At 38.7% G+C, this 131,713-nt stretch overlaps 1 protein-coding gene across 1 annotated transcript; it reads right to left on the reverse strand.

Moving 5' to 3' along the window:
* Positions 1 to 24,790: 24,790 nt before the first annotated feature.
* LOC128644608 (dynein axonemal heavy chain 6-like) lies at positions 24,791 to 118,178 on the reverse strand (the record flags this gene model as incomplete). The annotated part of the gene is given in 15 exon segments (XM_053697153.1): positions 24,791 to 25,038; positions 26,519 to 26,741; positions 29,454 to 29,605; positions 37,902 to 37,974; positions 38,447 to 38,632; positions 42,027 to 42,154; positions 48,785 to 48,914; positions 56,415 to 56,536; positions 74,399 to 74,518; positions 80,537 to 80,675; positions 97,046 to 97,192; positions 113,937 to 114,025; positions 116,217 to 116,377; positions 117,986 to 118,128; positions 118,130 to 118,178. Coding segments are annotated over 15 exon segments (1,966 nt in total), but the record flags the coding sequence as incomplete, so codon positions are not given.
* Between the last annotated feature and the right edge of the window lie 13,535 nt (positions 118,179 to 131,713).

The raw sequence follows: 131,713 nt of genomic DNA on the forward strand, positions 1-131,713 counted from the left end.
TTTTTATTTTCTGTAACTTAGTTCTTTTTTATTTTTTGTACTTTAGCTAGTTTATTTAATTGTATTTATTTGTAGCAATTGTGTTTAATTAATTTATTGATAGTGTAGTGTTAGGTTAATTGTAGGTAATTGTAGGTAGTTTATTTAATTATTTTATTGATAGGGTAGTGTTAAGTTTAATTATAACTTAGGTTAGGATTTATTTTACAGGTAAATTTGTTATTATTTTAACTAGGTAACTATTAAATAGTTCTTAACTATTTAATAGCTATTGTACCTGGTTAAAATAATTACAAAGTTACCTGTAAAATAAATATTAATCCTAAAATAGCTATAATATAATTATAATTTATATTGTAGCTATATTAGGATTTATTTTACAGGTAAGTATTTAGCTTTAAATAGGAATAAGTTATTTAATAAGAGTTAATTTATTTCGTTAGATAAAAATTATATTTAACTTAGGGGGGTGTTAGTGTTAGGGTTAGACTTAGCTTTAGGGGTTAATCCATTTATTAGAATAGCGGTGAGCTCCGATCGGAAGTTTAGGGGTTAATAATTGAAGGTAGGTGTCGGCGATGTTAGGGAGGGCAGATTAGGGGTTAATAAATATAACATAGGGGTCGGCGATGTTAGGGCAGCAGATTAGGGGTACATAGGGATAACGTAGGTGGCGGCGTTTTACGGAGCGGCAGATTAGGGGTTAAAAGTGTAATGCAGGGGTCAGCGATAGCGGGGGCGGCAGATTAGGGGTTAATAAGTGTAAGGATAGTGGTGTTTAGACTCGGGGTACATGTTAGGGTGTTAGGTGCAGACGTAGGAAGTGTTTCCCCATAGGAAACAATGGGGCTGCGTTAGGAGCTGAACGCTGCTTTTTTGCAGGTGTTAGGTTTTTTTTCAGCTCAAACAGCCCCATTGTTTCCTATGGGAGAATCGTGCACGAGCACGTTTTTGAGGCCGGCCGCGTCCGTAAGCAACTCTGGTATCGAGAGTTGCATTTGCGGTAAAAATGCTCTACGCTCCTTTTTTGGAGCCTAACGCAGCATTTGTTTTAACTCTCGATACCAGAGTTAAATTTATGGTGCGGCCAGAAAAAAGCCCGCTGAGCGTTAACAGCCCTTTTACCGCCGAACTCCAAATCTAGGCCTAAGAGAGTAGGTATGACTGGTGATTTTCACTGTCTCTGGATCAACTGTTTTCCAGCATTGAGAAGAATTTGAATAAGGTGTTTTTCAATAAAGTGATTTCTCTGGAGAGATTTTTTTTTATATATATATAAAGTTTTTATTGAACAGGTTCACAAAACATGACAAGAGATACACAGAACATGATACAAGAGCATACTGTTGGATTCCATCTGGTTGCAATTATAAGTTACAAACACGAAATGCGACCTCCACTATGAATCAATAAGGACAGGATTTGCATATAATCGACATAGGCCTCTAAAAAGGCTAACTTTAGTATCTGTCCATCTGAAATTGAGGGAACCCTTTTTAACAACGATTAAATAAAAAAACAAATCGAAGAAGAAGAAGAGGAGCAAAAACAAGAAAAAGAGAAGAAAGAACATAGTGAAAGAAGAGGGAAAGAAGAGAAGATCCAACAGGGGTGGGGGATGAGGTAATCTCTCTAGTAGCACCCATCTTTTAAAATAGTACACCGTCAGTGGGTAGGAGCCCAGATAAGGTCAATATTATGTTGGAACCTGCAGCGATTCCCAATAAAGTTTTATATTTAAAAACGTGTCATGCCTATTTTGTTTGAGATAGGAGTATTCTTCCAGAAGAATGAGTTCTTGTGTTCTAACTGCCCATTCCGTAACCGTTGGAGTAATATGGGATTTCCATTTTCTGGCAATTAGGGACTTTGCTCCGTTTACACAGATTTGAAGTAGAGAAAGCCTGAGTTTACAAGGGATCCGAGGCCTAGCATTGAACAATATAATCATTGGGTTAAAGTTAAATGTATTACCCAGTAACGGACGTAGTACCCTTTCTAGAGAATCCCAAAAGGTTCGCAGGCGAGGGCACGACCACCATGTGTGCGATAGAGTTCCAACACCCCCACATCCCCTCCAGCACAAGGAAGAAACCTCAGGGTATATCGTTTACAATCTGACAGGTGTCATATACCACCTTGAAAGAATCTTATAGTTAATTTCAAGGATCTGGGGAGAGGACGATGTTCTACCAGTAAAGTCAAATAATTTATACCAATTCTCTGGTGTAATGTCTCGGTGCAATTCTTCCTGCCAGGATTGAGTGTATGTCGGTAATGTTTTATGTACACAGTGATCTAGAATTCGTCTCGACAGAGCTAGAGTTCCTCTTGAGGTAGTGTCAGCTCTGCAAAGCACTTCGAAAGGGGTGAGAGCGCGTGTGAGCGGAGAACTGTGTGGGGAGACTCGTAACAGGTGTTGCAGTTGGGAGTATTTTAACCAGTTAGTAAATGTACCCTCCAGAACTTCAGACAAGTCCTGTCTCGGCCTAAGTTTCCCCTGGGAAAGGAAGTCTACCAGTGGAGATGAAAACCCCAGCTCTTTGTAGTGTATGTCCCCCAGTGAAAGATGCATACCTAATAGCAATTCAGTATTTTGGAAAATTGGTGTCATGGGTGAGTGGGGTGTGGATATGCCTTTTATTTGGTTAATTATTGTGTCCCATGTGCGAAAAATGTGTCTATATAGGGGGGATGATCTAGCTTTGGTTGGGCGATATTTGTCTTGCAGCCAGCAAATTGGGCCAACTCTGGGGGTTTTCAAGATATGCGTATCTAGAGGAATCCACGCCGTATCTTGGGAGCTAGTATGCCAATTCAATATACGTTGTAGTACGTTAGCTTGATAATATCAGAGTATATAGGGAGTTCCCAGCCCTCCATCTCTCCTGGATCTATATAAATTTTGCCTAGCCACTCTCGGTTTCCGTCCTCCCCATATAAAGCCGTTGAGAATAGATTGAAGCTGGCGGAGATAGGCGTGGGGGAGGTGAATAGGGATGGTCTGTAATAAGTAAAGTATTCGAGGCAATAATGACATTTTCGTAATTTGGTTTCTGCCCCACCAAGAGAAATATTTATTTTGCCACGACTGACAATCCCTCGATATCTCTTGTAAAAGCGGTGTGTAGTTAGATTTAAATAGGGATGCAAGTCTTGGCGACTCTGGAGAGATTTTTAACTGTATTTGAAGTATTGAGTTAATAGCCAAGACTGTAAGCTTTTTAGAGCTGTACCCTCCTCCTCCTGTACTTGTTTTTTGTCAAGTCTGTCATGTATATGAATTTTAACACAAAAAAAGTCATTGTAGCTTTGTACCCAGCGCTACAGAAATTAGAGGTGCTATACAAATAAATGATAAATAATAATGTCTCTGCATACTCAAATCACTAAAAACCAAAAGGTGGATTTTGCTATTTTCAGATTATCCACAAGAAATATTTTTCCTACTGACACAAATTGTAAAATGGGTAAGATGGAGAATGGGTCCTTGTGAAAGTCATTTTCTACAGTATTTCATGATAAGTCTGTGTCTGTCTCATCAAGTTCCTTTCCCAACAGAACTAAGGATGGTTCATTGATGGTTCCAAATCCCTAATCTCTCCAAGGGTCTTCCTCTTCTAGAGTCAGATTGGATTCCATTGCAGACAGATTCCAGCAAACTCAATTGGGGAGCTGTGTACAACAACCTCTATGCTCAGGGGCTCTGGGATAGACATGTATGGATGTAGCCTGAGCACCTGAACTAGAGGTGGGCTAGGATGTGAATAAGTAGTACACGTGTATTTATTAATGACAATAAATGTTGACAGTTAAAACAATTAAAACAATCATTAAAACAAAAGTTTAAAACAATAAATAATATGCAATATGCAATATGCAAAGGAACCTATGTGGAATATTAAAATAGTACATTAACATGGATCCATGTTTATCAACATACAAAAAGACTGGTAAGATGTGACAGTAGACAATCTTGATAATAATTTGTGAATAAAAGCTATATATACATACAAAAACACAATTTATGCTTACCTGATAAATTTATTTCTCTTGTGGTGTATCCAGTCCACGGATCATCCATTACTAGTGGGATATTCTCATTCCCAACAGGAAGTTGCAAGAGGACACCCACAGCAGAGCTGTTATATAGCTCCTCCCCTAACTGCCATATCCAGTCATTCGACCGAAAACACGCAGAGAAAGGAGAAACCATAGGGTGCAGTGGTGACTGTAGTTTAAATGAAAAAATTACCTGCCTTAAAATGACAGGGCGGGCCGTGGACTGGATACACCACAAGAGAAATAAATTTATCAGGTAAGCATAAATTGTGTTTTCTCTTGTAAGGTGTATCCAGTCCACGGATCATCCATTACTTGTGGGATACCAATACCAAAGCTAAAGTACACGGATGGAGGGAGGGACAAAGCAGGTACTTAAACGGAAGGTACCACTGCCTGTAAAACCTTTCTCCCAAAAATAGCCTCCGAAGAAGCAAAAGTATCAAATTTGTAGAATTTTGAAAAAGTATGAAGCGAAGACTAAGTCGCCGCCTTGCAAATCTGTTCAACAGAAGCCTCATTTTTAAAAGCCCAAGTGGAAGCCACAGCTCTAGTAGAATGAGCTGTAATCCTTTCAGGAGGCTGCTGGCCAGCAGTCTCATAGGCTAAGCGGATTATGCTTCTTAGCCAAAAAGAAAGAGAGGTTGCCGAAGCCCTTTGACCTCTCCTCTGTCCAGAGTAGACAACAAACAAAGCAGATGTTTGACAAAAATCTTTAGTAGCTTGTAAGTAAAACTTTAAAGCACGAACCATGTCCAGATTGTGTAATAGACGTTCCTTCTTTGAAGAAGGAGTAGGACACAAGGATGGAACAACAATCTCTTGATTCATATTCTTGTTAGATACCACCTTAGGTAAAAACCCAGGTTTGGTACGCAGGGCTACCTTATCCGTATGGAAGATCAGATAAGGAGAATCACATTGTAAAGCAGATAACTCGGAGACTCTACGAGCCGAGGAAATAGCTACCAAAAACAGAACTTTCCAAGATAAAAGTTTGATATCTATGGAATGAAGAGGTTCAAACTGAACTCCTTGAAGAACCTTAAGAACCAAATTTAAGCTCCATGGGGGAGCAACAGGTTTAAACACAGGCTTGATTCTAACCAAAGCCTGACAAAATGCCTGAACATCTGGAACATCTGCCAGACGCTTGTGCAAAAGAATAGACAGAGCAGAAATCTGTCCTTTTAAGGAACTAGCTGACAATCCTTTTTCCAAACCATCTTGGAGAAAAGAAAATATCCTGGGAATCCTAACCCTTGGATTCACACCAATAAAGATATGTACGCCATATTTTATGGTAAATTTTCCTGGTGACAGGCTTTCGTGCCTGTATTAAGGTATCAATGACTGACTTGGAGAAGCCACGCTTTGATAAAATCAAGCGTTCAATCTCCAGGCAGTCAGTCTCAGAGAAATTAGATTTGGATGGTTGAAAGGACACTAAAGTAGAAGGTCCTGTCTCAAAGGCAGAGTCCATTGTGGAAAGGATGACATGTCCACCAGATCTGCATACCAGGTCCTGCGTGGCCACGCAGGCGCTATCAAAATCACTGATGCTCTCTCCTGCTTGACCTTGGCAATCAGTCGAGGGAGCAGAGGAAACGTGGAAACACATAAGCCAGGTTGAAAGACCAGGGCGCTGCTAGAGCATCTATTAGCGTCGCCTTGGGATCCCTGGACCTGGATCCATAACAAGGAAGCTTGGCGTTCTAGCGAGACGCCATGAGATCCAGTTCTGGTTTGCCCCAACGATGAATCAATTGTGCAAACACCTCCGGATGGAGTTCCCACTCTCCCGGATGAAAAATCTGACGACTTATAAAATCCGCCTCCCAGTTCTCTACACCTGGGATATGGATAGCTGATAGGTGGCAAGAGTGAGTCTCTGCCCAGCGAATTATCTTTGAGACTTCTAACATCGCTAGGGAACTTCTTGTTCCCCCTTGATGGTTGATGTAAGCCACAGTCGTGATGTTGTCCAACTGAAATCTGATGTACCTCAGAGTTGCTAACTGAGGCCAAGCCTGAAGAGCATTGAATATCGCTCTTTCAGAATATTTATTGGAAGGAGTGTCTCCTCCTGAGTCCACGATCCCTGAGCCTTCAGGGAGTTCCAGACTGCACCCCAACCTAGAAGGCTGGCATCTGTTGTTACAATTGTCCAATCTGGCCTGTGAAAGGTCATACCTTTGGACAGATGGACCCGAGATAGCCACCAGAGAAGAGAATTCCTGGTCTCTTGATCCAGATTTAGTAGAGAGGACAAATCTGTGTAATCCCCGTTCCACTGACTGAGCATGCATAGTTGCAGCGGTCTGAGATGTAGGCGTGCAAACGGCACTATGTCCATTGCCGCTACAATTAAGCCGATTACTTCCATGCACTGAGCCACCGAAGTGCGCGGAATGGAATGAAGAACACGGCAGGAATTTAGAATCTTTGATAATCTGGACTCCGTCAGGTAAATTTTTATTTCTACAGAATCTATCAGAGTCCCTAGGAAGGAAACTCTTGTGAGTGGGGATAGAGAACTCTTTTCCTCGTTCACTTTCCACCCATGCGATCTCAGAAATGCCAGTACTACGTCCATATGAAACTTGGCAATTTGGAAGTTTGACACCTGTATCAGGATGTTGGGGGCCACTGCTATGCCCCGCGGCCTTAGGACCGCCAGAAGCGACCCTAGAACCTTCGTAAAGATTCTTGGGGCTGTAGCTAATCCAAAGGGAAGAGCTACAAACTGGTAATGCCTGTCTAGAAAGGCAAACCTGAGAAACCAATGATGATCTTTGTTATCGGAATGTGAAGATAAGCATCCTTTAAATCCACTTTAGTCATATATTGACCCTCCTGGATCATAGGTAGGATGGTACGAATAGTTTCCATCTTGAAAGATGGAACTCTGAGGAATTTGTTTAAGATCTTTAGATCCAAAATTGGTCTGAAGGTTCCCTCTTTTTTGGGAACCACAAACAGATTTGAGTAAAAACCCTGTCCCTGTTCCTCCTTTGGAACTGGATGGATCACTCCCATAACTAGGAGGTCTCGTACACAGTGTAAGAATGCCTCTCTCTTTATCTGGTTTGCAGATAATTGTGAAAGGTGAAATCTCCCTTTTGGGGGGGGAAGCTTTGAAGTCCAGAAGATATCCCTGGGATATAATTTCCAACACCCAGGGATCCTGGACATCTCTTGCCCAAGCCTGGGCGAAGAGCGAAAGTCTGCCCCCTACTAGATCCGTTACCGGATAGGGGGCCGTTCCTTCATGCTGTCTTAGAGGCAGCAGCAGGCTTTTTGGCCTGCTTACCTTTGTCCCAGGTCTGGTTTGGTCTCCAGACCGTCTTGGACTGAGCAAAAGTTCCCTCTTGTTTGCATTAGAGGAAGTTGATGCCGCACTTGCCTTGAAGTTTCGAAAGGCACGAAAATTAGACTGTTTGGCCCTTGATTTGGACCTGTCCTGAGGAAGGGCATGACCTTTTCCTCCAGTGATATCAGCAATAATCTCCTTCAAACCAGGCCCGAATAGGGTCTGCCCCTTGAAGGGAATGTTAAGCAGCTTAGATTTTGAAGTCACGTCAGCTGACCATGATTTAAGCCATAGCGCCCTGCGCGCCTGTATAGCAAAACCAGAATTCTTTGCCGTTAGTTTAGTCAAATGAGCAATGGCATCAGAAAAACAAAGGAATTGGCTAGCTTAAGATCTCTAAGCTTGCCCAGTATGTCATCCAATGGAGTCGCTACCTGTAAAGCCTCTTCCAGAGACTCAAACCAGAACGCCGCAGCAACAGTGACAGGAGCAATGCATGCAAGGGGCTGTAGAATAAAAAAAAAAGTCAGATTCAGGGAAATAGCTGTGGGGGAGAGTAATGTTCGGCGTGGTGTACTAGCACCTATTGTGTGCTCATAAACTGTATAGGTATATTCAACTAACAAATATACAGTGCTCTCTTAGAGCAATCCTGAGCACTATATGTAGGAGGAGTGGGGTTCCGTCCGTTCCCTTGTCAGACCGGTGCCCTTTATCAACTATCACACTGCCAGTAAAGAGGTACGTATATACACAAAAGTTCACAACGTTATTAGCTAAATGCAGAACTGTGGGATAAGAAGCAAACTTGTACCTTTGATCCTGCTGTTACCCACCGGAAACCATCCTCTGTCTGCTGCTTGCTGCCGTGTGCCTTGTGTCTCCGCTAGTAAAAGGTGCCGTGTAGCTCCCAGGGCAGCTTCCTCTGTAAATGCGGTGTGTGTCTCCTCCTCACCAAACGTCCCTAACAACGAGCAGGCTGTGCGGTCAGGATATTGCGCTCACTTCCTGCCTGTGCTCACTCCGGGAGGCCAATAGAAACAATGTGAAAGTGATTGAGGAGCACAGGTGCGAATGAGTTGCAACAAAAAAGTTTATTTAGAAACGACTTGCATGGTTACAACGCAAATGAGTGAAATAAATACACAAAGGTCAGTGATAAACTAACCAAAACAAACAGTGTGAGGGGAGAATAGGAACATACTCCCCGGGGCTAATACATGACAAAATAGAATCTACTGTTAGGAAGCAGACTACAAAAATAGACAGGTATACGCGTTTCAGCAGATTGCCTTACTCATTACCTGGTTAAAAGTATGTGTATGTGCTCTTTAAAAAGACTAGTAGACGGCTTCCTATTGGTTACTAGGGACCCACCCCTTGTTGCTAAGTGCAAAAAACAAACCAATCTCGAAGTTCTGTAGATACACAGAAAATCACTACCAGTGTTTACATTGAAACTCCTAAAGTGTTAGTTTGTACCATGATAAACTAATAAGCAAATAAACAAACAAACCGACTAACCATTGCTGCATAAATTAAAGGGGCACCAATTTATCTGAGATATTTCAACTACCTAGATACGGGTGACTAAATGCAGGGAGATACGGTTGAAAGTTTATAAACTAGCTATGTCTTGTGTTTCATGGGTAATGCGCAGTTCATCAGTTCTCTTTGATTTTAGGTAGAACTTCTGCTTCCATGCACTCTGAAATGTAATATGGAAAATTATATAAGACATGTTATAAAAGACATTATGCAACAAGATACAGATAATTATAAAGCTAGATGAAGAATAGTTATTAAATAGATACAATGTATGCACAGATTGAAAACTACACTAATCAGTCATAGACAAAATTCCAAAAAAGGGCTCCAAATTCTGGTTATTCCAGTATAAACATGTGTACATTTACAAATAGTAGATACTGCATCAGTAACGATTAAGATTTGAATAACCTTGCTAATAGTGTATTATATGGGAACAAGGGGTTAAGAGGATGATGAAAACAAGTGGGCAATAAACCACAGCTCCATTTACATAAATCAATCCCAAGGTGTTACTTACTCGGATTTACATAAGGAGGCAGAAAGAGGGGACCAGGACCTTAAAGCTGAAGGAGAAATAAGTACCAACTAGGGAGAATATATTCTCACCAAAAGTTTATTAGGTCATATTCAGAATTTAGGCCTTCAGGGACCCTTGTCCTGAGTTTGAAAATCCAAAATACTTCTCTCTCCCCCAGCCTTCGGTCCCTGTCCTGTCCTCTCTTTAGTGGGGTAACCTTTTCTATGATGGTCCAAGAGAAGGTAGAGGTATCTTTGGCGTGTATACCCGCAAAGTGTTGTACAAGGGGGGTGGATAATACTCCAGCCCTGATATCTGCTAGATGTTCTTTTATTCGGACCCTGGCTTCCCTGGTCGTGAGACCCACATATTGGAGGGAGCAGTTCCTACAGCTGATGACATATACCACATAGGTAGATCTGCAGTTGAGACATGTATCTATTTCAAATACTTGGCCAGTTGTTAGTGAATTGAACTGATTTCCTATTGTCACTTTCTCGCATGCCACACAAGTTCGATGGTGGCAGCGAAAAGTGCCCTTACAGCTCAACCATGATGACACATTTTGGCCTTGTTTCTTCAACCTAGTGGGTGCTATTAGGTTACCTATAGTTTTATTCTTCTTGTAGGATACCCTCAGACCTCTCTCTACTACCTCCTTCAATCTGTCATCAGCAGACAACATACAGAAATTTCTTTTGAGGATTTGACAGATGTCATCATATTGTTTAGAGTATTCTGTTAGGAAAGTGATCTTATCATCTGTCCTCTGTTGTGGACTCAGTCTTCCTCTTGAAGCTCTAGATGGTCCAAGGAGTTTGTCCCTAGGTATACTCTCAACAACATTCCTAGCCTTAGAGATAACTGAATTCCTATAACCTCTCTCCCTGAGCCTTTTCTCTAGGTCATCCGCCTGTTTACTGTAAACTGCTGCATCGCTGCAGTTTCTCTTCAGGCGGATGAACTGCCCCTTTGCAACTCCCTTGAATACTCCTTGCGGGTGACAACTTTTTGCATGCAAAAGGGAATTCCCCGAAATTGGCTTCCGATAGGTTTCTGAGGCTATTGTCTGTCCTGGCTCGCCTATCAATGTTACATCTAGAAAGTTGATACTCCTACTCTGTATTTCATGGGTAAAATGAATTCCCATGGCCTCATCATCTAGGCTATCCAGAAAGATCTGTAGGTCAGATCTATTACCCCTCCATATGAACAAGAGGTCATCTATAAAACGGCCATACCAAATAATACATCCTTTGTGGGGATTGCCATCTCCAAAGACGTGGGACAGCTCCCACCAACCCATAAACAGGTTGGCATAAGAGGGGGCAAACTTCGCCCCCATCGCTGTCCCACGCCTTTGGAGAAAGAAATCCCCCCCAAATTCAAAATAATTATGGCTCAATAGAAAATGTGTTACCTCTACTACATAGTCCACAAAGGAAGAGTCTGACCCCCAGTGTCTTTCCATAAAGAAGCGGATGGCCTCCAATCCCCTCTCATGTGGAATGGAGGTATAGAGTGACCTTACGTCAGCTGTTACCCATATAAAATCTTCACCCCACTTCACACGTGAGAGGAGATTAAGAACATGCTTAGTGTCTGAAAGGAAGCTCCATAGTGACCCAGACCCAGACAGTCCAGTCACATTCACATTACAGAGAAGAACAAGAATGTGCAGGTGCAACCTCAAGGGATACCAGGGAAACGGAGAATGCCCAATTGGAACAGGTTTTTCGGGCCCCCCAAAGAACACCTGACGGGGGGGGGAGGAGAAAGAATGGAACCAAGCGTCCAGTTCAAAGACCAGAGGAGATACCCCCAGAGAAAGGGCCGACGAAGGGGCAACTACAGAATGTTCTGAATCTGTCAGACCAGGTATTAAATGAGTACGAACTAGAGGTACTCAGTCTGGGACTATCATTCACACCATCTGCGGACTTTGATCTGTTTAGAACTTTGCTTGATGTGAACAAGTTAATAAGAAAATTAACATTAAAAAAGTTCTACCACTCCCAACAGGCTGGAGATTGTGAGAGTCCCGATTCCATTCCTATACATAGGCCCCTGGAAATAAGGGGGGATGGGGATGGAGGGGATCTTGATTTTCAGGAGTACTGTGATATTAGAGCCCTGGAAACATTGGGGGCAACAGGGGGTGATCACATTATTGGGAGGGTGGTACGAGCACCATCCTTAAAATGTAAGTCAACTTTTTATCCTCTACAAAATAGGGGATCAATTCTTGAGAAATTCCAGCAAAGGGTAGAGCAAGATCTCACCAGGTTATACTATAGCTCTGAAAGAGGTCAAAAACGAAACATTTCTATCAACCACAAGAGAGCGTTGGATAGCTTGGCTAACAATGATAGTATTGTGGTGAGGGCCGCCGACAAGGGGGGCACAATAGTGGTACTTAATACAGAAAAGTTTAAGGAAGAGGCTTATAGACAACTGAGTAATCAGGATGATTATGCCACTCTGGCAGGTGACCCTACTAGGCTATACCGGCGGCAGTTGGCCTCCCTTGTAGATAATGGAGTAGAGATGGGCATTATTGATGATAATACAAGGGATTACCTGATGGTGTCCAACCCAGCAATACCTACCTTTAATCACTTGCCCAAGGTACACAAGTCTGTCCAGAATGTGCAGGGGAGGCCTATTGTAAGTGGTATTGGCTCCCTCCTGGAGCACCTGTCAGAGTGGCTTGATCAGGTGCTACAACCAATGGTGAGCTCACTATGGAGCTTCCTTTCAGACACTAAGCATGTTCTTAATCTCCTCTCACGTGTGAAGTGGGGTGAAGATTTTATATGGGTAACAGCTGACGTAAGGTCACTCTATACCTCCATTCCACATGAGAGGGGATTGGAGGCCATCCGCTTCTTTATGGAAAGACACTGGGGGTCAGACTCTTCCTTTGTGGACTATGTAGTAGAGGTAACACATTTAAGATCACTTTCCTAACAGAATACTCTAAACTCTAAACAATATGATGACATCTGTCAAATCCTCAAAAGAAATTTCTGTATGTTGTCTGCTGATGACAGATTGAAGGAGGTAGTAGAGAGAGGTCTGAGGGTATCCTACAAGAAGAATAAAACTATAGGTAACCTAATAGCACCCACTAGGTTGAAGAAACAAGGCCAAAATGTGTCATCATGGTTGAGCTGTAAGGGCACTTTTCGCTGCCACCATCGAACTTGTGTGGCATGCGAGAAAGTGACAATAGGAAATCAGTTCAATTCACTAACAACTGGCCAAGTATTTGAAATAGATACATGTCTCAACTGCAGATCTACCTATGTGGTATATGTCATCAGCTGTAGGAACTGTTCCCTCCAATATGTGGGTCTCACGACCAGGGAAGCCAGGGTCCGAATAAAAGAACATCTAGCAGATATCAGGGCTGGAGTATTATCCACCCCCCTTGTACAACACTTTGCGGGTATACACGCCAAAGATACCTCTACCTTCTCTTGGACCATCATAGAAAAGGTTCCCCCACTAAAGAGAGGACAGGACAGGGACCGAAGGCTGGGGGAGAGAGAAGTATTTTGGATTTTCAAACTCAGGACAAGGGTCCCTGAAGGCCTAAATTCTGAATATGACCTAATAAACTTTTGGTGAGAATATATTCTCCCTAGTTGGTACTTATTTCTCCTTCAGCTTTAAAGTCCTGGTCCCCTCTTTCTGCCTCCTTATGTAAATCCGAGTAAGTAACACCTTGGGATTGATTTATGTAAATGGAGCTGTGGTTTATTGCCCACTTGTTTTCATCATCCTCTTAACCCCTTGTTCCCATATAATACACTATTAGCAAGGTTATTCAAATCTTAATCGTTACTGATGCAGTATCTACTATTTGTAAATGTATACATGTTTATACTGGAATAACCAGAATTTGGAGCCCTTTTTTGGAATTTTGTCTATGACTGATTAGTGTAGTTTTCAATCTGTGCATACATTGTATCTATTTAATAACTATTCTTCATCTAGCCTTATAATAATCTGTATCTTGTTGCATAATGTCTTTTATAACATGTCTTATACAATTTTCCATATTACATTTCAGAGTGCATGGAAGCAGAAGTTCTACCTAAAATCAAAGAGAACTGATGAACTGCGCATTACCCATGAAACACAAGACATAGCTAGTTTATAAACTTTCAACCGTATCTCCCTGCATTTAGTCACCCGTATCTAGGTAGTTGAAATAACTCAGATAAATTGGTGCCCCTTTAATTTATGCAGCAATGGTTAGTCTGTTTGTTTGTTTATTTGTTTATTTGCTTATTAGTTTATCATGGTACAAACTAACACTTTAGGAGTTTCAATGTAAACACTGGTAGTGATTTTCTGTGTATCTACAGAACTTCGAGATTGGTTTGTTTTTTGCACTTAGCAACAAGGGGTGGATCCCTAGTAACCAATAGGAAGCCGTCTACTAGTCTTTTTAAAGAGCACATACACATACTTTTAACCAGGTAATGAGTAAGGCAATCTGCTGAAACGCGTATACCTGTCTATTTTTGTAGTCTGCTTCCTAACAGTAGATTCTATTTTGTCATGTATTAGCCCCGGGGAGTATGTTCCTATTCTCCCCTCACACTGTTTGTTTTGGTTAGTTTATCACTGACCTTTGTGTATTTATTTCACTCATTTGCGTTGTAACCATGCAAGTCGTTTCTAAATAAACTTTTTTGTTGCAACTCATTCGCACCTGTGCTCCTCAATCACTTTCACGCTGTAGAATAAAACCTTATTGAATAAATATTTTCTTAAGGTAACCTTCTAATTTTTTATCCATTGGATCTAAAAAAGCACAACTGTCCTCGACAGGGATAGTAGTACGCTTTGCTAAAGTAGAAACTGCTCCCTCCACCTTAGGAACTGTCTGTCATAAGTCCCGTGTGGTGGCGTCTATTGGAAACATTTTTCTAAAAATAGGAGGGGAAGAGAATGTCACACCTGGTCTATCCCATTCCTTATTAATAATTTCTGTAAACCTTTTAGGTATTGGAAAAACATCAGTACACACCGGCACTGCATAGTATTTATCCAGTCTACACAATTTCTCTGGCACTGCAATTGTATCACAGTCATTCAGAGCAGCTAAAACCTCCCTGAGAAACAAGCGGAGGTGTTCAAGTTTAAATTTAAATGTAGAAAAATCAGAATCAGGTTGCATCATCTTTCCTGAGTCAGAAACATCACCCACAGACTGAAGCTCTCCTTCCTCAGCTTCTGCATATTGTGAGGCAGTATCAGACATGGTTCTTAAAGCGTCAGTATGCTCTGCATTTCGTCTAACCCCAGAGCTATCTCACTTACCTCTAAATTCAGGTAGTCTGGTTAATACCGCTGACAGTGTATTATCCATGACTGCCGCAATGTCTTGTAAAGTAATCGCTATGGGCGCCCTAGATGTACTTGGCGCCATTTGAGCGTGAGTCCCTTGAGCGGGAGTCAAAGGATCTGACACGTGGGGAGAGTTAGTCGGCATAACTTCCCCCTCGTCAGATTCCTCTGGTGATAAATTTTTTTAAAGACAGAATATGATCTTTATTGCTTAAAGTGAAATCAGTACATTTGGTACACATTCTAAGAGGGGGTTCCACCATGGCTTTTAAACATAATGAACAAGGAGTTTCCTCTATGTCAGACATGTTTGTACAGACTAGCAATGAGACTAGCAAGCTTGGAAAACACTTTAAATCAAGTTAACAAGCAAATATAAAAAACGGTACTATGCCTTTAAGAGAAACAAATTTTGTCAAAATGTGAAAAACAGTGAAAAAAAGGCAGTAAATCAAACAACATTTTTACAGTGTATGTAATAAGTTAACAGAGCATTGCACCCACTTGCAAATGGATGATTAACCCCTTAATTAAAAAAACGGATCAAAAAAACGATATAGACATTTTTTAACAGACACAACAAACTGCCACAGCCTGCTGTGGCCCTACCTTCCCCAATAAATGACTTTGGAAAGCCTTTGAGCCCTTTAGAGATGTCCTATAGCATACAGGGGACTCCTGGAGGAAGCTGGATGTCTCAGTCTGTAAAAGTTACTGCGCAAAAAAGCTCTAAATTAGGACCCTCCCACTCATAGTAACACAGTGGAAAGCCTCAGGAAACTGTTTCTAGGCAAATTTAAGCCAGCCATGTGGAAAAAACTAGGCCCCAATAAAGTTTTATCACCAAAGCATATATAAAAACGATTAAACATGCCAGCAAACGTTTTATATTGCAATTTTATAAGGGTATTACCCCTGAGAGTAAGCATGATACCAGTCGCTATTAAATCACTGTATTCAGGCTTAACTTACATTAATCCGGTATCAGCAGCATTTTCTAGCATTTTCCATTTCTAGAAAAAATTGTAACTGCACATACCTCATAGCAGAGTAACCTGCACGCCATTCTCCCGCTGAAGTTACCTCTCTCCTCAGACATATGTGAGAACAGCAATGGATCTTAGTTACAACCTGCTAAGATCATAGAAAACTCAGGCAGATTCTTCTTCTATTTACTGCCTGGGATAAAATAGTACAACTCCGGTACCATTTAAAATAACAAACTTTTGATTGAAGATAAAAAACTAACTATATTTCACCACTCTCTCTTACTACCTCCATGCGTGTTGAGAGTTGCAAGAGAATGACTGGATATGGCAGTTAGGGGAGGAGCTATATAACAGCTCTGCTGTGGGTGTCCTCTTGCAACTTCCTGTTGGGAATGAGAATATCCCACTAGTAATGGATGATCCGTGGACTGGATACACCTTACAAGAGAAAAGTACCACTAAAGAAAGTACCACTAAAGCAGTACTACACCACCTTGGTACACAAATAGGGCACTAAGCGCCCAGCGGGCTCTTGGCCATGGTGTAGTGAGAAGTCACAAATTGCATCTATCAGTTGAGTGTAATTTGTAATCCCAGGTTCAGTGAAAATATGATGTAGAATTTTCAAGCATATACTTATGTAGAGTCCAATATAGTTATGTTATAGATGATCCCTCATTAGTGATGGTGTAGGAGAAAAAAGGGGGATGTGACTGAAATCTCAAAAAATAGTGCAAAATAGTGAAAAAGGACAGAACTACCCTACTCACTTACAAAACAAAAAAAGATAAACACTTCAACAAAGATCTTTTAGATGTTCCCTTCATTACAGAATATAGCCAAAATAAACACAAGATAGAATTAATCATTAGAAAACATTGAAGACAATATTATTGGTGAAAACCTGAGTCCCACACCACATTTTATTTTTAGGAAAACCAGAAATTTGAAAACAATTTTGGCTCCAAGCATAATGAAAAAAACCTCTGTAGATATTATCAAAGGCGTACAGGGAGATATACTTAGAGGTTTTTTCCATGCCACAAATGCAAGGCACGCAAACCAGGCCTACAAAAAGACACCTTTGAATATTTCAGTACGAAAGAAAAATGTAAAGTTAATCAGCTAATACACTGCACAGACAAAGGAATAATCTATTTAATTGAATGTGAGTGTGGACTCCAATACGTAGGCCAAACCTGTAGAAAACTAAAAGACCATATAAGAGAACATCTTCTGCAAATTGAATGGAAAAAAGATGATGTTCCCATATACAAACACTTTAAAGAAAAACATAATGGAGATACTAAGATCCTCAAATATATGGGTTTATGTAAAGTCCCTAAAGACTGGAGAGGTGGTAGCTTTGAAAAAAGACTACTCCTATCACAATGCAAATGGATATTTAACTTAGACTGTATCTACCCAAAGGGTCTAAATGCCGACTTTGAGGTGGTACACCTCTTGTGAATATATCTTTATAACAACACCTCTCAGCATACTCTTTCCCCTATTTGGTCTTTAAATATTGCCATCTTCACTATCAAAAGAAGATGGTATACTTCACAAATCAATATTTAATGATATTTAAAGGGACACTGAACCCAATTTTTTTCTTTTGTGATTCAGATAGAGCATGCAATTTTAAGCAACTTTCTAATTTACTCCTATTATCAATTTCTTTTCATTCTCTTGGTATCTTTATTTGAAATGCAAGAATGTAAGTTTAGATGCCGGCCCATTTTTGGTGAACAACCTGAGTTGTCCTTGCTGATTGGTTGATAAATTCATCCACCAATAAAAAAGTGCTATCCAGAGTCCGAATTAAAAAAAAAAAGCTTTGGGGCGCGATCCGATATAGATCGTAGTTTGCGGCGCAAGCGAGGGAACACGTGTCGCCCGCAGTTTCAGCTCGCAACTCGAGCTATCCCATATACGGCGCTGTCAGATGCTAACGTGCTGTAAGTCTGACAAACCAGCGATGTCCAGAAATCTGCGCAAGTACCAATTTCTGGCGTCGCCAGTGACTTGCGGCACGTTAGAAACTGCCGGCGCCTACAAAATCTGACTAAAGTCTAAATCACCCGCACTGTCTAACACGCCTCCCTAACATAGCCCGACAAGTCTAACACGCCTCCCTAACATAGCCCGACACGTCTAACCCTCTATCCGCTATCCCCCCTCACTAGCCTAACAATAAAATATGTATTAACCCCTTAACCGCCTCTACCTAATAAAGTTATTAACCCCTAAACCGGCGCCAGCTATATTAAATCTATAACCCCCTAAAGTGAGCCCCTAACACCGCCGCCATCTACCTTACCTACCCTCTAAAGAGAGCCCCTACCCCGCCGCTATCTATTTTAAAATTATTAACCCCTAATCTAATCCCCCTACCCCGCCGCCATCTATATTAAATTATTCAACCCCTAAAATACTAAACTATCCCTACCACTAAACCTAAGTCTAACCCTACAAATAGCCCTGAAAAGGGCTTTTTGCGTGGCATTGCCCCAAAGTAACAGCTCTTTTGCCAGCCCTTAAAAGGGCTTTTGGCGGGGCTTTGTCACAAAGTAAACTGCTCTTTTGCCTACAATCTACATCCCCCTACACCGCGGCCACCTATAATAAATGTATTAACCCCTAATCTAATCCCCCTACACCGCCGCCAGCTATATTAACTATATTAACCCTAATTATATTAGGGTTAATATAGTTAATATAGTTATTATATTATATATATTAACTATATTAACCCTAATTATATTAGGGTTAATATAGTTAATATAGTTACTATAGTATTTATATAAACTATATTAACTCTATCTAACCCTAACCCCCCTAACTAAATTCTTATTAAATAAATCTAATTCATATTATAAACTAAAATATTCCTATTTAAATCTAAATACTTACCTATAAAATAAACCCTAAGATAGCTACAATATAATTAATAATTACATTATAGCTATGTTAGGGTTTATATTTATTTTACAGGTAAATTGTTAATTATTTTAACTAGGTATAATAGCTATTAAATAGTTATTAACTATTTAATAGCTACCTAGTTAAAATAATTACCCAATTACCTGTAAAATAAATCCTAACCTAAGTTACAAATACACCTACACTATCAATAAATTAACTAAACTACAAATATCTATCTAAAAATACAATTAAATAAACTAAACTAAATTACAAAAAAAAAAAAACACTAAATTACAAAAAATAAAAAAAAGATTACAAGATTTTTAAGCTAATTACACCTATTCTAAGCCCCCTAATAAAATAATAAAGCCCCCCAAAATAAAAAAATTCCCTACCCTATTCTAAATTAAAACAAGTTCAAAGCTCTTTTACATTACCAGCCCTTAAAAGGGCCTTTTGTGAGGGCATGCCCCAAAGAAAACTGCTCTTTTGCCTGCAAAAAAAACACAATACCACCCCCCAACATTACAACCCACCACCCACATACCCCTAATCTAGCCCAAACCCCCCTTAAATAAACCTAACACTACCCCCCCCCCCTGAAGATCTCCCTACCTTGTATTCACCCAGCCGGGCCGAACCGATCCAGGCGATGTGTTCCAGCAAGCGGCAGTGAAGTCTTCATCCATCCGGACGATGTCTTGAAGCAAGCGGCAGAGAGTCTTCTTCCATCGGCGACGTCTTCAAGCATATCGGCATTTTCAATCTTCTTACTTCGCTCCTCCGCCGCGGAGCATCCTTTCCGGCACGACGACTTCCCGACGAATGAGGTTCCTTTAAATGACGTCATCCAAGATGGCGTCCGCCGAATTCCGATTGGCTGATAGGATTCTATCAGCCAATCGGAATTAAGGTAGAAAAATCTGATTGGCTGATTGAATCAGCCAATCAGATTCAAGTTCAATCCGATTGGCTGAACCAAGGGGTATGTGGGTGGTGGGTTGTAATGTTGGGGCATGGTATTGTGGGGGTTTTTTGCAGGCAAAAGAGCAGTTTTCTTTGGGGCATGCCCCCACAAAAGGCCCTTTTAAGGGCTGGTAATGTAAAAGAGCTTTGAACTTGTTTTAATTTAGAATAGGGTAGGGAATTTTTTTATTTTGGGGGGCTTTATTATTTTATTAGGGGGCTTAGATTAGGTGTAATTAGCTTAAAAATCTTGTAATCTTTTTTTTATTTTTTGTAATTTAGTGTTTTGTTTTGTTTTGGAATTTAGTTTAGTTTATTTAATTGTATTTTTAGATAGATATTTGTAGTTTAGTTAATTTATTGATAGTGTAGGTGTATTTGTAACTTAGGTTAGGATTTATTTTACAGGAAATTGGGTAATTATTTTAACTAGGTAGCTATTAAATAGTTAATAACTATTTAATAGCTATTATACCTAGTTAAAATAATTAACAATTTACCTGTAAAATAAATATAAACCCTAACATAGCTATAATGTAATTATTAATTATATTGTAGCTATCTTAGGGTTTATTTTATAGTTAAGTATTTAGATTTAAATCGGAATATTTTAGTTTATAATATGAATTAGATTTATTTAATAAGAATTTAGTTAGGGGTGTTAGGGTTAGATAGAGTTAATATAGTTTAAATAAATACTATAGTAACTATATTAACTATATTAACCCTAATATAATTAGGGTTAATATAGTTAATATATATAATGTAATAACTATATTAACTATAATATACTTAGGGTTAATATAGATAATATAGCTGGCGGCGGGGTAGGTAGATTAAATTAGGGGTTAATAATTTTAATATAGATGGCGGCGGTGTAAGGGGTTCACATTAGGGGATAGATCAGTTAGATGGTGGCGGTTTTAGGGGCTCACAGTAGGTGGTTAGTTTATGTAGATGGCGATGGTTTAGGGGTTAAATACTTTATTAGGGATTGCGGCGGGGGATCGCGGTTGACAGGGAGATAGACATTGCGCATGCGTTAGGTGTTAGGTTTATTTTAGCAGATCGCGGTTGACAGGGAGATAGACATTGCGCATGCGTTAGGTGTTAGGTTTATTTTAGCAGCCAGTTTAGGGAGTTACGGGGCTCCAATAGTCAGCGTAAGGCTTCTTACGGCTGCTTTTTGTGGAGAGGTGAAAATGGAGTAAGATTTCTCCATTTTCGCCACGTAAGTCCTTACGCTGTATATTGGATACCAAACTGCGCGGGTTTGGTATACCTGCCTATGGCCCAAAAAACTACGGGCAACGGCAAAAATATACGCGCGTAACTTCTAGGTTACGCCGTATATAGGATACCAAACCCGCGCAATTATTGGCGTCGCCGACTTTTGCGGGCGACGATTTTTATCGGATCGACCCCTAGATGCCTTCTTTTTCAAATAAAGATAGCAAGAGAACGAAGAAAAATTGATAATAGGAATAAATTAGAAAGTTGCTTAAAATTGCATGCTCTATCTGAATCACAAAAGAAAAAATTGGGGTTCAGTGTCCCTTTAATGATATTGACCCACATTGATGCTAGATGTTTAAATCTTTCATCTTCTTCTTTTGGCACCTATAGAGGGGTTTCTTCTGTATATATTCTTGTCTCACTTTGTATATTTGCAGCCCTTCTTGTATTTGACATTACCTATTTACAATATCTACTATTCAGAACCACTTTCCCCAACCATGCTGACTCATATGCATACAGAATAGACACACGATATGTATTACCATACTAACTGTGATTTATTTCTATTTACGTCACATATGTATCACAACCATTAACTATTTAGATTTCCCCCATAAGGTTACTGATGCCTTTAGTGTGTCATGTCAAAAATCTTAATGTCTTAGACTCTATTGTCAAGCCATCTATCCACAGAAGTGATTCATCACCCAAATTTTATCTCTACATTTTATCTTTTTAAATTATGTTATTCTTCAGATGTTTCCACAAAATCCTGCTGCCAAGTCACCTACCCACCTAGGTGATTCATCGCTATATTTATATCTATGCACTTTCTTATTTCACTGTCCTATGTGGACTCATTACATATTAATACATTTTATTTTAGGGAACTCAGGCTATGTTTTTAATATATATTTTTAATATATATACCTATTTAATATAAATTTATATATTTTGTACATATTTGTTCTATATATATAATTTTTTATATATAATCTTTTAAGTATTACCTTTCAATATTGTCTCTTTCCCAATTGAACAGTTTAAGCCTATAAGAATTTTTTGAAATATAAGGCCATTTACTATTTTATATTCTCTTTTTGAAAGCCATCAAAACCCCATTGCCTAATGTACACAATCACAATTACAATTGCCTTTTGGCGTTAATACCAATTAAGCTTTTGCCCATTATATACCTGGCGTCTATTTTATATTATTTCATCTGCCCATAATAAAGATGGTGTCAATAACTTCAAACCGGTCACCAGAAATGATACAATCACAACACGCGTCGAGCAGAAATGATGCACTTATTGACACGCTAACCGGAAGTGGGGCATGAAACCGGAAGTCACGTATACGGAACTGATTCCGGATTCAATTTTGGAGGTTTTAATTTTGGCGGTTTTACCAATTATCTATCCTTAATATGATAGAGCATATTCCAGTATAAATATTTATGAATTCCCAAGGGCTAGTATTGTCTTGAAAAAGGCCTTACTAAAGGCCGAAATGTGTTGACTCCTTAGCCCGAGTTTCCTACATAAACACCTGGTAAGCCTATTACCCGTTTAGGCTAGCCTGTTTCCCAGATTTGCACCTTTTGTTTCCTTTTTTACACAGGTACCCTAAGGAGATTTTAGATGATTTAGGATATCATCTCTCCCACACCGTAAATTCCCCTTTGGATCCCTGCTTTCTGGATTTTGTTCTTTCTAGGCTTTACTCCCCATCTATGACTTTGTTGCCATACATATGAATTATTACATCTGACCTCCATTTTATATAATTACTTTTTTCACCTTTTTTACACATTTGACTCATTTTTTTTAATTTTTCTTATCAGCATATCTCTATGCTTCGTTTTTCAGTTTATTTGGTCATTGACACCACTAAGTGTACACTTACTTTTGTAATTGGTCATTTTTTTATATATTGTTTATTATTGTCCCCTTTTGTTTTAATATTTATGTTTTAATAAATCTGTTTTAATCTACTTTATATGCACACTTTAGCCACTTTTGCTCCTAGCCCCCCATTTTGTTAATGCTAGGATTACCTAATTTCTTAGTTTACCCGCAATATATATATATATATATATATATATATATATATATATATATATATATATATTTCAAGCAATGGTGTAAGTGCACTCTCACCAACTTTTGCAGCTTGTCAGGGTGCTGTGAGATAGTAGATAAAATGTAGCAAAGAAGCACTCACTGAACGGTTCCAACTGTGACAAAAAGTTTTAATTCAAACGAGTTACATGCTTTCAAGTTACTGTTAAACTAAGGGAGGTCTCTGTACTGTATTGGTTTATGACTAATAAGCAGCGATCCGGTGAGAGTTAGCTAGGTGGGTTATTCCCTTGCTGCTGTATGTAACAGGCATCGCCAGTGACAGGTGGGCGTAACTTGAAAGCATGTAGCTATGACGTATCGGACACGGAGTGTCATATTGTTGCTGATTGGTGCTACTATGATTCCCATAAGTTAGATCACTGCCGATTGGTGGAATTACGATCTCCATGACTAGGGCTATAACGATTGGTTGAATTACGATCCCCTTGTTTCATTGTTGTTTTTCTACTTTGTTTACAAGTTTAAGGTTATTTAGCTGACTTATATGTATGGTTGGACTGAGATTGCTCCCCCCATTCTATTAGCAACACGGGGTCTTATGTTTTAATTACTTTTCACGATTCACTTGATACACTTGATTTGTATTATTGATTATTATTGGTCACTGGGTAAGATATGTTATGTAACCTTGACCATGATTGGTCATACTCGTGGGGAGGGTAGTTTGGTGCCTATTTAAGGCCTGCATTTTCACATTATTAGTTTGTCAGAGGAAGGGACTGTTACTGTCCCGAAACGTCACTCGTTTGAATTAAAACTTTTTGTCACAGTTGGAACCGTTCAGTGAGTGCTTCTTTGCTACATTTTATATATATATATATATATATATATATATATATATATATATATAGAGAGAGAGAGAGAGAGAGAGAGAGAGAGAGAGAGAGAGAGAGAGATTTACACACACATACAGTAAATGGATATTAAAATACTTTTTGGTTGCATCTAACACTTCATACATATGGATGAGCACAACACTAAAATGTTACAAATTGATGTTTGTGTTCAACTTTAATGATTGTAATTGATTAATATAGACAACCCCCCATACACAATCACACACACACCACAATGCTATGTATATTTCTATGAGGTAGGTATGTATGTTTCAATGAGTTGATATGATAGCAACTTTCAAGTACGTTAAAGGGCTTAGTAAAACTGAGGCTGTGGGTATTTTACATAAAATGGAAAATTCAAGAACAAGGGGTCATGAGCTCAAGCTAAAGGGTAGTAGATTCAGGAGTAATTTGAGGAAGCACTTCTTTACAGAAAGAGTGATTGATTTATGGTATAAAATAAAATAATGATAAACACTGTGGGGGATTTGCCTGGGACAAGCATAAGGCTACCCTACGAACTAGATTAGTTTAAACTGTTTTATGTTCTATGTTTCTATAGGCTTACAATAAAATAAAAAAAACACAGAACCTTAAAAAACTTTAATGTTCTTTTAACAAAATTACATGGAGACATATCACAAAGGATATATGAGTCCACTGATATTTAATTTAACCCAAGGGTAACCTATCTATAGAAAACATTTGCAAACCTGTGAACTCTGTTATTAGATTTAATGACATAATCTGTCTCAGCATTCATTCCTAGCATAGGTGAACACATTCCATTACAAATGAAGGGTTTAAACCACAAGGTTATATAATTTTTATACTTAGATAACAAACACTTTTATAATAAAAAAAATAGCAAGACATTTAATTTAAATAAATTTATATTTTAAGAGGAAGATAAATACATATAACTTTATAAATATATTTCCATTAAATGCAAAAAACGTGTGCATTCATTTGAAATTCCACAAATCAATAACATAAAGGCAAGTGCTCTTCTGAGGTACTCAGTCATTTAACTGGCAAAGCAAAGCTGACCCTTTTGAGATCCAGTAATCATTGCTTCTGTTTGACGGCAACAACACAGTAACCACAAAATTAGTAGAGTGACCTGAAAAAGTAAAATGGTCAATAAACATTTGTTAATCTATTTGTAATTATACAAAAGAATAAGTAAAATCGCTAGTGGTAACAATGAAGTATGGAATATAGTATCAGTTACAAATTCTCCTGCTGAAAAAGCATGACTATCTGTCTATCTATCTATCTATCTATCTATCTATCTATCCCTCTATTTATCTATCTACTGTATTATATCCCTCTATCAATCCCTCTATCTATCTATCTATCTATCTATCTATCTATCCCTCTATTTATCTATCTACTGTATTATATCCCTCTATCAATCCCTCTATCTATCTATCTATCTATCTATCTATCTATCTATTTGTCTACCCATCTATAAATCACTCTATCTGTCTGTCTACCCATCTATTTATCCATCTATCTATTAATCATTGCATTGCAAATCATTCATCAACCTTTATAAACAACGGTGTACAATTAAATTATTTTTCTTTTTTGCATCTAAAAAAGAACACTGTGTTATGTATCATAGTTTTTTGTTTTTTTTTAATTAGATCTTCATGTACTGAAAAGTAAACACTTTTTTCATTTGTATTTGGGACATGTCCTGGTCCCCCAATATAGCTGCATGAATAACATTTGAGTGCCTATTTATTAAATCATATTTTCACCTACAATGTAGGCTTGAACCAAGTGTTAAACAGAGTGTTATCGCTGTAATAAAGGACGTATCATCTTGTAGGACTTATACAACTGTCTGTTGTTGGTCTTGTAGTGCTATAAAAATCATTATACCTCCAAGAAATTTACATATTAAAGACGGCAGGTAGTTGTCAATATTTTGTGCTCACTGACATTACTAGCAATTATTTGAAATGTGCTTAGATCTGTTTAACTCTAAACAGCCAATACAGCTGTGATTTAAATCTACCTCGCTTTGCCAAATCAATACACGTCCCACTGAGATGCAGACATCAGTGCAGAAACAAGTTCAATACTTTTTTACATAATAAATACTTCAGCTTTTTTGTATATAACATCTTCCCTTTGAAACTATTTTGACAGCTGAACCAATGATGTATTAAATGTGAATGCTGTAACATATTTATTTTTTTCCCTTTTTTTTGTGTTCTAGAAAAAAAATAATGAATTCATACATCTACATTTGCAGTTATAATCATTTTCATCCAGAACACTGTTTATGTTTGATAAAATGCAATATACAGTAATTCTGGTTTATTCTGTCTATCCGTCTATGTAGACTGGCTTGCAATTGCTACAAATAGATTGTAACATCTTAAAATACTAGAAAAAACAATGGCACTACTTGTTTAATTTTTCGAACTCTTTACCTCTTCAATAAATCCTCATAATTTCAGATTAAAATATTTAGAGTAACGGTGCTGTGTATTAAAATTTTAACAAAGGATATAGAGGGTTAAAGACCCTCTTAATGAATACACCTATAGCAGTCACGAGTTCACTCCGAAATTGTAGTATCTTACCTGTTGTGGACAGTGTACCTGCCCTAGCTCCTGTTTTATAGAGTGGCGCTTGATATAATTTTGAGCATGGACTGTAATTCTGGCGAGGTTCAAAGTGAACAACAGGTAGCATGGAATTCATTTGTCTTGGCAATGCATCCTCTATAACCATGTTTTTATCATCCCAACGACTTGCATCCATAAACATCCCGTGCACCAGTACACCATCTTCTGGGGATGGTAGCTATATAAATAGATGAAACAGGTCAATAGCAATTAAATTATTGTCAGACATATCATTTGTAAGGCTGACGTAAGTAAATCTTTCAAAGTGAACTTTTTTTTTCCTTTTCCAAACAGCATCATACTCCAAATAAGTGCACCAAAATTCTGTTGAAACTTGACAAATCATTTTCACTTGTTACTCACATCTGTGAACTAGGAGATTAGAGAGACAGTAGCTCAAAGAGAAGTTCTGTTGGCATTATCAAAAATAAAAGTAAAAAAGTCTTTTGGTCCTGCACATATGGATGTAGCTTATCGTGATTTTAGCAAAACATGTGCCAATGATCCACACAAGAAACTAATTCATAAACTGGATTATCGTGGTCTAGACTCAAAACATTTTAAGTGGGCAGAATGTTGGGTTTAGAATGGATGGTACAATGTTAATAAACTGAGTGCATTCAGCAGAGGGGCAGTTACTAATGGTGTCCCTCAGGTGTCAGTTCTGGGGCCTGTTTTGTTTCAGTTATATCAGTTGAAATCAGGGGAAAATTGTGTCTGTTTGCCAATGGAAAAAAAATTGTTGCTGCTGGGATTTATTTCAACATTAGAAAGAATAAAAATATGCGCTTAGGAACAAAAATCCAAAGTTTAATTAAAGACTCAATGACACTGACTATTACAAAAGAGAAACGGGAGTTATTATTTATTAATATTAATTATTTATTATTTGGCTGATTTGAAATTTGATAAACAAAGCAGTGTAGCTGGTAGAATGCTTGGTTGTTTAGAAAGAGGTACTAGAAGCTAAAAATGTTAGCTTCTTATACCACTTTAGAGATCGCTAGTTATCTTGAGTACTGTGTACAGTTCTGGAGGACATATCTCCAGAAGAGGGAAAGGTGATATTTTAGAAACCTTCAAGTATCTTAAGGGACTTAATAAATCTTAAGCAGAAATTATTTTCACCAAAAAACAGCACACTAGAACAAGAGGTCATGTTCTCATGTTGAAGGGTAGAAGGTTCTTGAGTATTTTGCGGAAATACTTTTTTACACAAAGGGTGGTTATATCATGGGGGTCAATTTACCAAATGTCGGGCGGATATGATTCGCTATAGCAAACCATTTCCGCCCAACATCGCTAAATGACGACAGCATACTCTGTCGGCATTTAACATTACACAAGCATTTCTTGTGAAATGCTTGTGCAATGCCGCCCCCTGCACATTTGTGGCCAATTGGCCTCTTGCAGGGGGTGTCAATCATCCCGATCATATCTGATTGGGATGACTGCATTCCGCCACCTAAAAGATGACGGACCAGTTAAGAAGCAGCGTTCTTACCACTGCTGCTTCTTAACTGCCGGAAACTATGGGCGGATAAAGCAGCATCCGCTGCTTATTAAATTTGCCCCATGGAATAAAATCCCATTAGAGATAGTAAAGGACAAACACTGTGTCTGCCTTACAAACTAATTAAGATTAAACTTTATAGGAAATATGGGCAGACTTGGTGAGCTTATGATTCTTATCTGCCATAAAAATATGTGCATCAATGCTAATATGATTGGGGCAGATATAGATGAATTATTGCACTGATCAAGCAATTACAGAGTAAAATATGTCAGAGTCCGGTAAAATAAATAATGAAAGTAAATTGGAAAGCTGTATTAATATTTATAATCAAGTATTTTTATTTTAAAGTATACTTTATATACTTTAATGTGTCTTTAAAGTAGGTATATGAACAAACATTAACCAAAAACACAGTTGTCCAGAGAGAAGGACAAGAGGGAACAAATGCCTCGCATCTAGAATTTTGCTCTTTATAAACAAGCACATGTATCTACTTGGGTCTTGTAATATCAGTGAGCCACCATTTTTAAAATGATAAGCAGCTCATATTTACAAAAAGCAACTGTCCTGCTGCACATGATGCTACTGATATTTTACCCCTCCCCAGAAAAATGTATCAAAACGCCCATGATTGAGGTATTTAACAACACTATGAACTACTAATGGATCTTCTACCTTTAAAATTGGCTGTGCACAATATCTACCTTCAAACATACAGTAACTTTTAAAAATTTAAAACAATAAAACCAGAAGAAATTGCAGCTCCTAGGGAAATGTGCTAAATACAATCTAAAATTAACTTGTTATTTTTTTTAATAAACTATGCATTATATAAACAATTGTCTAGCATTGATTCCAAATCAGGAATGTTTGTAGCAACTGAAAAAAGCATTTCAATATGTGGCTTAATGAAAAGTGACATGTGACAGCAGGTATGACAGACTGCCCATATTGAGTTAAATTTCTTATGGATAAGCATTAGCTGCCAATGATATAACTGGGAATGAACATCAGATCAGGTGCATTAACCTGTAACAGATCTTATTGAACAGATGAGGTGGACAGGAAACAAAATATATAAAGGGATACTGAGCGTACAGAATTGTGCTGTGTGATTGAGCATAATACTGTGCACGGATAATGGGTTTTTCACAGCTCATGTGTTAATCACAATAAAGCTGAATAATATTGCATTCTGACAAAGCTTTTTTCTGAAATCTGTTACCAAAATTGCATTCAATAGAGGATGATAACCACCACCTGTTTCATCATTTAGAGCTCATTACTTCTGCACATTTTCCACTAATAATTATAAAAATTGTGTAAGATATTTATGTAATCTGACTGATTTTGTTTCACATTATAAAAACGTACCTGTATATCCATTGGCAACTCTTCTCCAAACTGTACTGATTTCAGTGCTTCAATCACTGATGCTTGATCACGATAATAAGGCAGAACATTATAGTGGAAGCTAAGTTCATCTATAGGCAAGTTGTACTTCCGAGCATGGTTCTGAAGGGCTCCTAGGAAACAATATAAACATTTTTTTCATGAAAGGAATCTGTATTTAATTATATATAAAGTTATTAAGACTAATCACAATATATATAATATATATATAAACAAGTGACAAGTTCCAATTTCCATTTAATATTTTGCAACAACCAGGGTGCTCAAAGAAAAATGATGAGTACAAAAAAATAAATACTGTCACTCACTGGGACCTTTAGTAGTTAAACCTTTGTTGTACAACATTAACCAGGTTTTGCATTTGATAAAGGTGTCAATGAACATCGAAACATAAAAGTTACATTTTATTTTGAATACTAAAGGTCGCAGGGAATACTCGTTGAGGGTGTATAATTCTGGGTTTTGGAATTCCGCATACAGTACAATAAGCATATTGTGAGCTCCATTTATTTAAACCTCGAGTTAACCTCTTGACACCAAAGACCCAGATTGGTTTGTCTGGGATTACTGACAAGCCCTGCTCTCATGGGTCTGCACAGGAGATTGCACGTCAGCCTGGGAACCTTGTCCTCCCACAGTAAAATAAATGGGTATATTTCCCACCTCTAGGAGGAGGCCAAGAACCCACACAATAGCTTTAATCCTTCCCATCTCCCATCTTTCCTCAGTTTAATGTATACAGAGAAAAGGAAACAGGTAGGAAAGACAAAGCAGGGGTGCAAATTCAAACTGTCACCCAAAGATATTAAACAGACGGGGCCCATGGACTCTCATTAACCTGAAAAAAAAAATTCTCAGGTAATCATAAATTTTGTTTTCTTTCATATGATGATGAGAGTCCATAGGAATCCATAACGTGTGATTTAATACCCAAGCTGAGAGCCCATGCTAAGTAAAGGGAGGGACAAACTAAGGCAGTTCCTAATTGCCGGACACTGTGGGCTGAAGGACTTTCCTGGCAAAAAACAATGTCATAGAAGAAAAAATTGTAAATTGGGGAAAGTATGTAGAGAAGACCTAGTTGCAGTTGTGCAAATCTTCCTCAAAGATGCATTCTTTTGAAAACCCAAGAAGTAGAAAATGATCTGTTGGAATGAGCTGTAATACACTTATGGGGAGAAATGCCTGCCACCAAGAAAGCTTTGAGAAGTACCTTTCATAAATTCTTCTAGCTGATATCTATGCAGAGCACAGGAGCAGAAGGAGGGCCTTGCAGAACTGAAATAGCTGCATTCAAATTCCAAGGAGAAGAGATAGGCCTTACAACTGGCCTAATTCTCAACAACTCCAGGACAAAATATAAACATCCGGAATTTAGGCTAACTCTTTGTGGAGAGAATAGATAAAACCTAAAATTTGTCTATTAAAGAGCTAGCAGACAAACCTTTTTTAAGACCATCTTGAAGAAACTGAAGAATTCTAGGAATTAAAAAGGAAAACCAAGAAAACCCTCGGGAAGAACACCAAGCGAAGAAAAAACTTCCAAATTCTGAGATAAACCTTAGGGTTACAAATTTCCTAGTTTGAAACCGAGAGACAGGAACAGAGTCTGACAAACCTCTATGTGTCAGGATTGGCACAATGCCATTAAACTTAGAGATTTGAGATCTGGGTGGAAAAAAAGGGTTTGAGACAAGAAGACTTGTCGCAAAGGGGGAGTGAAGGAGACATCTAAACCAAAACCGCATATCCTGTACTGAGAGGCCAAGCTGGAGTTATCAGATTACTGATTCAGACTCCTGATTGATTCGGCAATAATACCTGGAACAGAAAGGCTAGACAAAGTTCACTTGTTACTTGTATTGTAGGTTGGTTTGTGTTTTTCCAGGAAAAAGAGTTGGAAATGCCCTATGAAAAGCCCTTCTATGGGCTATAGTTTAGTTTTTTTTTATTTTGAGATTATTTTTTTTTAAAGGGGGCTTTAGTTTTAGAATAGGCATAACTGTGTGGAAGGGCATTGGTAGTATTGTTTTTTATTTTTTGTAATGTTAGTTTTTTTTTACTTTCTGTAATTTTGTGTTTATTATTTTTTATAACTTAGAGTTCTTTAGATTAGAGGTGGGGTGTTAGGAGTTAGGTAGTTAAAGGGACAGTCTACCATAGAATTGTTATTGTTTTAAAAGATAGATAATCCCTTTATTACCCATTCCCCAGATTTGCATAACCAACACAGTTATATTAATATACTTTCTACCTCTGTGATTACCTTGTATCTAGAAACCTTCTTCCAGCCCCCTGATCACATGACTGCGACTGTTTATTATCTATTGTCTTAAATGTATCATTGTTTTGTGCTAAATCTTAAATAACCCCCTGTGCCTGAACCCAGTGTTATGTATATGGCCCACGTGTACTTTCTGTCTCTTTGTGTTGAAAATAGATTTAAAAAGCATGTGATAAGAGGCAGCCCTCAAAGGCTTAGAAATTAGCATATGAGTCTACCTATTTTTAGTTTAAACTTAGAATACCAAGAGAAAAAAGAAAATTTGATGATAAAAATAAATTGGAAAGTTGATTAAAATTAAAAGTCCTATCTGAATAATGAAAGTTTAATTTATACTAGACTGTCCCTTTAAATAGTGTAGTGGTAGTTTGCGTTGGTGGGTTGTGGTAGTGTAGGGGTTAATTGGTTAGGGGCTTATTGCGTTGGTGGGTTGTGTCAGTTTAGGGGTTAATAAGTTAGGTCTTTAGGTGTCAAATTGATATGCATTGTCATGTATAATGCATATTATTTAAGTATTCTATATAATTTAATATGTAATTATTTTGCAAGGCCGACAATGCCAGAAAGGAAGTTTCTCGTTGGTCTGTCAATGCTTTGACTATTGGGTCCTATGACTTCCAGTTTCCTCCCTTTTTCTTTCAGTGAGTTCTGTCCCTGTGAAGTCTGCACTAAAATATCTTTCCAAACTAGAGAATGTATGATTATCTTGCCCATAGAACGTAATGAAGCTCTCTGGGCAACTGAAGCTGACAGTTTTTCAATTTTAATTTAAATAGAAAAAATGCAAAGTGGAATGTAATTTGTAAAACATATGCTTAAACATACAAAGTGTGAGACTAAACACACTGCTGAATACAAAATAAATACAGAATAGAAAGTGCAAAGTTTAAATTTAATAAAAGTTAATCCTTACTGTGTGCACACCCCCCCGTACGCGAGATGGGGGATTGGGTAATCTCGTTCAGCTCATTGAACACTGCGGCTAGATTAGTCATAGTTGCTACACACGGACCGACTTTGGATTGTCCATTTTGGATGCCCGTGATTCCTGCGCCCAGCATTCTGGCTGGACTTGTGTATATATATATATATATATATAATTCCAATTCTAGATTGTGATTCTAGTGTTAGTTTAGCCACGACCACTGCCACACTGCCACAGACCTTGGACGCAACCCACCATTGACTACTAATTGTAAAATCCTAAGCATAATGTTGGGTTGACGAACGGCGGCAATCTTGGTTGCCCATACCATTATTATATTCCCATCATCTAAGGATATCTGAGGTTCTGGTCTTAAGTTATAGCCTAATGATGCTGGTATATCTCTTTACATTATAACTATGTATACTTTTTCTTAACTGTTTGTAATATGTTGTTAATCTATGCATATATGGAAAACTGAGTTTCGTTTATGTATTAGGTTGTCACTAGTGAAACGCTACATGTGAGAAATCTGTTCTGCAATCTGTATCTGCAATCTGTATCTAGATTATCTTTAGTTCTCAACCTAATCTTTTCAAAGGTGTGAACTTCATTAAGGTTGAAATGTACACTCTTTATTTTCTTTTAACTTTATGTAATTCTTCCTTGTTGAATGTCACTCTGATTATGTGGCAAGTTTGGTTCTGCTTTGTATTATTTTTAACCTCAATAAAAAATTTAAAACAAACAAAAAAAAAAGTTAATCTGAAGTGTAAAGTAATATAAAATACAAAGCACAATGTGTAAATGCAGCAGAACTCTGATGTCATGCATAGCTATATTCCACTGGGCTTGCATCTCCTTTACATACAGAAATGCAGGGAACGCTCCTTGGAGAAGTAAAGCAAAATCTGCCTTTTGAAAATTTCACTAAGGATCTCGCAGTGATGGAGGATCATTTTAGATCATCTCACCTGAGTAGAGAGGTTTTCGAACATCAGCCCAGAGTGATAAATTTATTTTTTCTTTATTTTTAATTTTTAAATGTAATACAAAAGACAAAAGCAAGGTTAACATTGGAAAGTATAACCTTGTTATTTGCGTGTGTCCCCTTTTTAAAAAAAAATATGTGGACATGTGGAATATTCAAGTAATGCAAGTAAAAATATATATATATATATATATTGCTTGGAGTGTCAAATCATTAATAATGTATATAAAACTTAACTGTGATACATAAGGTATTTCATATTGCTATATGGTCACAGTTAAGTTTTATATACATTCTTAATGATTTGACACTCCAAGCAATATATATATGGAGGACAGTAATTAATTTTTGCTGTGCCCTACATCAGTGTTTATCACAACAAGTCAATCAAGTCTTCATAGCCGTAAGCACAGGGTGCGCCAGGTGTACCTGGGCACACCCTAATCCCCCCTGGTGTTCTGTCGATTTCTGCTATCTGTTGAATTTTGCTGTACCGCATGTGTGGAATACGGTGACGTATATGTGCGCTCATGCACACTGAGAGGGGAAGCAAAATTTGATGGGTGGATAGCAAATCTTGGTGTTTTGTCTGCTCATGCACGCCGCGTGCACCCTCCATATGTGAATAAAATTAACTAAACTGTTTCTCCAACAGTAATATGCACCTCGCAGCAGATATCGACGCTTTATCAGCTCATGCGTGTTGTGCGCGCCCTCAATATGTAAATAAAATTAACTAAACAGTTTCTACAACAGTAATATGCAGCTCCACATGTCATCACAACTAAAGTTTACTCCTAAATTCATTAACTGTACATATAATGAATTTAGGAGTAAAATTTAATTGTGATGACATATGGAGCTGCAAATGACTGTTGGAGAAACAGTTTAGTTAATTCTATTTACATATGGAGGGCACGCACATCATGCATGTGCAGACAGAGACTTGATATTTGCTATCTACCATCGAATTTTGCTACCACTCTCAGTGTGCATGATCGCACACATATGTCACCGCATTCCATACATGCTTTACAACATATGTGGAATGCAGTGACGTAAGTGCACGCATGCACACTGAGAGGGTAGCAAATTTTGACGGGTAGCAAAAATTCACAGAACACTGGCACTCTGTGGGCCGGTGTTCTAAAGTTAGTTGTCTACCGCATAGGAATGTGATTACCGCGTCACTTCCGGTGACTTTAATCAGCTGCTGGAGGTTTGTGGCACTCACTGCTCATGCGCTAGAGGCCCAACCTCCTACAAACAGCTGTTTAAGGCAGAATAGCTGACAACTTACTTGAGAACATCGGTGTTGTAAAGTAAGTTGTGTACCACGTAGGAATTGGCGCCTGATCGTTCTGTCCTTCTTTTCATAACATAGATATTATTTTGCAATACTTTTGAAATAGTTTTTACTTGCTGTATTTATTTCTTTTTTTGCCGTTCTATACCTTTATAGCAATATCGCAAATTAGTCAACGCTGTACTGTGCTGTATTTTTGTGTTTTCTGAATGATCATTTCCTAAAGCCTCCAATATAATCCTCAGTCGTTTTTACCTCGTTATGAATTATCTTCTTGCTTCCACCAATGTCTAATGGAGGCTTTAGGAAATGATCATTCAGAAAACACAAAAATACAGCACGGTACAGCGTTTACTAATTTGAGATATTGCTATAAAGGTATAGAACGGCGAAAAAGGAACTAAATACAGCAAGTAAAAACTATTTCAAAATGATTGCAAAATAAAATCTGTGTTATGGAGAGGACAGAGAGCGATCGGGCGGTAATTCCTACGCGGTAGACAACTTACTTTAGAACACCGGTGTTCTAAAGTAAGTTGTCAGCTATTCTGCCTTAAACAGCTGTTTGTAGGAGGTTGGGCCTCCAGTGAGCGCTGTTTATTGTGCCTTAAACATGCGCAGAGAGCGCCACAACCCTCCAGCAGCTGACTACACGTCACCGGAAGTGACGCGGTAGTGAAATTCCAATGGTAGACATATTAATTTAAGACACCGGCAGTAAAAACAGAAAGATCTCCCTATGAAACGGATGGTACAATGATAGTGTAACAAAAAGTACACAAGGAATCTAGACATGTGAGGGACATAGTGACAGAATGTTTGAGCTCTGGGAATTGGGCACAACCAGGATGTAGGACACTGTGTGACGGTGCGTGTCACTCAGGCTACTTACCATAACTTTCCTCCTGCTTTAACCGTGGCACAGTTTTTATGGAGGACACAGGGGAACAATACAGGGACACAGTCAGGAAAAAAGGGCATACAGGGGGAAGGGACAAGGAGGGCACAAGGGGAATAACAATACAGGGGTAGGGGGGCGCAGATAAGAGGGCACGCTGTCTGGCAAGTGTACTGACTTGTGACTGGATCCCCAGTAGTGTATAAATACAGCCTTTTATTTTAGCAGACAGCATCAATAATGTAAATAACACGATTGTTGCTTGATGCTAAAGTAAAATGTTTTATTTATGCTTATGTAGGTGCATATTATGCGCTGAGCTGTTTAGTGTGTGCAGGAACATCACATTGATGTCAAGAGCAGCGTACAATATGCCCCCCACCCACTTCCCACAGCAAGAGTGGTAAGAGGAGCAGTTAAGAGAATGGGTTCCGTGTCAGGACTCTCTCTAGATGGATGGGTGGAACTGTGCCTGCAATGTCTGCAGCAGAAAAACACTTGGGGAGCCATGAGACGACGGCAGTGGCAGGTGCTTAGGAGTGCCTGGTCTGGTGTGGTGATATATATATATTTCTTGAATAAAGTTATCAAACTAAATAAAAAAATATTTATTATTGTTTATATATAAAATTTTAAAAAAATGAATTAGTTTGCTAGTTTGAATTAGCTGGTGGGAGCTTATACTTATGTTTTGTTTGTGTGGGGTTAAGTGCCCCTATGTTGCTCAATATATTTATCTTTGTCTCTTTAGATATACTATGTTGGCCCCCTCGTGTGTTCTTGTTTGCTGCTTTTGCAATATATTATAGATGCATTTGAGAAATACATTTTTAAAGTTATTGTTGCTCCCTCTTCCCGTCCCTCCCTCCCTCCCCGTCCCTCCCTCCCTCCCTTTCCATTCCTCCCTCCCTCTCCCTCCCCCCTCTCTCTCTCTTTCCCTCTCTCTTTCTCCCTTCCTCTCTCTCCCTTCCTTACTCTCCCCTCTCTTCCTTCCTCTACCTCTCTTTCTCCCTCTCCCCCTCTCTTCCTCCCTTCATCTTTCCTTTCCTTCCTCTCCCTCACTCTTTCTCTCTCCCTCTCTCCCTCCCATCCTCTCTTTATCCCATCGTCTCCCTCCCTCTGTCCCTTTCCTTTCATCTATCCCTCCCTCTCTCTTTCCCTCCCTCTCTCCCTTCCTCATTCTCCATGAATTCACCCCTCCCTATCCCTCTCTCCCACTCCCTCTCTCTCGCCGCCCCTCTTTCTCGCCATGCTTGCATTCATGTAATTGAGGCTTGTCTTAACGGGGGGCCCCATAAATCTAGTTTACAGGGAGGTGTGAAAAAAAAATGTTCAGCTCCTGATGTGTGTGTGTGTGTTTATATATATATATATATATATATTTATATAAATATATGTGTGTGTGTTTGTTCTTTTGGGTGCACACCCTAATGCAATAGGCTTTGCACGCCTATGCAAGTCTTCCTAAATGTTAAAAAGATAATTCAGAGTGTTTCAATAATGTATACAGATTCCCATGTGTTAAGGTAAGGAAATCCTTCAAATCTGGCCTGTTAGAGACACATGAGGTTCGGAAGCTAAGATGCAATGCTGTACATAAAATAAAACTATCTTGTTCAAGCTTAAAGGGATATGAAACACAAATATTCTAAAAAACTTTGCAATGTATTATAAAATTTGCTTTGTTCCCATGATATTTTGCTTTGAAGAGATACCTAGGTAGGCCTCTGGAGCCCTACATGGCAGAAAATAGAGCTGCCATCTAGTGCTCTTGCAAATGGATAACATTCTTGCACAACTGCAGCTATATAGTGCTCCAAAAATGTGCCGGCTCCTAAGCTTATGTCCCTGTTTTTCAACAAAGGATAACAAGAGAACAAAAAAATGATAATAGAAGTAAATTAGAAAGTTGTTTAAAATCACATTCTCTATCTGAATCATGAAATAAAAAAAAATGTGAGTTTCATATCCCTTTAAGCATTACACATACTTTTGAGACATTTACCTGTGAGAAATCCTTGGGGGAAAAAGAAACCAGAGATCCAGAATGACTTTGGTAGGCCTCTGCGAATCCAAGCCTAAAATATTAAATGCAAAAATAAATATTTTTTTTTAAAGAAAATTGTTTATATGTCATTAAGATGACTTATTATCAATTTTATAATGATTCCTAATATATAAACAAATTGCTCTGCATATTACGAGATTCTCACAGATTAGTAACTCCACTCCACTGTCCCTCTCAAAACTTTCTATACCATATACTGAATAGCTACTCACCTTTTATGGTATAAATGTCTGATGTAGGTTTGTGCACATAATACACGTTGCTAGTAAGAAAATGTGTACCTGGTCTTGATAAAGGCTTAACTTCTAGCAAAACTGTCCACCCTGTGACCTTATTTTATGGATTTATAATAAAGAAATGTTTTTTAAGACCCGTGAGTGCCTTCCTATACACACACACTGTATGTACTGTAAAACCAGTAAAAAGTTAAGCAATATCAATTGGTTAAAAAGTGAACTTGATATAGAATGATGCATACTTACATCTATAAAAGCTGTCCTCAACATAAAATCTTTTACCCAGGATCCCAAGGGTTTCAGTGAGGGATAAGCAGCATCCGCCCATAATGTTGGCACATGATTGTTGAGAAAACTTTTGTATATTCTCTCCATCTCCTCAGACATTACCACAAAACCAGCAATTGCTTTATTGAGAGTCTCCAGTGAGTTCTGTTGGAAATGATGAATACAAATATTTAGTTTCATGTTTACAAAAAGTAAAAATTTAATTCTAGAAAATCCTATTTTAATTTAGTTTTACCACTTTAAACAGCTAACAAATATATATATATATATATATATATATATATATAAACAATTCAAAAATTGCAAAACAGTGTATTTTATACAAACAATATGACCATGGCTAGCTTTGTCAGCTGCTGACTCGAGCCCGGGGTGGCTCTGCCAAATGAGGCAATGGAGGGAGGAGTTTGGCTATTGAAAACAATTACAACAAACAAGATCTTAATTTGTTTAGACTTGGCTGATATGGTTATTTTATAGCAATAAAATATAAATCTCTTGCAATTAGATGTCCATTTCATTTTCATGATTCAGGGAGTGTGGAAAAAGCAACACTTGTACAGCAAAAGCATGGTATTTTAGCGTAAAAGCAAACCTCCCAACTGCCCTTATTTGAGAGGGGCAGTCCCTGATTCTGAGTTATGTCCCTCATGGACAGCCTCATGGACAGCCATACAGATTACTGACCCATTTATAGGCTCCTTCCTCGCAAATGTGTTCTTTGCAAAGCTCACAAAGCTGTTTCTGATCAAACATCTTGACTTGTTGGTTTTATCTATTTACATTTGCATCAATTATTATGGACAAAGCTATTAGTTTTGGTTTGTGATACTTAAAAATAAAACTGCTGAGGAAAATAGCCTTCTGCCCTGTAGTCTTTGTGTTCTAAATAAAATGAGATGCCTACCAGTTTTGTTTGTGCTCTGCTGTGTTAATAAAGCTATTTGCTAAATAACATAATGTAGCATATAATTACTGGTAGTGTATGAGAAATGCAGCACATTGATGTGATATACTTAGATTTTGCAAAGGCATTTGATACAGTGCCACATGAGAGATTAATGCACAAAATTAAGGGACTGGGAATAGCTGAAAATGTTAGCTCATGGATAAATAACTGGATAAAAGATAGGGAGCAACGAGTAGTAGTAAATGGATCATACTCAGATTGGACAAAGGTAATCAGTGGCGTCCCCCAGGGATCAGTACTGGGCCCTGTTCTTTTTAATATTTTTATAAATGACTTGGAGCAAGGATTAAATAGCGACATCTCTATTTTTGCAGATGATACTAAGTTAAGTAAGGTCATTAGGTCAGAGCAGGACGAACTCTCTTTACAAAGGGATTTGCTAAAATTAGAACTATGGGCAAGTGAATGGAAAATGAGATTTAATACGGAAAAATGTAAGGTTCTACATTTTGGAAGTAAAAATAAGCAGGCTACGTATTTTTTAAATGGGACAAGACTTAGCCAAACACAGGAGGAAAGGGATTTGGGAGTAGTAATAGATAACAAGCTAAAGATGAGTGCACAATGCAGGGCAGCGGCTTCAAAGGCTAATAAGATACTAGCATGTATTAAAAGAGGCATTGATTCAAGGGAGGAAAGCATAATTCTGTCATTATATAAAGCCCTGGTAAGACCTCACCTTGAGTTTGGAGTGCAGTTCTGGGGACCGATTGCTAAAAAAGATATTGCAGAACTAGAAAAAGTTCAGAGAAGGGCCACAAAGCTAATAAGGGGATTGGAGAAATTAACCTATGAGGAGAGGCTAGCCAAACTGGGTCTGTTCTCTTTAGAAAAAAGGCGCTTGAGAGGTGACATGATTACTTTATATAAATATATTCAAGGCCCATATACAGAGATGGCAGAAGCTCTTTTTATTCCAAGAAAATTGTTTCTGACAAGAGGTCATAATTTAAGGTTGGAGGAAAGGAGATTTAATCTCCTGCAACGGAAACGTTTTTTCACTGTAAGAGCAATAAAATTGTGGAACTCATTACCAAAGGAGGTAGTGAATGCCAATACCATAGATACATTTAAAAATAGTCTGGATAAATTTCTGTATATAAACAAAATTCATGGATATGATTGCTAGTATTAAATGGGTCACATTTTAATGGGGTTATTTAAGCTTAACTGGAGCTTTTTGTAAGTATTTTAGATTTGTATAGGTTGAACTCGATGGACTTCAGTCTTTTTTCAACCTTATCTACTATGTTACTATGTTACATTTTAATGGAAGAGATACTGTTAGGTACTAAATATATTACTACAATCAACTTTAAAACATGCAAAATGTAAAAATGTAAAAGTAGAGTATATAAGAATAACTATTATTATGAGGTTATACTAAAATTAAATATACCAAAAATAAAACTGAGTTATTAATGCATGCTACATTTATATTTGTGTACATTAGCGGCCATATAAACTTTGCACTAAAACATCTATAAATAGGACACAATTATGGAATCAGTTTTCCCAAATAGCAAAAGGAAACCACATAAACAGCTTGCACTATCAGTTACCAAGTAAACATATTTGCTGTTATTTTTTAACCCACCTATTATACGCTGATGCAAATTTTTTATTGCATTTTCTCACATCACAAAGAAAAAATATTTTAAGAATATGTTTTAAAAAATACAATAGAAAGTACATTTTGCTAAGTATAGCACTAATCTTTATTATTTTCACTAATCAAACCTATCCATCTATCTATCTATCTATCTATAGATCTATCTATCTATCTTGATCAATCGATCAATCTCGATCTGTATCTATCTATCTGTATGTAACAACGTCTGTAGCTATGCCTGTCAATCTATCTAATCCGCCAGTGCACTTTTGTAGTCTTCTAAATGAATATTGTATCAGTACTATCAAGTGTATGAATGGGGCAATTACTATGACTTAAAGGGACACTAAACACATATTGTAAACTACATGATTATAAACCATCATATATAAGAATAATTTTGCAATGCAAACTGCAGCTTTATTTTGTCAAATGAGTATATTGTTTTATGTGTATTCGTTTCACTGATGTCACTGTCCCCCAGAACAAAAGAACCATTGCTAACCAATCCCAAACTAATATTCATATAAAGCACAAACTTTGTTTGCACATGTACAGACTGGGGGTAGCCTGTCTTCCTGTATTCCCTTAAGGTGGTTTAGGACTGATTCAGCTTGGTTACTATTGCAAAGAATGATTTGCCTATCATGATTGTTGATGCAAAACTGATAATCTACCTTTTAAAACCATGTGACACCACAGAAGCTTAGTGAGGGAGGGAAAAGTAAACAAAAGCTCACATAAACAGCCTTAAAGTATTAACCTAAGCCTCCCTGAGTGAAAGTGAAACAAACACATTTTTAGATGTATTTTACAACAGAAGTAAATTTAAAAGTGCCTTACAATAACATGCTCTGTCCGAACCATAAGAGTTTCATTTTGACTTTCATGTCCCTTTAAAATATATGAAATAATAAAATCAAATACAAGACAAATAATAAGAGGATATCACTTACTTTGACTACTTCAATGAGTTTATTAAACCTGTCTACTTCTTGTCCAAGTACAGTTGTTAAAGAGTTAACCCGTCCATTGGAGTCTTTAGTAAACAGTGCTTCTGATGCGGCATCCATGTCTAGTTTTTCTGTAATATAAAGTTATATTTTATTATATATATATATATATATATATATATATATAAAGTTCCAAAAAAGAGCACTCTCACCATAGTAGCAACTGCCAGGGTGCCAACGGTTGAATGTAACAGGTAAGGGACGGCACTCATTGGTCTTTTTTAAAGTGTACTTTTATTGAAAAAAGCGTGACGTTTCAGGGACACACTTCCTTGTCTAAGGAAGGGTAGTGTGTGTTCGAAACATCACGCTTTTTTCAATAAAAGTACATTTTAAAAAAGACCAGTGAGTGCCGTCCCTTACCTGTTTTATATATATATATAAAATATATACATATTAATTTACAATGGCATTCATTCACGCGCAACATTATAATTATACATACACATACCACTAACATTTTCTGAAGCTCTGGCTGTGTTTTGGAGGGAAGAGCCCTGTTGGGTGGTGCTGATCTGTATTCTCTTATGGGTTGGACTGGCCCAGTGGCGCTTCTAGTGAGTAAGTACCCCAAATGAGAGTAAAAAAGTAAAATTAACTGCTCCCTGCCTCTGTTCGTACAGACAGGCCACATGCCCCTCCTGCCTAATCAGTATGAAAATAAAAAAGCCCCCCCATAATAAAGGCACCCCCTATTCTAAACTAAACTACCCATAGCCCTTAAAAAGGCCTTTTGTAGGGCATTTCCCTAAGTTAAACAACTCTTTTATGTTTAAAAAATACCCCCCTAACAGTAAAAAACCCCCACCCACCAAAACCCACGAAATAATAAAACCTAACACTAAAAAAACCTAAACTACCCATTGCCCCTAAAGGGGCATTTGTATGGGCATTAAATCCCATAAAAATCCCCCCAAAAATCCTAAAACTAAGGGGCATTTGTATGGGCTTTGCCCTTAAAAGGGCATTCAGCTCTTTTACTGCCCTTAAAAGAACAATCTGCTCTTTTACAGTCTATTAAATCCCTAATCTTAAAAAAATAAATAAAAATAAAAAAAATCCTAAAACTAAGCCCCAAATAGGTACTCAACGTTCCTGAAGTCTGGCGGAGAAGGGCTTCTTCCAGGCGGCTCCATCATCTTCTATCTTTATCCGAAGTGAAGGTGGCGCGGAGTGGAGGTGTGGAGCTGTCTTTCCTGATGCATGGATCCTCAGCGGCGGTCTTTAGCGGCGGCTGTCCTCAGTCACGTGGAGGCTCCTCTTCATGTGAACGTCCGTCGCACACTGAATGCAAGGTACCCCATATTTATTGGGGTACCTTGCATTTCTATTGGCTGAAATTTTTAAATCAGCCAATAGGACGAGAGCTGCTGAAATCTTATTGGCTGATTTGAACAGCTAATAGGATTTTAGTAGCTCTAATCCTATTGGCTGATTTCAAAATTTCAGCCAATAGGAATGCAAGGTACCCCAAATTGATTTCGGTAACTTCCATTTAATTTTTAGTGTACGTCAGAGATCGAATGAAGAGGAGCCTCCACGCCGCTGAGGATCACCACCGCTCCGTACCTCCGCTTTGTGCCGCCTACGCACAGTATGAAGATAGAAGATGATGGAGCCGCCTAGAAGAAGATCTTCTCCGCCGGACTTCAGGAACGGTGAGTATCTATTTGGGGCTTGGCTTTAGGATTTTTTTAATTTTATTTTAATTTATTTTTTTAAGATTAGGGATTTAATAGACTGTAAAAGAGCAGATTGCTCTTTTAAGGGCAGTAAAAGAGCTGAATGCCCTTTTAAGGGCAAAGCCCATACAAATGCCCCTTTAGGGGCAATGGGTAGTTTAGTTTTTTTTTGTCTTAGGTTTTTTATTTTGGGGGGTTGGTTGGTTGGGGCGTTTTACTGTTAGGAGGTAATTGGTAATTTTTTTTAAGTAAAAAGGAAATTTATGCTTACCTGATAAATTTATTTCTTTTACGATATGACGAGTCCACGGATTTCATCCATACTTATGGGATATCTCCTCCTGGTCAGCAGGAGGAGACAAAGAGCTCTACAGCAGAGCTGCATAAATAGCTCCTCCCCTCCCCCCAACCCAGTCATTCGACCGAAGTTAGGAAGAGAAAGGAAAAGCTAAGGAGCAGAGGTGACTGAAGTTCAATAAAAATAAAAACCTGTCGGAAAAAATAACAGGGTGGGCCGTGGACTCGTAAAAGAATTAAATGTACACGGATTTCATCCTTACTTATGGGATACATTACCAAAGCTATAATACACGGATGAAAGGGAGGGACAAGACAGGAACCTAAACGGAAGGCACCACTGCTTGAAGAACTTTTCTCCCAAAAACAGCCTCAGACAAGGCAAAAGTATCAAATTTGGAAAATTTGGAAAAAGTGTGAAGAGACGACCAAGTTGCAGCCTTGCAAATCTGTTCAACAGAAGCATAATTTTTAAATGCCCATGAGGAAGCCACAGCCCTAGTAGAATGAGCCATAATTCGTTCTGGAGGCTGCTGTCCAGCAGTCTCATATGCAACACAGATGATAATCTTCAAACAAAAAGAAAGAGAGGTAGCCGTAGCTTTCTGACCCCTATATTTCCCAGAAAAAATAACAAAATAACGAAGATGTTTGACAAAATTCCTTAGTTGCCTGCAAGTAGAACTTCAAGGCACGGACTACGTCCAAATTATGTAACAGACGCTCCTTCTTAGAGGAGGGGTTAGGACACAAGGAAGGAACAACAATTTCCTGATTAATATTTTTGTTAGAAACAACCTTAGGAAGAAAACCAGGTTTGGTACGTAACACTACCTTATCAGAATGGAAAATAAGATACGGAGAGTCACATTGTAATGTCGAAAGCTCAGAAACTCTGCAAGCAGAAGAAATAGCAAACAAAAATAAAACTTTCCAAGATAATAACTTAATAACTATGGAATGCATGGGTTCAAACGGAACCCCTTGAAGAACATTAAGAACTAAATTCAAACTCCAAGGAGGAGCAATTGGTCTAAACACAGGCCGGATTCTAGCCAGGGCCTGACAAAAAGATTGAACATCTGGAACATCTGCCAGACGCTTGTGTAGCAAAATAGACAAAGCAGAAATCTGTCCCTTTAAGGAACTTGCTGACAATCCTTTCTCCAATCCTCCTTGGAGAAAAGCTAAAATCCTGGGAATCCTAACCCTACTCCATGAGTAGCCCTTGGATTCGCACCAATAAAGATATTTACGCCATATATTATGGTAAATTTTTCTGGTAACAGGCTTACGAGCCTGAATTAAAGTATCAATGACCGCATCAGAGAACCCCCCGCTTAGATAAAATCAAGTGTTCAATCTCCAAGCAGTCAACTGCAGAGAAATTAGATTCAGATGATGGAAGGGTCCCTGAATGAAAAGGTCCTGCCTCAATGGAAGCTTCCACGGCGGCAGAGAGGACATGTCCACCAGGTCGGCATACCAAGTCCTGCGAGGCCACGCAGGAGCGATTAGAATCACTGAAGCCCTCTCCTGTTTGATCCGTGCAATCACCCGGGGAAGAAGAGCAAACGGAGGGAACACATAAGCTAGGTTGAACAACCAAGGCACTGCCAAGGCATCTATCAGTTCGGCCTGAGGATCCCTGGACCTGAATCCATATCTTGGAAACTTGGCATTCTGATGAGACACCATCAGATCCAATTCCAGCGACAACCACCAAAGAAGAGAGTCTCTTATCTCCTGATCCAGATCTATCTGAGGAGACAAATTTGCATAATCTCCATTCCACTGTCTGAGCATGCTCTGTTGTAGAGGTCTGAGATGAAAACGAGCAAACAGAATGATGTCCATTGCCACCACCATCAATCCAATTACCTCCATGCACTGAGCCACTGATGGCCGAGGATTGGACTGAAGGGCTCGGCATGTATTCAAAATCTTTAACTTTCTGACTTCCGTCAAAAAGATTTTCATGGATATAGAGTTTATTAGAGTTCCCAGGAAAGGAACCCTTGTCTGTGGAATTAGTGAACTCTTTTCTAGATTCACCTTCCACCCGTGAGTCCTTAGAAAGGACAGAACCATGTCGGTATGAGACTTTGTCAATTGATAAGACGACGCCTGGATCAGAATATCGTCCAGATAAGGCGCCACCGCAATGCCCCGCAGTCTGAGAACCGCCAGCAGAGACCCTAGAACCTTCATGAAGATCCTGGGTGCCGTGGCCAGCCCGAAGGGAAGAGCCACGAACTGAAAATGTTTGTCCAGAAAGGCAAACCTTAGGAACTGGTGATGATATTTGTGGATAGGAATATGAAGTTATGCATCCTTTAAGTCCACGGTAGTCATATATTGACCCTCCTGGATCAATGGAAGAATTTTCCGAATAGTCTCCATCTTGAAGGATGGAACTCTGAGAAACTTGTTCAGACTCTTGAGATCTAAAATAGGTTGGAACGTTCCCTCTTTTTTGGGAACCACAAAAAGGTTTGAGTAAAACCCCTGCCCCCGTTCCTGTTTTGGAATGGGACAAATTACTCCCATAGTGGAGAGGTCTTTTACACAACATAAAAATGCCTCTCTTTTTATCTGGTCTACAGACAATCGTGAAAGAAGAAACCTTCCCCTTGGGAGGGAATTTTTTAACTCCAGTTGATACCTTTGGTACACGATTTCTAGTGTCCAGGTATCCTGAACATCTCTTATCCAAGCCTGGACAAAGAGAGAAAGTCTGCCCCCTACTAGATCCGGTCCCAGATCGGGGGCCACCCCTTCATGCTGTTTTGGGGGCAGTAGCGGGCTTCTTGGGTTGTTTACCCTTGTTCCAAGCCTGGTTGGGTCTCCAGACGGGCTTGGCTTGTGCGAAGTTCTCTTCCTGTTTAGCGGAAGAGGAAGAAGGGACTCCCTTGAAATTTCAAAAGGAACAAAAATAACTCTGTCTCCTTTGTTTAGATGTCTTATTCTGAGGGAGGAGGTGACCCTTACCTCCCGTAATGTCAGAAATGATCTCTTTCAGAGTCCTGTAAGGGAACATCAGAGATCACCATCAAGGAATAAGAAGTCGCATGGACCACCTGGGTCTCTTTTCTACTACCAAATCCACAAGTAGAACAGCACAAATGGTGCTGTTCTACTTGTGGATTTGATATTATTTGAGGTCATTGGCAGGACCTGGGTACATGCACCTCCTCACAGACTGATGCTGTTTTCATTTCTTTGAACATTCTCTTTTCTACTACGTTTGCCCTGTAGTACTGGCAACTTAGAGAGTATATATTGAGTGTAAAATCAGCTTACAATCAAAATATATGCTGAATACTGTACCTTTAAGGAAAAGAACACTGCTCTGTATAAGTTCACAGTTCCTGTACGCTGGCTGTTGAAAAATAACACACTGGTATAATTTAGAAAATAACTCCGTCACCTCGCCGCAGCTCCGCTGCGGCTCCTAACTGCTCCCGCGACCAGACTGAACACTCCAAACCCGGCGCACCTAAAGTCGCTTGTAAATGTCACCCAAGCAGACTTAGGAGCCGAGATGAGATGCTGTCAACCGGGACCGCCACAGTATCTGCGCTGTCAAAGCGCGCAAAGCAGTAAACCCCGCCCTTCATGGACGTAAACCACCAGTCAACCATAATGCAGACTTAGAATCATAATACCGCCATGTACCGGAACATAACAAAAACATATTTTCTTTTGAACTGTCCCCAGCGTCAGCCAGCCCAATCTAGAGCAACCCCACACAGTATGTCCCAGTGCTTCAAGGCTCATAATAAATGCCAGAGTGTCTGGTTATAAAACGTCCCCACACGTTATCTCCAAGCTCCTCTAGGTCATAACACAATGCCAGAGTGTCTGAATAAACAAACTATATCGTTTTTTTGTACTCATATCCCAGTGCTTCTGGGTTAGTAAACTGCCAGAGTGTCTGGGTCATTTCACTATCTGTTAAAGGGAGACCTCAATTCTAGTCCCCAATAGCATAGTGCCAGTACAGTTAATCAGAGATATTTTTGTGCCCAGAATAAAAAAACTGCACTTACCTCCATGCTGAGGAACAGTGAAAGTAGAAGGGTCTTAGTTAACATTCTCTAAGACCATACACATAGAAGCAGAATAAGCGTGGGAGGCGCAGTGAAGCTAAAACTCCACTAGTTCCCATAGCCTAAAAGGCTATCACTCCAGATGCTGCCCTATAATAAAATAGTACACTTTGGCACCATTTGAAAATAAAAAAAACTCTTGATTGAAGAATCTAAACTAACACCTCACTTTACCTCTTCCTATCACTAACACAGGCAAAGAGAATGACTGGGTTGGGGGAGGGGAGGAGCTATTGATACAGCTCTGCTGTGGAGCTCTTTGCCTCCTCCTGCTGACCAGGAGGCGATATCCCATAAGTAAGGATGAAATACGTGGACTCGTCAAATCTTGTAAAAGAAAGAGCTGTTTAACTTAGGGCAATGCCCTACAAAAGGCCATTTTAAGGGCTATTGGTAGTTTAGTATTAGATTAGGGGGTGTTTTTATTTTGGGTGGGTTTTTTATTTTTATAGGGGTATTAGTTCAGGTTTACATTTTTTATTTTGGATAGCTTTGTTTTTATTTTTAGTAAAATTAGCTTGGGGGTTTGTATATTTTAAACATAGACTACCCTCTGGGCAGGCTTATCGCCTAGTATTCTCATATTTTTATTCACATACAAAAGTGTTACCTGGTAGCTTTGACAAGATAGAAGTTGCCAGTTCGCTGACTATTTCATCATTGCTTTTTCCAGAGCCCCGGGCTGCAGACCTTGGTTGGACATCCAATATTGTATTAATTAAAGTGCTTGTTTCCTTACGCTGCAAAATATATTTAGTATTATTTTAATTGCATTTATTATACCACAACAGCATTATTTGCCAGTATAACTGGATAGCTGCATTTTCTCTGTGAACGTTTTTTAAAGGGATAGGAAAGTCAAAATTAAACGTGCACGATTTAGACAGAGCAAGTCATTTTAAGACACTTTTAAATTCACTTCTATTTTCAAATGTGCTTCGTTCTCTTGTCATCCCTTGTTGAAAAAGAATATGCACATATCATACCCTAGTGGGAGCTAGCTGCTGATTGGTGCCTGCACACATTTCTTTCTTGTGATTGGCTAACTAGATGTGTCAGCTTGCTCCCAGTAGTGCAATGCTGTTCTTTCAGCAAAGGATAACAAGAGAATGAAGCAAATTTGATATTAAAAGTAAATTGGAAAGTTGTTTAAAATTGTATGTTCTATCCAAATCATGAAAGAAAATGTTGGGGTTTTCTATCCCTTTAAGCATCTATATGTTAAAAAAACTGTTTGAAAGGGATGTTTTATAATTTATAAATCAGTTATGACACATAGTATTTGTTAAGATTTATGAGCTACTGGAAATTGTAAGATTGTAGCTCTATTTTTTTTTCTTCAGATTTTGAAGTTGATCATAATACATATCAAAGGATCTACACAAATCCTGGTAGACATTAATGGTGGTTTTCTGCAGAAAATCATTAGATTAGTTTTTCTAAAGTTTTTCTGATTGACACCTTTATGTATTTTTGCAAATGGTAAAACACTATAGCTTGACCATTACAAATAATCTGATGCATAGATCACAAACGATAATAATAATAATAAATAAATGCTAATCATCAAATGTTGATTGTCTCTTCTGATCGCTGCTTTACTTCAAGATTAGATCTCTGTAAGGTTCTGATCTGTAAGGGAATGTTCTTTCAGGGGACATTTACATAAAAATAGCAAATTCCCGGGACAAAAAAATAAACAATATGGTGGTCGATGACAATGTATCAGCTAAGGCCTTTTCGGCTCTTTGTCTGGCTAAAAAAGGCCACTTTTTAATTTGAACACAATCACAATAGCACTTTGTTAGGCTATTTCCTGCACCAACAATCATGTTTTTGGCTCTTCACTAAAAGAGCTAGTGTTTGGACTTAGGACGCATAAAAATGCGCCCCTATAAAAACCCAGTCACACAGCTGTGATCTTATTTGAACGTCTTATATTCATCTCTTTTCTACTAGACTGTCTCTTTAAGGCTGAGGTCCTAGTGGCTTATCTGAAATATAAATTTCCCAATAAGTAAAAGTGGTAACTGGTATTAACAACCAATATGAGTCCAGGAGACTCATATATGTTTTCTTAACAACAAGAAAATTAATACAACTGGATAGTGTAGAAAAAAAGTATTAGATTATAATTTTTGCTCTTTAGAACAGTTTTTTTTATCTTATGCTCTTTGCTGTGACTAATAAAGGACATAATATAAGATATAAGTAAGCTTTGCCACTTATCAAGCAATCACTGTGCAGCATGTATGAAGGGCAGGTCACTTAATTCCAGGGAAGGCCCTCCAGCCTCTCTGAGAGCCATGGAAAGTTTGCAGATTTAAATTACAGAAAAATCAAACAAAATACATAATGAATGTTTATTGCAATTATTTTTTCATAATTAAACATTTTATGGGGAATTCAATTTTCAGTTACAATGACATTAAACACCTTGTTAATATCATTATGTTTGTAGAAAGTGCTTCTATATATATATAGCAGGGTTAGCCTTAAGAAGTCTGGAGTGTACACTTCCACAATTGTCAAAGCTAAATTACATGAAAATGGGGCAAAATGAATAGTATATTGTTAGGTTGTTTTACTACATGTAACAAAACATTTTATATAAAAAGCTCAAGGTGTTGACTGCTCTTTTATATGTCCTTTTAATGGCAATTTTGTATTAATCCCAATTTAAATACAGAATAACATAATTTATGCTTACCAGATAAATTCCTTTCCTTCCTGGCAGGGAGAGTGCACAACTTCATTCCTTACTGTTGGGAAATACAACACCTGGCCACCAGGAGGAGGCAAAGACACCCCAGCCAAAGGCTTAAATATCCCTCCCATTTCCCCTATCCCCCAGTCATTCTGCTGAGGGAACAAGGAAAAGTAGGAGAAACATCAGGGTATAAAAGGTGCCAGAAGAAATAATATAAAAAGGGAGCCGCCCAGCAAAAACATAAATTACGGGTGGGGTCATGGACTCTCCCTGCCATGAAGGAAAGGAATTTATCTGGTAAGCATAAATTATGTTTTCCTTCCATAAGGTAGGGAGATTCCAGGACTTCATTCCTTACTGTTGGGAAAACTATACCCAAGCTACAGAGGACACTGAATGAATAACGGGAGGGAACAGAAAAAAGAGGCGAACCCTATTGTGAGGGCACCACAGCCTGCAAAACTTTTCTCCCAAAAGCTGCTTCAGCCGAAGCAAACACATCAAACTAGTAAAATTTAGAAAAAGTTTGAAAGGAGGACCAGGTAGCTGCCTTACAAATATGATCCAGTGAGGCTTCATTCTTAAAAGCCCAAGAGGAAGCCAGTGCTCTAGTGGAATGAGCCGTTATGCTGTCAGGAGGCTGTGGCCCGCTGTCTCATAAGCCAAGTTGATGACACTCCTCAACCAGAAAGATAGGGAAGTCGTAGTAGCCTTCTGCCCCTTACACTTCCCCAGATAGATGACAAACAAAGAGAAAGATTGTCTGAATTCTTTAGTAGCCTGAAGATAGAACTTCAAGGCACGAACCACATCTAGATTGTGAAGCAAAGGAAGAAACAACAATTTCTTGCTTAATGTTATGATTCAACACCAACTTAGGAAGGAACCCTAGTTTAGTGCATAAATCCGCTTTATCAGCATGAAAAAACAGATAAGGGGAGTCACATTGCAAAGCAGAAATCTCAGAAACTCTGCATGCAGAGGCAATAGCTAACAAAAAAATAACCTTCCAAGATAACAATTAAATGTCAACAGAATACATAGGCTCAAATGGAGCCTGCTGCAAAACACTAAGAATAAGATTGAGACTCCAAGATGGAGCCCCAGATCTAAACACAGGTCTGATCTTAGACAGAGCCTTAACAAAGGACTGCACATTCGGAAGCTCTGCCAATTTTTTGTGCAGTAACACTGACAGGGCCGATATCTGTCCCTTTAGGGAACTAGTAGATAAACCCTTCTCCAGTCCATCCTGGAGAAAAGCTAAAATTCTGGCAAACTTAACCTTATGCCAGGAAAAGCCACGCTCTTCACAACATTACAAGTAAGTAAGTCCTGCACACTTTATGGTAGATACGACGAGTAACTGGCTTACAAGCTTGAACCAGAGTGTCGATAACATTCTCAGAAAATCCTTTCTTGGCTAAGACAAAAAATTCAATCTCCACACAGTCAGCCTCAGAGAATCTAGATTTTGATGAACGAAGGGACCCTGTATCAGCAGATCTCTGCGATAAGGTAACCTCCACTGAGGAGATAAGGACATCCTCACCAGATCAGCAAACCATGTCCTTCACAGCCACAACTGAGCAATCAGAATCACTGATGCTCCCTCTTGCTTGAAGCGAGGCACCACAAGAGGGAGAAGCGGTAATGGAGGAAAAATATATATGAGTCAGTTCCGTCTGAGGATCCCTCGATTTTGACCCGTACCTCCGTAGTATTGAGGCGGGATGCCATGAGATCTATCTCAGGCGTCCCCCACCCATTGCATATCTCTGCAAACACCTCGGGATGAAGAGACCATTCCCCTGGGTGAAAAGATTGCCTGCTGAGGAAGTCCGCTTCCCAGTTGTCCAAACCCGGAATGTGGATCGCTAACAGCGTACATCTGTGAGTCTCCACCCACTCTAGTATCTGAGATACTTCTCTTATCGCCAAGGAACTACTCGTTCCCCCCTGATGGTTGATGTAGGCAACCGAGGTTATATTGTCTGATTGGAATCTGATAAACTGGGACGAACCCAGAAGGGGCCAAGCCTTTAAGGCATTGAAGATTGCCCGGAATTCCAAAATATTGATCGGAAGGGAGGACTCCTCCTGAGTCCACAGACATTGTGCCTTCTTGGCACCCCAAATGGCTTCCCAGCCGGAAAGACTTGCGTTCATATTCACAATCTCCCAGGACAGTCTCAAGAAGCACTACACTGTGCCACTGAGGGTTTCAAGGAGGCCTGGAGGGCAAGACATGCATAAGTTAGCTTGAAACATCTCTGATCTGTGAGGAATATTCTCATGGATATGGAGTCTATTATTGTTTCCAGGTAATTCACCCTTGTACTTGGAGTAAGAGAACTCTTTTCCAAGTTTATCTTCCATCCATGAGATCGAAGAAGATTGAGAAGGGACTCCGAATGTTCTTCTACTAGACAAAAAGATGGTGCCTGTACCAAGATATCATCCAGGTAAGGTGCTACTGCATGTCCGTCTGACATTACTAAATGCCGACAGCATACGCTGTATGCATTTAATATTGAACAAGTATTTTTAATGAAATTAGCCGCTAGCAGGGGGTGTCAATAATCCTGATCATATCGGATTGGGATGATTTCAGTCCGCCACCTCAGAGGTAGCGGACAAGTTAAGGAGCAGCGGCCTTATGACTGCTGCTTCTTAACTCATGTTTCAGGCAAACCAGAAAGCTTGCATGTAAACAGCAGCATACGCTGCTTCATAAATCTACCCCTTAATGTCTCATGATTTGGAACTTAAAGGGACATTAAACTGCTGAGTACAACTACAATAGAATGGTTACTACTCACCATGTTATTATTTTTCCTTCCGTACCTGCAGCTCTCACACTGGGCGCCACCATCTTGGAGATTATATTTGTTATGCAACTTCTAAACTGTGCAAACAAACTGCAAAAATGTAACACTTCTAATATGTGAGCCACATTGAAGTGACAGGTACAGCTGTCGAAAAGCAGATGCTTCTCCTATCACAGGATGTAACAATCAGAGAGCTACAAGATGTCGGTGCCCAGTATAAAATCCAGAGCTTTACCAAATGGATTCTGTAATGGGTTAAAATAAGAAAATGGCCTTAACCCCTGGCGCCATTCAGATATAGATCTGCGTCATGCGGTACACAGCCCATTTTACTGTGTAATGTAGGTTTATGCTCGACATATTGGAAGCCCAAGTAGTCTCGTTATCAAGTGAAAAACAAAACATTCTGCTTGTGGGCTTCCAGCATCTGCCATATATGGAGCACGATAAGTGCTCTGTTACCATATGAAGGCAGATTGCGTTGGTGCAGGCTGGCAGTGTGGGAGGGAAGATGGGAGACGGGTGAGAGTGAGGGGATGCTACACTAAGGAAAGGGGGGATGTAAGAGAGGGTGGGAGGACACCTACACTACAGAAAGAAATAAAGCAATGCAAAAAATGAAATAATAGCCATAAACTAGATACTGGCAGACAGCTGCCAGTACCTAAGGTGGCGGAGACCATTGTGTGTGTGTGAGCTATGTGGGAGGGATCAAGGAGAGTAGGGTGCCAGGGGGGGATCCTAAACTGCAGAAAATAGAAAATAAATAAAATAAATTAACTAAAAAATAGTAGCAAACTGTCTACCAGTAACTAAGATGGTGGTAAAGAATGTGGGGGGGGGGAGCTGTTTGGGAGAGATCAGAGAGGTGGGAGGTGTCATGTGGGAGGCTACTCCTTATGTTGCAATACTATTACCCTTACTAACTAATTAACCCCTTCACTGCCGAGAATTTCAGAAGTGTGGTGCGTAGCTGCAATTAGCAGCCTTCTAATTATCAAAAAACAATGAGAAAGCCATAATGTCTGCTATTTATGAATCTCAGAGAAGCATTTACTATCAGTTCTGTCATAATTGCAGAAAAAAGTTTTGTTTTTTTATATGATCGCATTTTGTGGCTAAATGGTGGCATGAAATATACCAAAATAGGCCTCGTTCAATACCTTGGGTTGTGTACTTAAAAAAAGATATAGTTTTGACACGTAAATAAAAACAAAAAACAAGGCTCTATTTCTTTTTAAATAGAGTGATAGCAAAAATGCGAAAAAGTCTCCTGTATTTTGGGCAAGTTTTTCTCTGGAATTCGCAGTAGCGAAGGGGTTAAAGAGAGCTGCAGGTACAGGAGGAGAAAAACTAACATGGTGAGTAGTAACACTGCTACTGGAGTTGTACTCAGCGGTTTAATGTCCCTTCAAATCATAACCTTTGTAATATCATAATATGAAATAGAAGACAGTGAAGTCATAATTACTTCTATTATTAAATTTGCTTCCTTCTCTTGTTATCCTTTGCTAAAAGAATTATCTAGAAAAGCTCAGGAGCAGCAAAGAACCTAGGTTCAAGCTGCTGATTGGTGGCTGCATATATTTACTGATTGTCATTGGCTCACTCATGTGTTCAGTTAGAAACCAGTAGTGCATTGCTGCTCCTTCAACAAAAGATACCAAGAGAATTAAGCAAATTTGATAATAGAAGTTAACTGGAAAGTTGTTTAAAATTGTATGTTCTACCTAAATCATAAAAGAACATTTTGGGGTTTCATGCCCCTTTAAAGCATTATCTCCTAACAAGCATCTAATGATCTCATAATCTGAGTCTTAAATCATCATCTCCAAACTAAAATCTTATGATATGAAATTCCTCTCTCAATTAAAATCTAACAGACTTAAACCATTATATCCAATCTAAAATCTCATAATTTAGGACTCCAAACTAACATCTCATGATCTGAGACATTATATAGGAAGGTAACCAGTTCTGTCAGAAACAGAGCAGTTCATTGCAGGAGTTCACCCTGAAGCAACCAGATAGATAACAGGGACATTTATCAAACTGTAGATGAACAAGTCCTCAAGCAGAGAACCTGTTCACCTGAAATCTCATTTGCAATGCAGCATCTCTTGTAGAAAATATTAAAGATTGCAAAAAAGCTCTCTTGTGCAATTCCAACCACTGAGCCCGATCAACCAATTTAGCAAAAAGCAGAACCTGCTAATCGCCCTGAATGAGCACCACAATGTTCCAAAAGCAGTGAATGCAATTTGATCAATTTGCCCTTTAGTACATCATTTAGATATAGAGGCAGCTAGATTGGTTTGTAATAAATATTATCCAAACCAAAATTCAAGAGGAGACGAGGTGTGCAGGTTCAGTAAATGTAGGTAAGCTTCTAAATAAAGCCAAGTAATTTTGATATGTAAAATCCCTTTGAGCAAATTAATGTATCCTGCTGTGCAAATGAATTTGGATTGATAATAAAAACCTCCACAATACTAAACTAAACTAACACAATAATGAAAATCTGCACATTAGCAGTGAAATATTTTAAGAGTGGTTAGATATACAACAGAAGCTACTGCCTATTATCTGTGTTTAACAGACTATTATGATTAAATCTGGGTTTTTTTTCCCTTGAAGCAATGTAGCAAATTTGTGTCTTGCACAATTTAAATACAGCAAGCGTATATAAACTCACAAACCTGGAAAGCTAAATTGGCATTTTCATGCATTCCAAAGATTTCTGGGTCATCGGTCAAGGGCAGGTTTTCAATATAGTCTTTGTAATATTGCAGTTTCTCAGCATCTGGACTGAAGTATATACCTAAATTGCGTTTGGAAAAAAAAAAAAAAAGAGAAATACATAGTTCATTGGTAATTGCGCAAACCGTGTATAAAAGCAAAATAAAATCAAGTCTGCTGAAGTTCTGTTAAATTGTAAGCCTGTTAGGTAATATTTTCTGTAATGAAATTGCTTTTCACATATTGGAGAAATAAAGGAATGGAATTATTATGGCTGCTCAATTTTTTTCTTCTATATCTATAATACATGTGACCCAGAATTCAGAGAATGGTATTATAGAAAACATTAACTTCTGCTGTTTTGCATTTCTGAATGTTATACCATTCAGCTGTAACACTTGTAATTCAGTACATTTACTTGACCAGTATGAATAATGCATTTTAAATGACTAGGTATTTTGAGTACATTTTACTCAAGTAGGCATTTTAGTTATATGCATTACGAAAGCAATTTGGAGATGTAACCAGTTAGGTGTTTAATAATTCAGAGTACAATTTAATGTGTGGTATTACTGCTTGAGAAATTCAAACTTCATCTTCAGAGGTATGTGAAATGGTGTCTACAAAAATGATTAATTTATTAAGTAAGATCAGCGGAGAAAAGTAAGTTTAAAGGGACATGAAACCCAAAATGTTTCTTTCGTGATTCAGATAGAGCATGTCATTTTAAACAACTTTCCAAATTACTTTGACTATGTAATTTGCTTCATTCTCTTAGTATCCTTTGTTGAAGATCATACCTAGGTAGGCTCAAGTGCAACTATGTATTACTGGGAGCTAGCTGGTGATTGGTGGTTGCACACAAATGCTTCTTGTCTTTGGCTTCAACAAAGGATATTAATAGAATAAAGAAAATTTGAAAATTGAATTGGAAAATTGTTTCAAATGGTATGCTCTATCTGAACCCTGAAAGAAAAATAATGGATTGCATGTCCCTTTAAGATTCATGTTTATAAAAAAAGTTTTAACTTTGTTCACAATACTAAAGAACATGAAATCCAATTTGTTTATGATTCAATTTAAACAACTTTCTAATGATCTTCTATTATAAAATGTGCTTCATTCACTTGGTATCCTTTGTTGAAGGAACAGCTATACACTACTGGGAGCTAGCTGAATACATCTGTTAAAAAAATTAAAAGAGGCATTTATCTGCAGCCAGCTAGCTCCCAGTAATGCATTGCCTACCTGGGTATGCTTTTCAACTAAGGATACCAAGAGAATTAAGCAAATTTGATAATAGAAGCAAATTGGAAATGTGTTTAAAATCCCATGCTCTATCTGAATCATGAAATAAATGTTCAAGTCCATTTAATTACCATATTGTACTTGGAACTAAAGGGACATGGAAGTGATTAACTAACTTGTAATTCATTTTAGGGAACAACTAAAGGCATTTTGAAAGAAAAAAAAAGTTGTATGTTAAAATGTTGCATTTATTTTAATTGAACTTACTACTTTCGCAAGATTGTCTCTGCCCCTCTCATGTTTTCATTGTAGGTTTGGAGTAATACAGCCAATCAGCCAGTGACGTGCTGTCATAGGAGGCAGGTTAGGCAGCGCCTCACCTGTCCTATGTGTGTAATTAAACCATTTAATACATTTTAATGATAAAAAAAAAAAAAAAAAAAAAAAATTGTAGTTATTGGTGACCACCCACCCCCCGCCACCCACACAGCTATCCTATTCTGAATAATTTTGCGTGTCCAAAAATGTATTCTCAAATACATACACATTGCAAAAGTAGGTAGAGGCTGTGAGCCCTTCCGTTGCGCAATATGATTGTATTTGTTCGTATGGGCCGCTAGAGTGCCACCCAGTGGCGAATAAGCTTTAATGTCTCCTCTTCGCGGCCCATACCGCTCCCTATAGAGGCTGGTCTATAGCAGCCTCGGGAGTCCTGCCTGCCCCCTCAGTCAATCAGCGGTCCCAGTCTCTGACAGTGAGTGACTTCAGTCAGTGGGTGGGACTGGTGCGGCGGGCGGGATATGACCAGGAGGGCTAGGGGCATCATTTATTACAGGGGGGCTGGGAGCATCATTCTATTGCAGGGGGGCTGGGGGCATCATTTATTGCAGGGGGCTGGGGGCATCATTTATGGCTGGGTGCATCATTTCATTGCAGGGGGGCTGGGGGAATCATTTATTGCTGAGGCCTGGGGCATAATTTATTACAGGGGGCTGGGAGCTTCATTTTATTGCAGCAGAGCTGGGGGCATCATTTATTGCAGTGGGGCTGGGGGCATAATTTATGGCTGGGGGCATCATTTTATTGCAAGGGGGCTGGGGGAATCATTTATTGCAGGGGGACTGGGGGCATCATTTTATTGCAGGTAGGCTGGGGGATTCATTTATTGCTGGGGCTTAATTTATTACAGGGGGGCTGGGAGCATCATTTTATTGCAGCAGGGCTGGGGGCATCATTTTATTGCAGGGGGCATCATTTATGTCTGGGGGCATCGTTTTATTGCAGGGGGGCTGGGAGAATCATTTATTGCTGGGGGCTGGGGGCATAACTTGTTACAGGGGGGCTGGGGGCATCATTTATTGCAGGGGGACTGGGGCATAATTTATGGCTGGGGGCATCCTTTTATTGCAGGAGGGCTTAAGGAATCATTTTTTGCAGGGGGACTGGGGGCATCATTTATGGCTGGGGGCATCATTTTATTGCAGGGGGAGCTGGGGGAATCATTTATTGCAGGTGGGCTGGGGGCATTATATATGGCTGTGGGCATCATTTTATTGCAGGGGGGCTGATTATAGACAGGGAGAAGTTGTCTCCACATAGCCCAGCTCAGAACTAGCAAAAATGCACGGATTGCAGTGAAGCTATCTACAAAAAGGGGATTGACCCCAACAACAATTATACTGTGCTATGCAATACTGGCACTAAAAAGTCAGAGCTGAACTAAGTGGTATAAGACTCAATAATGGAACGGCAAAAGCCTGACAATTAATGACAAATATATAATCCCATAAATTCTCAAATAGCGGTCTCACACGCACAGACAACGCCGTGCATTTTTGCTAGTTCTGAGCTGGGCTATGTGGAGACAACTTATCCCTGTCTATAATTGATCCTTCGAGTCTCACACAAACAGTACATATTACTTTTACTCTAAGTTTTAAATGTTTGTCATTACATATATTCTATGTGGTACACATTACCATTTTATCAGCATATAAGTAAAAGTTATGTTTTATTTTATATCCAGTGTCTGGCCTTGACCAGATCACAGATATTTTTGTTGTTCTCTTATAGCAGCAATTCTTTGAGTGCTGAGGTACTGTCAACTTTTTCTCTTGTTCATTCCTCTGTGTTGTAAATAATGCTAATTGCCCTTGTGCAACCTGTTAAATTATTTGTATATTTAATCTACATCTATTGGGTTCATATATGGGCTTGTTTGGGCATATCATAGCAACTGCCTCACCAGTCTCTGACCTCACCACACGTCACTGCAATCAGCTGCCATTTTGCTTATTATGAGAGCAAAGATATTGTAGGGGTGCATTAGGACACCATTATAATTATGCTGCTGCTTTGTTTACTTAGATTACAACAGTTTGACCTTGCAAAAATTGTAACTTAAAGTAAAATATAAACATATTTTAACTCCTTGAGTGCTAACGACGGCTCTGAGCTGTCGCTAGCACTCTCCCTTGAGGAAGATCTAGATGCTCCCACCCACTCCTACATCGGCGACCGGGGCTTCACGTTTTGTGCGGAGATGTCACGTGCAATGACGTGATGACATCACCGCACAACTTTATAAAAAAATCACAATAAGTATAGGGAAAGGGGGCATGCTGCTTAGAAGCCTGTATCTCAGACATCTAAGCAGCTACAGACCCCCAAGACCCACCGTTGGAAAGCTAATCGCCTAACCTTTCCAATCAGCTTAGCACCCAGGTGGGAAAGTACTGAGCACTCAAAAAAGACAAGCTTCTACTTGATCACTATAAGAAAATAGTACTAAAGTACTAACATTAATTACTTCCATGTAACTGATGAAAATGGGGAGATAAGTTACAAAATACAAATAACAGTTATAGACATTCCTTGAATATTTAATAACAAGAAAACAAAGAAAATTTGATAACAGAAGTAAACTGGAAAGTTGTTTAAAATTCTATGCTCTATCTGAATCATGAAAGAAAAGATTAGGGTTTTATGTCCCTTTAAGGGCCGAATTGTCCTGAATGCCCCTGTTTCCGCACAAGCCTTCAGGCTCGCCGGAAACAGGAGATAACAGGACTTAAAACCGCTGCTCCTTAACTCGTACGCCTCCTCTAAGGCTGCGGACATCAATCTGATTGACACCCCTGCTAGCGGCCGATTGGCCACAAATCTACAGGGGGCAGCATTGCACAAGCATTTGACCAGAACTGCTTGTGCAATGTTAAATGCCGACAGCATACGCTGTCGGCATTCAGCGATGTCGGGCGGACATGATCAGCTACAGCAGATCATGTACGTCCGACTGTTAATAAATCGGCCCCATTGTGTGAGACAATTGCAACAGTTATATATGTGCAGCCATCTATCAGCAACTAGCTCTCAGTTATGCATCGCTTCTCCTGAGCCTACCTAGGTATAATTTTCATCAAAGGATACCAAGAGAGCTAAGCAAATTAGATAACAGAAGTACATTGGAAAGTTGTTTAAAATTATGGGCAAAATTACAAGTGGAGCATATTTAACTCTCTCACTTGAGTTTTAACTGTGCTAGAAGTAAGCTTTTTATGCTCGTCGGGTTGCGCTCATATTATGAGTTGAAAGTAAACCGTTTCGTTCTCATGCTAGCCTGACGAGAGCACAAAGCCAAAGTTAGAATATTGCGTGCGTGTTCACGTATTCCCACATATAAGTCAATGGAGCAAAAAAGTGGAAAAAACTAACACCCTACTCTTGTGCAAACCTGATTGCATATTCTTATGTGTGCTAGCCTGATACAGTATGAAAATATGAATATTTCACATTGCAGTGTTCTTCACATAACAGGATACGTTTTATTTATTCATAAATAAATCTTTCTATAGCTGATTTTTTTTGGTACAATATATATTTATACATATATATATATATATATATATATATAATATATATATATATATATATATATATATATATATACATACACACACATGATTATATATAGGTATAGATATATACAGATATATATATATAGGAATATCTATTTATAAATACTTAGAACATATTCTGCCATGTGCAGAACATTGGAATATCAAATATTTACAGTAAATACATAGTTAAAACCTTTATTGATAAATGAATATCGCATAAATATGCTTTTACATGTTTTCATCTTCTTAACTACAAAGGGCCGCAATGCACTTCATTATATATATACATATGTATTTATGTGTTTATATGTGTATATTAGTGATGTCGCGAATAGTTCGCCGGCGAATAGTTCCCGGTGAACATAGCTTGTTCGCGTTCGCCGCGGCGGGCGAACATATGCGATGTTCGATCCGCCCCCTATTCGTCATCATTGAGTAATACTTTGACCCTGTACCTCACAGTCAGAAGACACATTTCAGCCAATCAGCAGCAGACCCTCCCTCCCAGACCCTCCTACCTCCTGGACAGCATCCATTTTAGATTCATTTGGAAGCTGCATTCTTAGTGAGAGGAGGGACAGTGTAGCTGCTGCTGATTTAATAGGGAAATCGATAGCTAGGCTAGTGTATTCAGTGTCCACTACAGTCCTGAAGGACTCATCTGATCTCTGCTGTAAGGACAGCACCCCAAAAAGCCCTTTTTAGGGCTAGAACATCAGTCTGCTTTTTTTTTTTTTTCATGTGTAATCTAATTGCAGTTGCCTGCCAGCGTGTGTGTCAGGCTCACAGCGTATACTGTGCCCACTTGCCCAGTGCCACCACTCATATCTGGTGTAACAGTATATTTAAAAAAAACAACACTTATTTGACTGTGTTAAATAATAGCAGTCAGTTTCCTTCACACGTGTGCGTTTCAGTGCCTGCCTGCCAGGGCACAGTGTCACCCCAGTGCAACTCATATCTGGTGAAACAGTAGTGTATATTTAAAAAAAAAAAAAACTTTTTTGACTGTGTTAAATAATAGCAGTCAGTTTCCTTCCCACGTGTGCGTTTCAGTGCCTGCCTGCCAGGGCACAGTGTCACCCCAGTGCAACTCATATCTGGTGTAACAGTAGTGTAGATTTAAAAAAAAAACACTTTTTTGACTGTGTTAAATAATAGCAGTCAGTTTCCTTCACACGTGTGCGTTTCAGTGCCTGCCTGCCAGGGCACAGTGTCACCCCAGTGCAACTCCTATCTGGTGTAACAGTAGTGTAGATTTAAAAAAATGGGGAGTTTGCGGTTGTGCAAATGGACTGTTTGCGGTTATTTGCAGTGCGTTAAAGGGACAGTCTAGGCCAAAATAAACTTTCATGATTCAGATAGAGCATGAATTTTAAACAATTTTCCAATTTACTTTTATCACCGATTTTGCTTTGTTCTCTTGGTATTCTTAGTTGAAAGCTTAACCTAGGAGGTTCATATGCTAATTTCTTAGACCTTGAAGCCCACCTCTTTCAGATTGCATTTTAACAGTTTTTCACCATTAGAGGGTGTTAGTTCACGTATTTCATATAGATAACACTGTGCTCGTGCACGAGAAGTTATCTGGGAGCAGGCACTGATTGGCTAGACTGCAAGTCTGTCAAAAGAACTGAAAAAAGGGGCAGTTTGCAGAGGCTTAGATACAAGATAATCACAGAGGTTAAAAGTATATTATTATAAATGTGTTAGTTATGCAAAACTGGGAAATGGGTAATAAAGGGATTATCTATCTTTTAAAAAAATAACAATTCTGGTGTACACTGTCCCTTTAAACGGGGAGTTTGGTCTGTCACTGTGAAGCGGGCGTAACCCTTACACTACCTGATCGATACAACATCATACCTGATGTTTTAAAGCACTTTATTCCAAACAATTTAGGAATGTTAGGTGATTTATGCCCTTTATGGATTAAAACCAGACTCTGCATCAACTATGTAATTTTCCATGGGAGTTTTGCCATGGATCCCCCTCCGGCATGCCACAGTCCAGGTGTTAGTCCCCTTGAAACAACTTTTCCATCACTATTGTGGCCAGAAAGAGTCCCTGTGGGTTTTAAAATTCGCCTGCCTATTGAAGTCTATGGCGGTTCGCCCGTTCGCGAACAGTTGCGGAAGTTCGCGTTCGCCGTTCGCGAACGCAAAATTTTAGGTTTGCGACATCACTAGTGTATATATGTCTGTAAATACATATATACACATATAAATACATATGTACACATATATAGACACACACAGTATATATATATACACACACACACACACACACACACATATTTAGACATGTATATGTATGTATCTCAATGTTAAAGCCCTTTGCCTGCTTTTTTTTTTCTAACACCTAAGCCCTCATATCTTTGAGCCGTTATAACTCTAGTGTGAAATATTTTTATTTTTTTTATAATTTTTATTAGATTGTGTTATGAATGTAACTATTCTTTGCTCTGTATTTTTGATGTGTTTTGTGATACTTTTTTGTTTCGCAAAACAGTTAACCAGTGCTCTGAGGACACGGTAATCATTCTAGCGTAAATTGTGATTGCTCTCAAGCGATCGAGTTTACTTTCAATTCGTAACACCAGCAGTAAGCCCAACGAGCACAAACAACCGTGACAAACCCCATACCGCTTGAGTGCAAATGTTTGCGCTACACTCGTAACCTGGCCCTTTATGTTCTATATGAATTACAAAATAAACATTTTTGGTTTCATGTTCCTTTAAATTTCATTAAATAGATTGTAAGTTCCAACAGGAATAGGGCCCTCAATTCCCCCTGTATTTGTTTGTAAAATGTTGTCTTTTATCGTATTGTTTCTCCATTGTACTGTTATCCTTGTACCCATGGACAGCGCTGCGGAATCTGTTGGAGCTTTATAAATAAAGAATAATAATAATAATAGTCTTTAATATTTGGTCTTATTAAGTATGTAAAATAATAAAAAGAAATATTTAAAAATTTGTGTCCTAGAGAAAATGTCTAATATAGTGCTTTTGTCTTATGAGGGTTTTGTGCAATGGGACTTATGTTATATCAGACTTTTGTTCATGAACTCTTGAAGATGACTAGAACCAGGAATTAAATCAAGCTTTTTTGAAATAAAAAAATATGTGGCAACTTAAATATAAGGTTTACATAATTATAAATAAACTGACAATTCCCATAAAATATCAAATACAATATATGAAATAATTGAAGAAGCATACTACCTCTCCACAAGAAGGAAGAGGTTTGACTAGACCATAAGCCAATTTTTTTTTTTTTTTTTAAGGAAAACCTTTCTAAAGTACTAAAAGTGGACTTTGGGGCCCATTTATCAAGCCATTTATCAAGGACCGTGTTTCCGGCTCCATAACCTGCTCCATAACCTGTCCGCCTGAGGAGGCGGACAGAGATTGTGTGAAATCAACCTGATCGAATACGATCGGGTTGACACCCCCTGCTAGCGCCCGATTGGCCGCAAATCTGCAGGGGCGGCGTTACACCAGCAGTTCACAAGAGTTGCTGGTGCAATGCTGAATGTGGAGAGCGTATTGCTCTCCGCATTCAGCGATGTCTGTCGGACCTGATCTGCTGATCGTATCATGTCTGAAGACTCGCCAGAAACAGGGGCCATCAAGCTCCTTACGGAACTTGATAACTAGAGGCCTTGATGATTTCTTTACCTGATGTTAACAATTGAAACCTTTTTTTCCAGCTGTTAATATCAACAATAAGCACAACAGTGAACTAGAGGTATATAAGTTCCTTTTATACATAACAAAGTATGTAAAGTCAATGCTCATATCAAATTAGCTTACATTTTGCATTGACTGGGCATGCTTGAACACATATTTATAGATTACTCTAGACTCCCTAACAGGCCAGATTTTGAGGATACATGAACTGAAGTACAGGTGAAATAACCAGCTGATTAGTAAACATAGTTATTTTACCTGCTCTCACACAAGGTAATCCTAAAAATCTGGCCTGTTGGGGAGGCCTGAGAACAGGTTTGAAAATCATTGCTCTAGAAACACTGTATTTATACAGAACTGTTACATAAATACTTATGAATAACTTAATTTTTATTACATAACAATGAAAAGGCATCTCCGTATCATTAAAGGGACACTGAACCCAATTTTTTTCTTTCATGATTCAGATAGAGCATGCAATTTTAAGCAACTTTCTAATTTACTCTTATTATCAATTTTTCTTTGTTCTCTTGCTATCTTTATTTGAAAAAGAAGACATCTAAGATTTTTTTGGTTCAGGACAGCACTTTTTTATTGGTGGATGAATGTATCCACCAATCAGCAAGGACAACCCAGGTTGTTCATCAAAAATGGTCCGGCATCTAAACTTACATTCTTGCATTTCAAATTAAGAAAATTTGATAATAGGAGTAAATTAGAAAGTTGCTTAAAATGTCATGCTCTATCTGAATCACGAAAGAAAAAAATTGGATTCAGTGTCCCTTTAAGTCTACATAATTAATTGCCTGTTCTAGTAATCAGAAATAATGTTCTTTTTATAATTGTCCCCTTTCTTTCATTTGAAGTCAGAAAATTATTGAAAGGCAAAATCCCTGTAATTTATTAAACAAGTTAAAAACTTTAATGGGCTACTAATAACTGAATTAATCTCAAAATGTCATCTCTGCATTATAGATCTAAAATCTTTTTTTTCACTTTAGCAATTAAAAATGACATCTATATTCTGTACTAGTTAGATATATGGAGTGTGGGCTACTGCGGAACCTCAAACATTTAAAGAAAGTAATTTTATCAAGGACTAAAGTGATAAAAATGATAAAATGGCTTAAAGGGGCAGTAAACACTGTTGATATTTTTATATAAAATGTTTAGCTATGCATAATGAAACAACTTTGCAATATATTTAAATTATTTATTTTGCACCCTTTTAATGTAATTTAGCTCTGAAAATTGAGCAATTTCTAATACTCAGAACATGAAATGCACCTACTGGCTTCTCAAAGCTAACTCTGATACATATCTGTCCCTAATTGGCTTTAACTGATGACAACTGTAAATAAATGCATTTTTTTAATTAACTTTATGACCTTGGCCAGCCTGGTAGATGGAGATTGGCTATTGAAAAATAATTGTAGAAAAAAAGTTGTTAATTTGTAGAGATCTGCATTGAGCAGTTTCGTTGACTGCCAAATGCGGAAGTAGGGGGCTATTTTCGGAATTCAGCTCTTTTCGGAGCCAAATATCCTATTGTGCAAGTTACACAATGGTTTTCCACAGATCTTATTGTGTTTCACTTGCACAAGAGGATATTTGGCTCCGAAAAGAGCTGAATACCGAAAATAGCCTTCTACTTCCGCATTCAGTACTCAATGCAGATCTCTACAAATTAACAACTTTTTTTCTACAATTATTTTTCAATAGCCAATCTCCATCTACCAGGCTGGCCAAGGTCATAAAGTTAATTAAAAAAATGCCTTTATTTACAGTTGTCATCAGTTAAAGCCAATTAAGACTTGGCTAATATGCTATTTTATAGTATCACAACAGAAATGTCTTTTAATTACAAGGTGTTTACTGTCCCTTTAAAGTGAATTTTAAAGTGAGATTTACATTTCTTTCCAATGGCATGGAGAGTCCACAAATCCATTCAATTACTAGTGGGTATTCAACTCCTTGCCTCCAGGTGAAGCCAAAGAACACCCCAGCAAAGCTTCAAGTATCCTCTCACTACCAACAATCCCCAGTCATTCTTTGCCTGTGTAACATTGTACGTGATGTGCGAAGAAGGTGTCAGAAGAAATCAAGTTGTTAATCCTTTAATGGCAAGGCCGGATTGGCCTACCAGGATACCAGGAGATTTCCCGGTGGGCTGCAGCAGCTGGGGCTGGAAAGCAATAATTTAAAGGGGTGATTAATGGATGTAATTGGGTTGCAGGTTGCCTATAAAACAATAATCTGGCACTTTTTTTTAAATACCAAATAATATAATATAATTCTAAAAATAAATATTGGGGGAAGGAGTATCCCAGTAATCTCCTTTGAGAAAAATGGGGAAGGCGCATTATACTGAGTCAATGGAAAATAGGGCTGGCCCCCAAATTTTCCAGGGCTGCTTTTAATTCCCAATCCGGCCCTGTCTAATGGGTACTTTTCCCTGCAAGGATTGGGGTTATGCTGTGTCCATGTTATTCTCTTTAGTAAGAGTAATGGTGGCTTTTAGCAGTTGGAAGACGGCAAGGTGGTCTTTGCTTACCTTCCACTATTTTTGCTACCCCTATATAGAAAGCCAGGGTTGGTTTCTCTGTGTTTTCTTTATCTACAGGTCTATGTCAGTGAGGATTCTGTCACACCTGTTTGCTGTACCTGCCCTACAGCGATCCACAGGTAAGTGCTTTTACCTTCTAGGTTAGAAGGATGCAGCACTTAGGGGTTCCTTGTTAAAAAAAAAGGATACTTAAGAGAAAGAGGTGGATCCTTATGGGACTGAATATCACTTGTTAAGGTTGGGGATTTATTGGGCAGCAGTTCAGACCACTGTTCTGTCATGTGAAGGCTTTGCTTTTGGCTATGGGGATTTGTTTGCGCAAGTTTTCCTTTTATTTAGTTTGGATAATATCTCTTTAAGAAAGTTGTTGGACCACACCTTACTTTTGAATTTGTGATCATGTGACCGCTCTGTTACTTCCTGAGTGCTGAACAGTTTGTTTCTAGTCGGCTGTATAGAAGCCGGATTTTCAAGGAGACAGACCAGATTTTCTAGCATTAGATCGTTTTTCCTGCCTGTCGCTTCTCTCTGATGTTTGCAGCTTTCTAGGATCTGCAGTTTGAACAGGATTTTTCTGCTGGTGTGAATTGGATTCCTGGTTACAGGTTAGGTGAGTCTCTCCAGCATGGCTAGGGTGTAGAGGTGCCGGTTTAAATAATTATTTATCTATGATTAAAATTTTATTCTATTTTTTTATATTGAAATTAGAGTATAAGGGAAATAAAGGGCTATTTTATTTACTATGGATGCAGATCCCAAGCTTTCTCTGTCATTTGATAAATGTCTTTATTGTGCAGATACCCAGGTTATACCTCCTGTGCAATTTTGTTCCCCTTGCCTTAATAAGATTTTATTATTTAAGGATTCCTTATCTGAGCCTTCTTTTTCTCAGGATAATGCTGTTCAGGGGTTGTCTCAGTCTTCCTCTAACATGTCCCAGTCTTTGACAGATTCACATGCAGTGCTCTGCGGTTCCTCTCAGTTTTTGGGAGTGTTTGTTTGCCTAAAGATTTTGCTGCACAGTTGACTTCTGCAGTTTCTGCAGCCCTAAATGCTTTACCTAGTTCTGGTAAAAGGAAGAGGAAATCTAAGAACATTTCTATGGGTTCTGATTCAGCCAAGGCTGATTTGGTTAGTCTTTCTCAGTTATCTAGCGAGGATCATTCCTCTGCAGCTTCTTAGGGCGAGAGCTCTGATTCAGAATCTGCAGTTCCTAGTGCAATAGATTCTGAGGAGGCTAATTTTAGATTTAAACTGTGCTTACTTTTGAAGGAGGATTTAACTACTTTAGATGACTCTTAAACAGTTGCAGAGGCTCCTAAGAAGGCTAATAAACTGAATAGAGTTTTTGATGTCAAATCTAAATCTGTGGAGGTTTTTCCTGTTCCAGATCGCATGTCTGACATTATATCTCAGGAATGGGAGAAGTCGGGTGTTCCTTTTAACCTGTCTCCTGTGTTTAAAAAGATGTTTCCTGTGGCTGATTCAGTGCGAGATCTGTGGTGCACTGTTCCTAGAGTAGAGGGCGCTATATCTACCTTAGCCAAGAGAACTACTATTCCTCTTGAGGATAGTTCCTCTTTTAAAGACCCTATGGATAAGAAACTGGAAGGTTAATTAAGAAAGACGTTTCTTCATCAGGGTTTGCAGTGGCAACCAGTTGCTAGTATTGCGACAGTTGCTGGTGCAGCCTCTTATTGGTGTGACTCATTGTCTGATTTAATTTCAGAGGAGACTACTATAGAGGAGATCCAGGATAGGATCAAGGCTCTAAAGCTGGCTAATACTTTTATTTGCGATGCCAGTATGCAAGTTGTTAGGCTGGGAGTCAAGATTTCCAGTTTTGCAATACTAGCCCGCAGAGCCCTTTGGTTAAAGTCTTGGTCTGCGGATGTGACTTCTAAATCCAAGCTTCTGTCTCTACCTTTTAAGCATAAGACTTTATTTGGTCTTGGTCTGGCAGAGATCATTTCCACGGTTACTGGTGAAAGGGAGGTTTTTTTACCACAGGATAAGAAGAATAGACTCAAGGGTCATCAGACTTATCATTTTCGTTCCTTTCGTAACTTCAAGGGACAGAGATCTTCCTCGTCTGCTAAATCTGAGCAAACCAAGACTTCTTGGAGAGCTAGCAAGCCCTGGAACAGGGGTAAGCAATCCAGAAAGCCTTCCGCTGATGCTAAGTCAGCATGAAGGGGCCGCCCCTGATCCAATTCTGGATCAGGTAGGGGACAGGCTTTCCTTCTTTCAGCAAGCTTGGATTCACAATGTTCCAGATCCTTGGGCAGTGGATGTAGTCTCCCAGGGATACAGGATAGGATTCAAGTCTTGTCCCCCCAGGGACAGATTCCTATTATCAAGATTATCTGTAAACCAGGTAAAGAGAGAGGGCTTCTTAAATGGCATAAGGGATTTGTCCTCTCTAGGAGTGATTATCCCAGTTCCTCTAGCAGAACAGGGTCAGGGTTTTTATTCAAATCTTTATGTGGTTCCCAAAAAGGAGGGAACTTTTCGACCCATTCTAGACCTCAAGTCTCTTAACAAGTTTCTCAAGGTCCCGTCCTTCAAAATGGAAACTATTCCTTCCATTCTTCCTCTAGTTCAGGAGTGTCAGTTTATGACCACCATAGACCTAAAGGATGCATATCTTCATGTGCCTATTCACAGGGAACATTTCAAGTTTCTGACGTTCGCTTTTTTGGATCTTCATTTCCAATTTGTAGCCCTGCCTTTCAGTCTCGCCACTGCTCATCAAATCTTTTTGAAGCTTCTAGAGGTTTTTTTGGCTATGGCCAGATCTCTAGAGATTGCGGTGGCTCCTTACCTGGACGATATCTTGTTCCAGGCCCCATCTTTTCAGTTAGCAAGATCCCATACAGATTCTCTGCTAGCTATTCTCTGCTCTCACGGGTGGAAGGTGAATCTAGAGAAAAGTTCCTTAATGCCAAGTACCAGGGTATGTTTTCTGGGGACAATCATAGACTCAGTATCTGTGAAGATTTTTTTGATGAAGGTCAGAAGAATCAAGCTTCTGGAGGCCTGTCATTCTCTTTAGTCCTCCATGGACATTATTCCGTTTGCTCGCTTCCATCTGAGACCAATACAGTTATGTATGCTCAATCGGTGGAATGGAGACCATTCGGATCTCTCTATGAGGATAGTTTTAGACTCTCTTACAAGGATTTCTCTGTCTTGGTGGATTTCCCAAGATCATTTGTCTCAGGGCACTTGTTTCCTGATACCTTTTTGGGAGATTGTGACCACGTATGCCAGCCTGTTAGGCTGGGGAGCAGTTTGGGGGTCCCTAAGAGCTCAGGGACTTTGGACTCAGGAGGAGTATGCCCTCCCTATAAATATCCTAGAACTGAGAGCAATTCTCAATGCTCTAACAGCTTGGCCTTAACTGGGTTTAGTCCGGTTAATTCGATTTCAATCGGACAACATAATTTTGGTGGCGTATATCAACCACCAGGGAGGAACTCAGAGCTTGTTAGCTATGAAGGAGGTAACTCGCATTCTTCAGTGGTCATCTCTCTGCCATTCATATCCCAGGGGTGGACAACTGTGAAGCAGATTATCTAAGCAGGCAGACGTTTCATCCAGGGGAATGGGCTCTCCATCTGGAAGTTTTCTTGATGTTAACCCTCAAATGGGGAGTTCCTGAACTGGATCTGATGGCATCTCGTCTAAATGCCACATTTCCAAAATATGGAGCAAGATCAAGAGATCCTTAAGCATCTCTGGTAGACGTCCTGGCAGTGCTATGGGAATTTGGTCTAATTTATCTGTTTCCTCCGGTTGCCCTCCTTCCTCGGGTGGTAGCTCGTATCAAACAGGAGCAGGCTTCTTTGATTCTCATAGCTCTAGCGTGGCCTCGCAGAACTTGGTTTGCGGACCTAGTGAAGATGTCATCATTTCCCCCGTGGATATTGCCTCTGAGGAAGGATCTTCTTCTTCAGGGTCCCTTTCTCCATCTGAACTTAGTCTCTCTGAAGTTGACTGATTGAAGATTTAACGCTTAGTCTTGTCCAGATGAGGTTTTTCTGGGAAGGTTATTGCGACTATGATTCAGGCTCATAAGCCTGTTACTCGCAAGATTTATTATAAGGTATGGCGTAAATACCTTCATTGGTGTGGTTCTAGGGTTTTTTGTTGGAGTCAGGTGAGAATTCCCCGTATTCTGTCCTTTCTTCAGGAGGGCCTAGAGAAGGGTTTATCAGTCAGTACCCTAAAGGGTCAGATTTCAGCTCTGTCGATTCTTCTGCAGAAGTGTCTAGCAATTTGCCAGATGTTCAATCTTTTGTCCCGGCTTTGGTTAGAATCAGGCCTGTGTTTGGTTCAAATTGCTCCTCCTCAGAGTCTTAATCTGGTTCTTAAAGTTCTACAGCAGGCTCCATTTGAGCATATGCATTCTGTTGATATTAAGTTATTGTCCTGGAAGGTTTTGGTTTCTACTGGTAATTTCCTCTGCCCGTAGAGTTTTAGAGCTCTCGGCTCTACGGTGTGATTCTCCTTATATTATTCTTCATGCGGATAAGGCGGTTCTCCGTACTAATTTAGGATTTTTACCTAAAGTGGTTTCGGAACGCAATACTAACCAAGAAACTGTTCCTTCATTTTGTGCTAATCCTTCCTCTAAGGAGGAGAGGTTGTTGCACAATCTAGATGTTGTGCATGCTTTGAATTTCTATTTACAGGCTACGAAGGATTTTCGTCAATCTTCTGCTCTTTTTGTTGTCTTTTCTGGTAAATGGAGGGGTCAGAAGGCCACGTCTTCTACTCTCTCTTTCTGGTTGAGAAGTGTTATTCAATTGGCTTATGAGACAGCTGGACAGCAGCCTCCAGAGAAAATTACGTCTCACTCCACTAGGGCTGTCACTTCCTCTTGGGCCGTTAAAAATAATGCTTTTATGAAACAGATTTGCAAGGCGGCCACTTGGTCATATGCATACTTTTTCCAAATTTTCCAAATTTTATGTTTTTGCCTCAGCTGAGGCTTCTTTTTGGAGGAAAGTTCTTCAAGCAGCGGTGCCTTCTGTTTAGGTTAGCCTGTCTTGTGTATCCCTCCCTTCCATTCTGTGGACTCTAGCTTTAGTATTGGTTCCCACTAGTAATTGAATGGATTCATGGATTCTCCATGCCATTGGAAAGAAAACATAATTTATACTTACCTGATAAATTCTTTTCTTTCCTGGCATGGAGAGTCCACAACCCGCCCTTATTTTAAGATGGATTTTTTGTCATTTTCTAAACCTCAGGCACCTCTATACCCTTTGTGTCTTCTTCTCTTTCCATAATTCCTTGGCTGAATGACCGGGGATTGTAGTGGGAGGATACATGAAGCTTTGCTGGTGTGTTCTTTGCCTCCACCTGGAGGTCAGGAGTTGAATTCCCACTAGTAATTGAATGGATTCGTGGACTCTCCATGCCAGGAAAGAAAATAATTTATCAGGTAAGTATAAATTATGTTTTAGCACACAACTGTCTGATATTTATTTTCAAAGCAAATAATATTGATCCCATTGTAAAAGTGACAAAGAAATTGTAAAAACAAAAACAACCATTTCCATTAAAAGTTACAACATTGTGGCGAGACAGGAGAAGAAAAAGAAAATGTTCTTCTCTTTCTCTCTTTTTGTATAAAGGTAAATATTACACTGTAATTTATAATTTTTATAAAAATTGGAAGTATACTTAACATCCTTGCTATGATTTGAATTGTAAAATTGCAAAATCTGTTAACACAAATGGTTATGAATGTAATTTCTATATGTTTTCCCTTATATGTTCCAAGATTTGGATGTATAGATTAACAAATATGTACAGTTTTTCTTTAAAAACAAACACATTCTAGACAATAGAGATGAGGAATTAGCTATATGGGAGAGTTGGATTCTATGAGAAGATATACAGAGTTGTATTCGCAGGTCAAATTAGTGATGTTCCTGCAAATCATATAGAATTTCAATATAGCCCCCTAATAGAGTTTTAGGGGACTATATAATAAGAATTGGGGGGTCAGCTCTGTTGAATTATGGAGCTAAACAAATTTAGACAGAAAGTGGATAAAGATTTCTGTTTTGTAGGTAATGCCTTATATCGTTGAACCGAAGACGCTGGGTGGCACTAATATTCTTCCCCCCCCCCCTCTTCTATTTCCCTCTATCCCCCCTTCTCTTCCGCTCTACCCCCTTTTTTTCTTTTCTTCTTCTTTTCATAATACATAAACTAGACTGTTGCATCAAAATAGATCATTGAACTATATAATTGATTTACATTTTATCTTTATATAAAACCCTAAGGGTCTAAAGATGCAGAAACCTTTAGTGTTATCTAGTGTATTAATTATCAATTGTATGGAGGACAAACCAATATTGAAGTCTATTGATAATATCTGTTTTCCCTATTTGTTCCTTTTAATGCTTGTTGTTTATTGATTCAAATTAATAAAAATCTATTAAAAAAAAAAAAAAGCAAACAAACAACAAAAAAACTACCAGCATTGTTCTATTATAAAGATACAAAGTCTTATTTACCTGACTCAGAATAACGATAGTTATCTTCAAGAGTCTCCGGAGAGAAGAATCTTCTAAGTATTGTTCTCAAACATCTTTGGTCCCATGCATCAGTCACTCTACCACCGTATGTTATTTCCCCTGCAAGACAGTTTTGTGCTTCAGCGAGTTTTACTTTTTATAGTATTGCCTACTCATTAGGGGATTACTGTACTAGTACCCAGTGGCCCTCTAAAGTGCACAGCAATGGCAGATGCGGATTAGTTTGCTGTATAACCTACTGGGGATAAAAAACTAAAACAAATGCATTTATCACTTGCATGAAGGATTTAAAAAAAACTCATTTTTAGTTACTAGTATTTAGTGTGCAAGTAATCAAAATTAATAAATGATATTATATATAATTGAGTTATAATGAACTTGTAAGTGATCACAAATAAAATTATCCATATGTCTTGCCCTTGAAAAGGAACTATGCCTATTGATACCAAAGAATAGACTCTTTAAAGAAAAAGAAAAAAAAAATTATGTTTAAAATGGGAGTAAGTAATCTTTATATTTTCTAGGAGTAACTACAAAACAGATCATGGGGCATATTTATCAAGTATGGAGCTTGATGCCCCTTGTTTCTAAAGACCTCTGCTACATAACTTGTCTGCCTGCTCTGAGGCGGCGGACATATATCAACCCGATCAAATACGATCGGGTTGATTGACACCCCCTGCTAGCGGCCGATTGGCCGCAAATCTGCAGGAGGTGGCAGAAGTTCTGGTGCAATGATAAATGCCGAAAGCGTATGCTGTCGGCATTTATCAATGTGCGGCGGACATGATACGCTACATTGTATCATGTCAGCTCGCACATTGATAAATAGGGCCACATAAGTTGATGTATGGTAATTAAATCCTAATAAGATAGCTCTATATTGATGCTAATTTAATTAAAAAATTGACCACTTCTCTCCCTGAGAAGCCCCCTTTTCTCTCAAAATGTACACTTAAGGCCTTCTGTTAAGTTTAGACAATCATGACATTGTTTGACAAACTGATAACTTTTAGTGTTATGGAGATAACACTGTCAATTCCATATCACCTTGGCTTCAGAGCAGTTTAGTTTTTTTTGTTTTTTAGATGTAAAATATTCCTTTAAATGCACAATGCAGTCTAAATGATACACTGCCTCTTTATAGTAATGCCTATTTTCAATTTAAAATGATTTACCATTTTTAGGTGTAATAAATATCATTTTGTGCATATAAAATCCTTTTTTTAAAAGTGCAACTATGCTTTGCTGCCCCTTTTGTTTTGTTTAATGTTGTAAAGTGCCACGTGTCTTATTGTTAGAATAACTTTATTATATAGTTCTGTGGGAGCTTTTTGTTTTAGTTTTTTGAATTACAAATTAAAATGGTCTACTTCTTTTATTCAAAATGCAGGAATGGAGAGTGTACAACAGTTTTCTATGGAATAATTTGAGCATCCAAGAAAATAATGGAATGACAATTAGGCAGCCAGCTAAGATCAAAATAAATAAAATAATTATTTTTGAATTACTTACCTTTTAATCACATACAGCTAGATTACGAGTTTTGCGTTATGTGCGTAAAAGCATTGTTATGCTTCATAACGCTGCATTTTTCCTAACGCCGCTATTACAAGTTTTGTAGGTATAGGTGTACCGCACACCTTTTTGGCCGTCACGCAATGTCAGTACCGCACTTTTTCAATGGGACTTCCATAGCACCGGTATTACGAGTTTGCCTGGGAGGCCAAAAAGTGAGCGGTACACCCTATAACCACAAGATCCATACCGCCATCTAAAGTCAGTAGTTATGAGTTTTTTGCTACAGCTATGTAACGTAAAACTCATAACTAAAGTGCTACAAAGTACACTAACACCCATAAACTACATATTAACCCCTAAACCGAGGCCTTCCCGCATCGCAAACACTATAATAAATTTATTAACCCCTAATCTGCCACTCCGGACATCGCTGCCACTATTAAAATGTATTAACCCCTATTCCGCCGCTCCCCGACATTGTCGCCACTATAATAAACCTATTAACCCCTAAACTGCCACCCTCCCGCATCGCAAACACTATTTAAATATAATTAACCCCTAATCTGCCGTCCGCTCACACCACCGCTATAATAAACCTATAAACCACTAAACCGCAAGCCCCCAACAACGAAATATACTAAATTAAACTTTTAACCCCTAAACCTCTGGCCTCCCACATAACTACATAAATATATTAACCCCTAAACCCCTAACCCTAACACCCCCTAACTTAAATATAATTAAAATAAATCTAAATAAACCTTACAATTATTACCTAAATAATTCCTATTTAAATAATTCCTATTTAAAACTAAATACATACTTACCTGTAAAATACTAATACTAATAGTTATAATATTGTAGCTATCTTAGGTTTTATTTTTATTTCACAGGTAAGTTTGTATTTATTTTAACTAGGTAGACTAGTTAGTAAATAGTTATTAACTATTTACTAGCTACCTAGTTAAAATAAATACAAAGTTACCTGTAAAATAAAACCTAACCTGCCTTACACTAAAACCTAACATTACAATAAAATAAATTAAATTAAATTAATAAAATACAATTATCTAAATTACAAAAAAAATAAACACGAAATAAAAACGAATTACTCCAAATCTAATAGCCCTATCAAAATAAAAAGCCCCCCCAAAATAACAAAAACCCTAGCCTACACTAAACTGTCAATAGCACTTAAAAGGGCCTTTTCCGGGGCATTGCCCCAAAGATAACAGCTCTTTTACCTGTAAAAAAAAAATACAAACACCCCAACAGTAAAACCCACCACCCAACCAACCAACCCCGCTAAATAAAATTCTATCTAAATAAATCTAAGCTAACCATTGCCCTGAAAAGGGCATTTGAATGGGCATTGCCCTTAAAAGGGGCATTTAGCTCTTTTATGGTGCCCAAACCCTAAGCTAAAAATAAAACCCACCCAATAAACCCTTAAAAAAAACACTAACCCCCTGACGATCTACTTACAGTTTTCGAAGACCGGACATCCATCCTCATCCAGGCAGCACAAGTCTTCATCCAAGCGGGCAGAAGTCCTCATAGAAGCCGGCAGAAGTCTTCATCCAAGCGGGCAGAAGTCCTTATTGAAGCCGGCAGAAGTCTTCATCCAAGCGGGCAGAAGTCTTCATCCAGACGGCATCTTCTATCTTCATCTATCAGGCGCAGAGTGGGTCCATCTTCAAGACATCCCGCATGGAGCATCCTCTTCTTCTGATCGTCGCTGGAAAATTAAGTTCACATTAAGTAACGTCATCCAAGATGGCGTCCCTTAGATTCCGATTGGCTGATAGAATTCTATCAGGCAATAGGAATTAAAGGAGAAAAATCCTATTGGTTGTTGCAATCAGCCAATAGGATTGAGCTTTCATCCTATTGGCTGATCCAATCAGCCGATAGCATTGAGCTCGCATTCTATTGGCTATTCCAATCAGCCAATAGGATGAAAGCTCAACCTATTGGCTGATTGCAACAGCCAATAGGATTTTTTTCCCCTTTAATTCCTATTGGCTCATAGAATTCTATCAGCCAATCGGAATGTAAGGGACCCATCTTGGATGACGTCACTTAAAGTGAACTTCGTTTTCCAGCGACGATCGGAAGAAGAGGATGCTCAGCGCCGGATGTCTTGAAGATGGACCCGTTCCGCGCCGGATGGATGAAGATAGAAGATGCCGTCTGGATGAAGACTTCTGCCCGCTTGGATGAAGACTTCTGCCGGCTTAGATGAGGACTTCAGCCCGCTTGGATGAAGACTTCTGCCGCCTGGATGAGGATGGATGTCCGGTCTTCGAAAACTGTAAGTGGATCGTTGGGGGTTAGTGTTAGGTTTTTTTAAGGGTTTATTGGGTGGGTTTTATTTTTAGCTTAGGGTTTGGGCACCGTAAAAGAGCTAAATGCCCTTTTAAGGGCAATGCCCATCCAAATGCCCTTTTCAGGGTTTTACTTTTGGGGGGGTTTGTATTTTTTTTTTTACCGGTAAAAGAGCTGTTATCTTTGGGGCAATGCCCCGCAGAAGGCCCTTTAAGGGCTATTGGTAGTTTAGTGTAGGCTAGGTTTTTTTTTATTTTGGGGGGGCTTTTTTATTTTGATAGGGCTCGTAGATTAGGAGTAATTCGTTTTTATTTTTGATAATTTCGTTTTTTATTTTGTGTAATTTAGTGTTTATTTTTTTTGTAATTTAGATAATTGTATTTTATTAATTTAATGTATTTTATTTTATTGTAATGTTAGGTTTTAGTGTAAGGCAGGTTAGGTTTTATTTTACAGGTAACTTTGTATTTATTTTAACTAGGTAGCTAGTAAATAGTTAATAACTATTTACTAACTAGTCTACCTAGTTAAAATAAATACAAGCTTACCTGTGAAATAAAAATAAAACCTAAGATAGATAAAATATTATAACTATTAGTTATTTTGTAGCTAGCTAAGGTTTTATTTTATAGGTATGTATTTAGTTTTAAATAGGTATTATTTAGGTAATAATTGTAAGTTTTATTTAGATTTATTTTAATTATATTTAAGTTAGGGGGTGTTTTGGTTAGGGTTACGTTAGGGTTAGGTTTAGGGGTTAATATATTTATGTAGTGTTAGTGATGTGGGAGGCCAGAGGTTTAGGGGTTAATAACTTTAGTATAGTGGCGGCGACATTGGGGGCGGCAGATTAGGGGCTAATAGGTGTATTTAGGTGGCGGCGATGTTAGGGCCACCAGATTAGGGGTTAATAAATTTATGTAGGTGGCGGCGATGTTGGGGGCTGCAGATTAGGGGTTAATAACTGTAATGTTAGGGGCGGCAGATTAGGGGTTAATAACTGTAATGTAGGTGGCGGCGATGTTAGGGGTGGCAGATTAGGGGTTAATAACATTATGTAGGTGGCGGCGATGTTGGGGGTGGCAAATTAGGGGTTAATAACATTATGTAGGTTGTGGCGATGTCGGGGGCGGTAGATTAGGGGTGTTTAGACGTGTTTTTTATGTTAGGTTTAAACATAACTTTTTCTTTCCCCATAGACATCAATGGGGCTGCGTTACGGAGCTTTTGTTTCCGCGATCGCAGGTGATAGGCTTTTTTTTTTGCCGGCTCTCCCCATTGATGTCTGTGGGGAAATTGTGCACGAGCACGTCAAAGCAGCGCTTGTATTTGGGTGAGGTATACAGCGCTTGTATTTGGGATCTCAACGCTACCATATCACCCGCGCAAGCCGGGTTATTAAAAACCTGTAATAGCAGCGCTATAGGGAGGTGAAATACCACCGCTTTTGTGGCGGTCGTTAGTTTCCCTATAGCGCTCAAAACTCATAATCTAGCTGAATGTAATCTATATGTACAGTATCATGTAAAATTAAATATTATTTATAGTTTTCCCTTAACTTCTGAATTATTTAATATTAATTTCTATCAAATGTTCGTTAAACAGAAAACATGGTTTTTTTATACAAATTGATTGATTGAGTCTTATGTCATCCATTTTCCACCAAAGATGTCAATTTAAAAAATTAAAAAGTGGAGAAACTTCAATTATTTCTTGAGGACTTCAGGACATTGTACAATGTAGTGATAAATGCAGTTCATGAGCAGGTTTAGAATTTTCTCTAAAATATCCTGCATCATAGTTTTGGATTATAAGCAGTCAAAAAATATTTTTTTATACAAAATACCACAAACACTAAAGTCTATATTCAAGACAGAAGCAAAGCAACATCAATGTGAATGATTATTCTTAAAGGGATATGAAACCAAAAATATTTATTTTCATGAGTCAGAGCATTCAATTTTAAACAACTTTCCAATATACTTCTATTATCATTATCAGGAGTGTGCACGTGTCGGCAGCAGTTATACAAGAATGCTATACAGTAACAAGAGCACTAGATGGTAGCACTATTTCCTGTCATGTAGTGCTCCGGACATGTGCACACTTCCTATCTGGATATCTTTTCAACAAAGAATAATATGAGAATGAAACAAATTTGATACTAGAAGTAAATTTGAAGAATGTTTCAAATTGCATGCTCTGTCTGAATCATAAGAAGAAAACTTTTGGGTTTCATGTCCCTTTAAAGCTGCATTACTAGTTTACCAGTAATATATGTGAGTGCATCCCATGGTATCTTTCCATCCTTGCAATACAAGCTTAAATTGAGGAGTGCACATTCTCGATCACTGTCATTAAATTCATAGCAGATGTTCCATCCGAGAGGTCCAAATTTTTTCCTTTCCTGAAAAGAAAACCGTACATTCTGATTAAATTGCTTGGCAGCACTCAGAAAAGTAGTTCTAAAAATGTGGTTTGAATAGTATATTATGGGCTAGATTACAAGTGAGGCGCAAAGGTTTTTGAGCAAGCGATATGGTGTTTTTGTGATCCGTTTTAATTGTGCTTATGTTACAAGATGAGCAAAATCGCTTTAATCCTTACCGTGATCTCAGAGCTGTGATGAACTGTTTTCCAGAAAAATAAAAAGTTGCACAAAACACATCAAAAATACAATACAAAGTACAGTTACACTCATAATAATACTGTCTAATAAAAAGTATGTAAAAAAATATTGCACAAAAAAGTTATAAGGGCTTAAAGATATGAGGCGTTTAAAGACGTTAAAGGACTTTAACATAAAGATACCTACAGATACATTGCTAAAGATGTGTATGTGTGTATATATATATATATATATATATATATATATATATATATAAACAATATATACTTTATATGTTTAACTAGGTATTAACTGTAAATATTTCACATTCCAAGTTCTGCACATAGCAGAATATGCTCTATGGGGTCTATGTATCAAGCTCCGAATGGAGCTTGATGCCCCGTGTTTCTGGCGAGCCTGCAGGCTCGCTAGAAACAGCAGTTATGAAGCAGCGGTCACAAAGACCGCTGCTCCATAACCTGTCCGCCTGCTCTGAGCAGGCGGACAGACATCGCCGGATCGAGTACGATCGGGTTGATTGACACCCCCCTGCTGGCGGCCCATTATCCGCGAGTCTGAAGGGGGCGGAGTTGCACCAGCAGCTCTTGTGAGCTGCTGGTGCAATGCTGAATACGGCGAGCGTATTGCTCGCCGTATTCAGCGAGGTCTGGCGGACCTGATCAGGTCCGCCAGACTTTCTTAAATAGGGGCCTATGTATTTTTTAAATAGATATTCCAATATATATGTATATATATCTATACCTATATATAATCATACATACAGTTGTGCTCATAAGTTTACATACCCTGGCAGAATTTATGATTTCTTGGCCATTTTTCAGAGAATATGAATGTTAACACATAGGGGGGTAGTTATCAACGTGTCAACTTTCCTGCCTTCGCCGGCCCAATACGCCCGCCTAAGCTCGCCTACCATCGCCGCCGGGGACCTGAAAAAATTCGCCTAAGTTATCAATAAATCTGTCAAAAAGCCGCGCACCAAGTACGGGGCGATGAGCAGCGGATTGTGATAGTTATCACTCATCCGATCTCGCTGCTCTTCGGCTTTTTTACAGCTTTATTGCTAGCCTGTCACTAAGCACCCACACTAAACTACACTGTTCTACCCCCTATACCGGCGCCCCGGAGCCCCCCGCAACTAAATAAAGTTACTAACCCCTAAACCGCCGCTCCTAGACCCCGCCCCAACTCTTATAAATGTATTAACCCCTAAACCGCCGCTCCCGGACACCGCCGCAACCTACATTATACCTAGTTACCCCTATCCTGCCCCCCCTATACCGCCGCCCTCTATAATAAAGTTATTAACCCCTATCCTGCTGATCCCGCACCTCGCCGCAACTAAATAAATAGTTTAACCCCTAAACCGCCGCTCCCGGACCCTGCCGCAACCTATATTAAATTTATTAACCCCTAATCTGCCCCCCCTACACCGTCGCCACCTATAATACATTTATTAACCCCTATCCTGCCCCCCACTACACCGCCGCCACTGTAATAAATTTATTAACTCCTAAACCTAAGTCTAACACTAACCCTAACACCCCCCTAACTTAAATATTAATTAAATAAATCTAAATAATATTTCTATTATTAACTAAATTAATCCTATTTAAAACTAAATACTTACCTTTAAAATAAACCCTAATATAGCTACAATATAAATAATAATTATATTGTAGCTATCTTAGGATTTATTTTTATTTTACAGGGAACTTTGTATTTATTTTAGCTAGTTAGAATAGTTATTAAATAGTTATTAACTATTTAATAACTACGTAGCTAAAAGAAATACAAAATTACCTGTAAAATAAATCCTAACCTAAGTTACAATTAAACCTAACACTACACTATCATTAAATAAATTAAATAAATTAAATACAAATAACTACAATTAAATACAATTACATAAACTAACTAAAGTACAAAAAATAAAAAAATAGGTTACAAACATTTAAAAAATATTACAACAATTTTAAGCTAATTACACCTAATCTAAGCCCCCTAATAAAATAACAAAGCCCCCCAAAATAAAAAAATGCCCTACCCTATTCTACATTAAAAATTTTCAAAGCTCTTTTACCTTACCAGCCCTTAAAAGGGCCTTTTGTGGGGCATGCCCCAAAGAAAACTGCTCTTTTGCCTGTAAAAGAAAAATACAACCCCCCCCCCAACATTAAAACCCACCACCCACATACCCCTAATCTAACCCAAACCCCCCTTAAAATAACCTAACACTACCCCCCTGAAGATCATCCTACCTTGAGTCGTCTTCACTCAGCCGAGCCACCGATGGAACTGAAGAGGAGATCCGGAGCGGCAGAAGTGATCCTTCAAGGGGCGCTGAAGAAGTCTTCCATCCGATGAAGTGATCCTCCAGGCGGCACTGAAGAAGTCTTCCATCCGGGCGATGTCATCTTCCAAGCGGCGCTGAAGAAGTCTTCTATCCGGGCGATATCATTTTCCAAGCGGGGTCTTCAATCTTCTTTCTTCAGGATCCAATAGATCAGCCAATAGAATGCGATCTCAATCTGATTGGCTGATTCAATCAGCCAATCAGATTTTTCCTACTTTAATTCCGATTGGCTGATAGAATCCTATCAGCCAATCGGAATTGAAGGGACGCCATCTTGGATGACGTCCCTTAAAGGAGCCTTCATTCGTCGGTAGTCCGTCGGGGAAGAAGGATGTTTCGCGTCGGCGGGATGAAGATGGATCCTGAAGAAAGAAGATTGAAGACCCCGCTTGGAAGATGACATCGCCCGGATGGAAGACTTCTTCAGCGCCGCTTGGAGATCACTTCATCGGATGGAAGACTTCTTCAGCGCCGCTTGGAGGATCACTTCATCGGATGGAAGACTTCTTTAGCGCCCCTTGGAGGATCACTTCTGCCGCTCCGGATCTCCTCTTCAGTTCCATCGGTGGCTCGGCTGAGTGAAGACGACTCAAGGTAGGATGATCTTCAGGGGGGTAGTGTTAGGTTTATTTAAGGGGGGTTTGGGTTAGATTAGGGGTATGTGAGTGGTGGGTTTTAATGTTGGGGGGGGTTGTATTTTGTTTTTACAGGCAAAAGAGCAGTTTTCTTTGGGGCATGCCCCGCAAAAGGCCCTTTTAAGGGCTGGTAAGGTAAAAGAGCTTTGAACTTTTTTAATGTAGAATAGGGTAGGGCATTTTTTTATTTTGGGGGGGCTTTGTTATTTTATTAGGGGGCTTAGATTAGGTGTAATTAGCTTAAAATTGTTGTAATATTTTTTAAATGTTTGTAACCTATTTTTTATTTTTTGTAACTTAGCTTTTTTTATTTTTTGTACTTTAGTTAGTTTATGTAATTGTATTTAATTGTAGTTATTTGTATTTAATTTATTTAATTTATTTAATGATAGTGTAGTGTTAGGTTTAATTGTAACTTAGGTTAGGATTTATTTTACAGGTAATTTTGTATTTCTTTTAGCTAGGTAGTTATTAAATAGTTAATAACTATTTAATAACTATTCTAACTAGCTAAAATAAATACAAAGTTACCTGTAAAATAAATATAAATCCTAAAATAGCTACAATGTAATTATTAATTACATTGTAGCTATATTAGGGTTTATTTTACAGGTAAGTATTTAGTTTTAAAATAGGAATAATTTATTAAAGTATAGTGCAGTGTTAGGTGTAATTGTAACTTAGGTTAGTTTTTTATTTTACAGGTAAATTTCTCTTTATTTTAGCTAGGTAAGCTATTAAATAGTTTAATAACTATTTAATAGCTATTGTACCTAGTTAAAATAAATTGAAATTTACCTGTAAAATAATAATAAATCCTAAGATAGCTACAATGTAATTATTATTTATATTGTAGCTATATTAGGGTTTATTTTAAAGGTAAGTATTTAGTTTTAAATAGGATTCATTTAGTTAATAATAGAAATATTATTTAGATTTATTTAATTAATATTTAAGTTAGGGGGGTGTTAGGGTTAGTGTTAGACTTAGGTTTAGGGGTTAATAATTTTATTACAGTGGCGGCGGTGTAGGGGGGGGCAGGATAGGGGTTAATAAATGTATTATAGGTTGCGACGGTGTAGGGGGGGCAGATTAGGGGTTAATAACTTTATTATAGAGGGCGGCAGTATGGGGGGGCAGGAGAGGGGTTACTAGGTATAATGTAGCTTGCGGTGGGCTCCGGGAGCGGCGGTTTAGGGGTTAATATATATAGAGTAGCTTGCGGTGGGCTCCGGGAGCAGCGGTTTAGGGGTTAATATGTATAGAGTAGCTTGCGGTGGGCTCCGGGAGCGGCGGTTTAGGGGTTAATATGTATAGAGTAGCTTGCGGTGGGCTCCGGGAGCGGCGGTTTAGGGGGAAAACACTTTATTTAGTTGCGGCGGTGTAGGGCTGGGGACAGATTAGGGGTGTTTAGACTCGGGGTACATGTTAGGGTGTTAGGTGTAGACGTTTCCCATAGAAATCAATGGGATGTCTGGCAGCAGCGAACTTGTACTTTCGCTATGGTCAGACTCCCATTGATTCCTATGGGATCCGCCGCCTCCAGGGCGGCGGATTGAAAACCAGGTACGCTGGGCCGGAAAAGTGCCGAGCGTACCTGCTAGTCATTTGATAACTAGCAAAAGTAGTCAGATTGTGCCGCACTTGTGTGCGAAACATCTGGAGTGACGTAAGAATCGATCTGTGTCGGACTGAGTCCGGCGGATCGAAGCTTACGTCACAAAATTCTACTTTTGCCGGTCTCTAGCCTTTGATAACTAAGGCGAATCAGCCTCGCCACAAATACGCTGCGGAATTCCAGCGTATTTGAGGTTGACGGCTTGATAACTACCCCCCATAAACTTTTCTTTCACTCATGGTTAGTGTTTGGCTGAAGCCATTTATTATCAATCAACTGTGTTTACTCTTTTTTAAATCATGATGACAATAGAGACTACTCAAATGACCCTGATAAAAAGTTTACATACCCTGGTGATTTTGGCCTGATAACATGCACACAAGTTGATACAAAGGGGTTTGAATGGCTATTAAAGGTAACCATCCTCATTTGTGATCTGTTTTGCTTGTAATTAGTGTGTGTGTATAAAAGGTCAATGACATTCTGGACTCCTGACAGACCCTTGCATCTTTCATCCAGTGCTGCACTGACGTTTCTGGATTCTGAGTCATGGGGAAAGAAAAAGAATTGTCAAAGGATCTGTGGGAAAAAGGTAGTTGAACTGTATAAAACAGGAAAGGGATATAAAAAGATATCCAAGGAATTGAGAATGTGAATCAGCAGTGTTCAACTCTAATCAAGAAGTGGAAAATGAGGCGTTCTGTTTGATAACATACTGCATTCATCTTGCCATCAATTCTGACCAAATTTCCTGTGCCTTTGTAGCTCACAGATCCCCAAAACATCAGTGATCCACCTCCATATTTCACAGTAGTAATGGTGTACCTTTCATCATAGGCCTTGTTGACTCCTCTCCAAATGTAGCGTTTATGGTTGTGGCCAAAAAGCTCAATTTTGGTCTCATCACTCCAAATGACTTTGTGCCATAAGATTTGAGACTTGTCTCTGTGCTGTTTGGCGTATTGTAAGCGGGATACTTTGTGGCATTTGCGTAGTAATGGCTTTCTTCTGGCGACTCGACCATGCAGCCCATCTTTCCTTCAAGTGCCTCCTTATTGTGCATCTTGAAACAGCCACACCACACGTCCTGTATTTCACCTGAAGTTATTTGTGGGTTTGTCTTTGCATCCCAAACAATTTTCCTGGCAGTTGTGGCTGAAATTTTAGTTGGTCTACCTGACCGTGGTTTGGTTTCAACAGAACCCCTCATTTTCCACTTCTTTAATAGAGTTTGAACATTGCTGATTGCATTCTCAATTCCTTGGATATCTTTTTTTATCCCTTTCCTGTTTTATACAGTTCAACTACCTTTTCCCGCAGATCCTTTGACAATTCTTTTGCTTTCCCCATGACTCAGAATCCAGAATCGTCAGTGCAGCACTGGATGAAAGATGCAAGGGCCTGTTAGGAGTCCAGAAACTCATTGACCTTTTATACACACACACTAATTACAAGAAAACAGATCACAGGTGAGGATGGTTACCATTAATAGCCATTCAAACCCCTTTGTGTCAACTTGTGTGCATGTTATCAGGCCAAAATCATCAGGGTATGTAAACATATTCCGTTATGTTAAGAACATTGGAATATGAAATATTCATATTTTCGGGTTGGGCGAGCACACTTGCGAAAATGCTAGTGTTTGCGTGAGAGTTGGGTTTTTATTTTTCTATTGACTCCTATGGGGGAATAGGCGAACGCGCACGCTGTATTGTAAATTCAGATTTTTGCACTAATCAGATTTAGTCTACACCAGAATTTTTATTGTTTAAAAAGATAGATAATCCCTTTATTACCCATTCCCTAGTTTTACACAACCAACACAGTTATATAAATACACTTTTTACCTCTGTGATTACCTTGTATATAATCCTCTGCAAACTGCCCCCCTTATTTCAGTTCTTTTGACAGACATCCATTTTAGCCAATCAGAGCTGGCTCACCTGAACTCCACTTGCGTGATCACAGTGTTATCTATATGACACACATGAACTAACACCCTTTAGTGGTGAAAAACTGTCAAAATGCGAGAGAAAAGGCGGCCTTCAAGGGCTTAGAAATTAGCATATGAACCTCCTAGGTTTAGCTTTCAACTAATAATACCAAGAGAACAAAGCAAAATTGGTGATAAAGTAAATTTGAAAATTGTTTAAAATTACATTCTCTATCTGAATCATGAAAGTTAATTTTGGACTAGACTGTCCCTTTAAACTTGTAACACGAGCGCAACCCGTCTAGCGCAAAAAGCTTAACTCTAGCAGTTTTCTCGAACGCAAAAAAAATATACCGCACCACTTGTAAACTAGCACTGTATAATTAATAAAACATAATTTTATCTAACTCTACAAATACATTTATCTATATCTATTCGTATCTATCCATCTATCTGTCTGAATCCATCTATCTATATTTGTGTCTCTGTATCTATCTATCTTTATCTATCTTCTGTTTTCTATCTTGTCTGTGTATCTATTTATATCCGTCTGTCAATCTATCATATCGATTTGTATCTGTCGGTCTCTAATAATCTATTAATTTGTATCTAACTGTATCTCTATATCTGTGTCTATCTATCTATCTATCTATCTATCAATCAGTGGTTTATTTCACTCCTTGCACCTGTAAAACCAACACTACAATTACATTTTACTTGATATCTATGTGCTAGATCACAAAATAGCAGAATGTTTCGACATTCCTTTAACTGTGCATTTAGATTGTGATTATGATAGAATATGTTCTTCACTAACAGACCCTATAATGAATTCTTAATGCAATGAATCTTCACATTAGAGAGTAAGGGCACGTTTCCATCGAGCTGCAATTAGGTAGTCACCAAGATCGTAAAATGAAAAAACTGCTGTCAGATGCCATTACGCTTATCAACGGTTTACGATGGCACGTTTTCCATCATTACTGGCAGCTGGGCTCCGGCTGCCAAAAAAGAATTACGCGGCCCATAGAAAATAATAGAAGCTGAAAAGTGCAAATTTACACCAGGTTTCCATTAAAAGCACAAACAGTTAAAACACTGTTGGAAGCTGTTGATAAGGTCTCACACAATACTGCATGCTCAACTAGGTGTAAAAGAGGGAATATAAGCTTTTTGAGGTTTCTTTTCCATTGAGATATTAAAGTTTTGAAACAATACAAGTGTTTCACTTTATAAATGTATTGCTATTTTTAATATTTATTGCTGGCCCAGGTATAGGACTAGTTGGAGTTATGTGCCTTTTTAAATATCAATATGTATTTAAATATAATCAAGCACATATCACCATAATTCCAACTAGGCCTATGCCTAGGGCAGCACTAAATATTACATATAAAACAAAATAAGAAAAAAAATGTCATTAAATAAAACATTTGTCATTTTATTTTATTTTTTAAGGAATTCAGTGTATCATTGTTTTGTATCTCTCGAGAGGTGATCGCACATGAGGAGCGCAGATGTTAAATGTAAATTTTATATTGTAAGGTCGGATTACCATAACAACAAACTTGTTAGTGAGCGATTTTCGAGAAATCTGACGTTGGATGGAAGGGTTAACTTACACCTACACAAAAGAATGACTGCACGCATTGCACAATATTTTTCAATGGAAACCTGGTATTAAAATGCAGCCGTGAACTACTTTTAGCTGTCGGTCGCTTCAGTAGCTTATGGCTCCATTTTTACCAACTCAATGGAAATTAGCCCATAGTATGTTAACCTGAAAATTGCCATATCATGTCGCAGTGAACCTATATATCCTACGCATATAAAAGCAATAAGATTACATCTACGTGTAAATGTGTCTGTTATTCTTTCAGCTAACTTTTTCCCCATTTTTGGCAACAGTTAATTACTTTAGCTATTGCTGTTCTTTAAACGAGCATTGCTGTGACATTGTCTTCAAGCCATCCAACATTTCTGGTGGATATGATGCTGGGTGGACTACAAGCTACATATGTAGTTATGTGTTTATATGTGTATATATGTTTGTAAATACATATATGCACATATAAATACATATGTAGTTATACACATATACAGTATATACAGTGTATATATATACACATCTTTAGACATGTATATGTATGTATGTCTATGTTAAAGCCCTTTGCCTTCCTTTCTTTTTTTCTAACATCTGAGACCTCATATGTTTGAGCCCTAAATTTTTTGTGCAATTTTTAAAAAAAACATAATTTATGCTTACCTGATAAATTCCTTTCTTCTGTTGTGTGATCAGTCCACGGGTCATCATTACTTCTGGGATATAACTCCTCCCCAACAGGAAATGCAAGAGGATTCACCCAGCAGAGCTGCATATAGCTCCTCCCCTCTACGTCAGTCCCAGTCATTCGACCAAGAATCAACGAGAAAGGAGTAACCAAGGGTGAAGTGGTGACTGGAGTATAATTTAAAAGATATTTACCTGCCTTAAAACAGGGCGGGGCCGTGGACTGATCACACAACAGAAGAAAGGAATTTATCAGGTAAGCATACATTATGTTTTCTTCTGTTATGTGTGATCAGTCCACGGGTCATCATTACTTCTGGGATACCAATACCAAAGCAAAAGTACACGGATGACGGGAGGGATAGGCAGGCTCATTATACAGAAGGAACCACTGCCTGAAGAACCTTTCTCCCAAAAATAGCCTCCGAAGAAGCAAAAGTGTCAAATTTGTAAAATTTGGAAAAAGTATGAAGCGAAGACCAAGTTGCAGCCTTGCAAATCTGTTCAACAGAGGCCTCATTCTTAAAGGCCCAAGTGGAAGCCACAGCTCTAGTGGAGTGAGCTGTAATTCTTTCAGGAGGCTGCTGTCCAGCAGTCTCATAGGCTAAACGTATTATGCTACGAAGCCAAAAAGAGAGAGAGGTAGCAGAAGCTTTTTGACCTCTCCTCTGTCCAGAATAAACGACAAACAGGGAAGAAGTTTGGCGAAAATCTTTAGTTGCCTGCAAGTAGAACTTGAGGGCACGAACTACATCCAGATTGTGTAGAAGACGTTCCTTCTTTGAAGAAGGATTTGGACACAAGGATGGAACAACAATCTCTTGATTGATATTCCTGTTAGTGACTACCTTAGGTAAGAACCCAGGTTTAGTACGCAGAACTACCTTGTCTGAGTGAAAAATCAGATAAGGAGAATCACAATGTAAGGCTGATAACTCAGAGACTCTTCGAGCCGAGGAAATAGCCATTAAAAACAGAACTTTCCAAGATAACAATTTTATATCAATGGAATGAAGGGGTTCAAACGGAACACCCTGTAAAACGTTAAGAACTAAGTTTAAACTCCATGGCGGAGCAACAGCTTTAAACACAGGCTTGATCCTAGCTAAAGCCTGACAAAAGGCCTGGACGTCTGGATTTTCTGACAGACGCCTGTGTAACAAGATGGACAGAGCTGAAATCTGTCCCTTTAATGAACTAGCTGATAGACCCTTTTCTAAACCTTCTTGTAGAAAGGACAATATCCTAGCGATCCTAACCTTACTCCAGGAGTAACCTTTGGATTCGCACCAGTATAGGTATTTACGCCATATTTTATGGTAAATCCTTCTGGTAACAGGCTTCCTAGCCTGTATCAGGGTATCAATAACCGACTCAGAAAAACCACGTTTTGATAAAATCAAGCGTTCAATTTCCAAGCAGTCAGCTTCAGAGAAGTTAGATTTTGATGTTTGAATGGACCCTGTATCAGAAGGTCCTGTCTTAGAGGTAGAGACCAAGGCGGACAGGATGACATGTCCACTAGATCTGCATACCAAGTCCTGCGTGGCCATGCAGGCGCTATTAGAATCACTGATGCTCTCTCCTGTTTGATTTTGGCAATCAATCGAGGAAGCAGCGGGAAGGGTGGAAACACATAAGCCATCCCGAAGTTCCAAGGTGCTGTCAAAGCATCTATCAGAACCGCTCCCGGATCCCTGGATCTGGACCCGTAGAGAGGAAGTTTGGCGTTCTGGCGAGACGCCATGAGATCTATCTCTGGTTTGCCCCAACGTCGAAGTATTTGGGCAAAGACCTCCGGATGAAGTTCCCACTCCCCCGGATGAAAAGTCTGGCGACTCAAGAAATCCGCCTCCCAGTTCTCCACTCCCGGGATGTGGATTGCTGACAGGTGGCAAGAGTGATACTCTGCCCAGCGAATTATCTTTGATACTTCCATCATTGCTAGGGAGCTTCTTGTCCCTCCCTGATGGTTGATGTAAGCTACAGTCGTGATGTTGTCCGACTGAAACCTGATGAACCCCCGAGTTGTTAATTGGGGCCAAGCCAGAAGGGCATTGAGAACTGCTCTCAATTCCAGGATGTTTATTGGAAGGAGACTCTCCTCCTGATTCCATAGTCCCTGAGCCTTCAGAGAATTCCAGACAGCGCCCCAACCTAGTAGGCTGGCGTCTGTTGTTACAATTGTCCAGTCTGGCCTGCTGAATGGCATCCCCCTGGACAGGTGTGGCCGATAAAGCCACCATAGAAGAGAATTTCTGGTCTCTTGATTCAGATTCAGAGTAGGGGACAAATCTGAGTAATCCCCATTCCACTGACTTAGCATGCACAATTGCAGCGGTCTGAGGTGTAGGCGTGCAAAAGGTACTATGTCCATTGCCGCTACCATTAAGCCGATCACCTCCATGCATTGAGCTACTGACGGGTGTTGAATGGAATGAAGGACACGTCATGCATTTTGAAGCTTTGTTAACCTGTCTTCTGTCAGGTAAATCTTCATTTCTACAGAATCTATAAGAGTCCCCAAGAATGGAACTCTTGTGAGAGGAAAAAGAGAACTCTTCTTTTCGTTCACTTTCCATCCATGCGACCTTAGAAATGCCAGAACTAACTCTGTATGAGACTTGGCAGTTTGAAAGCTTGAAGCTTGTATTAGAATGTCGTCTAGGTACGGAGCTACCGAAATCCCTCGCGGTCTTAGTACCGCCAGAAGGGCACCCAGAACCTTTGTGAAGATTCTTGGAGCCGTAGCCAATCCGAATGGAAGAGCTACAAACTGGTAGTGCCTGTCTAAGAAGGCAAACCTTAGATACCGGTGATGATCTTTGTGAATCGGTATGTGAAGGTAAGCATCTTTTAAATCCACTGTGGTCATGTACTGACCCTTTTGGATCATGGGTAAGATTGTCCGAATAGTTTCCATTTTGAACGATGGAACTCTTAGGAATTTGTTTAGAATCTTTAAATCTAAGATTGGCCTGAAAGTTCCCTCTTTTTTGGGAACCACAAACAGGTTTGAGTAGAACCCTTGTCCTTGTTCCGACCGCGGAACCGGATGGATCACTCCCATTAATAACAGATCTTGTACACAGCGTAGAAACGCTTCTTTCTTTATCTGGTTTGTTGACAACCTTGACAGATGAAATCTCCCTCTTGGGGGAGATAATTTGAAGTCTAGAAGGTATCCCTGAGATATGATCTCTAGCGCCCAGGGATCCTGAACATCTCTTGCCCAGGCCTGGGCGAAGAGAGAAAGTCTGCCCCCCACTAGATCCGGTCCCGGATCGGGGGCTCTCGGTTCATGCTGTCTTTGGGGCAGCAGCAGGTTTCCTGGCCTGCTTGCTCTTGTTCCAGGACTGGTTAGGCTTCCAGCCTTGCCTGTAACGAGCAACAGCTCCCTCCTGTTTTGGTGCAGTGGAGGTTGATGCTGCTCCTGTTTTGAAATTCCGAAAGGGACGAAAATTAGACTGTCTAGCCTTAGCTTTGGCTTTGTCTTGAGGTAGGGCGTGGCCCTTACCTCCTGTATGTCAGCGATAATTTCTTTCAAACCGGGCCCAAATAAAGACTGCCCCTTGAAAGGTATATTAAGTAATTTGGACTTAGAAGTAACATCAGCTGACCAGGATTTTAGCCACAGCGCCCTACGTGCCTGTATGGCGAATCCTGAGTTCTTAGCCGTAAGTTTGGTTAAATGTACTACGGCCTCCGAAATGAATGAATTAGCTAGTTTAAGGACTCTAAGCCTGTCCGTAATGTCGTCTAGCGTAGATGAACTAAGGTTCTCTTCCAGAGACTCAATCCAAAATGCTGCCGCAGCCGTAATCGGCGCGATACATGCAAGGGGTTGCAATATAAAACCTTGTTGAACAAACATTTTCTTAAGGTAACCCTCTAATTTTTTATCCATTGGATCTGAAAAAGCACAGCTATCCTCCACCGGGATAGTGGTACGCTTAGCTAAAGTAGAAACTGCTCCCTCCACCTTAGGGACCGTTTGCCATAAGTCCCGAGTGGTGGTGTCTATTGGAAACATCTTTCTAAATATTGGAGGGGGTGAAAACGGCACACCGGGTCTATCCCACTCCTTAGTAACAATTTCAGTTAGTCTCTTAGGTATAGGAAAAACGTCAGTACTCGCCGGTACCGCAAAGTATTTATCCAACCTACACAGTTTCTCTGGTATTGCAACGGTGTTACAATCATTGAGAGCTGCTAAGACCTCCCCTAGTAATACACGGAGGTTCTCCAATTTAAATTTAAAATTTGAAATATCTGAATCCAATCTGTTTTGGATCAGAACCGTCACCTACAGAATGAAGCTCTCCGTCCTCATGCTCTGCAAGCTGTGACGCAGTATCAGACATGGCCCTAGTATTGTCAGCGCACTCTGTTCTCACCCCAGAGTGATCACGCTTGCCTCTTAGTTCTGGTAATTTAGACAAAACTTCAGTCATAACAGTAACCATATCTTGTAATGTTATCTGTAATGGCCGCCCAGATGTACTAGGCGCCATAATATCACGCACCTCCCGGGCGGGAGATGCAGGTACTGCCGCGTGAGGCGAGTTAGTCGGCATAACTCTCCCCTCGCTGTTTGGTGAAATTTGTTCAAATTGTACAGATTGACTTTTATTTAAAGTAGCATCAATACAGTTAGTACATAAATTTCTATTGGGCTCCACCTTGGCATTGGAACAAATGACACAGATATCTTCCTCTGAGTCAGACATGTTTAACACACTAGCAATAAACTTGCAACTTGGTTATAATCTTTTTTAGCAAAAACGTACTGTGCCTCAAAGAGGTACTAAACGATTAAATGATTAAATGACAGTTGAAATAATGAACTGAAAAACAGTTATAGCATCAAACTTTAAAACAACACAACTTTTAGCAAAGGTTTGTTCCCATTAGAAAAATAACAATAATTAAATTTGACATAAAAATTACAGAGCAACGTTTTTATTCACAGTCAATATAAAATTCTCACAGCTCTGCTGAGAGAATCTACCTCCCTCTAAAGAAGTTTGAAGACCCCTGAGATCTGTCAGAGATGAACCGGATCATGCAGGAAATATAAGAGTAACTGACTGGAATTTTTTGATGCGTAGCAAAGAGCGCCAAAAACGGCCCCTCCCCCTCACACACAGCAGTGAAGAGAAACGAAACTGTCATAATTAAAACCAAACAACTGCCAAGTGGAAAATAATGCCCAAATATTTATTCACTCAGTACCTCAGAAATGTAAACGATTCTACATTCCAGCAAAAACGTTTAACATGATAAATACTTATTAAAAGGATTAGTGACTTTTAACAGAGTAGTTCCGGTGAATACCATCCCCAGAATACTGAAGTGTATACATACATGACATTATAACGGTATGGCAGGATTTTCTCATCAATTCCATTCAGAAAATAAAAACTGCTACATACCTCAATGCAGATTCATCTGCCCGCTGTCCCCTGATCTGAAGCTTTTACCTCCCTCAGATGGCCGAGAACAGCAATATGATCTTAACTACTCCGGTTAAAATCATAGTAAAAAACTCTGGTAGATTCTTCCTCAAACTCTGCCAGAGAAGTAATAACACGCTCCGGTGCTATTGTAAAATAACAAACTTTTGATTGAAGTCATAAAAACTAAGTATAATCACCATAGTCCTCTCACACAATCCTATCTAGTCGTTGGGTGCAAGAGAATGACTGGGACTGACGTAGAGGGGAGGAGCTATATGCAGCTCTGCTGGGTGAATCCTCTTGCATTTCCTGTTGGGGAGGAGTTATATCCCAGAAGTAATGATGACCCGTGGACTGATCACACATAACAGAAGAAATTATTTTTATTAGATGGTGTTATTATGATTGTAACTGTACTATGTAATGTATTTTTGATGTGTTTTGCGACACTATTTTGTTTCACGAAACAGTTAATCAGAGCTCTGAGGTCTTGCTAACCAGACGTGCGTTAACTTCAATTGCGCTCAAGCGATCGCGTTTACTTTCAACTTGTAATATGAGTGAAAAATCAGACAAGTGCAAATAGCTGTGATAAATCCCTTATCTCTCACATGTAACAGTAACCGCTCCGCTCGAAATCTTGCCCAAAATGTTTTAAAGAACAAGAGCTCCAATTATGACCCTGAGGATGCAGCTTAGGAGCCCTTGTGGTGCAGGTTCGCTCATGTAAGCTTGTAACTTCTAATTAAGATAAAACATTCTTTAGCGTTCTGCGGTGGCGGAATTAGAACATTCTGGATTTATTCATCTGGGATGACTGACAAACTCTGCTCTCATGCAATTGGTGGCGCGGACAGTAGGGGTGGGACTACACAAGCAGTTGGTTGTGCAATCAGAAGTTCTGGCAGGGTATGCTGCCTCTCTCCTGTGAACATGAGCGGACAGGTTCCCAGCCGGTAGCCCATTTTATTAATTTATCTTTTTTCCTACATACACACACACACATATATATATATCTCTTTGGAACCTTGCACTCAACGCCAAGTAAATAAATATAAAAAAAAAAGAAATGCCAGGGTGTAATATTATTAGGCAAATAAACCCTCAAAGATGCATTCACTGATCTTCAAAAAGCTAAAAAATTATTTTATTTTAAAAAGTGTAACACATCATTACAAAGTGACTTTTCATGGCCTATTAGCCCCTAAAACGTGGCTAACATGGGTTAATCATTATTCAAATACACAAACGATTTAATTCTGACTTAGGTATGGCTTTTCCTCTCTATAATTCAAAACAGTGTTTTTTGCTAAATCACAATCTCGATGGCTGTTTATAGAGTGCTTGGTGCACACTAAGGGGTCAATTTATTATTGTGCGAATGGACATGATACAATGTAGCGTATCATGTCTGCCGCATATCGATAAATGCCGACAGCATACACTGTCGGCATTTATCATTGCACCAGCAGTTCTTGTGAACTGCTGGTGCAATACTGCCCCCTGCAGATTCGGTGTCAATCAACCCGATCGCATTCTATCGGGTTGATTTCTCTCCGCCGCCTTCAGGGCAGACGGACAGGTTATGGAGCAGCGGGTCTTTAGAACACGGGGCATCAAGCTCCGTATGGAGCTTGATAAATTGACCCCTAGGAATAGAAGCTATTGTAAGGCTGTTATAGTAACATAGGGTCAATACAGAAAGCTAGAATAAGGCAATATATGTGTATATAGGTTTATGCAAATGATTCTGTTATAAACGATTGGTATGTGAAAATTAAATGATTTTTTACAATTTAATGTAACAATTTAATTTTGAGTATGTTTGTGTTAAGTGTAGACAAACGAAGCTATTACCTGAATGATGGCGTGAAAGAAACAAATTCCAAATACAATTTTCCTCCAATTAGCCCCAAGATCATGGTTTTCAAAGAAATCTGGAGTAAGTTCTGTAAACGCACGCCGAATATTAGCACGGAGACCTTTTGGTGGCTCATTAGTAACCTGCAAAAAATAATTAAACATTGATTTGGCTTCATAATATAATTTATCACATTTTAACATTTGTGCTAGCTTTATAACAAGTGATAAATAATTATAAGGTTTTTTTTATCATTCATTTTGCTTTTTTTTGGGGGGGGGGGGTCCGCACTAATTTCATTCTAGCTGCTAAACCTTTTAAGAGAAGTGTAAATTGATTAACCCATCTAGGAACGGATCATGTTATAGTTGCTAATTTAACATCTTTCTGGACTTTAGAGTTGGATGAACAGATTCTGACAATTAAAAATTAGACTTTGGAGCAACATGGAAAACACAATTTGGCAGTTCTTATCTGAACTGATCTGATGCCTATCAATCTAACTAGTGCACAATAGCATACTTACCAATCAGCAACTAACAATGTTCAGATTAGTATCTGCTGGTGTTTTAGAGATGTTAGTCTATCAGTAAAAGTGGCTTACACAGTCCTTTTTAACACTCTGCATTGCAAAGTTTAAATCGTTATTGTTTAAAAAGATAGATAATGCTTTCACTACCCATTTCCCAGCTTTGCACAACCAACATTGTTATATTAATATACTTTATAACATTTAAACTTCTAAATTTCTGCCTGTTTCTAAGCCACTGCAGACAGCCTCTTATCACATGATTTTTTAATTAGCTCTACACAACAGGATACTGCTAATTCATGTGTGCCATATAGAAAACATTGTGCTCTCTCCCGTGGGAGTTGTGCCTAACACAGCATTAATTGGCTAAATTGCAAGTCAATAGATAATAAATAAAGAGGCATGTGGTCAGGGGACTGTCAAAAGAGGCTTAGATACAAGGTAATCACAGAGGTTAAAAGTATATTAATATAACCACGCTGGCTGTGCAAAACTGGGGAATGGGTAATAAAGGGATTATCTATCTTTTTAAACAATACCAATTTTGGAGTAGACTGCCCCTTTAAGTGTCAATTGTCTAGAAAGCATACTGCACATTTATGCAGTATATTACATTTTAAAATGATTACGCAGCTTTATGAAAACATACACCGAGATTACGAGTTTGGCGTTAGCCTTAAAAAGCAGCGTTGAGAGGTCCCAACGCTGCTTTTTAACGCCCGCTGGTATTACGAGTCAAGCAGGAAAGGGTCTACCGCTCACTTTTCTTCCGCGACTCGAGGCTACCGCAAATCTCCTTACGTCAATTGCGTATCCTATCATTTTAATGGATTTGCCTAAACGCTGGTATTACGAGTCTTGGTAACTATTGTACCTAGTTAAAATAAATACAAAGTTCCCTGTAAAATAAATATAAATCCTAAGATAGCTACAATGTAACTATTAGTTATATTGTAGCTAGCTTAGGGTTTATTTTACAGGTAAGTATTTAGTTTAAATAGGATTAATTTATTTAATTATGTTAAATTTATTTCGTTGTATTTAAATTATATTTAAGTTAGGGGGGGTTAGACTTAGGGTTAGACTTAGGGGGTTAATAAATTTAATATAGTAGCGGCGACATTGGGGTCGGAAGATTAGGGGTTAATACATTTAATATAGTTGCGGCGACGTTGGGGGGGCAGATTAGGGGTTAATAACTATAATGTAGGTGGAGGCGATGTTGGGGGCAGTAGATTAGGGGTTCATAGGGATAATATAGGTGGCGGCGGTGTCCGGAGTGGCAGATTAGGGGTAAATAATATAATGTAGGTGTCGGTGATAGCGGGTGCAGCAGATTAGGGGTTAATAAGTGTAAGATTAGGGGTGTTTAGACTCGGGGTTCATGTTAGGGTGTTAGGTGTAGACATAAATTTTATTTCCCCATAGGAAACAATGGAGCTGCGTTAGGAGCTGAACTCTGCTTTTTTCAGGTGTTTGTTTTTTTTCAGCCAGCTCAGCCCCATTGTTTCCTATGGGGAAATCGTGCATGAGCACGTTAGCCAGCTCACCGCTGACTTAAGCAACGCTGGTATTGAGGTGAAATTTGGAGCTAAATTCTGCTCTACGCTCACCTTTTTGCGGCTAACGCCAGGTTTAAAAAAACCTGTAATACCAGCGTTGTCTTAAAGGAGCGGTGGGAAAAAACTGTGAGTTAGCAATGCACCCCTGTTACCCGCAAAACTCGTAATCTCGGTGATAGTTTCTTAAACAGCTGAAAGAAAAAAACGTCAGCATAATACCACATATGTGTAGATAGCTCATCATCAATTAACTAGTTAAATCTGGTTTCTTGGAGGTCAAGTGATTTCTTAGTGGACTAATATACATAATAAACACATTGGACATGCCATTACTTTCACTATTGTTTATGAAAGTACAACAAAAAAGCAACACTAAAGCAAGGGGTCTTGATCTCAAAAGGTTATTATGTTATTTGAAAGCACATCTTTACATAAAGGATACTATATTCATGGAAAAAAATCCCATTAGATACGGTAGGAATAAATACTGTAGGGAAATCAAGGATGTCTGGGACAGGTATAAAGATGTCTTCAGAATAAATAAAGCTTAAACTTTAGAATGAAATTTGAGTAGACTTGATGAGTTTTAATTCTCATGTATCAATAAAACATAATTTAATCTTATCTAATAAATTCCTTAATTTCTTGGTGGTGAGAGTCCACAATTCCTTACTGTTGGGAATTCATCACCTGACCACCAGGAGGAGGCAAAGAAACCCTACACAAGAGCTTTAATATCCTCCCTACTTCCCTGACCTTCCTACTATTATGTATAGCCAAGAATAGGAGGAAGAAGTAAAAAATATAGTAGGGTAAAGAGGTGCAAACTAGAACTGCCTAGGAAAAACGGGCAGGCTCGTTGACTCTCACCACCAAAAAAGAAAGGAATTTATCAGGTAAGAAGAAATTGTTATCTTTCTTAAGGTCGTGAAAGTCCATGATTCCTTACTGTTGGGAACTAATACCCAAACTGTGGAGTCCACAAAAAAATGGGTGGGACAAAAAAGAAAAGGAAAGACAGGCACCTATTTACCAGGAACCACAGCCTGAAGGACCTCCTGTCAAAAGCTGCTTAGCCTAAGCAACTTGAAATGATAAAATTTAGTGAAAGTGTGTAAAGACGACCATGTTGCAGCCTTGCAAATTTGTTCTACTGATGCCTAATTCTTGGAAGCCCAAGAAGTAGACAAAGAACAAGTTGAATGAGCTGTAATACGTAAAGGTGGTGACTGTCCCAGCTCCAAGTAAGCTCTAGGATTTAAACTCTTCAATTATGATGCTAAAGTAACAGAAGTTGCCTTCTTGCCCTTACATTTACCAGAAAACAAATTAACTGGAATACTGTCTTTAGTGGCCTATAGATAAACTTTAACCCCCTGACTACATCCAGATTGTGTAATAATCTCTCCTCCAAAAATTTTGGATTAGTACATAAGGAAGGAACCACCATTTCCTGTTTAATATTCTATGAAGAAACCCCCTTAGGTAAAAAAAAAAACTGGGCAAGGTATGTAAAACTGCTTTGTCTTGATAAAATACCAGATACGGAGAATCACAAGAAAGAGCAGACAACTCAAATACTCTCCTAGCTGAGGAAATAGCTAATAGAAACAAAAGTTTCCAGGATAACAACTTTAGATCCAACGTAAGCATATGTTCAAATGGAGACCAAGTTCAAACTCTATGGAGGAGAAATAGGCTTGATAAGAGGTCTGAGTCTAACCAAGGCCTGAACAAATGCTTAAATATTTGGAAGTTCTTTGTGCAATATAACTTTAGAGTGCTGACTAATAGACCCTTATCTAAGCCATCTAAAATAAATTGTAACATTTGAGGAAACACCTTCCACACCTTGCGGTAAATCTTTGTGGTGACTGGTTTGCAAGTCTGAGTCAAAGTATCCAGAGAAATATCTGTGGGAAAGAACTAAGCGTTCAATCTCCAAGCAGTCAAATTGAGAGATTGAAGATTTTGGTAAAATAACAGATCTGGATGTCTAGATTTTGAGGGAGACGCCAAAGAGTGCTGGACATCTAAACCAGATCTGCATACCACATCCTGCGAGCCAAGCAGAATCTAGCAAGATTGCTGAACTTCGTTCCTGTTTGATCCGAGCAATCACCCTCAAGAGGAAGTACAATCTGTGAAAACACACACCACAGAACTTCTGGAGCATCTATCAATTCCATTTGAGGATCTCTCAACCTTGACCCATATTTGGGGAGTTTTGTGATTCAGGAGGGATGCCTTCAAGTTGATCTCATGGAGATACAAGCAGCACACCAACTGATTGAAAATCTTCAGATGGAGGAACCATTCCCCAGAGTGAAGAATCTGACAACTCAGGTAATCCACTTCCCAATTGTTGACCCAGGGACTGTAAATCTCTGAGATTGTACAGTCATTCTGCCAAATTCAATATGCAAGAAACCTCCTTCATTGCTAGAGCGCTGCGAGTACCACCCTGATGATTGATATAGGCTACTGCCGTAATGTTGTCAGACTGAAAACGATTGAATGGAACAGAAGAGCCAAAGCCTGAAGAGCTCTGAAGATCGCAAGATATTTATTGGTAACCTTACCTCATGAGAAGACCAAACTCCCCATACTGCATCCATACTGCACCCCAACCCAAAAGGCTGGTGTTCGTGGTAATTATTTCCCATGACGGACAAAGAAAGACCATCCCCAAAGATATTGGAATGAAGGATATCCACCAGGAAAGAGACTTTTTGACTGAAGAGATGGATTAAGTGGGACAGATTGGTGTGGTCTCCATTCCACTGCCTTAGAATGCACAGTTGGAGTGGGCAAAAATGAACGGAATGGCGTCTGATGCTGCCACCATCAGACCCACTACCTCCATGCACCGAGCTAGAGAACCCTGCGATAGGGACTGTAAATTCTGACAAGCATATTGAAGTTTGAGATTTTGCTGATCAGTCAAAACAGTTGCTATGAGATTGAGTCTATGATCACTCCCAGAAAGGAATCCCTTTTTTACGTGGGGGTCAGTGAGCCCTTTTCAACTTTGACCTTTCAGCCATGACTGCGAAGAAACCAGAGTCGTTTATCTGTATGAGCAGTCGTTAAAGGTAAAGAAGGCGCTTGAACAAAAATATTGTCCAAGCTAGGAGACACGGCTATCCCCTGAGCTATGACAATGGACAGAGGAGTGCCTAGAACTTTTGATAAAAGTCCTGGAAGCTGTAGTAAGACAATAGGGAATAGCTACAAACTGATAATGTCTGCCCAGAAATACAAAGCAAAGGAACTGGTGATGTTCTGTTGTCGATAGGAATGTGCAAATAAGCATCATTCAAGTCTATAGTTGACCTTGGAGCAAAAAAGGGGGGAATAGATAGGATAGTTTACATCTTGAAAGAGGGCATTCCTCAAGAATTTGTTTAAGGTCTTCAGATCTAGAATTGGTCTGACTGTTCCATCCTTTCTTGGGACTATAAAAAGAGGTGTAATAGAATCCCCTCCCGGCTTTCTGACATGGGAACAGGAACTATTACTCCCATGTCCTCCAGATCCTGAACACACTGAAGGAATGCCACTATTTCTCTGATCTCTTTGAGACATAAGACAGAAGAAACCTCTCTCGAGCAGGCAGCATCTAAAAACCTATTCTGTAACCCTGAGAAACAATTTCCATTACCCATGGATGATGAAAAGACTGGGACCAGGCCTTCTGAAAAGGCTTAACCTGCACCCTACCAGCAACGAGTCTGCGACAGGGGCTGTACCTTCATGAAGATTTTGTATTAGAAGGGGACTTCTTGTTTTTGTTTGGATTTACTCCAGACTGGATTGGGCTTCAAGGTGGGCTTCGAAGAATCTGGTTTCTGAAAGAAAGATTTCTGATTCCTGGATTGGCGAAAGGAGTGATACCGGTTGCCAGATTTACCCTTAGCTCTAGATCTTTTTAATCCTGGGGTAAAAAGGCTCTCTTGGCACCCATTACCATGGAAAGGATAGAATTCAAGCTGGGACTAATAAAATATTTCCCTTTAAAGCTAACATTAAAAGTTTTGACTTTGACACTGTCAGCAAACCACGATTTCAACCATAGGACCCTTCTAGCGAGAACAGCTAGAGGTGTATTCTTTACATTGATGCAAATAATTTAAATGATCGCATCACAAATAAAGGACTGTGCTAACCGCAAACAGTGAATGCGTCCTTAAATATCCTCTAAAGATGATTCTTCTGAAACTAACTCTGACAAGGAATCGCACCAAAGAGATGCTGCTCCTGCAACACAAGCAATACCCCAGAGCATGTTGAAATAACAGAGCTCCCTGCAGGAAGGCCCTCCAGAGAAAGCTTTCCAGCTTTGTATGCATAGGCTCTCTGAAAGAAGTGCGATCGTCCAGAGGAATCATGGTTCATCTAGCTAAGGTAGAAATAGCTCTGTCCCACCTTAGGAATTGTTTCCCAAAGTTCCAAATTAAACTATAAATTAGGAGAATAAGTAAACAGAACTCCAGGTTTGTTCAATTGCTTGGAAATAATTTCTGTGACCAATACTGGAACAGAAAAAACTTTAACTGACTTAGTGTTATCCTCAACAGGTTTAGGATCCTGAACCCTAAGGTCTTCCAAAACTTCCCTAAGAAAGGAACGTAGATGTTCAAGCTTAAACTGAAAGTTAACCTCCTCAGGTTCCTGATCTGAATTTAAGGATAATTCCTCTGAAGACAGTTCCCCCTAAGGTTTCAGATAACTGAACTGGCTTGGTAACCGTAGAAACCGCAAATACCTAACCTTTAATAGAGGAACTAGAGCAAATACATTTATGTTTACACTAACTTGAAAACAGCATAATGGAAAATACCTCAGAAATAGCAGACTAAGTGATCCTTAAAACTTGGGGAAAAATAACGCCACCCTGTGTAGTATACACAGGAAGAGGCCAAATGGATTGACAGTATTAGGATTAGACAACTGAAACTGTAAAACAGAATTTAGGCAAGGGCTGTAAAGTTGAGCTGGAGGACAGACAGTAACCAGCATACACTTGTTAGCTGAAAAAAGAAAATCTCCGAATCTACCGTCTAGCGAGGGAATGGGGAACCTTGGCCTTACAGATGTTTCAGAACTACATTTCCCATGATGCTCAACTGGATTTCAGAGTGCCTAAGCATCATGGGTAATGTTGTTCTGAAACATCAGGAGGGCCAAGGTTCTCCATCCCTGCTCTAGCAGGTTTAATGCTGCAGAGGCAGTCCCAGTCTGATCCATATTAGAATGATACAGTACAAGACGTACAGAATCAAGAATGAACCCAATATAAACTGCCTGCAAGTCACCTATAATATTAAAAGTGTACTGAACACTAGACATGTGCATTCGTTTTTGGACGAATCAAATAAAAACAACGAAAATGGCATTTTCATTATATTCTTTGATTTACCGAAAACAAAAACAGCCGAAAAAGAAAAACACAAACAAAAATACTTTATTTTATTTTAAATTTTTGTTTTTTGTTTTCAGGTTGGTGGATGCTGTTTTACATTGACAGTTTTTCTCAGCCTATCAGTGGAAGCCTGTGACGTTTTCTAGAAAACCAGCATTCTTAGGGGGAGGGAGAGAAGACAAAGAGTATTTAACTTATTGCAGAGCTGCTCAGAGGCTCAGATCTGTGGAAGAACTGGAGGAGGGCTATGGCCAAAACACATCTGGTGGTTTTGTCACAGTAGCATTATGCATAGCAATTCTGGCGGTACTGCTACTTTTTTTAAGTGGGTCAGTCACACATAATGTTTGTGTAACACTGGCGCGAAGGTTGGTGAACCAAACAATTGAAACAGACTGCAGCTACGGATGTTTTTGTGGCTCCTTTGGTAGCTGGGGAAGGAAAGGGACTGTGGCTGTTTTTTTTCCAGAGAAAGTTGTATTTAGCTGTCACGATACGCAAGAGGAAAATAAATACTATTTGGCAGACTTAGAACTCTGTAATGAAATCATAAAAGAAAAATTTAAAGCAAGACGTGGAGAACTTATCTATGGGGGACATGTATTCAAACTGCGTACTGTAGTGTTACCACTAGTACTGATCATAGGCTCTCAACAACTTTACTAATTAATTGCAAACACAGAGATTATTTCTGTGCATTTTTGGTTTTTGGTTTTCTAATTAAAAAGAAATGGTTGCTGCCAGCACAAACTTTTTTAAAATAGCATAACTAACTGCAAAAAAATTAACTGAGTGCAGCTTCAGAACAGACTCAGTAAACAACTGGAAAAGTACAATAAAACTTATAGAGCAAAGCCAGCAGCCGCTTAGTTATGCAACAAAGAGTGAATTAATTTTTTTAATTAAGGTGGGCATGTGTGAGTGAGAGAGTGTTGCGGTGAGTAAAAATGGTTGTTGGTTGACGCAATACCATGGTTGTTACTGACACTGCAAGAGTAAAACCAAATTGCGCTAATTCAACCGATAAGTAAAATGAGTAATGTATGTATCTTACTGGAGTGTATATTTGTTGTATTTGTTCTTTGCTTTAATCATTTGTAACCTAAATAGAAAGTGATTATTAAAGGGGCATGAAACCCCTAATTTTAATTTCCTGATTCAGATATGACATACATTTTTAACCAACTTTCCAATTTACTTCTATTATCAGCTTTGCTTATTTTTTTAGTATCTTTTATTGAAGGAGCAGCAATTCAACTACTGGGAGCTAGCTGAACACACTGGTAATCCCAATGACAAGAGGCATATATGTGCAGCCACCAATCAGCAGCTAGCTCCCTCCTAGATATGCTTTTCAACAAAGGAATACCAAGTAAAATAAATAATAGAAGTAAATTGAAAAGTTGTTTAAAATGACATACTTCTCAATCTGAATCATAAAAGAAACATTTTTGGGTTTCATGTCCCTTTAACAAAAGCCCTGACTATCCCGGCGGAGAAGGCTATGAGAAATGCAACCAGAGCAAACATTTGTTACATGCTGAAGCCGTGGATATCTTGAAAGGAAGAGGTGGAAGTTTGCACCAAAAATGCAGAGCAGCAGGAAAGATTTTGGCCTCTAGTTATTAAGGTCTGTCGGACCTGATCCGACAGTGTGGATCAGGTCCGACTGACCTCGCTGAATACGGCGAGCAATACGCTCGCCGTATTCAGCATTGCACCAGCAGCTCACAAGAACTGCTGGTGCAACCGCCGCCCCCTGCAGACTCGCGGCCAATGGGCCACCAGCAGGGGGGTGTCAATCAACCCGATCATACTCGATCGGGTTGATTTCCGGCGATGTCTGTCCGCCTGCTCAGAGCAGGCGGACAGGTTATGGAGCAGCGGTCTTTGTGACCGCTGCTTCACAACTGCTGTTCTGGCAAGTCTGAAGGACTCGCCAGAAACACGGGCCGTCAAGCTCCATCCAGAGCTTGATAACTAGAGGCCATTGAGGGCCTATTTACTGCACATCGATAAATGCCGACAGCATTTTTTTGCTTAATAAAAAGAAAAAGATTATGTCGGCATTTATCATTGCACCACCAGTTCTTGTGAACTGCTGGTGCAATGCCACCCCCTTCAGATTTGCTAGCAGGGGGTGTCAATCAACTTTATCGTATTCGATCGGGTTGACTTCTGTCCGCCGCCTCAGAGCAGACGAACAGGTAATGGAGCAGCGGCCTTCAAGCTCGCCGGAAACACAGGGCATCAAGCTCCGTACCGAGCTTGATAATTGACCCCATTAAACTCTTCTCTGCTCTGCACTTCCTCCTCACTGTGCGCTTAAACAAGAAGCCTGATACCTTCTTGCTGCTCCTGCCATAGCCTGTTACAGTGAGGAGCACTAAGAATAGCAGCCGCTATGAGCAACAGTATTTTTGAAGGGGCTGGAACCGAAATATACATTAGTGACTGCACCAAACACTACGTTATACTTAAAGGGACATAATACTTATATGCTAAATCACTTGAAAGTGATGCAGCATAACTGTAAAAATCTGACAGGAAAATATCACCTAAGCATGTCTATGTAAAAAAGAAATATATTTTACCTCAAAATTTCATCTGCTCACCAGAGTAAGTGTTCTGTAAAAAGTTATCTTTCAGTTACTGCCCAGCTGCAGGTAAAAATAAATAAAAAAAGAAGAATGAAGAGCAGCCAATCAGCGCCAGCAGTACTGAGGTCATGAACTGTTTTACTGTGATCTCAAGAGATTTCATAGTAAACTTCCTTAAACTGAATAGGGAAATAACATGAGTGTTATGAGGAGGCACGCTCCCTTGCAAGTCCCAGGACAGGCATACTGATTTGCTGCTTAAAGCCCTTTACAATTAGGGTGGACCATATTGCTGCTTTAAAAAGGGACACATATGAAAAATACATATGTCAGGGCTGTTTTCAGGGCTGTTTAAAGAAAATGTTTTGTATAAGAACCCTGACATATGTATTTTTCATATGTGTCCCTTTTTAAAGCGGGCAAATGGTTATCCTATTTACAATGGGATGTGAATACTTAGGACATTTTGAGTAAAATATCTTCTTTTTTACATAGAGATGTTCAGGTGATATTATCTAGTCAGATTTTTACAACTGTGCTGCATCACTTTCAAGTGTTTCAACATTTGGGAATCATGTCTATTTAATAAAGGTCTACTATCCAATGTTGTCACAATAAAACAAAAAACATGATAATTTTGAGGTAAAGCAGCTTGATAACAAATGCTGAACATCCCCTGTGCACAAACAGTTTACACTTCTGACAGTCTGCTGTAAAACCCAGCCCCAGTCAAGTATAAAGGCTGTCCAGCTGTGCCAACCTGCTGTGAAATGTCAATGGGAGTACATAGGAAATGTACCTTTTTGATAGCTTGTGAGTTGTGTGAGACATTTACTTACCCAGGCAATTGTTCCCCTCCAGTGTTTTTACTCAGATGTTAGTCCTAAGGATACAGTAGAGAGCAAATCCTGTACTGTAACTGAGGAAGGAGGATATTACTGAGGGAGTACAACTTCATGGCCAAAAGGAACTGTCCCAGCGACACCTGTGGCAGGCTTGTGCCCACTACTCCCACAAGTAGATTTACATTGCACAGCCAATACTCTCCTATGTCCCTCTCTTCCAAGTTTCATCTTATGAGGGAAAATGGGATTAATATCACTAAAATTCTTGAAGAAAAACCTGAGCGAGGCAAAGAAATACTGGGAAGCTCAGGAAAGTAGGAGGGATATTAAATCTCTTGGTGTAAGGTGTCTTTGCCTCCTCCTGGTAGCCAGGTGATGAATTCCCAACAGTAAGGCATCATGGACTCTCATCACCTTAAGAAAGAAATCTATGTTTCTATATTTTCATTAAGATATTTGAAAATGTGGGTGGGATTGGCTTTGATGAGTAATCCCTGTTGAGCAGCTGGAATCAAGACCAGACATGAATAGATTATGGGTTTTTTCTGGTAATTTTTTTTATTTTCCTATAATTTGTTACTTAAATCATCATATTAATTAATTTATATATATATAAGGACTTGACAGGCTCAGAAAAGTCAAAAATAGTGAGATATCTTGCAGAGGGATGCAGCACTCTTAAAATTGCAAAGCTTCTGAAGCGTGATCATCGAACAATCAAGCGTTTCATTCAAAATAGTCAACAGGGTCGCAAGAAGCGTGTGGAAAAACCAAGGCACAAAATAACTGCCCATGAACTGAGAAAAGTCAAGCGTGCAGCTGCCAAGATGCCACTTGCCACCAGTTTGGCCATATTTCAGAGCTGCAACATCACTGGGAGTGCCCAAAAGCACAAGGTGTGCAATACTCAGAGACATGGCCAAGGTAAGAAAGGCTGAAAGACGACCACCACTGAACAAGACACACAAGCTGAAACATCAAGACTGGGCCAAGAATATCTCAAGACTGATTTTTCTAAGGTTTTATGGACTGATGAAATAAGAGTGAGTCTTGGTGGGCCAGATGGATGGGCCCGTGGCCTGGATTGGTAAAGGGCAGAGAGCTCCAGTCCAACTCAGACGCCAGCAAGGTGGAGGTGGAGTACTGGTTTGGGCTGGTATCATCAAAGATGAGCTTGTGGGGCCTTTTTCGGGTTTGAGGATGGAGTCAAGCTCACCTCCCAGTCCTACTGCCAGTTTCTGGAAGACACCTTCTTCAAGCAGTGGTACAGGAAGAAGTCTGCATCCTTCAAGAAAAACATGATTTTCATGCAGGACAATGCTCCATCACACGCGTCCAAGTACTCCACAGCGTGGCTGGCAAGAAAGGGTATATAAAAGAAGAAAATCTAATGACATAGGCCTCATTGTTCACCTGATCTGAACCCCATTGAGAACCCTGTGGTCCATCATCAAATGTGAGATTTACAAGGAGGGAAAACAGTACACCTCTCTGAACAGTGTCTGGGAGGCTGTGGTTGCTGCTGCACGCAATGTTGATGGTGAACAGATCAAAAACACTGACAGAATCCATGGATGGCAGGCTTTTGAGTGTCCTTGCAAAGAAAGGTGGCTATATTGGTCACTGATTTGTTTTTGTTTTGTTTTTGAATGTCAGAAATGTATATTTGTGAATGTTGAGATGTTATATTGGTTTCACTGGTAAAAATAAATAATTGAAATGGGTATATATTTGTTTTTTGTTAAGTTGCCTAATAATTATGCACAGTAATAGTCACCTGCACACACAGATATCCCCCTAAAATAGCTAAAACTAAAACAAACTAAAAACTAATCTTCCAAAAATATTCAGCTTTGATTATTAATGAGTTTTTTGGGTTCATTGAGAACATGGTTGTTGTTCAATAATAAAATTAATCCTCAAAAATACAACTTGCCTAATAATTCTGCACTCCCTGTATATATATACAGTTTAGTTGGCATCAAGTGAATGCACATATTAGTGATGATAGCATTGGGGACTAGAATGCCAAATGCCTTGGAGGTCCTAAATAACTTGTGCATATGGCCACTTGCATTTTAAATCAGGCTATGGGGTCGATTTAACAACTAGTGGATGCTGCTTCCGACCCCCCGATCATTTTTTTATAACGGAAGTTATAAAAACGGGATGATTGACACCCCCTGCTAGCGGCCAATTGGCCGCTGGTGAGCAGGGTGCGGCATTGCACACTAGAAATGCTTGTGCAATGTTAAATTGCCGACAGGGGTATGCTGTCGGCATTTAACGAGGTTGAGTGGACATGTTTGCTACAGCGAATCATGTCCACTTGACCCTACATAAATCTACCCCCATATCTGTATCCTCACCTGAAAAAATATTTCTTCTGGTTCTACCTACTTTAGTTACAATGGATTGTCATGTAAATCGATAACTGCAACACTTTTTTTCTAATGCATCATGATTAGCAAATGAGAACACAAATTTGGATACTTGCAAGCCTCGAGGTGTACTACAAAATGACAGAGCCATTGAGCAGCTGTTGCTTCGTGCGAATGTGAATCTTGCGTATGTTTTGCTCATTTTATGTAAAGCAATCTGCTGATGAAGGCTTTGTCAAAGGAACTTTGCTGAGATATTAAGATGAGGCAAGATGTAAATCTGCAACACACACACATTTCCAGAAGGACAAAGATATAATCAGATGAGAAGTGGCTTTTAACATGCAAATTCTATGAATACAAAGATGTAATCAGGCTTTAAAAGCTGCAGCATTTAAGGTTGAAGGGATTATTATGACGCTAGAGTCCTTTCATAAAGATGTCTGCGGCTGAGCTTAATATAACATTCTGCTTCTTACTTGTCGATATTATGCAGTCATCATAAGTTACAAGAAATGACAAACCTTTCAAAAACCACTCTTCCAAAAGCTTTTTTGTATACATTCTTCAAAATTGGGATCACAATGCTTTCTTGGAAAATAGACTTAAAGCCATACTAACAGCATGATTGATGCACTGTGAAAAGGTTTCAATAAATAGCTTTGACTTCAGAGAAAAAGTGTCAAAATAATGCAGTCATTTCTAAACCATTCAGCCAAACATGCTCAGTGTTGCACTGAAAACCTGACAGCATAAAAACGTGTTTGAAAAAAATGTTGGTTTTAACAAAATCACAATAATTTTCTTAAATTTAATAAAAAATTATTCAAACAGTTTAATTAATATATATATATATATATATATATATATATATATATATATATATATATATATATATATATATATTGCACATGCAATATATACAAATATCTGAACTATTCCAAAATCCAAACCTTTTTACGGTCACACATATATACACAGCAATCACCTTTATGGGATAGGATACTCAAGAAAAAACCACTTCTAGATAGTCGTTTCAAATTTTTTGACTATCGTCTCCTACCCCATAAAGGGGATTGTGTTGTGTCTAAAACTGGAAGCAAAAACAGTAAGATATTGAATCTCTAATTTGCATATCTTACCCAGAGTTCCCTGGTACATTGGTAACAGTGTACACAGGAGCAATTCTGAGGGAAAGCATGCAGGGATACTTGCCTAGATTTTCTAATTTTCTATTCAATAATTCTATATTTCTTACTTTTAAGTACAGTTGAATCATGGTTTTACCTCCACCATAACTCAAATGAGAACCCACTTTTTCCTCTGGAAAAGAAGCTTCCCCCAGCAGCACATTGAACCTACCGTCTTCTGATGAAAGTCAAAAAACTTGAAACTGCTCTTCAGAAGGAGTTTATCTTGCTATCATCCTACCCCATAAAGGGGATTGTTGTGTTAAAACAATACTTGGAAGCAAAACCCTTGAAAATATCTCATTTGCATATCTGACCCAGAGTTCCTTGGTGCATTGGGGTAGCAGTGTATACACAGTAATTCTGGAGGAAAGCAAGCAGGGATACTTGCCTAGATTTGCTAATTTTCTATTCAATAATTCTAACAACTTTCTAATTTACTTATATTATCTAATTTGTATCAATCTCTTGGTATCATTTGTTCAAGGAGCAGCAATGCACTACTAGTTTCTCACTGAACACATGGGTGAGCCTATGAAAATCATTATATATATGCAGCCACCAATCAACAGCAAGAACCTAGGTTCTTTGCTGCTCCTGAGCTCACCTAGATAAACCTTTCAGAAAATCATAACAAGAGAAGGAAGCAAAATAAATAATAGCAGTAAATCGGAAAGTTGTTTAAAATTGTATTTTGGGTTTCATGTCCCTTTAAGTGCAATCTACATTTGCACACATCAGGTTAGCATGAGTGGAGACCAAGAGGCCAATTTAACATGCAGTAAATGCAGCTGTTTTCACGTGAGCCTTCAGGCTCACTGGAAACATAAGTTAAGAAGCAGCGGTCATAAGACCGCTGCTCCTTAACTCGTCCGTCACCTCTGAGGTGAGCCGCAAATGTGCAGGGGACGACATTGCACAAGCATTTCACTAGAACTGCTTGTGCAATGTTAAATGCCGACAGCGTATGCTCTCTGCATTTAGCAATGTCAGGTAGACATGATCCGCTACAGCGGATCATGTCCTTCCGACACTTGTTAAATCGGCCCCCTAGCGTAAAGGGTAAGGATAAAAAAAATGTGCACCAAACACAACATAAATACATTAAAATAAAATGTTACACTCATATATACACCATCTGATTAAATAAAAAATATTATAAGAGTTAAAAGGTATATGGTATATGACAAGGTGTTTGAATGGAAATCGCTAGAATATATATATTCATTTATTTATGTTTATATATATGTGTATATACACACGTGTGTACATGCACATATAAACACATGTAAATACATATATAGATATACACTTATATACACTTTGGAGCCCTTTTCAATCAAATACCTTTAAAATAATATTTTTTATTCAGTTTTAATATTATATAAATCTGTTTTACTGTGAATTTATTGTAAATATTTTAAATTCCAATTTTCTTCACATAGCAGAAAATGTTCTTTGTTTTTTAATAAAATATATTCCTATATATATATCTGTATATATGTTTACCTATATATATATATATATATATATATATATATATATATATATATTCATTACACATGTGCAGCCCAGAAAATGTTGTTCTTAATATTCAGGGAAATTTATTTCCTCGAATATTCGGTGGCTGCACTATTCAGTTTTCGTTTAATTTAAAGTGAAATGAAAACTGAACTTTTCATTAAACATTTACATTAGTTTTCGTTAAAATGAATGTAAATGTTTCAAAGCTACAGGTGAAAAGTTCACCTGTAGCTACAATACTTACCTTAATGTGCTCTCCAGAGCATGGAGAGCATATTAAGATAAGTATTAAACCCATTATTTTTTTTTTAAAGTAAACAAATAAATAATGAAGAATAGCTACCTTCAGGTGTAGAGGTCTAGGTCTAACGTTGTGTCTGGTTAGCGTGCAAGCGTTAAGTATTATGTTTTTTAAAGGTCTTTGGGGATAAGAAGTTAACACAGTTGCGATATCCGAAGTCCTGAAGTTAGTGTGCGTCAGGTTTCACACGCACGCAAACCATTTTCAATTTTAATGCGCACATTGAAAGTTTACTACCAGCGGAGTTTGCATGCGAGTAAAAATGCTAGATATCGCACCACTTGTAAGCTGGCCCTTATTCTGCAATGTAGTGCTGATATATGCTGTAAATTTAAAGTCCCTTTAAATGAGGGCTATTCATTTATACTGAAGCATAATGTTATATCAAAGTAACAGACCTTGCAGAAGATAAGATTATTTCCAAATATATATTTTTAATGAATGATATAATATAAATGTAATCATCTCCTTTTCTGAACATAATGAATGGAATATGCTTTTTCGTATTCAGAGCCATAATACCTCACCTTCACAGAATTCTGGAGCACGGTGACAGGAAATATATTGCTTGGCATAGAACTTAAGAACAGTCTGAAGTTCTCATTAATGGAAACATCTGTAAGAGAAAAGAAATCAACAGCGAAGTTGGTTTATAAATTGCCGTGCCTAAGCTATTAAACCAAGGTGATAACAGGCACCTTGTTCTCAACTAATTGCAGAACATAAAATTAAAATAATAAGATTTCATGCTGTGTTCTCTTTTGCCAGACTGCTCAACTAAAATGATAATGACAAGTAATGCCTCTAATGTTTGATTAGCTGTGGGGACCTGGGTCAATAGCATCGCTGTCTGATGACAAGTAAAGGTTTGGGGCATTGTCACTTGCCCTTTCCAGAAAAATAAATAAAATTGATTTCTGCAAGGCGAGGCAAGTGTCAGTTCAATATGCCTGTAGTTTCTACGTTTTCATCCATCACATAGGAAAATATGTCAAAATCCATGATCTTAATGTGAGAGTGACAGCTATACAGCAAGGAGAAAAATATATTGTGGATTATTTCTCTACAATGAAAAACAAATCTGCCTAGTTGGCACTTAAAATGTCAATATTTTTTTATAGGAAAACAATTTGTAAATGACACCAGTACATGAAGGTCTAAAGTGTGCTTGTTTGACAAACAAAAAGGGCAAGTTTCCATTTTAGCCATTGTTTAAGCAACGGAGGCTGCTTTGGAGTCGACTCGAGACTGCTTGCTACAAGTTAAGAAGCAAAGAACCCAAGACTGCTGCTTCTTAACCTCAGAGTTAAATCACCTTGAACTTGCTCATATTTTGAGGTGATTGACAGGACCTCCTCTTGCGTGATTGTTCATGTGGCAGCAGGGGGGCCGCACTGCACAAGGATTTCCTGATGCAATCATAAATACAGGCAACAGACAGGTTCCTAGATGGGAACATTATCCACCATTGATTGATAAATGGGTTCTTAAAGGACCACTAAACATAGCAGAATATTACAGTTGATAATTGCATAATAATTAGACAATGAAAAAGTATTTAGTTTGAATTTCACATGAGTAGTAGATGCTTGTCTTACAAATTTTAAAGTTAGTTTTATTTTCCTTCCCACTGCGTCATGTGACAGCTATCAACCAATAACAAAATGCTTATGCGTATATTTTGTGAATCTTGCACATGCTCAGTAGGAGATTCTGCCTTCTGGGCATATAAAAAGATATTGCATATTTAGATAATAGATGTGAATTGGGAAGTTGTTTAAAATTGTGTGCTTTATCTGAATCATGAAAGTTTAATATTGACTTTAGTGGTCCTTTAAGCATGGAGCCAAAAAAGCATTATTCTACTTGGCTTGTGTAGAGTACTTATAGATTCCTTATTTACTTCCTAATTTCAATTTATCAGCAAATTAAAATGTTGTGAAATATCTATCTTAAAAATAAGAATGCTCACATATTAAATACCAGTACAATTCAATTTACTGATTTACTGAAATATATTGTCAATATTAATAATCCTAAACACATTTTGTAAATCTTCCAAAAAAATCAGCCGTTTAATAGCTATCCAACTTGCCCACATATTGGTCTTACTTTCCCCCACATCTTAAACTCTCTGAAAGGGAGATTGAACCCAAACATTTTTGTTCATGATTCAGATAGAGCATACATTTGTAAACAACTTTCCAATTTATTTCTATGATCAATTTTGCTTCATTCTCTTGGTATTCTTTCTTGAAGAAGCACCAATGCACTGCTAGGAGCTAGCTGAATATATTGGTAAGCCAATCACAAGAGGCATATATGCTGGATATGTTTTTCAACAACGGATATCAAAACAACAAAGTAAATGAGATAAAAGACTTAAATTGGAAAGTTGCTTAAAATTGTATGCTCTATTTGAATCATGAAAAAAATTGTTTGGGTTTCATGTCTCTTTAAATGTGCTTTTCTACACATCTCTTATTCTCAAATCAAGTACAACTGGTCATCTCATTTCCTCATAATCACTATTTCTTTCACAATCTCTGTACGTGGCACACTCATCTATCTATCTATCTATCTATCTATCTGTCTGTCTGCCTGCCTGCATGTCTTTATGTCAGCCAGACTGCTTATTTGTCTGTCTGTGTGCCTGTCTATCTGTTTGATTATAGGCAGACATCTATCCATCCACCTAGCTAAATACCTAAAAACGTATGATCTATTCCTTTTTTTCTTTTTAATGAATATAAGAAACATATAATATAAATATAAAAAAAATCTATAAATCTAAACTGCATACATACTTGGTTCAGTAAAACTCTTTATCAGTTCTTCCATAGGCAGCATCCACGAAATAGCTAAATGGCAATTCTGCAGAAATATCCAATTTCCTGAGTCCAAAGCATCCTTTATCATTTTTTCTGCAATTGGTCCTTGTCCTTGTCCCAAAGAAATTGATTGTACTCTAAAAACATATAATTAAAAAGTCAGTCTTAACTACTATATGTATTATAGTAAAAAAAAAAAAAGTAATTGGGTTACTTTCCAATAATTAAATAAAACCCTTGCAAAGTTACAAAATGTCACAAAAACACTGGCTCAGAGGTTTGTCAAAGGCTTAGTTCCCCTTTAAACTTCTACATCACAGATCTGTTTTTATTGATTTAAATGACATTTGTTGACTGTTTCCTACACTTTTTTTTATTGTTAATGTGTTTGCTCTGTTCTCATTAATAAATCAGATTTTTTTTAAAAATAAAAAGTAAAAAAATAACTTTTAATTTAAGTGTTAAAATATTAATTATGAAATGAATCAAAATGCTATAAAAATATTACTTGCTCACATCCAGAATGTATAGCACAATCTGCATTGAAAGATATTTGGCAGTCATCATCAATACTGAGTTTTACTTTTGCAGCCTGTGTTTTGCTTCCATAAAGATCTGTGGAAATCCTTAAAGGGACAGTCAACACTAGAATTTTTGTTGTTTAAAAAGAAAGATAATCCCTTTATTACCAATTCCCCAGTTTTGCATAAGCAACACTGTTATAGAAATGCACTTTTTACCTCTTTGATTACCTTGTATCTAAGCCTTGGAAACTGCCCCCTTATTTCAGTTCTTTTGACAGACTTGCATGTTAGCCAATCAGTGCTCCCTCCAGGGTAACTTCACGTGCATGAGCTCAATGTTATCTATATGAAACGCATGAACTAATGCCCTCTAGTGGTCAAAATGCATTCAGATTAGAGGCAGTCTTCAAGGTCTAAGAAATTAGCATATGAAACGCCTAGGTTTATCTTCCAACTAAGAATACCAAGGGAACAAAGCAAAATTGGTGATAAAAGTAAATTGAAATTTTTTTTTTAAATGACATTCCCTATTTAAATCATGAAAGGTTATTTTTTTGGACTTGACTGTCCCTTTAACAAATTGAAATAATTTGCACCTTTTTGTTTGTTTTGGAACCTACCCAACCTGAAGGCAAAAAACTCTCACAAATTCATTGCTCCTGAACCACTGTTTCAATTGTGGGTGAATTATTAAACAAGGAAGGTTTTGATGGGAAATAGCATGCATTGCAAGCCCATTTATGTTACATGCAGACTACCAGAACACCTCAGGCATCAAAGTGCTTTATTGATTTACTAAGGTATCTCAATATATAATAATCTATAACTAATACATTAAAGTGACTTCAACTGGACTTTCATGCACGGTGTGTAAGTTAGCCATTTTTATTGCGTACAAATATTGTAAAGAAATAAATGGCCCTGGCGAGATGGAAATTTGGTGTCTGTTAGGTGATACCCCCCACTAGGAGCTTAGAAAAACTCACAAAGGCAGCTTTGCAAAGCTAATTTCAATAAAAAAAGATTCTTGTGAACAAATCATATTAAGTAATATACATAGGATTATATATAATATATGCATAAGAAATTTATATATATTTTACATACAGAGAGAAGTGCACTCACAGGAACGAACAACTGGCTCAATAACATTGTTAGCCTGTTTCTATGGCGATTTATATATAAAGAAAGAGAGATAATATGTAAATTAGTCATATTTACCGATCTGAATATCCTTTTTCTTTGGCAAATCTCTGGAATGCTCCCATTGGGTCAGATCCAGTACTTAAGATGAAAATTAAAGGTGTTGAAGGTGATATATCTTGGTAAAGAGTAGCTAAATCTACTGGTGGGTTCTCAATGAAATTGCTTCCCGAGACTGTTTATCACAAATTCTGTGATAGCAAAAAACAACCTGGAATTTAAAAGTTATACAAATACATAAAAGGATAAACTGTGTTTGAAATTAATCTATCTGCTATCATGTAATTAAACGTTGCATTAGACCATAAAAAAAGAGTGTGCAGCTTACCTTTGAAAATTAAACATCAATTTAACAATTATAAACTCAAGAGCCCCATTTATGAACATGTGGTCAGACAATGTCCCCCAGGCAGGAAACCTGTCTGCCTGTGTTTGAGGCCAGAAATACAGAATCCTGCTGGAATTTTAAGGGACATTAAACACAAATTGAAAGCTGCATGATAATGAATAATGCAATTTGATTTTGTGACATAAGTATGTTAGTTTGTTTTTTTTCTTTCATTGATTTCCCTGTCCCCCAGAACAAAAGGACCATTGCTAGCCAATCTCAAACTAATACACATAAATAGGATTTGAGCATGAATTGTTGTTTGCACGTGTGCAGTTAAAGAAATAGATTGGGGGTAGCCCAATTCTGCTTATCAGCTCTAGTTAATTAATAATAATTTATTAGACAGGTGTTTAACAAACCAACATATAATTATTTTTATTCTCAATCTAATAGCTATATATAAATATATATTTATATATATACTGTATATACAATTATATTCACACCTACATTATCTAGTATGCCCATGCTGAATGGTTCTCCTATCATGACTGTTGATGCAAAACTGATAATCAATTTTAAAAGAGCAAATGACTAGAGAGAAAAGATGAGGGGGTGGGGGAGAAAAACACTTCTTCACAGAAAAGTAGATAACCTTATTAGCTCAAGGCTTCCTGTGGAAGGCACAATATTCAGAAGTATTTTACAGGAAAATGTTGCAAAATAAGTAATAAATGCCTAATACAATAATGTTATACTTCAAATAATATGTGTTGTTAAATGGTTTAATGACCCTTTAAGATAGCACAAGCAATCATTTGCAGCTCTGCCCCCTGCTCTTGTGCAGCCAATTTTCATAACAGCAGGGCTTCTCAATCATTTTGGAAAAATAAGTCCTCCTTTCAGACGCTTGTGGTTACAGGGTTGTGTCTATGGCTTGATAAAAACAAGAGCCAAATTCCAAAATATATACTCCTTTAAATGGTCTTTGAGCGGAGTGCAACACTTAGGAATTTATCTTTCCCCTATAAAATCCATAACTATAAATGAAAATGATGGCATGCTCCTGAAAGAGATGGGAGCATTGCTCAGCTCCAAACGGTACGATGAGATATTTTGGATGGGAAGAGTAGCTGCCCTCAAGATGATGATTCTTCCTAAACTTACGTATTTGTTTAGGTGCATACCTATTCCTATCCCAGCGACCCTCCTTCACAAATTCCAGGCAATATTTAATTCTTACTCCTGGAACAATAAAAGACTTTCTGGTAACCGCACATATACTTAATCCCCAATAGAGAGAGGAGGAGTAGGGCTCCAAAATGTGAAACTATATCATGAAGCTGCAATGATATCCCACACCTCTGCGTAGGGACCTGATCTCCAATCCACTAGATGGCAGGAACTGGAGCAAGCCTCTCTGCCTGCCTATGTTGATCTAGCAGATCTTCTTTGGCTCCCCCCTCATTAACAAAATGTAGGGGGGGCGGAGCCTACTGCCAAGGAGAGCAGACGTGCATGCTTGGAGCTCCTCTGCTACAAAAAGTTAAACATGAGCAAATACCCAATTTAATATTAACTTGAGTTTCCAAAGTGTTCAGGGTTCTAAGGGCGACTGCTTATATAGACTTTTCAGGGAGAAGAATTCGGATATGTGAACTTGGAAGCAATATCGAAGGTTCTGCGAACTGGGGTCTACCGCACTGGCAACTAGTAGCCATGAGGGAAGCCATGTGACACATGTCATACTCTCTATCTACCACACTTATCCTATTACTGCAACTTCGCCTAAACCACCAAAATTGATCTGCTATATTACGGCATAATGGAGAGTTTTAGAAGAAGTAAGAGCCCTGCTTAATAGATCTGGACAATCGCATGACGAGCCAATTCAACTCTCTGAGAAGCGTCATATACTCTGGCTCTGAACAAAAAGAGACATCTGCAGCTACAGGGGAGGTGGTGAAAGCAAATAAACCTCCAAAGTCGCGCACAGGCACACACGACTCAAGCGGATGTAAACCGGAGAGCTGAAACGACGATACTGTATCAGATTGCTAGGGGGCTTCCTCTCCCTGTACAGCAATCTGTAATACGTGCTGGCCATATACAAGTGGGATGGTGAGCTAGGGCGGCGGATGCCCGTTGCGATCCTTTCTGCGAGGACTACTGACTTCCCTGCTGTGGCCTCAGGTATAATGAGAGGGGGAAACGTACTATGGCAAACTTTTAGGTTCCTATACAATCTGGGCTTTAGTGCCAGCTCCCCCTGGATCGAGGAGTGTCCGATTAACTATCTTACCGAGATCACGCTGATGATTCTGGCGCATTGTGAAGGTCTCCCTTATGCAAGATCCTCATCTCCTCTCGTGGGTTCATCATGCCTTCTTGATGGTTTCCTGTACAATCTTTCAGTTGAATCAGGATAAATATCACACCAGCAGCAGACCGACTTGGGATCGGATAAACTCTGACTGGTAGATGTACTTATTTTCTTTTCCGACTTGAACACAGGACAACGTAATGAACATCCATTAGCAGCTCACAACGACACAGAACTTCCATTCAGCTTATTAAAGCTTATGATTGCATAATGTGCTTTTGCCAATATTGCATTTAAATGGTCATTCTTATCCGCTGTCATTTTACAGCTACACAAATCTATGTTATATGTAGGAGGCGATTATTTCTCAGTTCATAACACAATAAAGATAGGTGACAATATCCATGCACAGTTATATATATACCAACTATCAGCTGTCCTTTAAGTCCTAAACTTCTAGCATAGAACTAAAGTACTATATGTAATGTTCTGTATTGTCTGTGTTCTACTAGTATATACATATTTGCACATGTTCATAGAGGGAGTACTACCATACTCCTACTTAAAAGGTCCTTACAGCCTCCACATTCATAAGTCCTGTTAAAAGTATTGGTTAGGAGCTAATTTAACCAGGTCAAAACTTGTATTATATTTCATATTCTGACCCACCTCCTATTACTGTTGTGGCTGCGGGGGGTGATTTTTACATTAAGTGGAGAGCTCATAAGCTTCCAAATATGGAACTTTATGAACATTGTTTGATACTTTCAGTTTTCCTAATGCACATACTCTGAAAATCAGGGTTCAATGTATATTCCAGTTTAACTATCTTATATCTTCAGCGTTACTAATTGGTCTATTCTAGTTTATACTATTTTATATCTTTAGCGTTACTAATGGTTGTCAACCTATACTATAATTGAGTTCGTGTCTAATATGCTCATACTCTGTTATATGCCTTATATATTAGTAACTGTTCATCAGTGATTTCCTATGGAGGCATCTATTACCTCGCCTTATCATTTGAGTATGCACCTTATAGATATTGTCACAATGGTTTGATGGTTAGATCAATATTATAGCTCATGCTTTATAGAGGCTCACTATAGACAATTAGGAACGAGTTACTCCATAATGGCTAGACAAGTCTCAATAGGTCATTCTTAATGGATATAGACAAACCAAAGGACCCATAACTGCAGTCACTCCCTCAGAGCCTCTCATGGTATGCTATGTTTGTCCTTTAGTTAATAGTATGGGAATGTGATGCATAGAGTATTAGTAAAGCTGCGTGTAGCATGTACATACTAGTTATTGCTACTTACTATCACCAACTATCTTATGTTATGGGCAGGTATGGTCTCAGTATTAACTGCTGCCTGCTCCTCCTTAGTTATGTTTACCAACCTGTTCTAGAAAATAAAAATTCACTGTCTATAAATATGCAGCAGTTGATCAGGAGACAACTCCCTATTGACATAGATACTTGATTTCATACTTCTAGCCAGCAGATCTACCAGTGTTATTGAATTTAACACCTATCATTTATAGGCAATTTTGAGTGTGTGTATGTAATATGGAGCTAGTATAATGCTCACCTCATCCCATATTTATTATAAATTATAGACCCCCCTCAGTAGTATAATTTCTGATCCCTCCAGCCAACAGCCTGCATATATGGTAATAACCACCTGACTGTATAACTTCTCTCTTATGTGCCCCTGTATTCCTAGATCCCAAATAATCATATGTTCTATGCTGACTCTTTGATTTACCCCTAATTCTCCAGTAACTATCTTAGAGGTCCCATTGCATTCCTCCTGTCGCCCTTTCATATGGCTCCGCCGCCCTCCACACTCCCCCATATTTGAATAGCAGTGCTTACCCGCTGAATTTCCTCCCTCCCTCATATTTTTGAAGCTAAAAACTTCGGTTGCTAATTTATTCCTTCCATTACATATTCAGGTCCATAAGCGACCACTTCATATGCTATTTTTCCTCTAGACTACATTTGCTTTTTCCTGGTCCAAAAGTGGCCGTTTGTGTTATCTGAGGAAATAAGTGAAGAATATAATAAAAAATAGAGGTTCCTAATATATACCTAGCACAATACTATGTTGTTATTTCATGTATAAGAATAACTATTGTAAATTTGACACTGTTGTTGTTTTTGTTGTGAGGTATTCCATACCTTTTGTATTTACCAGCATAACCTCAATAAAAAAATTATTTAAAAAATAAATAAATAATAATTTAGGAATGATCTGTAGTGGACAGCGCCAAAAAATATTGGAGTACTAGCTCAACTTCTAGAAAAAATGACTGCCCAATACAGTCGTTATAAATTATAGCAGATGATAGAAGAGGTTAGAAGGGGCGCCACACAGAGAGGCTATAGTACTTATATTCTAATTATGAAAGATAACTTAGCGATGTATTTATAGATCGCAATTGGTCTGTGCTGATGGGAATAGACTATTCTCTATGGCTTATGCAAAATGACAGATAGGGTTAACCAAAGATTATATATTACACTTTATATTTAGTGAATACCTTGTGGATTAGCTAATCGCTTGCTAAATATATGTAGGAAATTAATGACTCAAAGCCGTATATTAGGGATTTTGAATATACGGCTTTGAATCATTAATTTCCTACATATATTAAGCAAGCGATTAGCTAATCCACAAGGTATTCACTAAATATAAAGTGTAATATATAATCTTTGGTTAACCCTATCTGTCATTTTGCATAAGCCATAGAGAATAGTCTATTCCCATCAGCACAGACCAATTTGCGATCTATAAATACATCGCTAAGTTATCTTTCATAATTAAACACTTTATAAATATATAAAGTATATAAATAAATATAAAGTGTTAAATTTTACAAATTCTACTTAATTAAATAGTGCCTAATTCAGCACTTGACTTTAATGTCACAAACCCTTTGAATTTTCCCTAACCTACTATATCTTTCATAATTAGAATATAAGTACTATAGCCTCTCTGTGTGGCGCCCCTTCTAACCTCTTCTATCATCTGCTAAAAAACAAAATTTATGCTTACCTAATAAATGTATTTATTTCCGGATATGGTGAGTCCACGGCTTGAGTAATTACTGTTGAGAATATCACTCCTGGCCAGCAGGAGGAGGCAAAGAGTACCACAGTTAAACTGCTAAGCATCACTCCCTTACCCACAACCTCAGTCATTCGACCAAAGGGAAATGGAGAAAAAGGAGTAACACAAGGTGTAGAGGTGCCAGTTTTTTTTCCCTGTTTTGTTTGCCATGTGCTGCTGGCAGCCATTTTACTCACCTCTCTTGCTGTCTGGTGCATACTGTGTGATGATGCTCATTTCCTGCACTTCCTTTTATGGCCAGACTGGTGTACATCATCCGTGTGAGACAGGATGCAGTCTCAGAATTGTGATGTCATCACTTATTATTTAAAGGGTCTCTGTTCAGTATGCTTTGCCCTTGCGTTGTCTCAGACCTGTTTGTGAGAGCTCCTGTGTATTACCTGGCTGTCTGATGTCCTTCCTGGTTCCTGATCCCTGGCTTGTTCCTGACTCTGCTGTTCTCCTTGTTCCTGATTCCGGCTCGTCTGACTACTCGCTTTGGCTCCTGAATCGGCTTGTCTGACTACCAGCTCTGGTTTTGATTCCTGGCTTGTTATTTGACTTGTGGACTTTTTATTATTTTTTGCTATTAATAAAGGTGTGATTATGTTTGCACTTCTCGTCTCAGTCTGATTCCTGGCACCCTGACAAGAGGTGCCTGAGGTTATAGTCAAAAGAACAACTGTTTTAAAATAAAGGGTGGGCCGTGGACTCACCATATCCAGAAATAAATAAATTTATCAGGTAAGCATACATTTTGTTTTTCTTTCCTAAGATATGGTGAATCCATGGCTTGAGTAATTACTGATGGGAACCAATACCCAAGCTAGAGGACACAGATAAATATGGAGGGACAAGACAGGCAGTCTTAAACAGAAGGCCCCACCACTTGAAGAACCTTTCTCCCAAAAGAAGCCTCAGTCAAGGCAAAAGTATCAAATCTGTAAAATTTGGAAAAAGTATGTAGAAAAGACCAAGTTGCTGCCTTGCAAATTTGTTCCACAGAAGCTTCATTTTTGAAAGCCCAAGAAGAGGAAAACAGCTCTTGTGGAATGAGCCATAATTATCTCAGGAGGCTGCTGTCCAGCAGTCTCATAAGCCAAACTAATTATACTTTGTAACCAAAAAGAAAGAGTAGTAGCAGTAGCTTTCTGACCTTTACGTTTCCAAGAGAAACAGACAAAGAGGGCAGAGTACTGGTGAAAATCCTTAGTCGCCTGTACGTAGAATTTAAGAGCACGTACAACATCCAAATTGTGTAACAAATGTTCTTTGGAAGAAGAAGGATTAGGACACAGAGAGGGAACAACAATTTCCTGATTGATATTTCTATTAAAAACAACCTTAGGAAGGAAACCTAACTTAGTACGAAGAACTGCCTTATCAGCATGAAAAATAAGATAAGGGGAATCACACTGCAGAGCTGAGAGTTCCGAAACTCTTGGAGCAGAAGAGATAGCAACAAGAAACAAAACCTTCCAAGATAACAACTTAATGTCTATGGAATGCAATGGCTCAAACGGAGCCAGCTGTAAAACTTTAAGAACAAGGTTAAGGCTCCAAGGAGGAGCAACAGACTTAAAGACAGGCCTAATTTTGACCAAGGCCTGACAAAAGATTGCACATCTGGCACATCAGCCAAACATTTATATAGTAAAACTGATACAGCAGAAATCTGACCCTTCAAGTGGGTATTGACTGACAATCCCCTCTCCAGGCCTTCCTGAAGAAAAGATAAAATTCTAGGAATTCTAATTATACTCCAAGAGTAGCCCTTGGATTCACACCAATAAAGATATTTATGCCATATCTTATGGTAAATCTTTCTAGTAACAGGCTTGCGAGCCTGAATCATGGTCTCAATTACAGACTCAGAAAAACCAAGCATAGACAGAATTAAGCGTTCGATCTCCAGTCAGCTTCAGAACAACGAGATTTGGATGAAGGAAGGGACCCTGAATCAGGAGGTCCTTCCTCAGAGGTAGTATCCGAGGTGGGAGAGATAAAATCTCCACTAGGTCTCCAAACCAGAGGCCACGCAGGGGCTATTAGAATCACTGATGCCCTCTCCTGTTTGATACGATCAATGACTCATGGAAGGCGAGCAAACAAAGGAAACAGGTATGCTAACCTGAAAACCCAAGGAACCGCCAGAGCATCAATTAGAACGGCCTGTGGATCTCTTGACCTTGAACCGTACCTTTGAAGCTTGGCGTTCTGATGGGATGCCATCAGATCTAACTCCGGCACCCCCATTTGCGGACTAAGCTGAAAAACACCTCCGGGTGGAGTTCTCACTCCCCGGGATGGAAAGTCTGTCTGCTCAGAAAATCCACTTCCCAGTTGTCTACTGCTGGAATGTGGATGGCAGATAGACAGCAATTGTGGGTCTCTGCCCACTGAAGAATACAAGTAACCTCCTTCATGGCTAAGGAACTCTGAGTTCCTACCTGGTGATTGATGTAAGCCACAGAGGTTATAATGTCTGACTGGAACCTGCTAAACTGGACTGAGGACAACTGAGGCCAAGCCAATAGAGCATTGTAAATCGCCCTCAACTCCAAGATGTTGATGGAAAGAGTAGACTCCTCCCGAGTCCAAAGGCCCTGAGCTTTTAACAAGTTCCAGACTGCTCCCCAGCCCAACAGGCTGGCGCCCGTGGTCACGATCAGCCAGGAAAGTCTCCGAAAGCATGTGCCCTGAGACAGATAGAGAGAGAGACGGAGAGAATCCCTTGACGACTGATCTAACTCTTTTCTCTAAGATAGATCCGCATGTTTGCCTTTCCATTGTCTGAGCATGCACAACTGGAGAGCTCTCAAATGGAATCGAGCAAAAGGAATGATGTCCATGGAAGCCACCATCATCAGATCGATTACCTGCATACATTGAGCCACTGAAGGATGAGCAATAGCCTGAAGAGAGAGGCAAGAGGAAATGATTTTGTTTTTCCTGACCTCTGTCAGAAAAATCTTCATCAATAGAGAATCTATTATGGTCCCTAAGAACACTTCTCTTGTAGCAGGGGAAAGGGAGCTTTTTTCCAGATTCACATTCCATCCGTGGGAACAAAGAAAAGACAACAATATCTCTGTGTGAGATTTTGCTTGTTGAAAAGATGGCACCTGAACCAATATGTCGTCCAGGTAGGGTGCCACAGCAATTTCACGAGAACAGATCACTGCTAAAAGAGCCCCCAGAACCTTTAAAAAAATTCTGGGAGCCGTGGCTAGACCAAATGGAAGGACCACAAACTGGAAATGTTTGTCCAGAAAGGCAAATCTCAGGAATCGGTGATGGTCCCTGTGAATAGGAACATGAAGATACACATCCTTTAGGTCTATGGTTGTCATGAACTGACCCTCTTGTACTAAAGGAAGAATGGAGCGTATAGTCTCCATCTTGTAGGATGGAACTTAGAGAAACTTGTTTAGACACTTCAAGTCTAGAATGGGACGGAAAGTTCCCTCTTTTTTTGGGAACCACAAATAGGTTGGAGAAGAACCCCCAAGACCCTGTTCCTGCACTGGAACTATCACTCCCAGGGAGGAAAGATGTTGTATACATTTCAAGAACGCCTCTCTCTTTATCTGGTCTGCAGATAATCTTGAGAGAAGGAATCTGTCTCTGGGAGGAAAAGTCTTAATTTGCGATTTGTAACTCTGGGATACTATGTCCATAGTCCAGGGATCTGGGTCATCTCCTATCCAGGATTGAGAGAACTGAGAAAGTCTGCCCCCACCTGATCCAATCCCAGATTGGGGCAAACCCTTCATGCTGATTTGGAATTCTTTAATTCTTTGTTTCCGCATGTTCCAAAACTGATTGGGTTTCCAAGAAGACTTGGATTATTCCTGCTTAGAAGAAGAAGGGGAAGGCTTTCCTCTGAATTTACGAAAGGAACAAAAATTACTCTGATCTCCTTTAGGCCTATTCTTCTTATCTTGAGGTAGTAAAGACCCCTTTCCACCCGTAATATCAGAGATAATCTCTGCCAAACTGGGTCCAAATAAGGTTTTGCCCTTGTAAGGAATCGCCAGAAGCTTGACTTTAGAGGAAACGTCCGCAGACCAGTATTTCAACCATAACGCCCTGCGGGCTAGGACAGCGAAACTAGAAGTTTTAGCTCCTAGTCTAAAAACCTGTAAAATGGCATCTGCAATAAAGGAATCGGCCAATTTAAGAGCTTTAATCCTATTTTGAATTTCATCCAAGAAAGTCTCTACTTGAAGAGAATCAGACAAGGTTTTCGAACCAATAAAATGCCGCACTAGTCACGGTGGTAATACACACCACAGGTTGCTATTGGAGACCTTGATGAACATGTATCTTTTTCAAATAAGCCTCCAGCTTCTTGTCCATCGGATCCTTAAAAGAGCAGCTATCCTCAATAGGAATAGTGGTTCTCTTAGCCAGAGTGGAAATGGCCCCTTCAACTTTGGGTACAGTTTACCTTTGGTCTTTAATGGAGTCCTCAACAGGAAGCATTTTCTTAAAAATAGGAGACGGGGAAAAAGACAACCCTGGTTTCTCCCATTCCTGTGAGATAATCTCCCTAGCACGGTCCGGCACAGGAAAAACCTCTGAAGTGGAAGGTTCATCAAAGAAAAAATTAAGTTTACTAGATTTCTTAGGAGTGACAACGACAGGGGTATCGGGGTCATCTAAAGTAGCTAAAACCTCCTTTAACAATACACAAAGGTGTTCAAGCTTAAATCTGAAGGATACCACCTCAGTCACAGAAGAAGGAAATATACTGTCCAAATCTGAGATTTCACCCTCAGAAAGTCCCAATGTATTATCCTCATCAGACGTATGAGAAAGGTCAGCTTGGGAAGCAGAACTGAGGACAGGCACCTTACTTTCTGAATTTCTATATTTTCTCTTGCATTTTCCCTGTAATCTGGGAATGGCAGCTAATGCCGCAGATACCGCTAAAGATACCTGGGCAGCAATTTCTGCTTTTAAATAAACTCCACTAGGAGTTACAGAGGAACCACAGGGCACTGCATGTGATGCCATTGAGACTTGGGACGTAGCAGGAGAAAGCTTAGGTATTGTTTTAACAGCATCATCCTGAGAGATGTTACCTTTATTTTGCAAGGTTTTATTGACACATGAAGAACAAAATTGCATAGGAGCTGCAATTTGTGCATCTAAACATAATAAGCATGAATTCATGAGAGCAGGCTCTTGCTCCATATCAGACATGTTGTGAAATAAACTTGTACAGATAAGTTTCAAAGATTTTAATATTCAATTAAAATAAGCCAAGGAAATAATACACTTTAAATTTTATGCCAAATTAGGATCGATCCTCAGCTAAAATTATGCGAGAAAAGTTAATGAAAAAACATCTAATAAACATCAAATAAACTTCTAAAATACCCCTCAGGCAACCCCAAACCTCAATTACTGAGGTGCCTTACCGCTACCAATTAAGACCGGATCACCCAGAAATGGAGAAAAACAACTTTTTTCTCAGAAACGTTAGGAAGTAAAGCCGTCATGTAACCGCAACTGCCGAGCTCAAATTACTGCTGCGACACAGAGAGGCACTAAAAATAGCTTCCTGGTACAATGAGTACAAGAAATATCCGGTTTTTCAAAACGGACAGTTTAAAATGTTGCATCGATTTATTTAAAGCAAAGGAGAAATGAATAAACTGTTGAAAAAGAAAATCCAGCCTTACTTTCAGTTTAAACTTGTATTGTTTTATCAAGTAAATATGTGTCAGAAAATAAAGCCTAATAAAAACATTTTTCCTTTTCTTTTTAAAAGCTTTTAAATGTTAGTCTCACACATGCTACAGTGCCTGCTTCATGCCCCAGTGTAACCCATACAACAGGATTATCTATGTCCCAATAGAAAAGCAGTGTCTTTTAATTTGTTAAGTGCATGGTCTCCCCAACTGGAAGAAAAAGCACTTACCTGCTCCGCTGTTCGGCATGTAGACAGTTACAAGGTATGAGAAGACACAGTTCTTCAGAGACCTTTGAAAAAGAAAGAACAGAGTAGCCAACTCTGGCTTTCTAAACTAGGGCAGCAATTGTTAGGAAAGTGCAGTAAGTACCTCTTTATAATTTCCTAACTGCTTTAAAGCCACCACTACCCAACTGCAATATGGCTATACCCCAAAACTTGCTTGTAGATGAAATAAAAAAAAATTTCAGACACCAAAACAATTTTTTGTATCATCTGCAAACAGACATACTTTCCCCTGTAACCCTTTGCTGATATCACTGAAAAATATGTTAAACAGGCCCCAGAACTGACCCCTTAGTAACACCACTAGTAACTGCCATTTCTGCTGAATGTACTCCATTTACTAAGACAATCTGTTTTCTATCCTTAAGCTAGCATTCTACCTAATTCACAATTTTTGAGTCTAAACTAAGGAGATTAGTTTTTGAATGAGTTATTTGTTGTTAGACGGTGTCAAATGCTTTGCTGAACTCTAGATATGCTACATCAACTGCTCCACCCTTGTCTAATACTTTTGATACATAATCAAAGAAGTCAATTAGATTAGTCCAACATGATCTCCCTGAAGTAAAACCATGCTGATTTTGGTCCTCTAAATTGTTTGTCTTTATGGAAGTAATTCTTCTTTCTTTTAAAAGAGTTTCCATTAATTTTCCTACTACTGAAGTTAAACAAATTGGCCTGTGGTTACCAGATTCTTCCCTACTGCCCTTTTTATGAATAGGTACTACATTTGCTATTCTCCAATCATCTGGAACAACTCCTGTCAATAGTGACTGATTAAACAATTAGTAAATGGGGCAGCTAGCACAGATAGAAGTTTCTTAAAAAGCTTGGACTTTTTTACATTTATTTTTGATAATGCCAATAAAACCTCATCCTCTAAAAAGATTAGTACTGCAGCACTGCTACTCACATTTCCATTTTTTGCAGCTTTGTGGCATTCTATCTTCACAATATTTTGTGAAGACAGAACAGAAATCAATTTGACAGTCTACTTGGCTTATCTCCTTATACCATTCTACCATCAACTGTTTTCAATTTTACTATTTCAACTTTAGTTTTTCTCATTTCACTGATATATCTAAAGGTTTTCTCCCCATGTTTTACTGACTGTGATATCTTCTCTTCCACATGAGCTTTGTATAGGGTGCACTAAAGGGATGTCAGTTGCACTAAATATTTTCTGGTATTGCTGTCTTACTATGGACATAATACCAGGTTGCATGCTAATTTCTGCATAGTCCCATGATGTTGATAGCGCACCTTGTGTTGTCAATAGTGCATTTCTCTAGGCCACAATATTTTTGACTTGAGAACATTATCACTGGGATAAATTATGGACAATAACCATTGTTTGTTTTTATTTAGCAATATACATTAAGTTAGCTGAACAGCAAGTTGAGTTAAACCTGCAAATGGCTTTAACACATAGTTAAAGTCAGTCCTACAGCAGCAATGCACTATTGAGAACTAACGTAACATCTCTGGTCATCGGAGTCAATGACAGGAGGCATGTGTGTAGCCACCAATCACCAGCCATCTCCCAGTTGTGCATTGCTGATGAGGATATGTACATATGCTTATCAACAAAGGGTACAAAGAGATCAAAGTACATTTCATAATAGAAGTGAATTAAATAAGTGTCTTCAAATATGCTCTATTTGAATCATAAAAGTTTAATTTTAACTTTCATGTCCTTTCTAATTCAAGAGCATTATGTCACATAATATTTGACATATTAAATATCCATCTCTTTTGATAAATCTGCTCTATTTATCCATGACTTTCATCATATATAGACCTTTTATCAGCCTCTAGACACAACATATAAACAAACATTATAACTAAGAACTGTTATTCATAGATCATACAAAATAAAAAATAAACTGAATCGTAGGAAATAAACATATTCAATAAGCATAGGTAATGATGATGTTTTTAAAGGGACTGTAAAGTAAAAATTAAACTTTTATGATTCAGA

Source organism: Bombina bombina, unplaced genomic scaffold (genome assembly GCF_027579735.1).
Source record: "Bombina bombina isolate aBomBom1 unplaced genomic scaffold, aBomBom1.pri scaffold_799, whole genome shotgun sequence".
NCBI lineage: Eukaryota > Metazoa > Chordata > Amphibia > Anura > Bombinatoridae > Bombina > Bombina bombina.